The 144,179-nt window shown below is 36.6% G+C and overlaps 2 protein-coding genes and 2 long non-coding RNA genes across 8 annotated transcripts; 3 read left to right on the forward strand and 1 right to left on the reverse strand.

The window, feature by feature from the left end:
* The first annotated feature begins 17,625 nt into the window (after positions 1 to 17,625).
* On the forward strand, positions 17,626 to 93,586 carry LOC126828228 (5-aminolevulinate synthase, erythroid-specific, mitochondrial). 5 transcript variants are annotated; one of them, XM_050557883.2, is made up of 11 exons: positions 17,626 to 17,743; positions 84,786 to 84,962; positions 85,219 to 85,317; positions 85,510 to 85,671; positions 85,911 to 86,127; positions 86,924 to 87,108; positions 87,619 to 87,798; positions 88,088 to 88,252; positions 88,940 to 89,079; positions 91,318 to 91,446; positions 91,937 to 93,586. In XM_050557883.2, exons 2-11 carry the CDS (start codon positions 84,818 to 84,820, stop codon positions 92,270 to 92,272), a joined length of 1,758 nt encoding a protein of 585 aa, XP_050413840.1. In that variant the 5' UTR covers positions 17,626 to 17,743; positions 84,786 to 84,817; the 3' UTR covers positions 92,273 to 93,586. The 5 variants fall into 5 exon arrangements, with proteins under 5 accessions (XP_050413840.1, XP_050413841.1, XP_055958108.1 ...); XM_050557884.2 differs by lacking the exon at positions 17,626 to 17,743 and adding an exon at positions 60,605 to 60,647; XM_056102133.1 differs by lacking the exon at positions 17,626 to 17,743 and adding an exon at positions 76,038 to 76,052.
* Positions 93,587 to 111,643: 18,057 nt separating this feature from the next.
* Positions 111,644 to 120,590, reverse strand: LOC126828231 (N-acylethanolamine-hydrolyzing acid amidase). The gene is made up of 9 exons (XM_050557890.2): positions 120,175 to 120,590; positions 118,131 to 118,225; positions 117,568 to 117,764; positions 116,731 to 116,821; positions 116,095 to 116,174; positions 115,446 to 115,618; positions 115,117 to 115,179; positions 113,780 to 113,875; positions 111,644 to 111,821 (listed from the first exon to the last, which is right to left on the reverse strand). The coding sequence occupies exons 1-9, from the start codon at positions 120,378 to 120,380 to the stop codon at positions 111,737 to 111,739; spliced, it is 1,086 nt and encodes a 361-aa protein (XP_050413847.1). The 5' UTR covers positions 120,381 to 120,590; the 3' UTR covers positions 111,644 to 111,736.
* Positions 120,591 to 126,730: 6,140 nt separating this feature from the next.
* Positions 126,731 to 128,164, forward strand: LOC130013535 (uncharacterized). The gene is made up of 4 exons (XR_008788719.1): positions 126,731 to 126,777; positions 126,967 to 127,047; positions 127,318 to 127,419; positions 128,009 to 128,164. It is a non-coding gene; the product is annotated as an uncharacterized LOC130013535 (long non-coding RNA).
* Positions 128,165 to 132,716: 4,552 nt separating this feature from the next.
* On the forward strand, positions 132,717 to 134,110 carry LOC126828232 (uncharacterized). Its single transcript, XR_007682953.1, has 4 exons — positions 132,717 to 132,800; positions 132,975 to 133,055; positions 133,328 to 133,429; positions 133,901 to 134,110. It is a non-coding gene; the product is annotated as an uncharacterized LOC126828232 (long non-coding RNA).
* Positions 134,111 to 144,179: the final 10,069 nt, after the last annotated feature.

Below are 144,179 nucleotides of genomic sequence, written 5' to 3' on the forward strand. Positions count from 1 at the left end.
GGCCGACAAAATACCCCGAGATCTTCCAGCGTTTGGTGTATGCCCGTCTTCAATATCCAGAAAAGTATACAGGACGTAATTTCCAATTTAATTTATTCATTCTTCCCAGTGTTCAGTCTCTGATCTGGTCGAACACTTTTAACCGCACTGTGAAAGATAGGTTGCCAGGCAACGAAACATACGCCACAGCAGCTAAGTCGCCCGGGCAATCAACAAGTCTTGTCGCATATTCGTTCTTTTGTCAGTAATGAGAACATTTACAACACATGAAAATCAATCTGATTACCAGTAATAACCCGTGAAGTAATTGTCAGAAAACATTTATAGAATTTGTTTCGATTGTTTGTCTCATGACCTTAAACAATTTATATAAATCTAGCCTCTTGAAGGTACACAAATTTTTTTAAAAGTGATCAAGGACCTTAACTCTGGCAGTAATTATCAGAAATCGTTGAAAATCAATATGATTCTTCGTCTCGTGACTTTAAACACTGTGTATAAATTTAAAATCTATCGGATATTAACTTTAAACTCTAGAACGACCGCAAGATTTTTTAAAATGAACAAGGGCCACAACTCTTGTAATCATTATCGGAAATCGATAGGATTCTTCGTCTTGTGACCTTAAACACTGAGTCAATCGGATATTAACTTTAGCCCCTAGAGCGTCCACAACCAGGGAAGGGGTTTTTGTGTCTTCATAAAGTTCATCCAATTTAGAAAAAGCAAAAAGAACACTGATGTGTGAAAATGTCATTTGATAAAATATCGGTCATGTATTTAATAAAACAATTGACGTTATAAATTAAAATCCAACTGTGCAAAACATTATGAAAAATAATTCTAAAATGGCCAAACGCGTCTCCTGGTATAGACTTTCAGTACACAGAAAAACAAGTTAGATTTGTTCATGCCCTTCAGATATTAATTTAATTGAAATTAGTACGAGTGTTTTATCTGTGTAAAATTTCAGATAAATCCTTCCACCCTCACCCCCAATCATATACATGTACGACCGTGACTTCGAGGGCAATCAAATTATTCGAAATCAAACAAATTCTAAGTGGTTATTATCACACAAAAAAATCAAGAGCCCCTTTTTTTATTCACATGACAAAGTAACCAAATAAAAAAGTAACAAAATATCTACTGAAAATATGTCATCCACCGTACAGGTAATGAGTCCGTTTTGACCACGTCGCCTCTCCTCCACCTCGTCCCCACTGGTGCACAAACATATTTTCCCAGAAGGGATGCGACATCAAAAAATCGGTCCATTCAGCATTAGAAAATCAAATCGGCCCACCATATCAATAAAACGTCGCCCCTCTTGAAGCGAAATTCGACACAACAAAGGAAAATTCGCCCACATAATCTCAAAATTCTTATTTCCAAAATAAAGCACAAAAAGATAGACAGCAGTGATCATCATCATTTATATGTAATGTAAAATGTTCATCTTCCACTTATATGTACTGGGCCCATTTTCCCCCAAATCCCGACCCACATAATATGGCCGATAAATACCAAATTTTATTGAAAAGGCATAACGTCACTTATATAAACTTTCTGTAAACTAAGTGTTGTATTAGATTTCGGATATTTTATTTTGCCAACTAGGTGAAATAATAATTTTTATTTTCACTTTACCCGTCTGCCCGAAAAGTCAGATCGCCCGAAAGTTAGGGGGTAACTTTGTGTCGTGTTCTTAATTAAGGTTTCAATTATATAAAGATATAACACATCCCAAACTTATAGGCTGCCTGTCTACAGCTAGCTCCGCCTGAGAACAGGCCCTAAGCTGATTACCCGACATTTTAATTCCTACATCGACGATTTTAGTCGAAAACACTGAGTATGCTTTTAGTAATTTTTAGAAGTATTTATTTCTCTTCTATTGTCATATTGAATGAAATTAAATATGTTTATTTAGTCGCTGTACGTATGAAAGATGTCAAACTAATCAAAGCCGAATCACAAAATAGTCCTCTAATTATTCAATATGGCAGCGCCCATAAAAGGTAATTTCACAGAGGCGGTTTTGTTTGCGAAGACAAATTTAGGAGTATCTAACCTTGTTTTGAAAGATAAACTGATTGAAACTCTAAAGACAGTTTACAATGGCAAAGAATTTATTGCAATATTACCCACTAGTACATATTATATATCGCTTTTACCGGATTGGCAGAGTTGACATTTTGCTAAAGACACGTGTTTACATAAAACACGTGCGTGCTCGGGTTATTTTTACTCTGTTGTGTACACAAAGCTGTAGTCCGGTCGATAAGTCCCGCCCCAAAATGATCACGTGAGCGTTTTAAATGGCGGCTAATTGGGGCAGTGATCATAATGACGTATGACGTAGATGGATCGCTGCGTGCAGTTTGGATAAACGGTGGGGAGTGGAATTCTAAAGAAAGTCACACAAAGTGTGGAAATACGCCCACACAACAGCGATGTTGTGACAGCAGCTTATCCGAAATTACAAACCTATAACGGTAAATCTTTTATCTTTCCAGGTTTTATATGCCCGGAATAACTTATGTTTATTTTAACAATGTTCAACTACGTTCGTTTCTCAAACGGGTAAGCATTCGTCTTTGGTTAGGCTGGGTCAGAAAGATCATCTCGGGCACTTTTTTCGTTTTTTTCTTTTCCAGGGATAACCCTGGGGAGGGGGGGGGGGGTGCAGCTGCCCTCTAACTTTCGGGCAATCTTACTTTTCGGGCATCTATTATTATTTGTGAATGAAGCTGCAACAGTCTGATAACTTTGGAACTGAAAGTCGCAGAATGCTGAATATCGATAGGATTCGTTCAGTAATGACCACAATGCCACGTTTGAAAATAAACAGTTAAAACAATAGCATCTATTGTGCATGGTCACGAGGTTTTCAACTATCGAACAGCATATTAAAGAACAACGTAATATGGGCGTATGAAAATCCTAATTTATATGAAGTTGACATATTTCTCAAATAATGCAGTTAGAATTTGCATTATTACTTTTAGTTGATTGTCATATTTTTTTAAATAGATGTAGATGCCAGTCAGCTTAGTTTTGTAAATATTTGGACTTTCAGAAATGTTACGCGGTAAATGCGACATAATTCTAACGCTCATTATGGTAATAGATGGCGTCAAAAAAGAATAGAAGCAACATTGAACAATTAAAGGCGTGGTTTAATTGATAAGGTTGCTGTATATATTTTGCTAACTTATGCCCCATTGACACTTTCACGCATTTTGAATCCGCAATGGTAATCATGTTTTTTTTCATTGCGGATGGATATCATGTATATTTCACCTGTCAATCAAATAGTTCGTGCCGTTGCTGACCAACGTTTGCACATAGTATGCTAAATCTGTCCGCACTGGTGCGCATTCGTACCATGTTAGTTGTCTCTCATGCGTCCCGCATCGTCCATCATTGTCCCGTTACAGTACGCAATATCTGCGGATAGTTTGCGCACAGTTTGCGCAGGTGACCGCGCACTTGCGCTATGGTACGCCAGTTCCTGCACTGTCAGGTATTGGTTACGTTAATGTACTCAGTTTTAAGCATGCGTGACCATTTTGTGAGTCATTTTGTGACACGCACTGGCACGCTTCATAGAAATAGTATATATAAAGTACGCAATATCTGCGGATAGTTTGCGCACAGTTTGCGCAGGTGACCGCGCACTTGCGCTATGGTACGCCAGTTCCTGCACTGTCAGGTATTGGTTACGCTAGTGTACTCAGTTTTAAGCATGCGTGACCATTTTGTGAGTCATTTTGTGACACGCACTGGCACGCTTCATAGAAATAGTATATATAAAGGAAAGGTATTGGGATATGGTCCATTCCGTCGGCAACTCTTCAAAATGATGAACTCCAGAGACCTTGAAGAAAGGAACCTTACTTTGCAAAACGTACATCTTACAGCAGCTGCTGGTCTACTACTTTTGGAAGAAGATGAAAGTGAACGAAATATTATTCTACAAAACCGACAGAACGTCTGCCTGCATCAAGAAAAGAAAAGTCAGGAGACCCTGGGTGAGGCAATGGTTGACAAGGAGACAACATTTTGGCCATTATGACCAGTTATTGTCGGAACTACACAAGGAAGATCGCAGAGGTTACCGGAACTTCCTACGTAACACCCCCGAACTGTTTCAGAGATGATTGAAAAGTTGACCCCACACCTGAAGAAGAATAAAACATTTATGAGAGAACCTCTTGGAGTTGGCCTGAAGTTAGCAATCACACTCCGCTTCTTAGCCAGTGGCGATTCCTATGCAAGTCTCCAATGTATACAATTTCAGAATTGAACTTAGCACTATATGCAAGTTTCTACCAGAAGTATGTAAAGCTAACGTCAAGGTCTACAAGCCAGAAATATTAGTTTGTCCTAGAACAGAAGACCAGTGGAAGACTATTGCTGAAGGTTTTAGTAGCAGATGGAATTACCACAACTGTCTTAGAGCCGTTGACGGCAAGCATGTTGCTATGAAGAAACACCCCTCGGGAGGATCCTTCTACTTTAACTACAAGAACTTTCATAGCATCGTGCTCCTAGCAGTGGTAGATGGTGGGTACCAATTTCTGTACCTTGATGTTGGAGCGGAAGGTGGAGCTTCTGATGGTGGAACATGGAGCAACTGTACGTTACATGAAGCTGTTGAGAACAAGAGAGCCAGACTGCCACCACCCGCTTCCCTACCCAATGATGACAGGCCTGTCCCCTACCACTTTGTTGCCGACGACGCCTTTGCACTGAAAACATGGCTCATGAAACCCTACTCACACCGTTCATTGGACCAAAGGGAGCTCATTTACAGCTACCGGTTGTCTCGTGCTCGGCGTGTTGTAATGAATGCATTTGGGATCTTGTCTCAAAGGTAAGCATGTTGATATGTTTTATAACTTTGTATAGCTTTGTAATGGCATTGTCTTAATGATGATAACAAGAGTCCGCGTATAATCAGGAATATCCTTCTTTGACACACGGATTCTTTTTTTTCAAAGCCTGTGTGTTCTCTTCCTGATCAACTACAACTGAGGCCATACTTGATGCCTCTTGTTGTGACTCAATGTCAGACTCGGTACTGGGTCCAGGCTGAGGCTCGGTGCGGCGTCTGTGAATGAAGCAAACCTGCCAATGAGTATATGAGTTCCAGTGTGTTAATTTTGAGCACCAGTGAGTACACTGTGAGGATCAATGAGTAAACTGTGAGCACCAATGAGTGACACACGGGAAAAATTCCTGACCACTGGCAGATACCTATATCAACCCATGAGCACCATTGCTGATCTTGTCGTACCAGTGATGAACCTTGCGCACCAATGCGTGACATTGAGTACCCCTCAGTGCGTGGAACGCGTGGCATGAGCTTGGACAAATCCAAGGTTTTGGGTCGACACTGTCACGCATGGCACGCAATGGTACGCATAGTTTACGACTGTTTCCCGCGATGGTACGCATAGTTTCCGTCTTGGTACGAACTTTAAGAGTACCAAAGCGTACCACGATTGCGTGAAAGTGTCAATGGGACATTAGTTTTACACATTTGTTAAGGAAAGATTGTTGTATCTAAGTTTTACACATTTGTTATGGAAAGATGTACTATTGTATCTAACTTCTAACTTGTAGGTATTGTTAAGGAAAGATGTATTATTGTATCTTACATGTAGGTATTTGAGAGAGAGAGAGAGAGAGAGAGAGAGAGAGAGACTAACACATGGTTCAATTTTATTTCAATCATTCGCTTGCGCGTAGGGGTCTTTAGCAGTGGGAGGAAACCGGAGGACCCGAAGAAAACCCACGAGGTTGGACAGACGACCCTACTCCTTGTCACGTACAACCGAGGAATCGAAACCCCGCCAGTTGACTCAATGACAGACCGTATGAAACAGCGCGCGCGTGCTAACCATTAGGCCATCCACCCCCCCTGTAGGTATTTGTAAAGGAAAGATGTAGGCCTGTTATTGTATACTAATTACTGCTAGTTAAACATGCATTATGCAAGAGGTAAATCTGCCTATTGATAGGTTTTTATAGGCCTGAAATGTTATATAAACTATTAATTAGACATTAGTATAAACAGACCATAACCAACTCTCGATGCCATCTTATCTCACTCGGCAAACCTCGGCAGATTCCGGTACCCTACATCAAGCCTCGGCTGTATGACAGTAAGTGATATGTACCTACGCCTATACATTAAAATTTGCGATGCGGCACCGGTTTACTTATAAGGGAAACTTGCCCGCGTTAAGAAAGAAGTTCTCAAAATTGCGTCGTTCGAAGAGTGTGTAGAATTTTCAGTGCAAATTTGTCCTTGTCTAAAGAAAATCGGATAAACTTGAAAGAAAAACAGCTTCAAACTTGGAAAATTTTGTAAGATAAAACATTCTTCAAATACGTCGTCATCAATGACGTCATTGGTCGTCATGGACAACGCCATTGTAATCCGGGAACTTGAAAGTAGTTCTAATGGCGGACTTTGTCATACAGCCGAAATTAGATGTAGGGTACTGGAATCTGTTGAGGTTTGCCGAGTGATCTTATCTGTCCGATTTTCATTGGATTTGAATCCGATCTGTAGTTCAACCTCCGATTAAACGCAAAATTGTGATATCACATGTCAGTATCATTATCTCGAGCTCTGAATGCCCATCCCATCCCGCCATCTGGTGATAAAAGTGTTGTTTAAAAAAAAGTATGTAGCGCTGGACCCGCCCCTGATTACACCCTCCAAAACATAATAAGATAAGATGTTATTATAACATTGCATCAATCAAGTGCAGCACGCAAGTTCAAATTATAAGATAACATCTTTGATGATCATGGGCGACAGTGTACTACAGCATGTCAGTCATACTCCTCGCAGTGTTTCGTTTGATAAGACCTAATTCCAATCAAACACTGCCATACTCAGCGTAAATTTCTGTCGCAAATTATGACTGGTTAACAGTCCGATCAACAACCAGTACATTAGGGGAGTGTGGGGTATGTTGTGCCACACTTCGTATCTCACTCTCAGTTGATTTAAGCGAGACCGTACGGTGGCGACGTCTATGAAGTGTTCTTGACATACAATCTGGAGTTTGTCCGGCGCTTAGTTTCGAGGAGTTTGCGGTAATTTTTGCTGCAAAAATCGTACTTTCTACCTTCTACTTGTACTTTTTCGAAAGGTGGTTTCTTGCTCATATTTTCCATATGATTCGGGTATAGGTGTTATGAATAATTTTAAGGTACCTATAGATGCTTATTTTCCATTTTTGTCCGTGCCCTAGGCAGCCTTAATTTTATAGATGGTGGAAATGGGGTCATATAGTACCGGGTGGGGGGGGGTCGGGTAGTGTACATTACATAAGATTTGTGTTGACGAGTATGGGTATGATGAAGGGGTGGATTCAGGAAGCATTTTTTTTTATTTTTCTCTGCGGGGGGGGGGGGGGGCATATTGATCGGCAAACCAACCAGAATCGGGGACAGGCAGACCATTGATCTGCGGACGACTTAGGGATCGTCGGAAGGCAAATTGACCATATTTGTGGTGAAACCTGGCGAATATATTGAAAAACAGCGCCAAAGGCGCAATATTTTTCCAGCTTACATTTTACAGTGAATTTGGTGCTATTTCCTCACCTACATTTGCTTTACGAACACCCCGCCCATCCCACCTCATCACACTCGCCCTGTACGTCCAGGAACTGCCCTATTAAATCCTTGTCGAAACTCTAATGGCTTCCCAGTCAATTTTACTGGGCAACTTTTTACTGCTAAACGGTCGCGTGTCAGTCCCTGTGAACACCTGAGCAATATAAATGAACATCTTTGTGATAAAATAAGGTCTTGCCTACCTCGCTAGAACCAGTATGAGCGACACAACACGCTGTTAAAAAATACGTCTCCGTCTTCTAACCGACTTGGCGGACTTCATTGAAAGGGTAACGCACAAATTTACGACGTTGTTCCCCCTTGTCAGTGATGCAGGACGGAGGGACTGACGAGGACAGCTGTCTAGTCATTCGGATGAGACAAAAACCGAGGTCCCGTGTACACATTGGCGTGCACGTAAAAGATCCCTTGACAGTTGGAATTCGATATAAGAGTAGGCCGTAGTGCCGCTGTCCGGGCAAAATTTCCCTCATAGCACACTGTAATCTGTATGGCGTGTGCCCGTCTTCATTAGCCCAGTTCGAAGCAAAACAGCAGGACGTTAAACCCCATTTCATTTCATTTCCATAGGAAGGGAGATAACCCAGGTATATTTTTGTAGGTTTCAGACTACATTTTTGTTGTTTTATGTTAAATATTTTAAAGCAAAAGGTGTGTTACGGTACATCGCTTGTCAGTCCTTATACTTTGATAGCTAGAGTTGTTAAAATTTTAGATACAGGCATAGTTCCATGTATCGGATTACAAAATAAACCGAAGTATGTAGTCTAAATGCCCAAAGAATGAAGCAAATAATTACAGTACTATATTACCCAATGAAATAACCCATAAAATTATGTTGAAGGATATCTATATAAAGCTTTCAGATATTTTTTTTAAATCGTAAACTACTGCTTATTTAAGCCTCTAAATTTCGGTAAGCGTTCACTAATCGGCATTCAGACCTCTAATTATTTTTAGATATAGCCTGAACTCCTGGAAAAGTGATAGCATTGCCACGAGGGGCGGTTCCCGGAATTTTTGCAGGTGTTTTGCCAGGTTTCTGTTAAAGAAATTAGACAGTCCACAATACATAATGCCATCATCGTCTCCAAATTACGTAGGCATTAATACACACTAGGCTTTTTAAAGAGAGGAATCCAACACCCCGTTTGACGTCAATTTTTATTATGAAAGGATCACATTGTGATTCAATTTCATTGATGCAAAGTATTAATATCACATGTCAGTATCATTATCGCGCGCCTTGAATGCCCATCCCATCGCACCACCTGATGATAAAGGATAAAGCACACGACCGTGAAACTTTTCTCATAAAACTCTTGTTTTAAAAAAAAAATGTAGCGCTGGATCCACCCGATTATAACCCCCCAAAAATAATAAGATAAGATTTTATTATTAAATCTACTGCCAGGAATAAGGCAGGGTTCTTGAACAGTAGATTTGAATAAACGTGTGTGTATCTAAAAATTCCTGAATTATTATTTTAACTAATAAATATGTTTCCACAGAAACAGTCTAATTTAGCTTCAAAGATTGCAACAGCTACCGTCACATCCCCCATTTACCACAAATACGGCATGGAAAGTCCCCTTTGACGTGATGTAATCCACAGACTACAAAAATATTATCAAGTTCAATGGGTCTTTTTAATAACCATCAAATACAATAATTATAGTCAACAAATGGTTGTACAGCATACAAGCGTACATACAGAGTGGAGGGGGGTTAGATGGCCGAATGGTTAGCACGCGCTCGCTGTATCATACGGTCTGTCATTGAGTCAACTGGCGTGGTTTCGATTCCCCGGTTGTATGTGACAAGGAGTAGGGTCGCCTGTCCAACCTCGTGGGTTTTATCCGGGTCCTCCAGTTTCCTCCCACTGCTAAAGACCCCTACGCGCAAGCGAATGATTAAAAAAAAATTGAACCATGTGTTAGTCGGTCAGCGCGGTCGCTGATTGCATGGATAAAGGACCGATGACTCCATCCCAAACTTAGGCTGCCTGTCTACAGCTAGCTCCGCCTGAGAATAGGTCATAATCTCGAAGTATGACGTAGAAGGATCGCTGCGTGCAGTTTGCAATATAACTACAAATAATTAAAGTGACAAAGTTGAAGGGACATGTACATGAAATAAACTTATTGAAAACGAGTCGGTTTATTTATTTGCGGACCATAACGTGATGTTTGTACAACAGTGGGTTTACCTGTTGTTTTAGTTTTATCAACCGCAACGCGGTTACACTCCCCCCTTAGATCCTTCTGGGGATCTAAATACTTTTGTAAGGGTTGACTTGATGGAGTGATACTTGTAGTATCTAACTGTTCGTCGGTTGAAAGATAACTGGGAGATGCAGGTTCAGGTTCACCAAGGACTGGATTAGGGTTAATCTCGACACTATCAGCTTTCTCCCACAATCGCAGTCTTTGGACAGGCCTGTTTAGTTCTCCCTTGGCAGTCTGTAGTCGATATGTCCGAATGATACCATCACGACTTCGGATGCCTTCGATTATGCGACTAAGCTTCCACTGCGGTCTTCGGGTGTTCTCCTCGGTGATCAGAACTACATCATTTTCATGTAATGGTTCTTTTTCGACCAACCATTTTTGACGTGTTAATAAAGTTGAAATGTATTCTCTCTCCCAACGTCTCCAAAAACTCTGAAGAACAGTCCGTTGCTGATGGTAACTTGCGTCTAGAGATCTGTAATGATGATTCCTTGACCTGTTCTAAAGATTTCCCAAGACACAAATGAGCTGGAGTCAAGGGCAATGGGTTATTGGGATCTGATCCGGTATATGTAAGAGGTCTAGAATTAAGATGACGCTCAACATCGGACAAAAGCGTGATCGTTTGTTCCCAAGACAACATTGCGTTGCCGATGACTTTTCTAAGAGGTTCTTTGGTAGAGCGAATAAGACGTTCCCAGAATGCACCTCTATACCTTCTGAGTTTGTATAGCACTGTAGGGCTGGTTTGACAATCTGTGAGCACTTGATAAAATACTTGGCGTTGTCGGAAATAATTTTCTGAGGACGACCACGACGATTAACAATATGCCTAAGGGCTCCAATTGTATCTTCAGTCCTCATCCCAGTAGTCAATTCTAAATGACACATCCTGGTTTGAGCACAAGTGGCAATAAGTATAAACGCTTTGATTTTCTTTCCACTGGGAGTCTTCACTTTCAGTGCACCTGTATAATCTAGTCCTATGGTACTAAATGGTGCGGTAATGGAAGCAACTCTGGATTCAGGCAAATCTCCCATTTCTTGTTGTACTTGGGGAGCGTTATAATGTTTACATTCCAGACAGCTGGACAGGACTCTTCTTACTGCTTCTCTAAATTGTAAAATGGCATATTTTTGCCTTAGTAGATTCACTGTGTGGTCCTGTGGAGTATGAGCACGACGGCGATGGTGATATAAAATCAAAAGTTCTACTATACGATCCTTTGATGGCAAAATCACCGGATGCTTCATCTCGGGGTGGAGATGTGAAAATGTCAGACGACCATTCGCGACTATAAGTCTTCTTTCACTATTCCACATAGGCTTATACTTTATGAGGCGACTTTCACGTGGAACAGACTTTCCTTCACTGAGAGCCTTATATTCTGCTGGGAAATGATACCATTGAGTTACACGAAGTAATCCATCCTCAGCATCTTTTAACTCTAAAGTAGTAAAGGGTACTGGTTCATCTAACACTTCTGTTTCCGGTTTTGGATTAATACCATTCTTAGCCCTATTTTTGGTTACATTTAACCATCGGCGAAAGTAACCAGCGTAATGTAGAAACCGTTGATAATCACTTGTACGGTCCAATATAAATGAATAATTTATTGACGAAGGAAGCAATGTACATGCAGTACTTTTGACTTCTTCTACAGTTGACTGGTTGTTGCCACCAACTTGGTCCGAACTAATAAAGTGTGTTCTGTAATAGATCATTAAGACTGAATCCTCGGGAGTGGCCATCTGCTGGGTTTTCAACACCCGGAATATGGTACCATGTAGCATCAGATGTCAGCTCCTGTATTTTCTGAACACGATTTCTTACGTAAATTTTCCTGTCATAACTGGGTCGAGATATCCACGCAAGAACAATAGAGCTGTCAGTCCATAAATAGATTTCCGGTTTGATCTCCAGTGACTCGCGTACGAATCCAATAACCTTGGATAATAATTCAGCAGCAACCAATTCGAGTCTAGCGACTGTTACTACTTTTACTGGCGCAACTTTGCTTTTAGCCATGAGGTAAGTAACTGTTACCCCTCCTACAGAGTCAACAACTCTTAAGTAGACGACACATCCCAAAGCAGAGGATGACGCATCAGAAAATCCACATAACTGTGTTTCTACAACTTTAGGTGACAGTTGATTCCAGCGTGGAAGACGGATCTTCTGCAAGTCAGCCAATTCACGTTCCCATGACCTATATCCCCTTTCTACTTGTTCAGAAACACGATCATCCCAGTCGTATTTCTGTTTCCACAGATTCTGTACGACAATCTTCATTTTTAAAGTAAAGGGACATACGAATCCGAAAACATCATAAATGGAAGAGAATCTACTAACAATTGTCCTCTTGGTTACTTTCTTGGCAGGCGTGAGTAATGCTTCAGAAACTTTTAACTCCAAAGTGTCCTCCTTGGTATCCCATATGACGCCCAGTGTGGTCGAAATTCCGGCTTCGAGCTTAAGATCGTCATCAAAACTCACTAAAGGGTTGGGCATTCGTTGATCTGGGGACAAGGATTCTAAAATGGAACAAGAATTAGACGAAAACTTTCTTAATTCCCAACCACCATCGGCAAGGATACTAATAGCGTCGTGGCAGTGCTTCTGGACTTTGGCTTCGTCATCGCCTCCAAGGAGGAAGTCGTCGACATACATATTCTTCCTAATTTCCTCGACCAGATCAGGATATTCCGTTTCGTATTGATCAAGATGATGTCTCATTGATCTGATGGCGAGGAACGGTGATAAAGTAACTCCAAACATCAGTGTTACCATTGAGTATAATCTTGGTGATATTGTGACGTCACCACCTCTCCACTGATAAAGTTGGTACTTCCAATGTGACGGAGACAACCTAGTCATAAGAAACATCTTGGACACATCACCGGAAACTGCAATACGATTCGAACGGAACCGAAGTAATATTTGACATAGGTCTGGTTGTAGTTTAGGACCAGGAAGTAGTACATCATTCAGTGAGAGCTTATTGACTCCCGATTTGTGAGACGCGTTAAATACAACTCGTAATGCTGTTGATATTGAATCTTTTAGGACTGGGTGATGGGGGGGGGGGGGAAATACATGTTCTTCACTAAGTGCCCTTTTCAATTCATTTTCACTTAACTCCTTAGCAAATCCAAGTTTAATATAGTCGTTCGTGGCTTCATTATATCGCTTCAACTTTTCGGGATTTTTCAGGGGTTGTTTCTCAGTCCTTAACATAATCTTGAGGACTATGTTGTAGCTATCAGATAAAGGTGGACTATTATCTCGAAATGGTAAAGCTACTTCACACTGTTTGCTGACATGATCATACATGACGTTTTCTTGAAACTTCTGTTCAGCAAGCGCCTCGTCGTTTGTTAATAATGACGAAGTTGTTTCGAGACCCCAAGACTCCAGTGACATATGGTGTTCAAATAGGGTATTTAATTTAGACACTTGTTTCATTAGAAGTAAATGGTAATTCCTCTCCTATATCATCGTATTCATCCATGATTGGTTGAGGTTCAGTTGGTAATAATAACAGACACGATGTGACCGTGCCTGCCTTTAAATGTGCGGTGCTTCGATATGCTCCAGCTATGGTATATCCAAATGGTGTTGACATCAAACACGGACCACCTTTGCAAGTTGGGTAACCATTTGTAAGTTTGAAATAACATGCTGGGCATCAAGAAGTACATGAACACGGACATGACCATCTAATGGAGCACGTGTTAATGGATAATTTTCAAACACGTTAGCAGCATCAGGTCGTAAGTGAACTGGAGAAATTGGATCACAAATATCTCCGTTGAGGATTATAGCATGTACACGTAAGGGTTGTCCAGGTACTGAACAATTTGATGTTTCCTGTTGATGAATTGGAACTAGATCGATGTTCGTTGCTTCCTTGAGCTCAGTCTTCCATCCACCAAATCCAGATACTATTAAAGGGGCTATTTTACTTGTAGGTAATTTCAGCTCATCCACAATATCCTTAGTAATAAAACTTTTTTCAGAAAAGCTGTCGAATCCAATGTTAACAATAGCTAATCTACCTCGATGTGTAATCTTCGCTTGAAGTACTGGAAGTGCGACATAAGTTTGATTATGTTTACTATGACTAGTGGTAGCACTAATTACCATAGGCAAAGAATTACTTCCCTTTGGAGAAGCAGGGGTAACATTATTATGAGGTGAACTAGTTTCAGACGATTGTTTTTGCAAAGTTGTATTTTGGATTGCTGCATAACCATCGTGGATCAACTCATGGTGTCTTTTAGAACATGTCCTCTTACAGGTGTGTTTGGGGCCTGTATACGGACACAAACAGGAACGACATACTTTCGCAGTGAAAACATGAAGCAGTCTATCCTTCTCGTCCAAATCAAGAAATCTTTTACAAACTTCTAAACCATGCGGTTCATCACAACAGGAACATTTACTAGATTTTTTGGTTCTATTGGAATTACTAATATTAATTTTAGTTGGTGGTGGACCAGTGGTAGCAGGTAGAGAATGGGCAGAGCCTTGAGGTTGTTTGACAACACTTTGCTGCTTCTTGCCCATAAATAGTTTGTTTGGTACCAGTTCACTGTGCTTCTAAAAGATCTGTCTCGACTTGGAGAAAGTCAATGAGGTCTTTTATAGATGCACATGCATCATCCTCTATGTGGGATTTTAAATGCCTTTCCCAAGACATTCTAAGCGTTTTTGTGAACTTTGGAACTACAAGGCCTACTAGAACCGTCTCACGGTCCGCCTTCTGAGATTCTAAGTTCATAGAACGAGTTTGGATAGTTTCCAAACATGTCCTGTAAGATGTAGCGTCATCTTTTAGTTCAGGTATTTTTATAATAGATTCCACTTCATGGTGGATTAACAATCTTGGCCTTCCAGACCGTTTACGTACTAACGTATAAGCATTTTCGTAATTCTCTTCGATTATATCGAAATTGGTCAACGTGGAAGCCGCTGCTCCTTTGAGCGCTTCTTTCATCGCCTTTAACTTGACTTGCTTGTGTACGTCAGGATTAAGATGTATCAGCTGATCAAACTCTGCAATCCATGACTCAAAATTTAATACATCACCCTGAAAGGTAGGTACTTTAATGTAGGATGGCAAAAACGACTGTCGTTTTCTCTGTTTCTCTTCCTTTTGAATAGTACGAATACGAGATCTGGCTGAGAGATGAGCTCGGTCAAAGTTCTTCTCAACTAGCTGTGATTGCTGTAAACGGCTTTCTTTTTTCAGAGAAAATTCTTCAGGAACGGTATATTGCTCAACAAAGGACAATAGTTTCTGAACGTTCATCTGTGCCTTTTCGTCAGCATAATCCATATTCGATTCGCTTGACGAATTTGATACTGCTGCTTCTAAAATGGTCACAGCTTCAAATGCGTTGTTGAGATATTGCTCGTAACGTCGATCAATGACATGTGGATCTGAGAAATGATCGGAATCATGTCTTGAGGGTGTTGGTGATAGACGAATAGAAGGTTCTCTAGTCGCTGTCTGTTGTGAAGAAACTGTTTTGAACATCTCTAACATTTCTTCCCTTTGGCGTTGTAGATCCTCTCTCCTCTGTCGTTCCTGGTGTTGTAGATCTTCTCTCCTCTGTCGTTCCATGAACATTAATATATCCATCATGTCTGAAGACATATTTGATCTAGGAGACTGGAGTGGGACATTAGACACAGGGGGTGCTGTGGGACCAGTGTCCTCACCAGCAGTATTACATGACTCCAGTTCATCTCCGTTCTCTCTGAATAATAATTGCCACTTTTATAGACCAAAAACCTTGAAAATTGACTTGTAGAAACCGTCTATTTCTCTGCAACCGTACAATTGTAAATATGAGTACCGCTCCCTTCTACTGACAAGGTCGATTGCGTAAAATTATTTATTTCCGTCCTAGTCCGGACTTCTTTTCCGTATGCAAATGAGCTTCGTCGTAGATCCCATATAAGGTATAGGCCTATGTTCTAATATGCTAAGTTATATGCATTTGTCTATTATGCAAAATGCAGAACGGAGAAATGTAATGTACAAAATAACTGTAGCCTATTTAATATTATTGAAAAGTGTATTCTGTATTTTAACACTGTGACATTGGTATTGTGGAGCAATGGAAATTGCAAATTGTAAAACTAAATTACGTATTTTGAACTGCTGACATGCAGTTTGTAGAGTGACCATTGAAATAATTGTCAGTGCACCTGAGCCTAAGCTCATTAAAAAAAAGTGGGCCTAAGCCTATAAAGAAAAAAGAGAAAAAAAAAAGAAAAGATAAAGAAAGGAGAGTGGGAGGAAAGAAAAGAAAGAAGGAAGGAGAGGACAGGAGTAAGAAAAGAAAGGAAAAAAAATGACTGACAAACAACACAAAAAAAGAAGTGTACTACAAGGAAAGAACTTTATGAGTTCGACCTCATTATACCGAGAACCGTGTAATTCATATCTTTTAACCTCTACTTAGTTCTTCATAAGTCATTATCGCCGAAATAATCGCCAAAAACTTGCCAGTTTTGAGTTTTTCGCGAAAAATTAATCACTTCCGAGTTTGGATTTCAGTTTCACTTTCGATTTCTGCCTGGAGACCAGGCAATTAAAAGAGTGTCATGGTGGACGTTTTATATTATAATTTGCATTATTTTCATCACGGAGAATAAAAGGTTTTTGTTTTTGACACTGAAGAGAATTCTCAAATTCATCTAATGATAGTGCTCTTAGGTCATTCTGTTATAATTGTACGGTATCAGGAAATAAAAAATTTGCCTTCTTCTGCTTTGGTCTGAAATGCTTGGAAAATGGGTTTGCGGTTGTCAATTTTCAAAATTTTCCTGGGGGGAGAACCCACCCAGACCCCCTCGGACGCTCACGCGCCTTCGGCGTGAACTTGTGTGAGCCTCGGTCAATAACCTGACAGCCCGGCACTGCGGATTGTTCCTTCAGAGAACCAATAACTAGAGGAACGAACAAACAGAAGTAAAGATGAAAGCAGAATGGACCAGGGGCCTGTTTCGCGAAATTTTAACTAAAGATAAAATTCAAAATCAAATTTTAGTAGATACTTCAATTTTGATTAGCTAAGCACTAAAATCAATCTAATATTATCCAATCAAATTCCTAAAATTTGGATTTTATCTATAGTTAAAATTTCGTGAAACAGACCCTACACTCACCAACAAGCCCCAGTTGTATATAGAGTCAGTTAAAGCTTGTTTAAATAAACGTGTTAGTTGTTGTTATTATTTTATTTTTTTAAAGAATACAGAGATGTGTACATGATCTTATGCTAAATGGAAAATTATTCCATAAAATTAACAAACGCTTGAAAACTAAAAGAGTCCCGTCCATAAGAGACAAGTTGAACAGATTTTGCCTTTTAAGGGTCAATATCTTGATTATATTTTGGAGAATAAAACTGCTTAATTTGGTAATCTTTGAATGTCATTTAGCGATTGAATAACACAAAACAGTTCAATATGCCAAATATTAAAATAACCACCGTAGTAGTACTAATTAATGTGATATGCAAACAAATATTGGTGGATCTGGCTACATCGTGCTACTTATTGTCCAAACGTCCCCCATTTCAATATGAAAAAGCATGGTTATTGAACCCATATCTCACGATCCATTACGTCATATACACGTAGTCTCGCTTAACCAGACGTAACACCCTTTTCCGTAAACTTCCGTGAGTCTGGTTCAGTGAGACTATCGTACGTGATAAAGTGCAAGTTGATCAGTTCCTGTTAGTTTCAGGTCAGAATATTTACTGTTTAGTGACGAACGAAAGTCAAGATAATCAAGACATTGATTTGGTGATATTTATTCTTAGTAAGTAGATATGATATTTTTTTAAGTCTTATTATTTTTTTAAATATGTTATTTTGATTATTTGAATGTATTGAATCATGATCGAATGTAAACTCAAACACATAGTTAATATTTGGCCTTGAAGTTACGGTTGTTTTTATTTATTTATTTTTATCGTAGTACCTGCTATTAACAGTTTTCTATCATCATGATGACATTTGCAAAAATAAATGTCACCCTGTACAATACAATATACTATGAATAGAAATAGCTTGGTATATGTACCGGTATACTTAATACTTGGCCTATTTTGTAATCTTACAAGTTTGAAATTATTTGAACATTTCTAAAAAAATACAGGTGTAGCCAACTTTTAACAGATTAAAATATCAGAGATCATGTTTGATCCAACTCCTTTTTTCTATTTCTATCACTTTTACATTCCATCATTTTTACAATTTAGGATTAGGGTTAGGCCGGGTGAGGGTCAGGTATTTAAGATTAAAACCTATAAATTCAGGGTTAGGGGTTTAAGATTAAAACCAATGAGTTAGACAAAATATTCAACAACAATGAAACATTGAGACACAAAAATGGGAGTCACCTCAAACATGAATGCAAAAATATCTATAACATTAACAAAGCTCTTTGATTTAAGGGTTAAACAAGAAATTTCCAATTTTAATAGATTTTATAAATATCATATTTATTTACTTTGTGTGGAATGGCAGTCTATATGATATGTTGATTTGTTTTATAATATGTTGTCATTAAATTTGTTTTATTAGATGAGTTTTTGTGTTCTGCGGTCGAAAATACAACAAGATTATACTGAAATGAAAAATAAAACTGAAATGGGTTTAGCTTTAATAAAAATAACAGGTTGTCACGACATGTACAACTTTAATATTTGAAAAGAAAAGATCAGTTGCATAGAGGTTATCCCATAAGTGCATAACTAGCTGAATTAAAACCTTTATCGACACATTAACATATATAAAAAAAAATCCAGTTAATTTGAAAATAAATCTAAAAATTCATGAAGGCTTTCATATTCAGTCCTACCATGAGAACAAATACAAATATATATTCATAATATATCAGGTGACCCTATTTAAAGTGAATTTTCTCAACAAGTATTGTACCTACATGTATATTATTAACATTTCACATGTGGTACAATATGGATATTTGACAAATTCCCTCCAAATTGCAGGCCCACCACTGAAATACTGTTAATATAGTACAAGTTTTAAAACTGATCTGTGGTTCTTCCGTGGAATTCATTACACCACTGTATCGAACATTCATGATTTTAATGATTTAAACTGAGATATTGTATTAAATATACCCTGACAGCTTTAGTTTAGGCTATATGACCTGGACAAAAATTTCGAAAGTACCGGTGTTAAAGATACAATACTACCAGTATTGTTGATAATGATGGTATTTCGATTTTTATACGCCCACATTGGCCTAGAAAGTTCACCCAGATTTTCCGCCGTGGTTCCCCCTTGTCAGTGATGCAGGACGGAGGGCCTGACAAGGACAGCTGTCTAGTCATTCAGATGAGATGAAAAACCGAGGTCCCGTGTGCACATTGGCGTGCACGTAAAAGATCCCTTGACAGTTGGAATTCGATATAAGAGTAGGCCGTAGTGCTGCTGTCCGGGCAAAATTTCCCTCATAGCACATTGTATGGCGTATGCCCATCTTCATTAGCCCAGTTCGGAGCAAAACAGTAGAACGTTAAACCCCATTTCATTTCTTTAGAGAACATAATTACTGCCAGAGTTATGGCACTTTGAAAATCTTGTGGCTGCTTAAGAGACCATAGTTATCTGATTGATTTTATATTTATACACGGTGTTTACGCCTATATAGAATCGTTTCGATTGACTTTAGATTGATACACAGAGTTTAAGGTCTTGCAATGAAACATGTATATTGGTTTTCAATGATTTTTGATAACTTGAGCAGCTAAATCCATGATATTAAATATTTTGTATACTAAACATTAGCATGGGCCAAACAAATGCTCATGATTTTCTGATAATTACTTAATGAGTTGTTACTCTTAATCAGATTTTAGTGTAACATAAATGTTTCATTTCCGACAAGTAGAAATATGTGACAACTCTTGTTCACTGCCCAGATGATTTAGATGCTGTGGGCGTATGTTTCGTTGCCTGGCAACCCATCTTTCTGAAATTGTATATCGCGATAATATCATGGATATTTATATCATGATAAACTGAACCAGCGGCTGCCAGGAAGGATACGCCCATATTTTCGGGGCCATAATTCAGGAAGTTATGGTCCGATATGCGCGAATATTGAAAGGAACCGAGATCTTTGGGTTATAAACTTACATTTCATGTTTCAACAAAATCGGATAAAAGTTGTGACCTCTATAGTGTCCACAACCTTGATATACCATATTTTTACGATATTTGAGAACGAACGGCGGCCATTTTTTCTGTCAATTTTGGGCCGATTTTCACGAAATTCGAACTCAGCCGTCCTTCGGGTGTAACGGTGACATAATAATACATTTTTTTAAATCGGATAAAAATTATGACCTCTATAGGGTCCACAAGCTAAAAACGCGATTTTTCGTACAATCAGGGACCATAATTCAGGAAGTTACGGTCCGATATGCGCGAATATCGAAAGGAACCAAGATCTTTGGGTTATAAACTTACATTTCAAGTTTTAACAAAATCGGATAAAAATTGTGACCTATATAGGGTCCACAACCTTGATATACCATATTTTTACGAAATTTGAGAACGAACGGCGACCATTTTGTCTGTCAATTTTGGGCCGATTTTCACGAAATTCGAACTCAGCCGTCCTTCGGATGTAACGGTGACATAATAATACTTTTTTTTAAATCGGGTCTACAATCTTGCTATACGATATGTTTACGCTATTTGAGAACGAACGGCGGCCATTTTGTCTGTCAATTTTGGGCCGATTTCCACGAAATTTGAACTCAGCCATCCTTAGGGTGTAACGGTCATATAATAAGAGTAAACAATAAAGTGGGGGACCCCTCGGGACTACATCTTATCGTTAAATGCCATCCGGTGCGAATGTTCTTAAAGTGTGAATCCATTTGAATTCATTGGCTTTCCTTACGGCATCGTTTTTGCCGTATCTGGGTCAGTCTTAAAAAGCTCTATAATTTTAATCATAACATTTCTACTCGTATATCTATCTAAGTTGAAGTGTAGTGTGACCGGCTTTGGCCTGTTGTGTCTAATAGCTGCATAGTGTTCCTTTATTCGTTTTGAAAAGACACGTTTGCTTTCTCCTATTGTTTTTGGAGGAGCATGTTATTAGGTAGACTATATTTCTACTTAAACAATTATAGCCCGTGCGGCAGGAATATTTCTTGCCAGTTTTACCACTAATAAAGTAGTTATTTTGGTCTAATTTGTAGCAGATATCACAGTCCTTCTTGATACATTTTTCGAATAGATTTTGAAACGTGACTCCGCTGGTTCGCGGGTCCCGTGGTGGATAGATGAATCTTTCTTTCATCAGCGTATCCTTCAGAATAGGATTCCTCCTAAATGCCGTGATTGGTTTGATGTTTGAGATGGAACGGCACATGTCCGATCTGGTTAATAAATGCCATTTCTCTTTTATGAGCATGCTAACTTGAACAGCAGTTGGATTATAATCCGTGATAAAAACGAGCAACTTTCGTTTTTTCAAAATGGTAGCCGTAGTCGGGTTTAACAGGTCTTTTCTGGCTAGAGAATTTGCCCTGTTCTTATTTTCCGACACTACTTTGTGTGGGTAGCCTCTTTTATGATAAAAATTGAGAAGATTTTGGCTCTTGCTTTCATAGTCTATTTCTAAGCAACATACTGTCTCGGTATCATTTGTTTATCCAGGCACGCCTGGTGGTAGTCTATTTGAATACCCAGACGGCTAATTTTGCTGTTCAAGTTTCGGAGTGTTTTGTACTTCGGCAGAACAAGCGCTTTCTGATTGGCGGACTTTGCTCCGGTTTGATTTTCGGAGCTTAAGTCTACCCTGAGTCTTTTTGGTACGGAGTGAACTTCCCCTATTGTGATGTTAGACTCGGAATCCAGGATCTCGTTTGAAATCACTGATTTTTAAAAAATCCATAGCTTGGAATAGGTTGCTCCGCAGTTGGGTTGAAGTAAAAAATCTGTAAATAGGCGAACAGCCTTCCCAGATTTCTCTCAGCTACTAGTTTCGTTCTTATTCGAACTCTTCAGGCTTAAATGAGGATGTGCGGTGGCCCTCTATATATAGTGTCTGTGGGCACCGGAGCAAATGTGATGTCAGAGATGGACCGGAGTCGATCTTTTGCACCGGAGTCGATTATTCCGAAAAGTGTGCAAAGATGTTCGGCTAAGAATTTGCCGTCATGATTATGCTTATTTGCATTGACTCAAGGCTCCTAACCCTTTTGATCTCTAAGTTTAAAGTTTCCTAAACTAACGAGGGCTTAAAAATAACTCTATTAGGTTATGGGCGTGTATGCACTAATTTTTTATTAGCTTTCGCCGTAGGGGTACCACAGCTAAATTAATTGGGAACTCGTCCATGTTTTTCATATTCAGCCTTGAGTTAGGCTAAGAATTATGCTACTATTTCGCATACTTTGAAAAGTGGCTCTAGGAAAATATTTATTGAATTCAACAGGGAGCTCACGAGGTTGTTTTTGCGTTTCTCAATAGAAACGTTGTAAAAATACCCAGTCTTCTTTGCCTATTTACAGATTTTTTACTTTAGGTCATATAATAATACGTTTTTTTAAATCGGATAAAAATTATGACCTCTATAGGGTCCACAAGCTAAAAACGCGATTTTTCGTACAATCAGGGGCCATAATTCAGGAAGTTACGGTCCGATATGCGCGAATATCGAAAGGAACCAAGATCTTTGGGTTATAAACTTACATTTCAAGTTTTAACAAAATCGGATAAAAATTGTGACCTCTATCGTGTCCACAAGCTAAAAACATGATTTTTCGTACAAACAGGGGCCATAATCCATGAAGTTTCGATCCGATACATGCCAATATCGAAAGCAGCCGAGATCTTTTGGAGATAAACCTATATTTCAAGTTTCGTCAAAATTGGATAAGAATTGTGACCTGTAGAGTGTCCACAAACAAATTGTGGACGGACGTCCGGACGGACAGGGGCGACACAATATACGTCCACATGAAAATGTGGGCGTATAAAAACGGGTATGTCGCCCAACAGTAGTATTACCTTAACTGATAATCTGCTGATCATTAGTTCTAAATACTGCACATGTAAATTTCAACATTTCTAAATCAATATATGCACACAAACATCGACACTTACCAGTTATAGAACAAAGATTCTAAATTAAAATAATTTTGTCTTATATTGGAGCTATGTTAGCACAAGAAGTGGTGATTGATACTAAGATAATTGACTAGAGACATTGGACTACAGTTGGTAATAATAACAAGCCAACAGACAGACTCATTTTAACAGTCCCCTGCCTTCTTTGAAAGGCGGGGGACAATAATACAAACGTACAGATCAATATTAGAAAAGAACAAGCCAACAGTGAGGCTGATGTCCCCCGCCGAAATCCCCAAATAAATAGATGACACATATTAATTAATTAATCGCACATCTATTTTTTTTAAAAGTATCAAGCAATCAAACTGATTATAAACTATACACTAAGTTTCATCACTCTCTATCAGATAGAATCAAAGTTATCTTGTCCCAAAGCATCGACCAAGGAAATTGCTAATCTCTGCTTAGCTTTAGCTCGATATGTTAATCATTGAACTAAGTCAAAACGAACATCTACATCAACTTTAAACATTCTACCTCAATTAGAAGAAGAGTTGTTATGTTCCAAAGTCTTGACCAATCAAAATGCTTATTGCTCCTTAGCCTAAGCAGAAAATTCTCATCATCGAACTTAGTCAAGGTATAGAAGTAATGAAACTATACACCAATTTTTTTTTGTTTTTTTTTTTTGTTTTTTTTTAATGTGTAAACATTACACATTCTTTTTTTTTTTCTTTTTTTTAAGCAACACTTTTATTTACGTCATTATTTACAAGTATATGTTACAACATTTATTTATATTGTGCTTTATAAACGCTTAATTACAAGGGTCCCTTCTGTACACCAAGTTTCATCACTCTCACTTAATTAGAACTAAAGTTATCGTGTCCCAGAGCATAAACCAATCAAATTGCTTATCTCTGCTTATCCTAAGCAGAAAATGCTCATCTTCACACTCCATCAAGGCATTGACCTAATAAACACCTACACCAAGTTTGTACATTCTAGCTCAATTAGGAGAGTTATTGTGTTCCAAAGTCTCAGCCAATCAAATTGCTTATCGCTCTGCTTACCCTAAGCAGAAAATGCTCATTATCGAACTTAGTCAAGGTATTGATGTAATGAAACTATACACCAAGTTTCATCACTCTCACTTAATTAGAACTAAAGTTATCGTGTCCCAAAGCATCAACCAATCAAATTGCTTATCTCTGCTTACCCTAAGCAGAAAATGCTCATCTTCAAACTCCATCAAGGCATTGACCTAATAAACACCTACACCAAGTTTGAACATTCTAGGTCAATTAGAAAAAGAGTTATTGTGTCCCAAAAAGTGTGACGGACAGACAGACAGACAGACAGACCCATTTTAATAGTCCCCTGCTTTCTTCGAAAGGCGGGGAACAATAATAATAGGATTCTTATATAGCGCTAAACTCCAAACAATAAAGTCTGCTCAAAGCGCACACAAAGTCAATTCTAAGTTACTTTAGAGTTTATTTTTAATATTTAGAAAACAGGAATGTCTTTAATTTAGATTTAAATATTGAAAATGTTGAAGCAGATTTTAAAGCTAACTGTAGGGCATTCCACTTCAACGCCGCTGAAACTTCAAATGATTTAAAACCAAATTTTTTCAGTTTCCATTTTGGTACTGTAATATAATGTTGAGATTGAGATCGCAGAGGTCGTATTGACTGGTAGGGATTAACAAGTTCCTTTAAATACGAAGGAGCATTTTCATGAAGGCACTGATACACAGCTGTTAAAATTTTGAATTCTATCCTTTCACTCCTAAATGCATGACAACCCAGACCAAGGACTACTCGACCCAAGACCACTCAGACCAATAGAAGTCCACTCAATCAAAGACAGAAGATCACTATGGTAAAGACTGTGTCACCATTGAGGTGAAATACAATGTGCAGTACTCATACCCAAGTTGTTATGGAGAAAAATAGAACCGAAATAGATGGGTTGGTACAAGTGCACTTACTTTTTTGGAAAAAAAATATGTATGAATTATTTCTGCACCAGACTGATACTGAACTTGCATGAGTCTCCTGGCTGAGAATGTCACTGCAACCCTTGCATCACCAGTCAAAAAGGGGGCATATTCTGGCGCATTCCTCCCTGGTTGCCTTACTGTAGCTGCAGAAATTTGTATATGTGAATATAGAGTTAAGAAATAAATTATATATTCTTTAAATGAAATTTGAAAAATAAATTAAAATTAGTATCACTATCTGTGGTACATTTGAAAGTTTTTTATATGTCCACATTTTCATGTGGACATATATTGTCGTCGCTCCCTGTCTGTCCGGACGTCCGTACACAATTGTTTGTGGACACTCTACAGGTCACAATTAATTCTTATCACATTTTGACAATACTTGAAATATAGGTTTATCTCCAAAAGATCTTGGTTGCTTTCTATATTGGCATGTATCGGATCAAAACATCATGGATTATGTTTTTAGCTTGTGGACCCTATAGAGGTCACAATTTTAATCCTATTTTGATGAAACTTGAAATGTAAGTTTATAACCCAAAGATCTCAGTTCCTTTCGATATTCGCGCATATCGGACCGTAACTTCCTGAATTATGGCCCCTTTTAGCTTGTGGACCCTATAGAGGTCATAATTTTTATCCGATTTAAAAAAACGTTTTATTATATCACTGTTGCACCCTAAGGATGGCTGAGTTTGAATTTCGTGAAAATCGGCCCAAAACTGACAGACAAAATGGCCACCCCTTGTTCTCAAATAGCGTAAAAATATGGTATATCAAGGTTGTGGACCCTGGAAGGTTATAACCCAAAGATTTCGGCTCCTTTCGATATTCGCGCATATCGGACCGTAACTTCCTGATTATGGCGTCTGATTGTACGAAAAATCATGTTTTTAGCTTGTGGACCCTATAGAGGTCATAATTTTTATCCGATTTCAAAAAATGTTTTATTATATCACCGCTAGACCCTAAGGATGGTCGAGTTTGAATTTCATGAAATTTGGTCCCAAACTGACAGACAAAATGGCCACCTCTCGTTCTCAAATAGCGTAAAAATATGGTATATCAAGGCTGTGGACCCTCTAGAGGTCACAATTTTCTTCTGATTTTGATGAAACTTGAAGTGTAAGTTTATAACCCAAAGATCTCAGCTCCTTTCGATATTGATGCATATCGGACCATAACTTATTGAATTATGGCCCCTGATTGTACGAAAAATCACGTTTTTAGTATGTGGACCCTATAGCGGTCATAATTTTTATCTGATTTAAAAAAAACGTTTGAATATATCACGGTTACACCCTAAGGTTGGTCGAGTTCGAATTTCTTAAAAATCGGACCAAAACTGAAAGACAAAATGGCCGCCCCTCTAGAAGTCACAAATTTATCTGATTCTGATGAAACTTAAAACATATCTTTATATCGCAAAGACCTCATTTCCTTTTGATATTTGCGCAAATCTGACCATAAGTTTCTGGATTATTGCCCCTGTTTGTACAAAAAATCCTGTTTGTTTTTAGCTTGTTCTCTATCCATCTCTTGTAAAATGTAACAGGGATATATTTAAACGTTCTTTAAAATTGGATAAAAAATGTGAATTCTAGAGGGTCCGCAAGTTGTCAAACAAAGAGGGGCCATATTCAAGGAAGTGAATATTGAATATTGAAAGGAAACACTATCTTTGGGTTATTAAAATACATTTCAAATTGTGGACAGATGTCTGGACGGACAGGGGCAACGACAATATACATGTAGGTCCACAGGAAAATGTGATATACAATTATTTATAAAATACAATATAAAAAACCCCATTGTTTTAGCGAGGTTGAAAATGAAACTTCATGTACCCAACTATAATATACATTAAACTCCATCTTGGGTATTTGATGGCTTATATTTTTAATTGACACTTGAAATCTTTGCGTTGATTGAGTTTTAATGGCGATTATCAAAATTGTTGACTTTGCAGCACCATGCATCATCTGTCAGACGTGGAGAGTGGAAGATGCTAAACTGGTCGCCACATCCGGCGTATAACCCATACATATTTTGGAACAGCCCTTGGTCGTCTAGTATTGTTTCTGGTCGCATTATGTAATTCTTTAACTGGTTAGGACGTATCTTTAAATGCCACTCTGACATCCCACATTAATAACAACTTCACGTTGTGTTTGAATATACTGCATCTTAAATGATATCATCAACAGGAACAACAAATACCACATTTCGGTTCTACCTTTTATATTAAGTACTGCTACATATAGTTTACTTTGTTACAAGCATTATAATAAAGTCATTGTCTCTAACCCACTGCCTTGCAGACTCCGCGAGTGTGCTGATGGGAATTCCTACATGTTCTCCCTACAAGAACCACATGGCTGTCTCCCCTAGTATGCACATTCTATTAATTATATATTCTCAGATTCACAGTCATTAATTATTCTATTGGCTAATTATGATGTAATTAATCATGTGGTTGGTCACTCATGCCAAATATGAAATGGTAACTTTCCGATCACATGCTTTTAGTCATAGAATATATCCTTGAACTTAGATCCCTTTTCCTGTAATTCTCACAATATTTCATAAACAATTTAATTTGCATTTTAACTAAACTCATACCACAGCTAATATACTGATAATGGAAAATAATTAATCAAGGCCATAATATTATCATAGATATGTGTTCTTTAGCACAAATTCCCTATCCATATTACTACAACTTATCACTTTGATTTAAAAATTATGTTTAAATGTATCTGTGTAGAGGAACTTTCATGCGGTCTGGGAAGAAATCACTTCAGCATGAAGCTTCCAACCACCAGAGGGTCTCGTACAATGATTTTGATTGAAAACACCCAACCCCCACCTTAGCAGTTTTTTGAATTTTTGCCTGGTCATCTCGCGAATGCATTCTCAAGTCTATCAATCCACAGACTTTCTGCTCTGTTCAATTTTTTCTGATCTTTATCAGGAATTTTGTGTACCTGTTTCTATTTCTTGGAAGTTTCTCACAGGAAAGTGTGGCCCTATAAAAAAGGAACTAGCTGGTCGTCATTTTTGATGACGTCATGTCAGCTGTGAACGAATATTTTAGTGTGGCTGAAGAAAATTTTGTCTTTACCGACATCCAGGTCTTGCATCATCGTTGGAAAAAGTGTGTATACATTTTTAGCTTGTTGACGCTTTTAAAAAACGTTCTAATATATCACCGTTACGCCATAATGACAGTTGAGTTTGAATTTCTTGAAAATAGTGTAAAAGTATGTAATATCAAGGTTGTGGAGTGTGGACACTCTAAGAGGTCACAATTTTTATCCGATTTTGATGAAACTTAAAAATTTATATTTTAACCCAAAGATGGCATATTGGACTGTAGCTTCCTGGATTATGGCTTCTGATTGTTTTGGTTTTAAACCCCATTTCATTTCATTTTGTTTTTTTTAGCTTGTTCTCTGTCCATCTCTTGAAAAATATGGGCACATCGTGCCTCTCAATGGCTTGTTAGGTCCAGAGTTATGAACCTTTAATTAGCATAATTTTGCTTGTTAGGATAATTATTCTTATCAGTAGACGATCGACAGTTGGGATTGAATTTGAGTGCAATCGCTATTTTAGTTAAAGACTCCTTAGTGAACATAATTTTGCTTGTCCCTTCCCTAGAAGCCTCAATTTTCCTTTCGGATAAGCTTGAATGCTGTCTTTGGCTATCTTTTTTCGAGACAAAGCTGCTGTGTAGGATGAATTTTTGTCCCCCGCCTTTCGAAGAAAGCAGGGGACTATTAAAATGGGTTCGTCCGTCTGTCTGTCCGTCTGTCCGTCCGTCTGTCTGTCCATCACACTTTTTGGGACACAATAACTCTCTTCCTAATTGAGCTAGAATGTTCAAACTTGGTGTATGTGTTTATTAGGTCAATGCCTTGATGGAGTTCGAAGATGAGCATTTTCCGCTTAGGGTAAGCAGAGATAAGCAATTTGATTGGTTGATGCTTTGGGACACAATAACTCTCTTCCTAATTGGGCTAGAATGTTCAAACTTGGTGTATGTGTTGATTAGGTCAATGCCTTGATGGAGTTCGAAGATGAGCATTTTCCGCTTAGGGTAAGCAGAGATAAGCAATTTGATTGGTTGATGCTTTGGGACACGATAACTTTTAATTGAGCTAGAATGTTCAAACTTGGTGTATGTGTTTATTAGGTCAATGCCTTGATGGAGTTCGAAGATGAGCATTTTCCGCTTAGGGTAAGCAGAGATAAGCAATTTGATTGGTTGATACTTTGGGGCACGATAACTCTCTTCCTAATTGAGCTAGAATGTTCAAACTTGGTGTATGTGTTGATTAGGTCAATGCCTTGATGGAGTTTGAAGATGAGCATTTTCCGCTTAGGGTAAGCAGAGATAAGCAATTTGATTGGTTGATGCTTTGGGACATGATAACTTTAGTTCTAATTAAGTGAGATTGATGAAACTTGGTGTATAGTTTCATTACAGTAATACCTTGACTAAGTTTGATAATTGAGCATTTTCTGCTCAGGGTAAGCAGAGCGATACGCAATTTGATTGGTCGAGACTTTGGAAAACAATAACTCTCCTACTTTGATTGTCCCCCGCCTTTCGAAGAAAGCAGGGAACTATTAAAATGGGTTCGTCCGTCTGTCTATTTGTCTGTCTGTCCGTTCCGCTTATGGTAAGCAGAGATAAACAATTTGATTGGTTGATCTTCGAATTGAGTAAATGTTCATGCTTATTGTCCCCCGCCTTTCGAAGAAAGCAGGGAACTATTAAAATGGGTTCGTCCGTCTGTCTGTTTGTCTGTCCGTTCCGCTTAGGGTAAGCAGAGATAAACAATTTGATTGGTTGATGCTTTGGGACACTATAACTTTAGTTCTAATTAAGTAGATAAACAATTTGATTGGTTGATGCTTTGGGACACTATAACTTTAGTTCTAATTAAGTGAGAGTGATGAAACTTGGTGTATAGTTTCATTACAGTAATACCTTGACTAAGATCGATAATGAGCATTTTCTGCTCAGATTAAGCAGAGCGATAAGCAATTTGATTTGCTGAGACTTTGGAACACAATAACTCTCCTTCGAATTGAGTATGTTTTCCCCTTAATATGCTATAATTATTCCATCAAAAACATTGTATGCTTAGACTATAAGTAAAGATATACTGTTTGATTGTTCAATACTTTGTAAAAGATAATTTGTGATAAATTTATATGTGTCCTCTAATTATTTTCCTATTTCGGCGGGGGACATCAGCCTCACTGTTGGCTTGTTTCAGTATATTTTTGTATGCTGAAAGGGGGGTAACTCTTTTTATCCTGGTAGAGGCCAAACACCATTAATTCCCACATAGACTTCAATGTTAATTCTGTCTCTTTGCCTGGCTCCAAAGTGATAAGTTGTAGTAAGCAATTTGATTGGTTGGAGCTTTGGGACACGTTGACTTTAGTTCTAATTAAGTGAGAGTGAGGAAACTTGGTGTATAGTTTTATTACATTATTACATCGATAATGAGCATTTTCTGCTCAGGTTAAGTAGAGCATTAAGCAATTTGATTGGTTGATGCTTTGGGGCACATTAACTTTGGTTATAATTAAGTGAGAGTGATCAAACTGAGTATAGATTCATCATATCATTACCTTGACTAAGTTCGATGATGAGAATTTTCTGCTTAGGCTAAAGAGCAATAAGCAATTTGATTGGTCAAGACTTTGGAACATAACAACCCTGCTTTTAATTGAGGTAGAATGTTTAAACTTGATGTAGATTTTCGTTATATTAGTTGAATGTCTTGACTGAGTTCAATGATTAACATTTCAAGCTAAAGCTAAGCAGAGCTAAGCAATTTCATTGGTTGATCCTTTGGGACAAGATAACTTTGATTCTATCTGATAGAGAGTGATGAAACTTAGTTTATAGTTTCACTAACAGGTACTTCAAAATCTGACCGAGTTTGATTGTGAACATTTTATGCTTAGACTAAGCATAGATAATCAGTTTGATTACTGGATACTTTTGAAAAAGATAAATGTGCAATTAATTAATGTGTGTCATCTGTTTATTTTGGGATTTCGTCAGAGAACATCAGCCTTACTTTTGGCTTGTTTTATCAAAAAAACGCCAGACATTTAATAAAAACCTCAGGGGATTAATATAGGGGGCGTTGGATGATTGTGACTTAACTATCGAAGACATGTCAAAAAATCGTTATAAAACTTTCAACAACTTTTTACAGTTAAAAATGGGAAATAAAATTGTCCATGTTAGAAATAAAAGAAGCAAAATCTTTGATTAGCATTTGTGCGAATCAAGTTTGCGTTACCTACTTTGTAGCAAATTGATTAGCACAGGGAAAGATTTGGTAGGCAAAATGCGATGTGAATCTGGTTACCGAGACCTCTGTGCACTAGTACTGTGGAACTTTGCATATTTATTCCTTATACCGTAATGATAGCAATTATTGATTTTGGTGCATGTCCCGACCCCCAGAGCTGGTGTCACGCTCACTTTTTTGTCAATCATTTCAATAACAGAGTTGTTGTACCTATTTATATTGTTCCATCTCCAACCCCGAGGGGCAGAGCCATGCCCAATTGTTGTGTTTATCGTCTACAGGCTGAAATTCTGAATGTATCATCTTGGAACTTGGCATATTTATTCCTTATACTGTAAATAATTAGTGTGTCAATTTGGGCAAAACAAACCCAACACCTAGCCTTCATTGCCTCTTGTCATATTACAGTCGTTGCAGCCATTTCATTTTTTATTATTAATGTGGACGTATATTGCCGTCGCCCCTGTATGTGTGTGTCTGTGTGTCGCCTACAGGCCACAATTCTTAAGTGATCATCTTCAAACTTTACATACTTATTCCTTATACCCTAAGGATGATCCCTATTGTTTTTGGTGCATGCCCTACCCGCAGGGGCAGAGCCACAGCCATTTTTTGTATTTCTTTGTTTGTCATCTACAGGCCGTATTTCTTAACGTATCATATTGAAACTTTGCATACTTATTCTTTGTACCCTAAGGAACATCCCTATCATTTGTGGTGCATGCCGATCCCCCAGGGACAGAGCCACACACATTTCCTTTTATGTGTCTGTGTGTCGTCTACAGGTCACATTTCTTAAGTGATCATCTTGAAACTTTACACACTTATTTCTTAATATACCCTATGGATGATCACTATTATTTTTGGTGCATGCCCAATCCCCAGGGGCAGAGCCACCCCCATTTCTTGTATTTGTTTGTTTTTCGTCTACAGGCCGCATTTCTTAACGTATCGTCTTGAAACTTTGCATACTTATTCTTTGTACCCTAAGGAACATTCCTATCGTTTGGGGTGCATGCCCAACCTCCAGGGGAAGAGCCACACCCATTTCATCGTTTGGGGTGCATGCCCTACCCCCAGGGGCAGAGCCATGCCCATTTTCTTTGTGTGTGTCTGTGTGGCGCCTACAGGCCACGATTCTTAAGGGGCAGAGCCATGCCCATTTTCTTTGTGTGTGTCTGTGTGGCGCCTACAGGCCACGATTCTTAAGTGATCATCTTGAAACTTTACACACTTATTCCTTACACCCTATGGATGATCCGTATTGTTTTTGGTGCATGTCCGCCCCCCGGGACAGAGCCACGCCCATTTCTTGTATTTATTTTTTTGTCATCTACAGGCTGCAATTCTTAACAGATCATTTTAAAACTTTGTTTACCTATTCCTTATACCCTAAGGATGTCCCCAATTGTTTTTTGGTGATTGCCCAACCCCCGGGGGCAGAGCCACACCCATTTGTTCTTTGTGTCCCTGTGAGTTGCCTACAGGCCACGATTCCTAATGGATTGTCTTTGACCTTGGGCAGAGCCACGCCCAATTTTTGTGTTTATCGTTTACAGGCCGGAGTTCTGAATGGGGATCAATGTATTTCTTACAGCCTAAGGGCGTCAACTATTGATTTTGGTGAATGCCCAAGCCCCAGGGGCAGAGCCACACCCAATTTTTGCCTTTAGCGCCCGAAGGCCACAATTCTGAATGGATTATCTTGGAACTTGGATTACTTATTCCTTATACGCTAAGGACGGCACCTATTTATATTGTTCCATATCCAACCCCCAGGAACAGAGCCACACCCACTTTTTGTATTTATCCTCTACTGGTTGCAATTCTGAATGGATCATCTTGGAACTTTGCATATTTATTCCTTATACCGTAAAGACAGCAACCATTTATTTTGGTGCTTGCCCCGACCTCCTGGGGCAGTGTCACACCCACTTTTTTGTTAGTATTTTGTCTGTAAATTTGGAAAAACAAACCCAACGCCTAGCCGTCTTTGCCTTTTATCATAATACAGCCATTTCATATTGTAGTTTCTTCTTTTTAAAAAGTACCATATCAATCACTGCTGGAATGTGGACGTATATTGCAGCGTTAGCAATGCTCTTGTTTCTACATTCTTCATTTTTGATTGCCATTGGTGGATTTGAGATTTAATTTATTAGCACTAAAAGGTTTGTTTTTATCTGCATGACTAATTAAACCCATATTTAGCTCGTGCATGTAGCAATTTTTGTTTAACTTTGAAGAGAAAAAAAATGACATCTTTAGAATAGTACATGAATAAATTGATGTCTCCATTTGTTTCAACATTTAAGGCATTTTCTTTCAGATTTTAATTATGTTATAAAATATCACTTCTTGTTTTTTCTTTTGTTATAAATAGTGTATACAATTGAGTTTCTTTATTGAATTCGATTTGTTTATCATTATTTCAAATTGTGTACACATAGCAGATCTGTTTATAATATATTTCATATTCAATTAAAATAAAGTTGTTTTTGAAAAAAAGTAAAAGTAAATAAATACAAATCAAAAAAGTAAAATAAAATAAACGGTAATCAAAAACAGAAATGAAAATAAAAAAAAAAAACCCTTGTTTCAGTTTGTAGAAAATTGTGAACCCTCAAACAACGAAAATTATAATCTGGGCCCTGTTTCACAAAAACTTAAACTAAAATCACTAAAATTGATTTTAACTAAAATCAAACTGTAATTTAAAATTTTATGCGTTTCACGAAGATCGATTGTAACTTAAAATGCAAATTTAATAGATTTTAGTTAAAATTGCTTGCGCTTGGGCAGTGCACAATTCCGGCGAGGGCACTTATGGTGTAAGCATATACACGCTTCGGAACTGAAAACTGCTGCCAGGTTCAACTAACTGTTACAATACCAATGAGGAGAGTTTCATACGTTGGAACAATGGCTGCACATGGTCAGACAGTCGTAGAGAGATGAAATAAATAAGTTTATTGCGTGTTATTCGCTTTGAGTTTGAAATGTATCAGTTGGTTGGCCTTGAACTTGCATGTCGCTTTCGTGACCTTGGCATTTGATTTACTCGCAGGCTTCAATATGGAAATAATGCGTATCGATAAACTAAATCGCTTGAATTTAGTAGTTTTATGGTATTTTCGATTACAGAAACTATGAGAAATTGTCACATACATGTGATATTTCTGACTCAAACGATTAATCTAGACTAAAGTATTGTCGAATTTTAAAAGTATTTAATGACTAATACACGAAATATCCAATGTTCCATGGAGCTTTCAATAATAATTTTAAAATGCCAAAGTGCCCCACTACTTATTGGATAATGCCTATCTAACTTACTATATTAAAATGATTTTTTTCCCAATATAAATTGATTGATTGAGTTAGTTGTATTTTACGTCCGCTTCCATCGAGGTGATATCGCAGACTTATATTGGCCTTGGCTCCTATATAAATCATCATAACCCGAAAATCATAAATACTTTGCATATGGCGTATCTAGTATTATAGGACTGACAGGGTTTCGATTCCCGGTTTCCTCCCACTACTAAAGACCTCTACGCGCTACTGAATTATTCAAATAAAATTAAACCATGCGTTGGTCCCGAAATGACCTGGTTTGTGTCCAGTGGACGTTATACCCCCCCACTCTCTCTCTCTCTCTCTCTCTCTCTCATTTTAAACAATTGTAGGCCTACAAAGATATTTTTTATAGACATTAGATATGAAGTGTGTTTAGATTTTTTTTTAGAGTTTTTTTTGGGGTCTATTAATTATTTGAAAATAGTATAATTTATACTTGAATCATGTGGTAATATATAAAATTGTAACAAAGAGTTTTGATTATTGGGGTTTTGAGGGGTTTTTTTGTTCTTGGGGTTATAATTTGGGGCGTCATCTAATTGTTTATATTGCCTTACAATAAAATAAACGGGTGGGCTGCAGCTATATTTCCCATGCAATGAAAAGAAATTGAATGAAAATTATTTTTGTGAATGATAGTATGTTTAAATTATATAACCCAGGCCATTGGCAATATTATCATTATTCCAAATATATCTATAGATCTCACAATGTAGCTCTAATCAGTGTGTGTTAATGTCGTGATTTTAAGTTAGGAGAGGGTGACGGCTATCCTAAGTTAAAATTAATTTTAGTTAAAATTGTCCCTAAAATAGTTTTGTGAAACGCCACTATTTTAAGTTAAGATACAATTTTAACTTACAATATTATTTTAGTGGATTTTATCTAAAATGCTTAAAATCGTTTTGTGAAATGCATCTATCTTAAGTTAGGATGGAATTTAGTTTAAGACGATTTTAAGGAGATTTAAGTTTTTGTGAAACAGGGCCCAGATCTGTATGAAATTATCTTGTAAATGCCCCTGATTACCTACAATAGAATAAATATGCGACAACCCTTGTCGACGGCTCGGATGATTTAGCTGCTGTGCGTGTATGTTTCGTTGTCAGGCAACCTATCTTTAATTGAGGTAGAAATAACAACCGCTCCCTCAGTCAAGTTAGCACACAATAAGTTAGTGATATCCTAAAATTTTTGTGCAGTGCTTGCCCCATGGGTGTTTTTCGGTAATTCAGTATTTTTCTACTTTCGGGACAATGTATCTTTAAACTTGATGTAGATGTTCATTAGGTGGGTGAATGTCTTGACTGAGTTCAATGATTAACATTTCCCGCTAAAGCTAAGCAATTTCATTGGTCGATGCTTTGGGAAAAGATAACTTTGATTTTAACAGGAGAGTGATGAAACTTAGTGTATAGTTGATAATCTGTTCGAATGCTCGAAACTTTTGAAAAAGATAAATTTGCAATTAATTAAAATTTGTCATCTATCTATTTTTGGGTTTTGGCGGGAGACACTGGCCTCACTGTTGGCTTGTGTGAGTTGAAGTAGTTCTTTAAGATCTGCCCTAGGCTCTGCGTACAAAGATGTGACACTAGCATAATCTGTATTCATATTTGATGTAAGATGCTAATAAAAAGTGTATTTCATTATTTATATTTACCAAAATGGACATTAATCAAGTTAAAACTCGGTCTGTAGAACATTAGTACTGGAAATATATGCCAAGGGAGATATATGTCACATGGGTTGTTACCAAGGTCAACTTTTTATGATTAGTGCTTCTGAACTAGTCAGTTAGATGTTAACACATTCTATTGAAGGTCAACAGTGTCTCAGAAGTTGCTGACAGGCACATGTTGGAAGGCTGAGGGCAAATAAATCAGCAACTTTAAACCCAATAAAATAGGAAACATATTAATGTTTAAATTTATGGGGGGTTGGGTGGCCGAATGGTTAACGCGTGCATGTTGTATCATAAGGTCTGTCATTGAGTCAAGTGGTGTGGTTTGGATTCCCTGCTTGTAGGTGACAAGGAGAAGTGTTGCCTGTCCAACCTCGTGGGTCCTCTGATTTACTCCCACTGCTAAAGACCCCTACGTGCAAGCAAATTATTGAAATAAAATTGAACCATATGTTAGTCCTGAAATTACCTAGTTTGTGTCGAGTGGTCATTAAACCACACTTCTCTCTCTTTCTTGTTTGAATTTATTGCACAAATCTGAAGTAAGTGTTTTGTATATAAGTGGGCAGAGGGGGATAAGTTTTCCCTTTTAAACTGATAACCATAATGTATCGATATGATGCCCCTTAAAATTTTGTTATAGACATATTCTTTTATATTAGATGAAAACCATCATGGAAAAAGGACATTGGAGAAGTTCACATATTGCTAACAAATTTTGTTGTACTACAATTGATATAAAATCTGCATCTGTTTCTTTTGTCATCATTTTTTGCTAACAATAGCTTCAACATGGTACATCAAACTAATATGGTGTGAAGACCAAATGGCTATCCATTCCATGTTTTTATAAATAATAGTATATGTATGTGTAGCAGAACAATTAACACTATAGTTACAGTGTCTGCTCATTATACTGATAGTATTCAGTTTATGTTGAAACCAGTAATAGTAATTTTAGTGTTTGTACTTTTTTCTTTGATATTTCTGTCAATTTAAAAAGGCTTTTCTGTAACAACCATCATTTCTCACCCCTTATTTTAAGGTTCACTGACCTTGTTTGTTTTTTTGTTGTTGTTGTTTTTTTCTTTCTTTCTTAAAGAGGTGATAGGATATCCATCTTATAGTGCCTTAATTTCATATTTAATCAATAGAAAATTTTCTTACCATTACCATTAAAGTTTACATTTTAGATATGGTTCTTATTTTATTTTAAATTTTACCCTTCTTGAATATTCATATCACGAATATAATAGACTTATATTGGGTTATTTATGTAATTTGGTCTGTCATGGATACGAATGAATTGAGATCATTCTGAAAAGGCTCACTTCCAAATGTAAATGAATAGGAATGATTTGATATCATCCTAAAATGGCTCAATTGCAAATGTAATTGAATAGGAGTGATTTGAGATAATTCTGAAACTGTTCACTTCCAAATGTATTTGAATATAAATAATTGAGATCATTTCTAAAACTGCTTCTTTCTAAATGTAAATAAAACTAGTCTGGTGATATTGGTTATTTTCAGATTGTGATATCTTGATAACTAAATACTTTAAAAGTTCAAAATTTCATAGGTTGTCAATTGAGAAGTAAGAATTAAACTACAGATAGATACCACATATTTTAGCAGAATGCGATTTTATACGCCCACATTTTCATGTGGACGTATATTGTCGTCGCCCCTGTCCGTCCGTCCACAATTGTTTGTGAACAGTCTACAGATCACAATTTTTATCCAATTTCAATGAAACTTGAAATATAGGTTTATCACCCCAAGATCTCGGTTCCTTTCGATATAGGCAAGTATCGGACCGTAACTTCATAGATTATGGCCTCTGATTGTACGAAAAATCACGTTTTTAGCTTGTGAACTTGTGAACACTGTAGAGGTCACAATTTTTATCCGATTTGGTTTAAACTTGAAATGTATGCTTATAACCCAAAGATCTTGGTTCCTTTCGATATGCGCGCATATCGGAACCTAACTTCCTGAATTATGGTCCCTGATTGTACAAAAAATAGCGTTTTTAGCTTGTGGACCCTATAGAAGTCATCATTTTTTTCCGATTTAAAAAAACGTATTATTATATCACCGTTAAACCCTAAGGACGGCTGAGTTCGTATTTCGTGAAAATCGGCCCAAAACTGACAGACAAAATGTCCGCCGTTCGTTCTCAAATAGCGTAAAAATATGGTATATCAAGGGTTGGACCCTATAGAGGTCACAATTTTTATCTGATTTTGTTGAAACTTGAAATATAAGTTTATAACTCAAAGATCTCGGTTCCTTTCGATATTTGCGCATATCGAATTGTAATTTCCTGAATTATGGCTCTTGATTGTAGGAAAAATCACTTTCTTTTTAGCTTGTTCTCTATCCATCTCTCAAAAATGTGGGCGTATCCTGCCTGGCAGCCGCTGGTTAAAACCAGCTATCTGCTCATACCTGCCTCGTGTTCAGCTTGTGTTCCGTGTGCTGCGTGAAACTTTGTGTTTCATAGACAATGTCTAACTTTAAAACTGTTTCAAACTATGCCTAAAGACGAAGTAAAAAAATGGAATCTGGTAATATGAACAATAAAAGTAAGGAAAATGAGTCGTTTGATAAGGGAGATGAGAGAAATGACTGGCAATCTAAAAATAAATCAGCGTCTGAACAAGCGAATTAACGACAAGTAAAGAAATCTACTCAAGGCCGATTGAGTGTAGATTCAGTGACAAATGGTGAAATGGAAAAAAAAAATAGACAGAATCGAAAACTTGATGAGTAGTCTGATATTCGAAATAGCCAGTATAAACGAAGATCTACAAATGACGAGGTAAATAATCTTTGGGTTATCAAGAGAACAAAATAGCTAAACTGGAAAATGATAGACCAACGACAGAGCAGATCAGTGAAAGGATTTCGCCTGTATATTCTGGACATGTCCAACGCTATTTTCCGAACGTCCAAAACTGTCTGACTAGGAATATGCCCAATCGGACATCAAGATATGGTGAATAATATTCAAAATTCCAAAATTAATATAGTGTACTGGGTGTATAACTACCACTGAACCCGATTATCGTTAATAATAGGCTGGGTTGATTAGGTAATTAAGCGATCAAAGTATTTATCGTGTTATACCGTCTATACACCTACCAGATTATCTTTTACGTCTTTCAAGATTCCATAGAGAAATTCTCATCAACAGTGACACTTTTCCGCGATCCCAATTGCCGAATGAAAATCGCTTACAAGGCAGTGCTTACGATGAAGCATAATCGTATTACGAAAACCCGTAATTTTATAGGAATATTTCTGGCATAAATTTGAATACCATACGGGAACTAAATATGAAAAATAGCGAGGTGTTCCTATTTTTATTACGCGAGGATTTGAGTATTTTGTTGACATTTTATAAAGAAGAAAACGATTCTTATTCAGGAAGTTCTGCATTCATTTGCTGCCGTATAAACGAAGACATGTAATTTTGCAGAAATATTAGGCCTACTATTGTGAATTTGATGCTAAAGCAGAATCGACAAGCTTTCATTCAATGTATTACGAAAATGAGTTATTTTGTAGGATTTTTATTGCCTACAGGATTTGAATATTTTATTGACACTTTTATACGCCCACATTGATAATTACTTAATGAGTTGTTACTCTAAATCCGATTTTAGTGTATTATAAATTTTTCATTATCTAAAGAAAGTAAAAATATGCGACAACTCTTGTTGACTGCCCGGACGATTTAGCTGCTGTGGGCGTATGTTTTGTTGCATGGCAACCTATCTTTGATTGTGGTATGAATCTGTCTGCTTAAAAAATGATAAGAGTTATGTCCCTTTATTTTCGGTAAAATGTCAGACAAGAAAAATTTTGAAATCTCATCACTGATGCAGATCCAAAAAACGTTCGACAAGATAGAGAAGATAGAAGATCGTCTTCTGTATACAGAATATCGTGGTCGAAAATACAATTTACTGTTCTATGGATTTGCTAAAAATGAGGGTGAAGAAATGTTGAACAAATAATAAGAGACTACTTATCAAGTGATCTCAGATTAGACAACTAGTACTTAAAGTAAATAATAATAGCTAACTCACAAAGAATCCCTAAAAATCTGACATCAAAAAAACGCAACAACCAATAGAGCGGAAGCCATTATTGGAAAGTTTGTCAATTTCTCTGATCGAAATCGTATCCTGTCAGAAAGCAGGTTGGGAAAGGCCCCTGAAAGGAAAAACAGTTCGGACAGACATTCCTACCGCTCTTAAACCTAAACGTGCTAGGTTAGCTACTGTCGCCTATAATTTTAGAACGAAAGAAAATGTTCAAACCAGAATACGTGATGCATACAATGACATTTGGCTAGCTAGAAGTGAGACCAAGTAAATCAGAACATTGGGAAAAATACTAAAACAACGTTATTTCTAGTCTTATTAAATTGAGATTGAGTCCAAGTAACTTCTATGTAATTTATTAACATTGATAATTCAACAAATATTTACACGTAAGAGAGGGACCGGATCCGTTCTAAATCATAGCTCACTCTCCTTTAACATACAGTTGTACAAAATATATAATAGACAATTATGACACATTGACAATTAAACAATAAAATATTGCTTCTAAGATGAAATCTTAAACAATGCTTTGGGGCACGATAACTTTGGTTGAGAACAATAAAACTCTGAATATAGATTCATAATATCATTACCTTGACTAAGTTTGATGGTGAGAATTTTCTGCTTAGGCTAAGGAGCAATAAGCAATTTGATTGGTCAAGACTTTGGAACATAACTACTCTGCTTTTAACTGAGGTAGAATATTTAAACTTGATATAGATGTTCATTAGGTGAATGTCTTGACTTGAGTTCAATGATTAACATTTCCAGCTGAAGATTAATTTCATTGGTCAATGCTTTGGGACGAGATAATCTTGATTCTATCTGATAGAGAGTGATGAAACTTAGTGTATAGTTTGATTGATTGATAGTTTTGAAAAAAATAAATCTGCGATTTATTAATATATGTCATCTTTTTACTTTGTGATTTCGGCAGGGGACATCAGCCTCACTGTTGGCTTGTTTAGCTGTAAAGGATGTTGGGGCTCTGCTGTTCTACTGGAACTGAATTGTTTTCATGAGGCTGAAAGTTGGACATTACAACTTCTCCGAACTAGCAGTAAAGCTTTTGCATGCGGTGAAGATGAGAAAAATGGTGTTTATATGCCACTTACATCTTATATAAAGCAAAAAAAGGAGAAAAATATCATATTAAGATTTAAACACAATCGCTTTAATATGATATTTATGATGGTCCAAGCCATTTATTTCCACAGATATTTTTAATTTCTTAGAGAAAGAACATGGATATACAAATACCTGGTTAAAAGCCGTTCATTTGGATGTAAAGGAAATTATGGAGGATAATTGAAGAAGCTGGAAATATACTAGATATAATATGAGTCCAGCATCAGAGTTGATCTGACTCAGAAATTCATGACTGTTGAATACTTGCCTTTTCAGAATACTTACCTTTTCACTGCTTAACAGCAAAAGAAGAAGTGGATAAAACAGTTTCTGCATCATTTCCATCATTCTTTTTGGCACTTTAGGAATTGCTTCTAAGGTTGGTACCTGAACATTTGCCAGGAGGTAAATTTCAGAACCCTTCCCAAAGCTTCAAGAAACAGCCTCCGCCACAAAGCACAACTAGTGAAAACAACCTTAGACATTGGTTCAAGGACAGATGTTTCTGCCTTTGGTGTGCCATTGTTGGTCAATAAAAGGATTGCACACAGGTTTTCAGACAGACAGGAATATGATGGGTATGTCATAAATGTTGTTCCAGGATTCCCCCATTGGTACAACATGAAATATACTAATGATGATGCCATAATACTCATACAGTTGGATGAGGACTATAAGAAGGGTGACTTTAAACTGAGTAATGGCCCTTGATCACTTTGAAAAATCTTGTGGAGGCTGTGGACACAGTGTTTAAGATCATGATGCCAAGAATCCAATTGATTTTCAATGATTTATGATAATTACTGCCAGAGTTATGGCCCTTGATCACTTTGAAATATCTTGTGAACGCTCTAGAGGCTAAAGTCAATATCAGTTTGACTTTAAATTTATACACAGTATTTAAGGTCATGGGATGGAGAATTCTATTGATTTTTAACGCTTTCCGATAATTACTGCCAGAGACCAAAGTTATCATCCGATTTAGTTTAGATTGATACAAAGAGTTTAAGATTTTAGACGAACAAGTATATTGATTTTCAGTGAACAGCTAAATCCATGATATTAAATGTTTCGTAAACATTAGCATGGGGCCGAAATAAAAACCAAACAAATTCTAATGATTTTCTTATAATTACTTAATGAGTTGTTACTCTTAATCAGATTTTAGTGTATTATAAATGTTTCATTACCGACATTAGAAAAAATATGGTTGTTAACTGCTCAGAGACTTAGCTGCAGTGGGCGTATGTTTTGTTGCCTTGCAACCTATCTTTTGGCTCAGTTTAGATGATTTTCCAACATAACATCACAATTATATGATTTATCACGGGTCAGTATTTTTGTCATTCGTGTGGTTGGAGTCAAACTGAAGCAGGAGTACTGGTAATCTCGATCAATAGGGATATTAATCCTTAAGAAATGGCTTAGTGATAAAAAGTATCGCCACGTTAGGCAGTCCTTAAAGAACAGCAGTTTAGCAAGGAGTTTGTTTGCATTTCACAACGGTAAGCCAACTTTCCTCATTTATTACCATGATCTCTAAATAATATATCTTACCCTCTTGATTCAGACAGTGATAAAATTTCATTTCGAAGGAAGCAAGCAAAATTTTTCTGTTTGACTTTGAACATGGAATCCAGTATTTTTGCAGTAAGACTGGGTGTCTATACTTTCCATAATATACCAAAATTGACATATCTTTATGGGAAATAACTACCCGATAATACCTTTGTGGGCAGGTATCTTTCAGTACATAATCTGGTAGACAGCTGAGCATGTTTTTGGAATTGTTGTTGAGTTAGTTGTATTTTACGTCCGCTTCCACCGAGGTGATATCGCAGTTTTTGGAAACTCAATTGGCACAGATAAATGGGACATTGAACCCAATTTAATTTAAATAATACAGGTGTCAAGTTGACTGATGTCCATTAAAAATATGATTTAGTATTTCTACAGCTTTTATGTTCCACAATTTATGTTATGTCATCATGAATAGAAGCTAAATATATATCTCTTTTTTTTTCAGAAACAGAAGACAAACCTGTTACACAGAGAAACACATTGCAACTGTCAAAATCCAACATGCAAACAGTCATAATATTATGATCCCAATTTGTTTGTGGACACCCTATAGCTATTACAATTTTTATCCGATTTTGACGAAACTTGAAATATAGGTCTCGGTTCCTTTTGAAATGTATCAGATTGTATTTGCAGGTATTCAGAATGAATTAGATGATAACTCTAACTCCAGAGCATTTACAATATTTTTCAAATTGAACATTGTCATCTAACAACTCTGAAAGTAATTCTCGGAAATCGTCTCATGAATCTAAACACTCTGTATAAATTGCGAGTCAGTTGGATAGTCAGTTGGATGACTGTCTCTAGAGCTAACGAATAGAGGTGACAATAATATACTAGGATAGGTATTTTATATACATACGGTTACAATGTAACCATTACATAATTAATTGTTTTATCTATATTTAATGCCTTATAGATTTGGAAAGTTTTAGAATTTTTGTCCCCCACCATTCAAAGAAAGCAGGTGACTATTAAAATGGGTCTGTCCGTCACACTTTTTGGGACAAAATAACTATCCTTCTAATTGAGCTAGAATGTTCAAACTTGGTGTAGATGTTTATTAGGTGAATGCCTTGATCGAGTTCAAAGATAAGCATTTTCTGCTTGAGATAAATAGAGATAAGCAATTGATTGGTTGATGCTTTGGGACACGATAACTTTAGTTCTAATTAAGTGAGAGTGATGAAACTTGGTGTATAGTTTCATTACATTAATTCCTTGACTAAGTTCGATAATGAGCATTTTCTCCTCAGGGTAAGCAGAGCGATAAGCAATTTGATTGGTCGAGAGTTTGGAACACAATAACTCTCCTTCAAATTCAAGTAGAATGTTCAAACTTGGTGTAGGCGTTCATTAGGTAAATGCCTTGATGGAGTTCAAAGATGAGCATTGTCTGCTTACAGTAAGCAGAGATAAGCAATTTGATTGGTTGATGCTTTGGGACATGATAACTTTGGTCCTAAGTAAGTGAGAGTGATGAAACTTGGTGTATAGTTTCATCACATCCGTGCCTTGACTAAGTTTGATAATGAGCATTTTCTGTTAAGGGTAAGCAGAGCGATAAGCAATTTGATTGGATCGAGACTTTGAAGCTAGACAACTTTGATTCTGATTAAGTGATAGTTGTGAAACTCCATGTATAGTTTCATTAAATCAATGCCTTAACAAAGTTCGATTTTATGCTGAGGCAGAATAGAAACTTCAGTCTGATTGGTCGAGAGTTTGGAACACAATAACTCTCCTTCTAATTGAGGTACAATATTTGTGTTGACCAAAATATTGTGGATGACACTGCTTGAGAGGGGTGGGACGATTTACCCAATACTACCCAATACCACCCAATATCACCCCATACTACCCAATACTACAACATAATGATGCTAAATGGGCATATTACTTAATTTTTTTCAAAAATAGTGAGTTACATCGCAGGAAATGTAATTCAAATGCGATTACTGATGTCTGGCTGTTCCATTAAGTAAATATGCAATAACTTAATAGTTGACATCAAAAAAATAAATATAACTAGAATTGCGCGCAATGCTGAAGGCTTTCACGGTCGCAAAGGCGTCACACGATCACCAGATATATGACAAAAGACTATCCCCACCACTCCCCCCACCCCCCCCAAAAAACACACTCTAGCATAACTCAGATATTGACCCCTAAACATGCTCCAACTCATAAAAATACGCCGTTTTCAATTTTCGATCTCTTTTTTCGGCTACCCATGACAATTAGAAAAATTGTACAAGGGTTTCACACAATACACTACCCAGTAGAATCTCGATTGAGCAAGTTTGAAAAAAATCATTGGCAGATTTTCCGAGAAACATGGGTTTAAACTTGATCGAAATCGTAAATAATCTTACTTTTCAAAGTCCCATAAATTTTCTAGTTGGCAATAAAATCTTGTTGCTATAGCACCATCTCGTAGATAATTCGTGTGGCTATCATACGACATAATACTTTAAGTACTCGGTAAACAACCAATTGATACATCGCATTTGGCGCACAGGCACCCATTTTTCAGAATTTTGTCAAATTTTGAATACCTTTCTTGACCACTTCCGTTGATTAGAGGATTTTCATTTATAGTTCATGGACTGGTTTGGCTTCAGAGTCCCGACGTTTCAGAAATATCGTAGGTGTCGTAGGTGTTCGTACCTTTCTAACCAGGGTAATTATGTAACTGTTAAATTAAACAACGGATAACTCCTACCTCCTAAAATGATTTATATAACTAGTAAATAATTATTATTATCTAATGATTGTTGTTTTGTGACATATATAGTGTAACCAATATATACATTGTACTTTTATAATCAATATGATACTGTGCATTAGTCGTGTTTCTGTTCTTATGATTTGAATTTCTTCATACAATATTTGTAAATCGCCAGTAGGAATAAATGTCTCTTATATAGATACATTATGCTGGATGGAAATTACACGGTAGGCTAGCCTTGGGGACTGTTTGTAAATCGCCAGTAGGAATAAATGTTTCTTATATAGATTCATTATGCTGGCTGGAATTTGCACGGTAGGCTAGCCTTTGGGACTGCGCTGTATCATACGGTCTGTCATTGAGTCAACTGGCCGGGTTTCGATTCCCCGGTTGTACGTGACAAGGAGTAGGGTCGACTGTCCAACCTCGTGGGTTTTCTCCGACTCCTCCGGTTTCCTCCCACTGCTAATGACCCCTACGCGCAAGCGAATTATTGAAATAAAAAATAACAAACCATATGTTAGTCCCGAAATGACCTCTAAACATGCTCGTACAGCGGCGCTAGTCTTCTTTTACATAGAATTCCAACCGCCAAGGGATCTTTTATGGTCACACCAATGTGTACACGGGACTTCGGAATCGCGTTCATGTCAGCTGCTCAAATATGTAACTGGTTCAAAAATTGATTGAATATTCAATGAAATATCGCCAATTTTCTGGTTTCGTGCACATGAAAGATTTGACGTCACTAATAAAAATTTAATATTAATTACAAATAGAGTCCATGCTCAAACAACGTCATGCCTTTTATCACAGGTGCAATATTCGATACTACTGTACGATACTACTGCAAACGATTAATAAATTGGACTTTCTTATAAACAGCGCGAGCCGTCGATTTCTGTCCATAAGATTACCGGTATAAGATAATTTTGACAAAGAAGCAACAATATTAATTCAAAGGCTAATTATTACACACAAAAATCAACTATTTATGTTACAGGGTCACTAAACCCATATTTTGGAAAGAAGAAAACACTCATAGTTGAAATAATTTCAGTTCAAATATCATCACTGATAAAATCACTCTTGAATAGACTCTATACGTTGACAAAACGTACAGATTGTATCCACCCTATGTTTTGCTTAACAATGAAAGCTGCCGTTTTCAATATTCGATCCCTCTGTTCTCCTACTCCTGATATTTGGGACTGTTGTACAATCGTTTTATGTATACACTACCGATAGGCCTCTCTGTAGAAGAAGTTCCAAAAAAGAATTATGTTGACTTTTCGAGAAATAGGCCTCTAAAAATACTCCAAATCGTACAAATACGACGTTTTCGATTTTCGATCTCTTTTTTCGGCTACCCCTGACATTTCAAAAAATGATACAGTGGTTTCACAAAACAGAGTACCCATTAGCCTCTCGATTAAGAAAGTTTTTAAAAAATCGTTGGGGGCGTTTCCGAGAAACATGCGTCCAAAGTTGCTCGAAATTGTAAAAAACGTTACTTTTCAAAGTCACATAACTTTTTCAATTTTTGATAGAAACATGCCGCTGTAGTACCATCCGATAGACAATTCAATTGGCTATTAAACGATATAAAACTTTAACTAATCGACAAGAACACAGTTGATACATCGCATTTTCCGCACAGGCACCCATTTTTCACAATTTTGTCAAAGTTTGGATACCTGTCTTGACTACTTCCGGTGATTAGAGGATTTTCATTTATAGTTCATGACCTGGTTTGATCCTTCGACTTCATATTCCAGAAGTTTCAGAAAAATCGTTGGAGCCGTTTTAAAAAAATAAGAACTCTACGATTTGACCAAAATGCGAAAAAAAGTGAAAAATCAAAGTCAACATTTCAGAACAAAACTCATATTGTTGGAATCGGATTGACGTCAGCTATCCAAAAATATAACTGAAATTTCAAAATTCCCAAAAATAAAAATTTTAGGAAATTTTGAAAATTTTCCATTTTTCACCAAAAAAATTAGAGCGATAAAGTTTCTAATTTCCACAGTTTTGAACTGCTATCTGCTCAGAAATGTCTCCAGCTATCCAAAAATGTACTTATCTCAAAAATCGAGTGAGAATTTGCGCACAAATTTCTTTTTACATGTAAGCACTAACTACTACCCACTTTCATGAGAGAAAATCAAACTTCAGACCTCTATCTCTTATAGTAGCTGAGAAATAGGCAAAACGAAAAAAAAAAAAATAATATTAATCTTAGTAATAACAATAGTCTTTCACCGAAGGTGAAAGCCTAATAATAATCTTAGTAATCGGATCGTAACTTCCTGAATTATGGCCCCAGATTGTACGAAAAATCGTGTTTTAAGCTTGTCCATCTAGAGGTCACAATTATTATTCAATTTAAAAAAACGTTTGAATATATCACCGTTACACCGTAATGTTTGTTCAGTTGGAATTTTGTGAAAATCAGACCAAAACTGACAGACAAAATGGCCGCCCCTCGTACGCAAATAGTGTAAACATCTGGTAAATCAAAGTTGTGGACCCTCTAGAGGCCACAATTTTGATCCGATTTTGATGAAACTTGAAATGCAAGTTTATAACCCAAAGATCTTGTTTCTTTCAATATTCGCGCACATCAGATCGTAACTTCCTGAATTATGGCCCCTGATTGTACGCAAAATCGCATTTTTAGCTTGTGGTCCCTCTAGAGGTCACAACTCACAATTATTATTCGATTTAAAAAACCTTTGAATATATCACCGTTACACCGTAATGTTTGTTCAGTTTGAATTTTGTGAAAATCGGGCCAAAATTGCTGGACAAAATGGCCGCCCCACGTACGCAAATAGTGTAAACATCTGGTAAATCAAGGTTGTGGACTCTCTAGAGCCCTCAGTAGAGGTCAGAATTTTTCGATGAAACTTGCAATACATGTTTATAACCCAAAGATATTGGTTCCTTTTGATATTCGCGCATATCGGATTGTAACTTCCTGAATTATGACCCTTGATTGAACAAAAAGTCACGTTTTTAGCTTGTGGTCCCTGTAGAGATCACAATTTTTATACGCCCACATTGAAATGTGGACGCTCTAGAGGCTAAAGTTAATATCCGATTGACTTTAAATTGATACAGAGTGTTTGAGGTCATGAGACGAAGAATCATATTGATTTACAACGATTTCCAATAATTACTGCCAAAGTTATGGCCCTTGATCACTTTTAAAAACCTTGTGACCCTCTAGAAGCTAAAGTTATCATCCACAGTGTGTAAGGTCTTGAGACAAACAAGTATATTGATTTTCAATGAATTTTTATGACTTGAACAGCTAAATCCATGATGTTAAAAGTTTCCTATACTAAACGTTAGCATGGGGCAAAACTTTATAAAAACCAAACAAATTCTAATGGTTTTCTGATAATTACTTAATGAGTTGTTACTCCTAATCAGATTTTAATGTATTATAAATGTTTCATTACCGAAAAAAGTAAAAATATGTGACGACTCTTGTTGACTGCCCGGACGAGTTAGCTGCTGTGGGCGTATGTTTCGTTGCCTGGCAACCTATCTTTATCCAATTTAAAAAAAAAATGTGAATATATCACCATTATACACTAAGATCTTGGTTCCTTTTGATAATAGCAGATACCCGAACTTAACTTCCAGGATTATGGCCCCTGATTGTTCGAAAAATCGCATTTTTAGCTTGTGGATTCTCTAGAGGTTGCAATTTTTTTCCGATTTAAAAACCTTTTAAATTCATCACCATTCCACTATAATGAAGGTTGAATTCGTATATCGGGAAAATCGAAATGAAACTGCTTGACAAAATGGGCGCTCTTTGTACGCAAATTGTGTAGAAGTGTGTAATACGAAGGTTGTGGACCTCTAGAGGTCACAATTTTTATCCAATTTTGATGAAACTTAAAACATACCTTTATATCCCAAAGATCTCTGTAACATTTGGATATTTGCACACCCAATTTGGTAAAATGTCTACATAAACATAAGGCAACAAATCCATGAAAAAATTATGAGCGAAATCGATAACGATGGGTTCCCCCTGCTGGTCGAATTGACGTAATTATTTCATAAAATACTGATCATAAAAACCTATTTTTGTATCTCTTCTGTTAGCAAATTGGGTGAAACACTTTATCCCTGATATTATTTTCAAATTTGTTGTACCAGTACATGGACCTTATAATATGGTTGTAGATTCGCCCACATCTGAAATCATAGCCATAACCATTTCATTCAGCCACTCTGCTGCCTTGGGCCTAAATTTGTCCTATCTGAATGTATTCAAGACTTGTTAACTTTCAACTTAATTGATTACACGAGGGCTGCCATGTTTATATTGTGAAGTGCCCCATTGGTCGAAATGATGTCACGTGACCATTTTAGTCAACAAGGAACCTCTCAAAACACTAAATTTTGTTTGATTAGGTGGAGATATGGAAGCGCGTAATGTAAAAGCAGATTTTATCAAAACTGCAGGTTATTTCTCTAAGAACTTTAATTAGGGTGCCCCACCATAAATAAATATCTCCAAATATCTTGACAATTACACGACAATATTTATATATACACCAAGCCTTAAATCAGTTTCAAACATTTATAGTCACTAAATAAACGTTTATGCTGTACTTAATAAGCTATGACCATTTAATCATCCATAAATAATACACTGAAAGATGGTTACAAGTGTTGGCCATAACATCCGGGCATATGTGAGTAAAAAATAGGTTACGTGCCCTTGTTTTGGAAGTTGTCTCGCTTAACCAGTCTACCGACCATTGTACGTTTGATTGACAGGCCGGGACAATCAAGACTACTTTTTTTTATAAAACATAGCAGAAAGCTGGAACAAGAAATTGAATTTAAAAACATGCACGTTGGGCAACTCAACAATTGTTTTAAGAACCTTGTAAAAGTAAAATGAAACTACTGCTAGTATCATATGTCCTTGCCCAACGCAAGTATTTCAGAGATATTATGTGTACTAAACCAAAAGATGCCACTCCTAATGGTACAGTTAATGATAAAGCAATTTAAAAAATAAAACAAACGTAATTTCTAAAGCTGCTGTAATAACCAAAAAGCTAAATATTACTGCTATTCAGAATCGTCAACAATAGATCTTCAGGGGCGGATCTAGGAATTTTGATAAAGGGGGGTGCCGCAAAATGAGGGCACTGACCGCGGAGACGGGGCACGTCGCTGAGAGGGGATTTTGGGGGGGGGGGGGGCCAAGAAAATTATCCGTCATTTCCTTGCATCTGTAGCCATTCCAAGAGCTATTTGGCTGATATTTTCGTCTAAGTAAACGTTCGGAAATCGTTGAAAAAGAGCCTTAAAATCGAGCAAAAAAAAGCCAGTTGAACATGCAGCTCGAAAATTGTCAAGGGCGAGCGAGGCATTATGATGGGAAAAAAGACGAATCTATTCCCTAGCCACTTCACTATTTAAGCCTTGTAACTTGTACTTTCCACACATGAAACAATGCTACATCAAGTTGCACTCATGCGCGTCGGTGATAGACATGAGTGTATACGCCGCCGATTCCACAAGATGGCTGTCTATAATCACTCTATAGGATTAGGGCACCGTCAGTTAAACAACAAGAATTCGTTTGAAAGTGGAAGCATTAATTAGACCAGACTGTTGTGTTTGAATTGATGGTTTGAGTCATTTGAGATCCCTGCAACGGGTTGGGAACGGACATATTTGGGTCTGAGAAAAGGCACTTTCAGCAGTAAAAAAGGGCACTGTCGAAAATTAGCGCCCCCCCCCCCCCTTGAATCCGCCTCTGATCTTTTACGTCTGTAATAGTTGATGGATGTGTAGAGAATTGCACGTGCGATGGCTATTTATAGTATCATAGACTCTACGGCTGAGTATTATTTTACTGCGTAGCAAGCGAGAAATCACTTCGGATCAAGCCACTTTACGGAAAATTTTGGGTGCACGGGTCACCCTACTTTAATTTTTGGAATGAGAATGCTATAATTATCACATTCTTTCACTAAAATGTTAAATTGCTTTTTGATGGAGCAAAGGTGGCAAGATATTTGATGTCAGCTACTGGCCTAATTGATTTGCAATGATTTTTGATAACTGAATTGAACAGCTAAAACTTTGATTTAATGTTTTGTATACTAAACATTAGCATGGGGCAGAACTAGAAGCCAAACAATTTCTAATGATTTTCTTATTACTTAATGAGTTGTTACCTTTAATCTACTTATTTAAGAAGAATATTACATTACATTTATTTCAATGAAAAACTGAGTGCGATTCTTGCACTACGAATCCTCTGCAAATTATTGTATTTTGAAAGTTTAATCTTTAATATGAATACCAGGCTAAAAATGGTTCAATTACACAAATCTATGCAGTACCATATATAACAAGACAGTCGCAATCTTTTTTGCCGTGAACCAAATTGATTGGCCAGTATTTGTCGTCAGTGATTAGCATGATGTGACATTAGTGATTTCTGAAAAACAAATTTGTCTGAACTTAATGTACATAAATGTAGAAAACAGAATGTGACATATGCAATAATTAACAATGGCTTTTTGACAAAACATTGCTTATGAGGCTTAGGCTACTTACATCAAATTCAGTTTGCACAATCAACATCGCTTAAGGCTCCTTCTACATGTACATGTTTACAAATGACTGGATGTACAATATATTGTTAGGCTACTTACAGAAACATTTATTCTCATTTAACTCTGAAATAAAACAACTTTCATAACAAAAATAAACATTACATATTCTAGTAAATGGAAACTTTTTACCAAGGGAAATAACTCTACTTATTCTAATTGATTTACATGTTTGCATGTCATGTTTTCGTGACTTAAAGGGTAACCATACGTATGTTGAATCTACAGATGATTGTTGTACCAAGCTTTGTAATGTTATTTGTGATTAAAGGGGGGGGGCATAGGTAACTCCACTTGAGATTGTTTTACTTATAATCAAGGAATTGAATAAGTTTGGTGCTTTATATTTTCTTTTGCACCTGCATGTGCGTGCTTGTAAAGGCAGTTGTATAATCTTGTATTCAAAGTGAAAACTGCATGATGATTGGTCCACTGCATCTTGAATGTTCTTGTGTAGTGTTCCAAAATACAGTGAACTTAAAGCAGGTTCATGAATTAAATATGGAAAAATTTTAGCGGGTTTACCTATTTGTCATTATTTTTTGTGGTAATCATATATGTATTAATTACCCTGGTGGATAGATCTATAGACGTTTGAGTACAGGAAATATGGTTGGGTTTGTGCAATTAGCAGATCATTGCTAAAAAAATACAGTGGGCAAGTATAATAGTGGTGGGAAGCACAATTTATATAGTGGAAAGATTGCAGATTTTTTTTCCGAAAAAGATACAATAACATATAGAACGAAAAGGTTCTGGGAAATATACAAAGAAGCAATAATTATATATTTATATACATAGCGAGCAGATCGCAGAAAAGTTTTAATAGGCAGATGAAATAATATATAGAATGATCATTCTGGGAAGTGTATTGGGAAGCAAGAATTAACTAGTGGGTAGGTCTTGGCAAAAATATACTGGGTCCAAAGGAAGGTATACATTTCGAAGGTTTCAGAAAATGTAGTATTATATACTGGGCAGATGATAGATAGTCAGAATCATATTACTACCATGAAAAACTGACCAATCCATGGGTTCCATGTTCGCTGTACATGCCGGCCAGGACCGAGGTCATTTTGCACGCCGGAAAAGTAATATATTTTGTGCTAAATCATAAAATCCCTGACACGACGAAATTCTGTGCGTGTCGTGATGTAAACTTTTGGGTATAATAAAATTAACAGTGTTATAACTTGATAACTGGAGTTAATCATGTGAATGTTATATATATATATATATATATATATACTATTCAAAAAAAGTAGGGGATATTTGATTTTTAAGTGTTATTAAAGTCACCTAATGAAACTGACGAAGAAACAAATGACAAAATGAAATGAAGTTCACATTCATCGATTTATTCCAAATGATCGTTAGACTAAGTAAGGCACAGACTGACCATTATAAGGGTAAAATGATACCCGGGGTCAAACAGTAACGGGTAAATCCTCCTCTGTTTGCCAAACAAGCATTGATCCGACGTGGCATACTCCTAATGAGACGTCTAAGGTCATTTTGGTCCAGATTGTCCCATTCCTGTTGCAACGCAGCAGCAAGTTCTTGGACATTGGCAGGACGTGGTTGACGTTGACGTAACCTCTGTCCAAGCATGTCCCAGACATGCTCGATTGGGGAGAGGTCGGGACTCAGTGCTGGCCAAGGTAATGTGGTGATGTTCTGTTGTTGGAGGTAACCTGTAACGATCCTGGCCCTGTGACATCTTGCGTTGTCATCCTGGAAGATGAAACGGCAGCCATGACGTCGTGCGAACGGCACAACATGGACTGCCAAGATGTTGTCCCGGTAGTACTGGCCTGTAACACGCCCTGCAACAACATGTAAAGCCATTCTTCCAGCAACAGTGATGCCTCCCCACACCATAACAGAACCACCCCCAAATCGATCATGTCTCATGACGTTAACGTCTTGGAAGCGCTCGTTTCGACGACGCCACACCCTCCTACGTCTGTCCAAAAAATCAACAGTGAACCTTGACTCATCTGAAAACATCACATTGCTCCAGCGTCGATTATCCCAGTGTTGACGATCCCTACACCAACGACGTCTTGCCTGAATGTGATGATCTCTCAAACAAGGGATCACGCGAGGACGTTGGGCGCTAAGGTGACCCCTATGCAGTCGATTCCGAATCGTCTGGCCACTCACTCTCACACCAGTGTCTGTTTGAAGACGAGCGCTGATCTGATTTGCTGTGATGACACGATTTCTCAAGGCCAAGGTACGGATAAATCGATCCTGGGCTTGAGTTGTCGCCCTGGTCGACCTGAGCGTGGTCTGTCCTGTACAGATTGTGTATCACGGTATCTGGACCATAGCCTGCTTATGACAGACTGAGAAACATTCATCGTCCGCGCCACAACCGCCTGTGTTGTGCCGATCTGTAGCATGCCAAGGGCACGTAACCTTTCATTTTGGGTAAGCCGACGCATATCAAAATTTGTTTTCTGGTCACTAAAACAATTAAACTGATGTTTCCACCCTGGAATTCAATGCCACAATGACTGTAACATTCAAAGTCAGAGTCGTGCAAATCTTGGGTTGGACCCCCATGATGATCCCAAGCATCACCTGCATTCCATGCGGTAGCTATTGGTGCGTTTGGGCGTCACATGTAACTGGAAATGTTTTTTTCTGTTAGGTTCTATAGTGACTTTTTTCGTAGTCATTTGCATATTTTAGTATTATGCCCCCAAAATCAAATATCCCCTACTTTTTTTGAATAGTATATATATATCAAAAATGATAGCATTCTTTACATCATTTCAAAATGTTGAAATTCCAAACCGCTCAGAATAACAAAAGAAAGCGAGATGAAGACAGTTCTGCTCCAAAAACCAAAGTCTGTCGTAAAACACTAAATGGTCACAAACATTCCAGTGGTTAAGATATGATATTCCCACACAAAAGATGTGTTGTCAGGTGTGTTTTTAATCTTTTATTTAACAATTGATAGACATTATATATACTTTGCTTGACACAATGAAGTATTACGCTCGCTGCTATTTTGAAATATGTCCAAATATCTTTACATGTTATCAAGTGAAAATACTAGCACGATGTATTGTTTGAGCTCCCCAAATACCAATACGAGTTAAATTATTGATAAGTTTAAGAAGTATGTTAATTATTGTACATTTTTATGGCTTTGAATTATTTAAATGCGTTAATCATGTCACCTGTCACCATCCACAGTGACTAAAAGAGAGATTAAGTATATGCTAAATGCACTTTAGCTAGACTGACTCCCATATTATATAAGTTATGGTGTCATCCACCAACAATTAAAGGGTGTTCTAGTTTTAAAGAAGCAAAAAATATTGTACACGTATAGCATATTATGAGATTTTCTGACACATGACATAATTTGCAAGTGCAAGCAGTACTACATTAATTATTTCTTTTAAAGGATATTACTACCGCAAAAAGTTGTTTTAATATGAAAAATAAACATTAATATTAGAATATTTTTGGACCTGCAAAGTCATTCTGAATATTTTTACAGGGGAAAAATATACCAAAGCAACCTGAATTGACATTTATGCATATATTTTTTCCATGAGTGACGTCAGTGATGACATACGTTGTGAATTTCCCTATAGAAGGCTATAGTAACTGAGCACTGCATCACGTCATTTTGACTAACTGGAAGTATAAATATGGTCAATTGCGTTGCTTGGGGGGTACTGATAGCACTAACAATTAATCAGGAAGCATGTGTTATTTTCTTAAAATGCAAAAGAGTTTTGGACACAGCGATGTCAACGAGGCAAGAAGGGCTGGTCTCTATCAAAACAGACTTCTCTTTCTTTGTTTGGAGCATTTCGAATTATCTGCTTATGAATGTGATTTTAATAATATTATGTCAATCAAGATATAGCAGTTATGTTATCTTTCTATGTTAAAACTGTGCATAGTTCTGTGGTGAAAACTACACAGTTTCAAAATCTAGCAATATAATGACTGATGTAACCATAGCAATGAAATGTAAACAACACAGCTAGGTAGCCTATACTAATGTAAATTATAATATCCCCTTTTTGAAGCGTCTTCCGTGTCAGTAGTAGGTGTAGGCCTATGTGGATGATTTTGCAGTCGATCACAGATAGTCCTGGATGTAGGAAATCCGTCAGATCATTATTTATGGTCAGATTTATCTAGGTACATGAGACTGATAGAAATTTTTTTCAGCAACAGACCTCTATATGTAACCTCATTTTTCAATTGTTGCACAAACAAAGTAGGCTAGGGCATATAATACCGTATTACCCTATGGCTAGGGTAAACTTGTTTGAATTAATAGTTTTTCTCTGATATATTTTCACCGATGAAGCGTGAACATCAATAAATGAAGCAAAATGTTATCGAGAATCGAAGGACTGTATAAGACAATTACCGTAGGTACTCTCACCAAGGCCTAATTGTTCTTCTTCGCTAATTGGTAGAATGTTCCTAACCATAATTGTCACCGTTGTTGCTCGCATTTCTAATTGGCCCGTACTGATAGCCAACCCTAACTCTAGGGAAGAACATTCGGGGCGAAGTCCATGTCTGACAAGCTGTCACTTTCTGCCTATGCTATAACCCCCTTTACAGTTTGTTTTTTGTACGTCCACTGTCGCCCCTGTCTGTGTGTGTGTCTGTGTGTCGCCTACAGGCCACAATTCTTAAGTGATCATCTTGAAACTTTACATACTTATTCCTTATACCCTAAGGATGATCTCTGTTGTTTTTGGTGCATGCCCGACCCCCAGGGGCCGAGCCACGCCCATTTCTTGTATTTATTTGTCGTCTTCAGGTCGCATTTCTTAATGTATCATCTTGAAACTTTGCATACTTATTCTTTATACCCTAAGGAACATCCCTATCGTTTGGGGTGCATGCCCAATCCCAGGGGCAAAGCCACGCCCATTTTCTTTTTGTATGTTTGTGTGTCGCCTACAGGCCACAATTCGTAATCAATCGTTGTGAAAATTTTTCATATGAATTCCTTATACCCTAAGGATGAACCCTATTGTTTTTGGTGCATGCCCGACCCCCAGGGGCAGAGCCACACCCATTTCTTGTATTTGTTTCTTTATCGTCTACATGCCGCATTTTTGGGGGATCACGTGGCTAAGTGGGTAAGACGCTGGCTCGCTAGCCTGGAGGTCGGGTGTTCGACCCCTGCATTTGCAGAGAAAGTTCATCCAGATTTTCCGGCGTGGTTTCCCCTTGTCAGTGATGCAGGATGGGTGGCCTGACAAGGACAGCTGTCTAGTCGTTCGGATGGGACAAAAAAACGAGGTCCCGTGTACACATTGGCGTGCACGTAAAAGATCCCTTGGCAGTTGGAATTTGATATAAGAGTAGGCCGTAGTGCTGCTGCCTGGGCAAAATTTCCCTCATAGCACACTGTATGGCGTATGCCCGTCTTTATTAGCCCAGGCTAGGAGCAGAACAGTAAGACGTTAAACCCCATTTGATTTCATTTCATTTCTTAACATATCATCTTGAAACTTTGCATACTTATTCTTTGTAGCCTAAGGAACATCCCTATCGTTTGTGGTGCATGCATAACCCCTAGGGGCAGAGCCACATCCATTTTGACACATTTGGGACTGAATACTTTTTAGGAAAATTCATAAAAAAAATTGATATTACAGGCCTAAAATTATTGGCAAAATCCTAAAGATATTTCCATGTCAAATAAGCATTATTTATGTTCCCCGCCTTTCGAAGAAAGCAGGGAACTATTAAAATGGGTTCGTCCGTTCGTCTGTCTGTCTGTCTATCTGTCTGTCCGTCAATACCTTGACTAAGTTCGATAATGAACATTTTCTGCTCAGAGTAAGCAGAGCGATAAGCAATTTGATTGGCCGAGACGTTGGAACACAATAACTCTCCTTCTAATTGAGCTTGAATGTTCAAACTTGGTGTAGGTGTTTATTAGGTCAGTGCCTTGATGGAGTGTGAAGATGAGCATTTTCTGCTTAGGGTAAGCAGAGATAAGCAATTTGATTGGTTGATGCTTTCGGACATGATAACTTTAGTTCTAATTAAGTGAGAGTGATGAAACTTGGTGTATAGTTTCATTACATCAATACCTTGACTAAGTTTGATGATGAGAATTTTCTGTTAGGCTAAGGAGCAATAAGCATTTTGATTGGTAAAGACTTTGGAACATAACAACTCTTCTTCTAATTGAGGTAGATGTTCGTCTTGACTTAGTTCAATGATTAACATATCAAGCTAAAGCTATAAGCAGAGATAAGCAATTTCCTTGGTCGATGCTTTGGGACAAGATAACTTTGATTCTATCTTATAGAGAGTGATGAAACTTAGTGTATAGTTTATAATCAGTTTGATTGCTTGATACTTTTAAAAAAAATAGATGTGCGATTAATTAATTAATATGTGTCATCTATTTATTTGGGGATTTCAGCGGGGGACATCAGCCTCACTGTTGGCTTGTTCTTTTCTAATATTGATTTGTACGTTTGTATTATTGTCCCCCGCCTTTCAAAGAAGGCAGGGGACTGTTAAAATGAGTCCGTCCGTCTGTCTGTCTGTCTGTCTATATCTCGGCACACATTTTGGGAACACAATAACTTTCCTTCTAATTGAGCTAGATTGTTCTAACTTGGTGTAGGTGTTTATATGGTGAATGCTTTGATGGAGTTCGAAGATGAATATTTCTGCTTAGGGTAAGCAGAGGTAAGCAATTTGATTGCTTGATGTTTTGGGACACAATAACTTTAGTTCTAATTAAATGACAGTGTATACTTTCATTACATCAATACCTTGACTAAGTTCGATAAAGAGAATTTTCTGCTAAGACTTTGGAGCATAATAACTCTGCTTTTAATTGAGGTAGAATGATTAAACTTGATGTACCTGTTCATTAGGTGTATTGGTCAATGCTTTGGGATAAGATAACTTTGATTCCAACTGATGGAGAGTGATGAAACGTAGTGTATAGTTTCACTACCAGGGACTTTGATCGTGAACATTTTATGCTTAGACTAAGTATAGATAATCAGTTTAATTGCTCAATACTTTTGAAAAAGATAAATGTGCAATTAATCAATATGTGTCATCTATTTATTTATGGATTTTTGAGGGGGACATCAGCCTCATTGTTGGGTCAGCCTCATGGTGATTATAAATTACCATGGTCCTGCAGGTAACAGCTGATAATTCTAACATAACATGTAGATAGCAAAATATTCTTCTTCATGATTCAGGAATGTAAAGAAAAAAACATATAAAAACTAAACCTTGAACACTCAGACAACAGAATTACCCCATGTTTAGCCATTACATAACTCCATCAATAAACACTGTCAAGGTCACAGGGAAAGCTCCTCATAAAACACATAATTTGGGAAGTCCCCTCATTATACTATCTACAAATATTTTATTTGATTATAACAACTAGTCTAGTTGACCAGTTTCCATCAATTACCTAGATGAGAAATTGTGTTGCATAACATGTGAGTAAACCAGTAGTACTGCCTTGCCGTCAGAATAATGAAAATTAAAAGATGATATTACCAGCTCACCCTAGTTGAAAAGGGGTAAGCTTGGTGTGGATCCTCCCTCTATGTTTGTGTGTCTAAATGACCAGCAGAATGAATCAAAATTCAAAGTGAAAAAAATTCTGATAGCAGTAAATACAATTTAATCATTCTAAGGACAGCTTACGGACCAAAATTTCAAAATAACACATTATCTGAACATCTTATGTTGAATTGAAATAGTTTTATAAACCATTTGTCATATTATGTAAAAGTTGATATTTTTGGGGGTCTTTATTTTTTATTACTATCCTACGATTGGTTGAATAGGGCATGATTGACAGTAGATTCAAGTATATTAAAATGTGAACATGTATTGTGATCATTATTGGTAGCTGCTGCTGTTGATGTGTGAAGCTTTACAGTGGGTCATAATTTTCGTTTGAGGTAGGTCTGTAATTTATTGTATGATAACAATAATACTGTAAAATAGTTTGAAAATAAAATGTCAAAACTTGGGAATTTAAGGTAAACCAATTGTCAGGTCTGTTAATGGGTGGGTGCTGTTTATTCAGAGCTGTACAAATAAAGTTGGGATATTTCAGATATTTGTTCGAATAAAATAGCTCGATTCATAGATGCATTGGGACATTTTCAGGATTTTAACAATATTTGGTAGCAATATTATTACTTACATTGAAAAACTAGGATCACTCAAAACATTTTCAGCCACAGAGGTTTCAGCTCCAGAGGTTAAGGCCAGAAATCTTAAATAGGTGCCAACTGATGCTAATAGGCATTGTTGAATGGTTAGCCTTAGGCTTAAAACCCTTGTGCATTCACTCATTTTAAACCCTTCTGGTAGACAGTGCATAAGAAAACATGAATAGAATTAATTAACATTATACAAGAAGACATTGTAGAAAGCAAATTTAGTTTCTAGATCTAATGAATATGTCAAAAATATTATTGTCGTCGCCTTTGTCCGTCCGCTCGGATATCCACAATTTGTTTGTGGAGACTCTACAGGTCGCAATTTTTATCCGATTTTGACGACACATTATGTAAGATTTAGATAAAGAGTTGGCTGTCCTTGTTATAGTAGTTCAAAAATAAATAATGCAAAATGAATTATTTATCAAAAAAATTGTATTTGGTGCAGTATTTAATTATTTATCAAAAATTTACAATTAATGATTATTACATTACTATGGATGTTAGAAAAATGAAGATTTTTTATCCTAACCTATTATAATGATAATTTTCACTCTTGACTGATTTACATAGTTTTGATCTGTTAAAAACCAGTAGCTCTTTCATGATACTTAAAATAAGATTTGTTATCACAAGAACATATACATATACATTGTATACCCGGTATTCATTTTATAAAAAATTAAACAAAAAGTTATATCCTGTTAAAACTATATATATTTACTGATTCATATTTGTTTTACTTTGATCTTTTTTTTTTCTCCTGTCATATATTATTTGATCTTTTTTTTGTCCTGTCATGCATTTTTATGTCAAGCGTTCCTTATCATTTCTGCAGTTTTCATGTATACTATTATGTAATTTTATATTTTTTGTTAAAATGTGTGTATATATACTTAAGTTGACAGTAATAATGAAATATCCTAAATGTATTTGTATTAAATAACATGGACCATGAGTCAGAGTATATATATATATGTGTGTTATATTCATATATGATACCTAATGTATAGAAAACGGATATGCAAAAAAGGTAGATTGAATGTTGGGGAATGTATTTAACATCCTGCATTAAGCCCACCTCCCCCAAATTCCTAATTGTAAACAAGAAGAAAAAATAACCACCACAAATATGTACTGTAGCTTTAAGCTGATTAATAATAACAAGGTTATCTGCATTCCACAGAGGATATGGTATGATTTAATTAAAGCTTCAATATAAGAACTGTTCTATCATCGCATAGGTCATTAAAATGTTTATTTCTTTAGTTTTTTTGTGTTTCGTTTGATTTGTAAGTACAGCAGACAGCTAATGATAGATATTATTTGATCGAAAACCTAAATGAAGTTTTATGCTCAATATCTAGAACTGTTTCAATCTCATTAGTCCAGACTATTTAGTTTACATTGAGGAAAGTCAAACATGAAGTGGATTCTCAGGAAGAATGTATTACAATGTTAAAAAATGAGATGTAATAAAATAATGCACAGTTCTTAATTTTGAATGAGTTGTTAAGTAAATGAATGTGTTGTAAAGTAAATGAATGAGTGGTGAAGTAAATGAATGAGTATGATTGAGTGGTGAAGTAAATGAATGTGTATAATTAAGAGCCTCACATTAACTTCATTTTATAAAATGTCAATTAACATTAGGTAATGATATTAGCATTTTATTTCCACTTCATAATGAATATGCAAAGTTTACAATGAGATACTGATTGTAGTGCCCTTGACTAGATCTTTGGTTGTTGGGTGGCCGAATGGTCTATCAGATGTACTTTAGATCATAAGGTCTATCATTGAATGAAGTGACACAGTTTCGATTCCAAGCTTGTACATGACAATAAATTAGTATATACACAAGAGATCTGAATAAAAATATGTATAGTTGAAATTGTTTCTTGATAATTTTTGGCACATCATATTTTTCATTATTGACAATTAGCAAAAAATGTTGAATTTATGAAGCAATGTATTTTGTCAAAAACTTAGAATTTTATTCAATACTTTGTCTGGTTGCATTAAAGATAACCATGAGTTTTCTTGTTTTCATGTGATGCAACATCAAAATAAATAGAGAACAACATCACCTGTCAATTCACAGGTTGTTAGTTGTAATCATCAAAGTTTGCTGTAAATATTTAAATCAAAACCCATTTAATCACATAGTTGTTCGGATGGTACAAAATTGAGGTCCTGTGTACACATCGGTGTGCATGTCAGGGAATAATTTCTCTTATAGCAAACTATTGGACGTAAGACCGTTTTCAGTAGCCCAGGTGGAGCAGAACAGTGGGACGTTCGACCCCATTTCTTTTCATTTAATTACACAACTCGTTGACGAACAATTAAATTTTTCCTTGGTCACATGTAACATAAGTTATTGCACGCTCAGTGAACAAGGATAAGGATGATTTATAGTTGACAGATTTTTAATATTCTTCCTTAAAGGGGCATTATGGGACATTAGATAAAGAGTTGACAGTTCTGGCTATAATAGTTAACCAGCGGCTGCCAGGCAGGATACGCCCACATTTTCGAGAGATGGATAGAGAACAAGCTAAAAGAAAGTAATTTTTCCTACAATCAAGGGCCATAATTCAGGAAATTACAATTCGATATGAGCAAATATCGACAGGAACCGAGATCTTTGGGTTATAAACTTACATTTCAAGTTTCAACAAAATCGGATAAAAATTGTGACCTCTATAGGGTCCACAACCTTGATATACCATATTTTTACGCTATTTGAGAACGAGGGGCGGCCATGCGTACTTCATATGACACTTGTCACTTGCAATTATTCATCCAAGCATGTAGCATGAGATAGCCTCACTCATAGGTAGCGACTGATTGACAAACAGTATTTATTATAAACCTTGGCACTCTATACACAAAGTCTCAAAAGGTAACAGAATAGTTTGATGTCATGTAATAATATTAAAATAGACAAGCCAGTAAAATCGTTTACATTAGACTACACAAAATAAATGTCTTGTTTCTCGGGCAACTGACAGCTGAAACTGTAGGGGGGGAGGGGGGTTTCTTTTTTTTTTTTACCCCATTGCTGGCTAGAGGATGGTGCAAAATAAAATTTGGCTATTGTTGAAAATTGTTGGGGCGGGAGGGCGGCCTTGTATTTTTTTATTTTTTTTTAATGAGAAAGTCATTACTTGTCTACGGTTTTGCTTTCAGTTATATATTGTACATACTTAGAACATAAACCCAAAAATCAAGTCTACTCAAACACTGAACACTGACTGAAAGGAAAATAATTTTCCATATTTAATTCACGTAATGTAGCTTACTAATGGTAATGGTGACAAACATAATTGAAATTGGTTTAAAATAAAATTCTGTACGACTATTATAAATAGCCGTCCATAATAACGACAATATTTTAAAGAGTAAGCCTCTGTCAGCATGTGTATCAAAAATAATCATCACGGTAAACGACACTTAGAACTAAATCTGGTATCGCTGGTTTATAATTATTGACCTAATTCAGACCAATGCATGTCACGTGTCATCGGGATTCGGGAAATGACTGTTTCTCAGGATATTCGGTGTGTTTCTCATGATGTTCGGTGTTCTATCTGGGGTTTATATCGAATGACTATCTCATGCTACATGCTTGGATGAATAATTGCAAGTGACAAGTGTCATATGAAGTACGTATGTAGTCTTCAGTGACCGAAGACAATGTGGTAGCTACCATTCCTGGTTTTTGAAGGTCAGATATGATATAAAAATGAAAATCCGTTAGTAATTTTTGGAACCGATTCCCCTCATTATTAAAATATAGTGATTTAGTGAAGTGGAACATTTTTTTTCTAATGTTTTATTGTTTAAATGGGGACACCGTGGGATTAAAGTCATGAACACTTAACCTCAAAATATAATATTAAATATAAAAGAATAAAATTAGTCAAGTTATTTCTTTAAAAAAAATACATTCACTGCAAGTGGAAATGAATAATAGCACCATTTAAATCTGGATAAAACATGAAAACAGCGCAACCATTTTATGTAACCAATTGGTTACGCAATGGTCATCTGGCGTAACCAAATAAAATGGTTACGCAGAGCATAAACCCGCAACCATTTTTCTGGTTACGCCAAAATTTGAAATTTCGTGGCCTGTGACCACTATTATTTTTGGTGCATGACCGACCCCACTAGGACAGAGCCACACCCAATTTTTGTGTGTGTCTTTGTGTCGCCTACAGGCCGCAATTCTTTACAGATCCATTTGAAACTTTGCGTACATATTCCTTATACCCTAAGGATAATCCCTTTTGTTTTTGGTGAATGTCTGACCCCCAGGGGCTGAGCCACCCCGAATCTTTCTTTGTGTGTCTCTGTGTTGTCTACAGGCCATAATTTTTAATGGACCATCTTGGAACTTGATTAAAGTATTCCTTATAGCCTAAGCACGGCAACTATTGATAGGGACAGAGCCACACCCAATTTTTGTGTTTATCATATAGTGGCCGCAGTTCTGAATGGATCATCTTCAATCTTGGCATATGTATTCCTTATAGCCTAAGTGCGACAACTATTAATTTTGGTGTATGTCCCAACCCCTTATTCCTTATACCCCGAGGACGGCAATCATCCACCCGCATGGGGCCTTGCCACACCCACGTTTTGTTAATATTTTGTTGGTAAATAATCTACAGGTTGCAATTATTAACTTATCGTAAGGTGGCAACTATTTATTTTGGCAACCATTTAAGGGGTGTCGTACCACATCCACCATTTTGTTAATTTTTTGTCTGTAAGTACTCTGCAGGTTTCAATCATTAACAGATTTTGTTCAAATTCAGCATATCAATAATTTCAATAACAGAGTTGTACCTATTTATATTGTTCCATATCCAACCCCCAGGGGTAGAGCCATGCCCAATTTTTGTGTTTGTCGTCTGCAGACTGCAATTCTGAATGGATCATCTTGGAACTTTGCATATTTATTCCTTATACCGTAAGAATAGCAACTATTCATTTTGGTGCATGTCCCGACCCCCAGGGGCTTTGTCAAAGCAGGAATGTGGACGTATATTGTAGCTTTAGCAACTATTTACTTGGGTGCATGCTCGTTCTCTGTCCATCTCTTGCAAAATGTGGACATATTTGGCATGGCAACCGCTAGTTCATAGATAGTTCTCAGCTTCTCACTATGGCATTTATATGATAATAGAGTACAAAAAATAATTTATCATTCAGTATGCTGTAAATATTTGGTTTTATTTTTCAAGAACAAACTGCTTTTGTGTTTCCATTCTGTACTAATACCATATTCCATGCAACAAAAAGAACAAACAAAAGAACGAATGTACAATGTCATTTACTAATGACTACGAAGATGATATTTGATTTTAGCAACATACAAACGTATTTAACATATTAAAGAGGCATTATTCAGCAGATAAATCTGCCTATTGCAGGTCTTACTTTAGACTTTAAATTTCTATAAGTTATTAATTAGACATTTATTAACATAACAAGACCATAATCCATGGGGGGTTGGATGGCTGAATGGTTAGCGTGCGTGCGCTGTATCATAAAGTCTGTCATTGAGTCGACTGGCGTGGTTTCGAATCCCCGGTTGTACGTGGCAAGGAGTAGGGTCGCCTGTCCAACCTCGTGGGTTTTCTCCGGGTCCTCTGGTTTCCTCCCACTGCTAAAGACCCTACGCGCAAGCGAATTATGTAAATAAAATTTAATCATGTTAGTCCCGAAATGACCTAGTTTGTGTCGAGTAGACGTTAAACTCCATTTCTCTCTCTCCATAATCCATTCTCGATGCCATCAGATGATTTCGATTTGAAAGGACAATATTAGTGTCAGTCATTATCACATATGTGATAGAACTGGTTAAACACACTCCAAATATAATTTAAACACAGAGATCAATGCTAAGATAGATGTGTAACAAAGATTTCAAGAAACGGAAGTGATGCAAAAAATTGAAAAAAAGAGTTATCCTTCTATATAACTGACTGAAGTAACAAGAGGTAACAGATACAGGGGTGAATTTTTGCTTGCTGATAATTTTTCCGAAGACCAAAAGTTGTTATATGAGACTGTGAGAGGATATCTGACAATTCAGAAAAATAATTAAATGTCTATACTTAATAAAAACATGGTTGCACAGGCTTTTTCTAAAATTTTTTCATTTCTCTTACATAATGTATATTTAATATAAATGTATACATCTAAAAATAAAAATAAAGTTTTTCACAGATTTTTCTCAAAATTCATAAAAATAACTTCCTTATAAATTACTGACTCAGTTATCAATAACAGCTTGGTGGAATTCCCTTTATATTACCATTCTTTGGAAATTTTTAAGGAATTCCCAGTAATGCTTATATGAAAGTACAAGCCAATATCTATCAATAAAAATATTTTCAGAGAATCCAGTAGACTACAGTATTGTCAATCAACCAAACAATTTATCACATCTTTATCTTTATTGAAATGCACAATTCCTAGTACTGGGTATTCTTTGTATTCTTTACTTTTGTTACATGTTTGAGGACTGTTGTGTTCACGTCACTGTTCTCTTGACTATAATGTTGAAATCTTTACATTGAAGAACAAATAATTTCACACATTTTCAATTTCTCTGAAGTATCGGGATGGATTTTAACCAAATTTGGTACGTGTGAAGAAATTTTCTCATAGACAGAGAATATGTTAATATATAGACAGCTTGTGTAATCCAACTCAAACCAAAAGCACAGTAGTATTATTTAATTGTAATTAGACTTCACTGTCTTTGTTTCTTATAAGCTCTCCATGTCATGTGAAAAGTTGTTTAACAAATCCCAAGGGTGATTCTATAATTGTAAAAACTATTGACCAGAATAGGTAACTAACTTGATAATGGAAGATTCGGGGGAAGAGGGGAAATAACCTCAACAGGTTGATTGAAGAACAACAGCTCTACATGTAGTAATACTATATTATTCAATTTGGATGCATTATTCACAATAATACACAATCTGATATGTATATCACCTTGTCCAAGGAGAAAGTAGTTATGTATTACAAGTGATAACAATATAAATATCAATAGCTTTGTGTACCCCCTCTACTCACCTCTGTGTGTGTGTGAAATAGCTTTATTTAATGTCCACCTTGTAGCACCATGAGCCTTCTGTTTGACGTGGAGAGCGGACCACACAAACCAGTCGCCACATCCTACATACGACCCATGCATCTTTTCTTACTACATATTTTTTAGACTTGTCTGATACGATTAAAAACGCATAGACAATGAATGTTAGGGGGGTGGGGTTTAGGCCCAACGGGAATCAACATAGGCCCTGACCCGAAATTAATTAGGCCCACGCCATTTTAAATAGGCCCTATTGTTTGGAGATCTGATCTTATTTTTTAAACATAGGCCTACAATGTACGTTAAATCCTTGTAAGTTTTCGGTTATGTCTTGCTTAATATATTGTATCCACGTGACGTCATTTATGGGCATATAAAGTTACATTACGTTTTTAATGTTAGCAACTACCTTGACTCTAACTTTAAAAACTAAATAGGCCCTCCAGCAAATGCCGCCTCAGGCCTTGGTGGAGCTTAATCCGCCACTGAAGGTAAATGAATATCATGCACAATAAAGCGTGATTATGGCCCTGAACTTGTATAATTAACAAAATGATTGGTTACTTTAAATCAAATGATGCAATTAGAATAATACCACTCACGTGTAATTCTGGTGGTAAATAATTGACATATGTTTTCGATAAAGAGCTCTTTTTTATATGTCAACTGTCAATTACAGACTAAGTTGATTTAGTGCACACTATATATGTGAATATGTTTGAAATTACTAACTTGCCAAAGATATTAATTAATGAAATATAAAGGCATCTTATTTCTCTATTCCTTGTCTATAAATTTAAAAACAATGTCGCAACGACGATAGTGCTACAATTCTTCCCCCTTTAAGAATATATATAAAATATAGATATTCTAACTAATTATTCACGCATCAGGCAAATATAAATGATTACTATACTATAAAACCAAGCTATGAAAGAAAAAATCAAAAGTCAAAAGTTGCATGCAAAAGTTCTCCAAAAAGTTCATCACTGTAAAATCCTATGAAAATTCACTAAGCCTAAACACAGAAAACACAAATTGTCTTTTTTAAATCTTCAAGTGTCCTAATTTCAAAACACTATAACACATCACGTAATATTTATAAAGTTCAGGTTTCACTTTAAATTCTGTCTCAGGAAATGTCAATTTGGTAAACTGGTAAACCATTTCTTCTTGGATTTGTATTGGTCTGTTTCAGCTACCATAGTGTCAAGTTGAAACCTTCTTTCTTTTTCTTCTAAGTATGATTGGGTTGTACAATTTTATCCGTCAATCAAACATGTCATTGCCATCAGACCAAGAACTAACTATTCCTAAATCTTTATTTTTAAAACTTTATTTTCATATTAATCTAACATTATTATTTCGAAAAATTATTTGTAAATCTTACTCTTAATTAAAATTAACTTTATTTAAGTATTAATAAACTTTGATGTGTCCCTTTAATTATAAAACTTCAAACTAACTTTGACCTCTTGACCTAACTCGATCAGTAATGGACAATTTTAGAATTACGTTTATGTTTTATAATTTCCGTTTCTGTTTTAGAATTCCTACATTGTTATTTTATATTTCACCGTCAGTAATGTGACCTTTTTGACCTAATCATTATAATCCACCATTTTGTATGTTAGTCAAAAACCAATACACGAAACAAGCCCATGGTTACTTATTCCACATTAGTATTACCTAACACGTTATTTAGAATAGAACTGTCAATCAAATATGATCAGTATACGAATGACACTCCATTCCATCCTACAGTTGATGCAAAACCCCATTTCATTTAATTTATAACCATGTCCCAAGTGAATGAGTGCACTTTCATCCACAGGAACATTAGTCTATACACATAGAGTTTACTTTATCCTATATATTAACCCATAACGTGACTTTTAAACACGTCAAATTTAACAGTGTTAGAACCTATCATTTATAATAATCTGACCTAATCTCCACTTTTCTAAAAAAGTGTCATATTCTTAACTTAACCTCCTATTAAACTCGTATTGATGACTTTGTGATAATCTCACAATTTAACGAGCCTTTAATCAAAAGTTAAATTACAACAACTCTAAGGCCTGGACTAAGGGCCCTAAAATTATATAGCTAATTAACCATACATACGAACGACACAAAAAAACACAAATTAACGAATCACAGTAAAAACCACGGGAAACTAGAGTTAATCACTCACAACGACGATAGTGCTACAACCTCCAGCAAAGTGATATCTTATATAGTCAGAAACTAGTAACAAAGAAATTTGAAAGTTAAAGTAGCTAAGTCTCTAACTCAATATCATCCAAAATCTTCAACATTGAAAACACGAATTATTTGTCAAATTAAATCAACATTCATGTTGTGATCTTACCGGAAAAAGATGGGCTTTTGATATCCACTATTTAAGACAAAATAAACATTTTACCATTGGTACACGAATCGTGTACCATAATGTGCTTCAGCCCCAGTTGTATCAAGAGACTCAAGGGACGAGGCTAGACACATTGAGCCAAATCAAACGGCGGATGTAGACTGGAATAACCAGACGCTAGAAATTTGCACTCGCTTGAGACTGCTGGCTTATTTCGCCGAACATAACTGATTTGAAATTGGAGTAAAAACGGAAACCATTGAATGTAAATCAGTTTATATAAATTCATATTACAGAGTTATATGCGTTGCGACCCACTTTTGTCAATTTCTAGGTCCCAAATATTAGCGATTTAGCTCCTTTAAACATACATTATGCAAGAGCTAAATCTGACTATTGCAAGTCTTTATTTAGGCTTCAGATGTCATAGAAATTATAAATTAGAGTTTTATTTACACAACAAACACAAAATCAACTCTGTAGACCCACGGATGGCTTGGATTTAAACAGGATTTCATTGATTGATAAAATTTTTAAATGGCGTCGTAAGTGGAGATTAACCGTTATGTTGACGTCATACTCCTGGAAATTTTAGATCAAGGCTAAATGATAGAGTGTACAAAGCGAGGCCGCTGTTGAGCGAGGCCGCATGTCAGACAATTTGATTGAAAGTTCGATATATACGGCCTTGATATTATGTTTAGTTGTGGTTAAAATGAGAGTTCGGATGTCGGTATTAAACGCTCTTTTGTCACCCCAGTTGAATTGCAGCCCCATTGGATCACTGTTTCCTATAGTATTTGTCTGCTTCGGGGGTTACGTAGGCCTACCAGTTACAGTATAAGAGTACGCACCGGCTAACAACAAGTCTGCTATAATTATGCCTCATTGATTTGGTCCATTCCTTTCAAACTTTCGCTTTTTAGCTATATATTAAAAGTCTTATTTTTAATTTGTAGTAAATGTGATACGAATTGAATTGCAACCAAGTCTCAAACCGAATAGGCTAACGGTACCACAGCCATTGAAACGATACTTGATAATCGAGATATTGTAGGTGGAGTTAACGCCTGTCAATCAAACGATTGGACATTCTCAGAGAAGATGAAGAGAGAGTTGACCCCTATTTCTAATCAAAAATTACAATTGTGATAACTTTGTTCAGAATAAAGTAATTTGACTGAAATTTTCAATATATTCTTCTTTCATCATCTATTTTTGAACTGTTATAACAAAACTGGCCAACTCTCTATTAAAATCTCCCATAATGTATCTTTAAGAGTGTCTGTACAGAGACTTGTGGAGCAACTGTGTTAATTTGATCAATTACTGTCATCTTTTCATAGACTGCGTAGGCGGTGCAGAAATCAAATTTCATTAGAATTTTTTCGTATCGATGGGACACCTCAAATGAGTTCCTTATTCACATGCCGATTTCTTTAGAAACATCTTGCAACACAAGCAACAGAGGCATGTCATCAGTACTACAAGATCATCAAAGGCATAATTTTGATGAGATCTGGATGGTAAATCCCACTATTGCGTAAAAGGAACTGCTCTTATATATTGTGGTGTGGTTAAGTGAGAACTTAAAAACCGAATGAAAATAAGACAATTAGTGATAGGTATTAATGATAAATGCAAGGACTGTTTAAAGTCTAAGAAGCAACTTAATGAATGATCTGTACATACACCTACCGAGCCCTTTATTTTTATTAAATATACCGTATCACAAGGTACACTGAGTTATCCAGCTTGGTTTCGATTCCCAGTCGGTATGCGACCATGAGTTGGGTCGCCCCTCCCAACCTTGTGGGTTTTTTCCTGTTCCTCCTCCCACTGCTAAAAATCTGTATGAGTAAACAAATTATTAAAATACAATTTGTGTTGAGTGGATGTTAAATCCTGTTTCTTTCTATCTTTATACACTTGAGGCCCCGACTGCGTGTGGGGTGAGATTTGTGGGTAAAAACCCCTGGATCTGGACGGTAAATCCCCGCTATACTATTTGATCATTTGATCAATTCTTAATGGATTGTCTTGAAACTTTGTATACTTTAACTTACTCCTTATACCCTAAGGATGATCTCTATTGGGTTTTTTTGCATGCCCAAACCACAGAGGCAGAGCCACGCCCATTTTTGGTATTTGTTTGTTGGTCATCTGCCGGACACATTTCTTAACGAATCATCTTGAAACTTTGAATACTTATTCCTTATACCTTGTTTTTGGTGCATGCCCAACCCCCAGGAAAAGAGCCACACCCATTTTCTCTTTGTGTTTCTGTGTGTCGCCTACATGATGCAATTCTTAATGGATCATCTTGAAAACTTTTCATACTTATTCCTTATACACAAAGGACAGTCACCTCAAAGTTTGTATTTGTCTTTGTGTCGGCTATAGGTCACAATTCTTTACAGATCCTTTTGAAACTGTGCATACCTATTCCTTAAAAATGGATAATCAAGACTTTGTTTTTATCGTAACAATGACAATTGAAACTACACTGTTCTCGGAACATCCATAACTCCACTCCGAATGAAGTAATTTGACTGAAATTTTCAACTTATTCCCTTTTCAATATCAACTTTTTAAATATTATAGCGAGAACGATTAGCTCTTTATCTAAATCTTACATAATGCATCTTTAAATTAGTGCTGCAGACCATGAACCTTATGATACTATAAGGTCCATGTGAAAACTAAATGAAATGAAATGAAATGAAATGGGGTTTAACGTCCTACTGTTCTGCTCCTAAACTGGGATAATGAAGCCAGGCATACGCCATACAGTGTGCTATGAGGGAAATTTTGCCCGGGCAGCAGCGCTACGGCCTACTCTTATATCGAATTCAAACTGCCAAGGGATTATTTACGTGCACGCCAATGTGTAAATGGGACTTCGGTTTTTCGTCCCATCTGAATGACTAGACAGCTTTCCTTGTCAGGCCCTCCGTCCTGCATCACTGACAAGGGGAAACCACGCTGGAAAATCTGGATGAACTTTCTTGGCCAATGCAGGGATCGAACACCCGACATCCAGGCTAGCAAGTCAGTTTCTTACCCACTTAGCCATGTGATCCCCCCCCCCCCCCAAAAAAAAAAAAAATGGTCATGATGTAGTTAAAATTTATCAATGTAAATATTTTGTTTGTTTTTAAGACTAGAGTAATTTGAATAGTGTTATGGTGTTAAACTATGTATTTAACTTTTATTCTGGCATGGTGACCGTTTAGTATTCACAAACGGTCCTGAAAGATTCAAATGAGAAATACAAAAAAAATCAGTCAAGGACTAGTTCTGTCGAAAATGGCCCTTTGTGTATAATCAATAAATATGTCAAACAGTGATAGCAACACAAATATGGCCGATTGACCATTCAAAATGGTTTTATTATGTGTATCTATGAGATCACAGAAATTTAAGGTGTGCATTTGACAAAAACAAGCAAATACAAACTGGAAAATCATTGATTGAGGAATTACAATTCACATTTGTATTTGGAGGATGACAAAAGGATTATAAAGTCAGCTTCAAATAAAGACTATGAAGATCCTAGAATTGAAAATGTCAAGTTTTATATAAGATTAAGATGGTTCGTAAAGTATGTATTTCAAGGTTTATATAACTGTCCCACAAAACTGACCTTATCCTCGTGTATAAACAATACATAACTCAAATTGGAGGGGGCATAATATAGAACTCTTTTATTTTACTGTAATTTCTTATATTCCCATACGAAAAGTCTGACTTAAAAAAAAAAAGCTTTTAAAGATTTATCCAAAAAACTGAATATTTTGTGAAGGGGAGGAAGGGTTGCATCTAGATTTGATTTCAACAAACTTTTATAGATTGTTTCAAGGACACATGTGGTTACCATCTGTGAATTTGTTGTATAAATTGACCTCTTACATAATGTGCAATAATACACATAACCTACAGCGCAAATATAGGGTGGGTAACTATATATATACGGTTAGATAAATCTAAACTGGAGACAACTGTTGTGTTTATAATTCCAAATTGTGAGGTTGTACTTGACAGATAGGTTGAGAACGGAAAGAGTGGTTAATGTGTATTGTTGATATACTTTTTTATGATGCACTTTCCTTTAAATGTATGTTTGTTGTCTGGGTTGATTTTTTTGGCACACTTCAACAGAGTGTTCAGAAGAAGAATTAACTCTTATATAATTGTTAACTTTTGGGTGGATTAACATAAAGATGTTACTTTATATAATGTGTCATTTTGTTTAAAGAAAGTAAGGTGTTAAGTTAAAATCAATATTTGATATATCTATGTTAACACTGTTAACATAGATATCATATCAATTTCTAATATTGATTTTATTAAACCTAAGATATTTTGACATAATATCCCTGCTTTAAGAAAAAAAATTTAGTTGTCATTTAGAAACATTTCTTTCAGTTAATCACCAGCTGCTGTTATTGTATCTGACTGCTGCTCTTCCAAAATGACAACTGAATATTTTCAACTTTAAGTAAAATCAGATTGAATGAATCGATTTCCTGTCATATTACATGGGTTATTGCTATTATTTGAATAGGGCAAGTTTATTCGCTGAATTGTTTACAATATTTTCTTGGCCATCTGGTAGATTCTTTTTTTATTCCGAAGTTGGATATGCAATGTCGTTATGGTGTCATAATGTCGTAGGACACTGAAAAAATTTAATATTCCAAAATGTTGTATCTCATAAAATTTTTGAAATCCAAATGAGTAAACCTACAAATGGGACATCTTACCCAAAAATATAAAGTGAAATAGTTTGCGCTATGATCAATATAGTGGCAAATTTGTATGAATATTAATTCAAAGCAATGTCAAGTTTAAAAGTGACAGTGACTGCAATGTAAACACTTTATTGTACCAGGTGTTTTTTGTCAAAATTATTGATTGGAATAATGCATTGCATGCATTCAAAAAGTTAAACCTGTATTAATATTTTCCATAAACTTTGAAATTAAAAACACAAATTCAATTCAATATTGTTCAGTTTCATTCAATATTGATGTTGTTATCAGAAAGACAAAACTTTGTACATAGTTTCGTATTGATATATTACATTTATTTGATACATTAAAACAACAAAATTTTTATAAAGGGCTATATTTTAGTTAAAATAAGGCAAACAATTATAAGTAAATTCTTAACTTAAGTCCAAGAATGCTTTGTGAACTTGGGCCTCGATGTATTGAATTTTATCGAGTAATAGCTGTTGTTATTCGTTCCAGACAAAACATTTTTAGTGAGAAGATTTATTCCAAAAAGTATATTCATCCCCAATATTTTAGAGCATGTGATGATAGTAAGTTTCCCTGAAAAACCACATTGGTATTTCCGTAATATTCTGAGATCATTGTTTTTATGACATGAATTTGCGTGGAAGAATGTTTTCCACAGAATCCAAATTCCCAAACTGACAACATTATTAACTGTTACATAAGCAATCAATATTTGTATTCAGGGAAAGGCTAAGTGATGAGTATAAATAGTGGGGATTTAACATCAGTTGTGACATTTCGTGTTTAAACTTTTTAGTGAGTTTTAATACATCATAGTTGAACAAGAGCAAAGAGCATAGAGTGCAATTGTTTTAAAGATTGACAAGAGTCAGGTATGTTTCCTCGTCTGTTTATTTACACATATAAATAATATTTAATTCAAAAATTACATTCCGAGTTATAAGAACTTTCTGGTATTGTTTAGTTTGATACATTAAACGTGCATTATGTAAGAGGTAAATATGACTATTTCAGGTTTTTCTTTGGCCCTTAAATGTTGTATAAGTGATAAATTAGACATTTATTAACAAAACAAGACCATAAGCAACTCTTGATGACATCGAGTACTCCAGATTTTAACTAGATTAAAATGGTTCGCTGTTTAAAAATTTAATTTAAAAATGGGAAAGCGAATATTCCAGTGCACGGGTAACCACAACACACACATCTTGTCAAAAGTACAAACTGTGATGAATTGGCTCAGAATGAAGTAATTTGAATGAAATTATTTTCAATATCTTAATTTTACATTATCTATTTTTGAGCTATTATAGCAAGAATGGTTAGCTCTTTATCTAAATCTTACGTAATGTATCTTTAATTAAATAAATATAATCCATATTCTTTTATGGACAATAAGTACAATAATGAAAGATCCACCCACATATTCTCGATTATCAAGTAACATGCTCAATGGCTATGGTAGCCTCGCTGGGCAGGCCTTTCATCACCATTTTCCGGTAGTGACATCAGCGACTAACAGTAAACGTAAGCTTGGTCCACCATTTATTGATTTAATTTTAAATGGACGACTGTTTAAATCCAAACTTTATCCAAGCCATCCGTGGGTCTACAGAGTTGATTTTGAGCTTGTCGTGTAAATAAAGGTCTAATTAATAATTTCTATAACATCTGAAGCCTAAATATAGACTTGCATTAGGCAGATTTAGCTGTTGCATAATGTATGTTTCAATGATAACAGGGTTACAGTGCACCTTTGTTACATCAATAGCTTGTTATAGCTAATCATGCTCACTCACCTGGCATTCCATTGGATAGTTCGCACTGATGTTTGTATATTTATATTCATATCTTTCTCATTTTTTATCTATTTGTGTATATGCTTGATAACGACTTGTGAAACCTTGTTGAAACGTCGCAACCATAGTAATTGTTATCCATAAAAGTGTGTTTTTGATTATGTTCCAATTACTAAATGCCATTCAAAGAATAGGGTTACAGTGCAGTCCATTGGATGGTACAAAAAACAAATGTCCACCTGTTTACACATAAGGATCTGGAAGAGTTGTTATATAGTCTGCATTCTGGTTGATCTGAAGGGTTAGCCAACTGTGGGTAGACATTTACAGCCAAGACAAAGCAAAAGTTGTATTTCCAAATACCCACTAGAAACATCAATGCTGATTGGTTAACCAAATGTCGGACGTCATAGGGCCAAAATCCCTTGACACGACCTCCCACTACAACCGATCAGATCTTCATGTAGAAGAGGGCATCGAATGTGAAACCAGCGTAGCCAGTGTGAAACACTGTTGTTTTTGTTCGGATTTTTATTCTTATTATTATTATTTTTATTTTTCCATTTGAGCATATCTCAGAAACTACTTGTCAGATCGATTCGATGTCTTCGGTTTTACTGGGAAAGTGGGTTTGACTTAAATTTTAAAGCTATTTCCAACGTTCTGCGACAATGCGAAATGTCAGAAATCACCGAAGTTGTCGTTTTTCGATATTTTGCCGTAATGTTATCAATAATTGTCGGATTGTAATATTTGATACATTTTGACATAGCCAGAGACACGGCACATAGCTAAGGTTCTTTGGATTTTTTTATTTTCGACGAATCTTCGGAGATATTAGGCGCCAAATTTTGAAAATTAAAATTTTTACGAAAAACTTTTTTATTAATAAATATTTTTATGTGGTGTTTTACGAAGGGTTAAAGGGTCATCACGGTATTTTTCCTTGGTCCCCATTGGCTAATTCAGTTTTTCAGGACTGGATTAATTATTTATTGTTCAATTTGTATAAAACAAAGTTCATATGTTCCGCGGTCCAAAATGTCATTTTTTTTGTTACCGGTACATTTTCCTTTCGGCAACGGAAGTGACGTAAATTTAGCAAAAACTGCAATTTTGACAGTTCGGTACCACTTTTTGAAAGCAAATATTATTTTTTTCAAATCTGGTATGACTGAAAGGGTGTGCCCTGTTAAGGCGCAGAAATCATCGTGCTCAGTTTTTTTGATTTTTATTTCGTTTTCGGATCATTTTGATTTAAAGGCGAAAAAAGGTGAAAAAATGAGCTATTCACAACCCATTCAGGCTTTTCATATTTTAATATATTTTTTCGAAACTTTCATAAACTAGTAGCAATAATCCATACGAAGGGAATTTATGTGAAAATTAGTTTGTAATATGAGCAGTTGCCGAGAAATGGGCAATTTTGCACGAGTCACCCTTTACGCTAGTTTGCCTGTAAAGGAGTCAATTATTATTCGATTTTCATAAAAGTGGCACCATTTGATGCGTAATGTCAATTTGAACAAGGTCAAACCAATTTAACATTTCCAATGTCACCGGAAATGACGTAATTTGGGCAAAAATTGTATTTATAGCCTTCAAAACCAATATTTTATTCAAATGAGTCGTATTTGTTATTTGTTTAAAATTTTGATATTTGGTCCCAATCAACCAATAGAATGAACCCATGCGATCATATAGGTATCACAAAATTTTCACTGTGTGATACCTAATGCCATTTATGGTTTCATACAAGTAATTTAAGATTTTCATTATCACCGGAAGTAATGTCATTTTGGCAAAAACTGTATTTTTAGCCTTCAAAACAGATATTTTATTCAAATGAGTCTAATTTGTAATGTTTTTAAAATTATGATATTTGATTCCAATCAACAAATAGATTGAACCCATACGATCATACAGATACCAAAAAATGGTTTATAGACGATTTTCTACAAGTCCCTTTTCAAGATTTTTGGTCTATAAAAGTGGCAATTATTGTTCGATTTACATAAAATTTTCTCCATGTGATGCCTTATGCCAAATTTCTGATTTCATAAAACTAATTTAACATTTGCATTATCAACGGAAGTAATGTAATTTTGTCAGTATCACTTACATGTAACAAATGTATACAATGAATTGATATTGCTGGATTTGGTTGATTCTGTGTACATTTTATTTGATGTGTGCAATGCTTACATGGAAACCTGTTGAATGGTTTCATCGGTACCGGAAGTGAAATATGTTCAAGGGTAACGGGGCACCGGTGAAACCCGTCATTACTGCGTCGCAGTTCTAGTTATTAATGTAATTATTTGAAAATGTGTCTTGTAAGTTTGTAATGTCTTTTATAAAATAATGGATATTAGAAGTCAGCCTTTAATTGGTCATAACAGTTATGCAAAAGTTAAATCTTAGGTTTGAAGACAAAATATATATTAACAATATAGACATGATCTTGTAATAGTGTATACATTGATTTATTTTTGTAACCTAACCAAAGATAAGGTGAATGTTTCGACCTACTTAAAACTAGTCTTATTAAAGAGAATATAATGTATTTTGTAAAGTAATCTATGTGGGAAAAGGACAGCTATACAGGGTATTTTTGTGTGTTTTCAGCTCGATATTACAATATCAAATATGAAATTGAATACTGAATATTTCATTTTTATACGTCCACATTCATAATGTGAACGTATTATGCCGTCGCCCCTGTCTGTGTGTGTGTGTGTGTGTGTGTGTGTGTGTGTGTGTGTATGTATGTATGTGTGTGTGTGTGTGTGTGTGTCTGTGGTTCGCCTACAGGGCGCAATTCTTCATGGATTTTCTTCAAACTTGGTATACTTATTCCTTATACCCCAAGGAAGATCCCTATTGTTTTTGGTGCATGCCCGACCCCCCGGGGCAGAGCCACGCCCATTTCTAGTATTTGTTTGTTTGTCGTCTACAGGCCACATTTCTTAACTAATAATCTTGAAACTTTGCATACACATTCTTTGTACCCTAAGGAACATCCCTATCGTTTGGGGTGCATGCCCAACCCCCAGGGGCAGAGCCACGCCCATTTTCTTTTCGTGTGTCTTTGTGTCGCCTACAGGGCGCAATTCTTACTGGATTTTCTTCAAACTTGGTATACTTATTCCTTATACCCCAAGGAAGATCCCTATTGTTTTTGGTGCATGCCCGACCCCCAGGGGCAGAGCCACGCCCATTTCTAGTATTTGTTTGTTTGTCGTCTACAGGCCACATTTCTTAACTTATAATCTTGCATACACATTCTTTGTACCCTAAGGAACATCCCTATCGTTTGGGGTACATGCCCAACCCCCAGGGGCAGAGCCACGCCCATTTCCCATTTTCTTTTCGTGTGTCTTTGTGTCGCCTACAGGGCGCAATTCTTACTGGATTTTCTTCAAACTTGGTATACTTATTCCTTATACCCCAAGGAAGATCCCTATTGTTTTTGGTGCATGCCCGACCCCCAGGGGCAGAGCCACGCCCATTCCTTATATTTATTTATTTGTTTGTCATCTACAGACCGCATTTCTTAACGTATCAACTTTACATATTTATTCCTTATACCCTAAGGATGATCCCTATTGTTTTTAGTGCATGCTCGCCTCCCCGGGGCAGAGCCACGCCCATTTTTGTATTTGTTTGTTTGTCGTCTACAGGCCGCATTTCTTAACGTATCATCTTGAAACTTTGCATACTTATTCTTTGTACCCTCAGGAACATCCCTATCGTTTTGGGTGCATGCCCACCCCCCAGGGGCAAAGCCATGCCCATTTTCTTTTTCTATGTGTGTGTGTCGCCTACAGACCACAATTCTTAATCAATTGTCTTGAAATTTTTTCATATGAATTGCTTATACCCTAACGATGACCCCTATTGTTTTTTTACCCCCAGGGGCAGAGCCACGCCCATTTTCTTTTCTTTTTATGTCTGTGTGTCACCTACAGGCCACAATTCTTAATCAATCGTCTTGAAAATTTTTCATATGAATTGCTTATACCCTAAGTATGATCCCTATTGTTTTTGGTGCATGCCCGACCACCAGGGGTAGAGCCACGCCCATCCCTTATATTTATTTATTTGTTTGTCATCTACAGATCGCATTTCTTATCGTATCACCTTGAAACTTAGCATACATATTCCTTCTATCCTAAGGAACATCCCTATTAGTTGTGGTGAATACCCAACCCCCAGGGGCAGAGCTACGCCCATTTTCTTTTTTTATGTCTGTATGTCACTTGCAGACCGCATTTCTTAATCGATCATCTTGAAATTTTTTTTAGACTTATTCCTTATAGCCTAAGGCTACGTTTTTACACTTATTCCTTAATCCTAAGGCTGGCCTCTATTATTATTTTTGGTGCATGCTCAACCCCTTGGGACAGAGTCACGCCTAATGTTTGTGTGTCTTGTGTTTTGCCTACAGGCCGCAATTCTTAACCGATCCTTTTGAAATGGGGATACCTATTCTAAACGTCATGCTTTTAGAATAAAGACATCGATTGTTTTAAAATAAAAATTGTGTTCTGTTAATGTGAACGAAACGTTAAACTGATAGCAGTCCTACAACCCAGTTTTATTTCACAGACCCTCAATGCAAACTGGACCATATCAAACAAAACAGGAATGTGGACGTATATTGCTGCGTTAGCGATGCTCTTGTTTTTTAAAGTCAGTATAGCATATTAGTAAATACTGTCTTCGTGGGTTGGGATAATTTTCACTTTAATTTGAATGACAAGATATAAAGATAAGGTATATCTATGCCTATTTTTGTATAACTTTACATAAATTCAAACAGGTTAGTCAATTTCTAAAATAATATATATTTTTATACTCCCACATTTTTATGTGGACGTAATTTGTCGTCGCTCCCTGTCCATCTGTCCACAATTTGTTTGTGGACACTCAACAGGTCACAGGTCCGATTTTGATGAAAATTAGAATATATGTTTATACCTCAAAGATCTCAGTTCCTTTGGATATTTGCACATATCAGACCATAACTAGAGGACACATTTTAATCAGATTTTAAAAAACGTTTAAATATATCACCATTCCACCATGATGGGAGTTGAGTTCGAATTTCTGCAAAATTGAAATGAAGCTGCCGGACAAAATGGCCACTCCTGGTATGCAAATTGTGTACAAGTATGTAATACGAAGGTTATGGACCCTCAGGAGGTCACAATCTTTGTCCAATTTTGATGAAACTTAAAATGTATCTTTATATCCCAAGGATCTCAGTCTCTTTCGATATTTGTGCATTTCAGACCATAACTTCTTGGATTATGGCCCCTGATTGTACGAAAAATCACATTTTTTTTTTTTTAGCTTTTTCTCTTTCCATCTCTTGTAAAATAATAATAATAATTACGAAATTATTACAACAGTTCATCCCAATTGGGGATGCTCTAGGTGTATAGTGCCTAAACAGCCAGGTTTTCACACTTGATTTGAAGATAGACAATGTTTCACATTTTCGAATGGAAGGTGGTAGCGAATTCCATAGAATTGATGCATTATACTGAAAAGTCCTTGAACCAAATTTCTTTATCTTATAAACTGGTACATCTAACAAAAATCTATTCTCAGTGACGGCAGTGTGTCAAGAGATTCTGAAGATATCTTGGTGCTGTTTTATTTAATGTTTTGTATGTCAGAGTTAAAATTTTAAAGTTAATTCTCTTGCGCACTTGGAGCCAGTGAAGATTATTTAAGTTGGGAGTGATGTGTGATTTTGATCTAGCTTTAGTCGCAATTCGTGCAGCACGATTTTGGGTCCTTTGCAACTTGGAAATTTGTTCATCAGTTACTCCAGAAAGTACGGCATTGCAGTAGTCAATTCTGTACAGCCTGGCAACCACTGGTATAACTAATATATTTAATGCTGCACCAGTTATTGCTAATCCCTTATGGTATGATTGTCGAAGACAGCCATACTATACGAAAATTTAACTCTTATGCTATATTCTTTTATTTTAATATCATAATGAAATGACTTGTGTTAATTAAATCAGAGCAAATGCTAATATTTTCACCTCCTTTCAAGTATTTGAGGTAGTGTCTAGTGAGTTTAGATTTTCAGAATATGTTGTGATAGTATCTTTGTGTTCAAAATTTGTACATTAATTTGTACTATGGTAAATAGTATGGTAATAGTTGTTCTTTAACCAAATAAATTTTATTCTCACAATACACAGATAGGCAACCTATAAATATTGTTTTGATTCTCAATGTGTTTAAATGACTCCCCCACCCCCCCCAAAAAAAATCACCCAAAAAGGGGAAATTTTGTCACTTTCACCGACATCCATAATTAGGATAATGTGGGAATAAACAGGTATATCAGGAGGCATTCTTAAACAAAAACAAAATCATGATTGTCCAAATCTTCATCATCACATTACATTTCTGGTTCCTATTTTGAGATCATAAAACAAAGATATTTTCAGGAAGATTCAAGTTATATCCCCAAGTGATGTAGGGAAAGCCCTCAAAACAGATCACTTTTTGTAACATGTGTCTGATTATTATTCTAACGGTGAATTTGGGTCAAAGAGTTAAGATGTGAATGATTATTTTATATTAATATCTGTATTTACCTGAAGGATCCCCACACTAAGGAAAACAGATGATGTGTTGATAAGTGATGTTTTAATCAGTTGACTCTCATCAGATACTTTTTCACAAAATGTAAATTCTCACATTTTAAAAATAGTTTTATTCTTGTTGCTCTATAGTATTTTATGGTTGATTTCATTGGACAGATTTCTTTTCAAAGTTTTATCATTAGTGTGAATAATACATGCAGTTTTCAAAGTAATTGATAAAATATTTTAAAGAAATTTGCAACCACAATCCAAAAGAATACATGAAATAAACTTTGGGAACAATTTATGGGGTTTTGTTTTAAGTTTTAGTGTAACAGGACTTGAGACTAGAAGGTTATGTAAGAGTTATATTTTTCATAAGAGTACAATTCCAGTCATGTCTTTTATAATAGTGAATACCAAAACTTTTGAGGTCAAGGTTCTATGGATATTTTAAAACAGAAATTCAGTAGGTCAAGGTTCTATGAATATTATGAAACTGCTTTTGATGGTAGAGATACATGACAAAAGAGTGGCTTGTAATAGTAAATGCAGGGGGGCCGCACAGATATTCCCCCAATAGTTATATAAACTTTGCTCTTAACCACCCTAAGCCTATATACCCACATTATATATCACTGTATAGAACAGTTATATAAACTTTTGACTTAACCCACCCTAAATTAGGAGGTCAGAAATTTGTATTTAATTCACTGTCATGGTGCGTATGTTACAGAATTTTCGGTGTCGGTACAAGATTACACATACTTCTTAAGAAAAGATTGTAGGATTTTCCTTAGTGTGTTTACACAGTTACTTTTGGATTGAGTGTACATTTTTTTAATAGAAAGGTGGGTTTTATCTTTATTGAAGTAAATAGATTGTCTAATTCATGGAGATTTGTTTGCATGAAATTGATTTTCTTGCTATATTTATTGTGATTGGAGGTTTTGTATAAAATTAAATCTGATTACTGACTTTTTGTTCATATATATATGTTTGATTTTCTTTGATACTTTTTTTAATGATATATGTACATGATTGTTCTAATGGTTTGAATTGTTTACAAGTTATTAATTTAAAGCAGTTTCTTGACTTCTTATTCGATTTTTGATAAAGTTTTGTACATGTAAATAACTATTTTGATGAATTAGATTTGTAACCACATATATGTATCTTTTTTCTTCAGAAATACTATAAGAATTAAATACTACATTCAAGATGAAGGCATTAACCTGTCCATTCCTGAACAAGATACCCTTAAGTCAAATACGTCAATATGCTCCAGCAGTTCTGGGATATGCCAAGAAATGCCCTGTTATTGCACATGTAATGAAGTATTCTACTGTTTTGGAAACAGAAATGGGTAAAGAAAGCTGTCTTATATAGATATTTAATTATAGTGAAATTGATATATTCTCAACGGGAAAATATAAGCTAGTTTCTATAGATATGTAATGATAGTTAAAGAGAAATTAATTTATAGGCACCTGAAAAATATAAGCTGGTTTTATTTTAAGATGTAAAATCATAAAAGTATGCATTCAGAGTACTTACCATAAGAGGAAACTATAATCCATCATGTACAATTTCTGATTGTTTTCTGATAATATTTTTTTCAGATGAAGAGATTAAAAAGTGTCCTTTCTCTACTGAGAAATTGAATAGCACAGAAAGCAACATAAATCAAATACCTGATATGATTAGTGTCAAGAAAACTGGTGTGTAATGGTTACTATTTTACTAGAATTCATACACATGAAATTCTGTATTTGCCATTTGGACTTCGTAATGTTCCAGCTGGGTTTCCAGCTTACTTTAAGTATATAATATCTCATTCAAGAAAATCAATTCTTTAAAGCAATAGATAATGTAATTTAGTATACATATCATTCTATTGTTACTGATTTTAGATTTTGAGATGAAGGCAGCTGTAGCTGAAGATATCATTATGTCAGAGAAAATAACTTTGGAAGTTGATAACTCCCCATCTAATGTTCTGTCTGGCATTAACATTTCTGATGCACTTAAAGGCCTGACGAAAGTTGAATTAGAAACATCTGGGACATCAGTAGGTAAGAGGTTGATTAATTTTTATTTTATGATCATTAGTGATCAATTGTGAAATTATTATGTATTTGGTTATTGGATATGAAATATGTAAGATTAAGTTTCAGCTCCTGAATTTCAATCGGTTGTAAGACTAAGTGATAATATGTTAGCCTGTACATTATTTAATTGTCATTTTCTGTGGACTATAGTTGAGTATAGTATACATATGCATCAAATGCAAACATACTTTATTTTATTTCAGAAAAGAAGCCCTTTTTCAATTATGAGGCTTTTTTTGCTAAACAATTGGAAAGTAAAAAGAATGACCATACTTACCGTGTATTTAAGAAAGTAATGAGAGATGCAACTCAGTTTCCATATGCTAAGGAATATAGTGGTGATAAGAAAGATATATCAGTCTGGTGTAGTAATGATTATCTTGGAATGAGCTGGCATCCTAAAGTTAAATATGCTGTCAAGTAAGTTAAAAATAAATAATGTTAGCTAAATAATTATTAGATGACTCAATATCTGATTACTTAACAGGCATTACGTTTTGTGGTTGATATGGTTTCGTAAAAAATGATAACCGATGGTAGCAATGACAATCAAGGCTAGACTATAATTGTATTTCCGAAACCTAGGCTCAGAGGAAAGTAATTTGACTGAAATTTTCAACATATTCCATATTCATTATGTATTTTTTAACTATAATAGCGAGAACTGTCAGCTCGTTATCTAATCTTACCTAATTCCCCTTTAAGCACTGAGATAAAATCATATTGTGATTTTTTGGGGGTTGGATGACTGAATGGTTAACGTGCGCCCGCTGTATCATAAAGTCTGTCATTGAGTCGACTGGCGTGGTTTCGAATCCCCGGTTGTACGTGACAAGGAGTAGGGTCGCCTGTCCAACCTCGTGGGTTTTCTCCGTGTCCTCCGGTTTCCTCCCACTGCGAATTATGTAAATAAAATTAAAAACCATATGTTAGTCCCGAAACGACCTAGTTTGTGTCGAGTGGACGTTAAACCCCATTTCTCTCTCTCTCTCATATTGTGATTTGAAAATATGTTTAAGTTTTAAGATAAATCTAGTTGCACATAATTAAGGATATTTGGAACACTACAGACACAAATCAAATTTAAACCGTTACATCAATGGCATAAACGATTAGAAATAATCTACAATGTTTATCTTGTTTACTTTAATTTGATATTATGGCTTGTTGCCTTTCAATTCATCCCTTCACCCCTATGTGTTACAATTTTTTACAGGGATTCCTTAGAAAAACATGGAGCAGGAGCCGGGGGTACAAGAAATATATCTGGTAATTCACCACTTCATGAAGAATTGGAAGAAGAATTGGCCAAAATTCATCAAAAAGAGGCTGGTTTGATATTTACTTCCTGTTATGTTGCTAATGACACAACACTTTTTACACTGGGAAAAACACTGCCAGGTTTGTTCAATATTATTCCTTTAAAAAATAACAGTTGGGAATCTAGTTGGTGGAAAATAGAAACAAAAATGAAATGAAATGAAATGGGGTTTAACGTCCTACTGTTCTGCTCCGAACTGGGCTAATGAAGACGGGCATACGCCATACAGTGTGCTATGAGGGGAAATTTTGCCTACTCTTATATCGAATTCCAACTGTCAAGGGATCTTTTATCTGCACACCAATGTGTACACGGGACCTTGATTTTTGTCCCATCCAAACGATAGAAAGAAGATAAAATGATAAATGAAGCTTTGAAAATTTACCTACTACATTAAATATCTAACACTATTACAAGGCTATCCTTAGTTAATCTCAAAATCAAATGTTATTTACTGATACATATTGTTATTAATGTACAAGATTGTCTTGAAAATGAAATTTTATCAAAGTTCATTAGTTATGACTTGTATTTTCAATTAATCTCCTCACTTACTGTAAATGAAAGTTTGTCTATCTTTAATCTTGTAGGTGTCCATTTTTTCTCCGATGCTGGAAACCATGCCTCCATGATCCAGGGACTGCGGAACAGTGGTGCACCAAAACATATTTTCCATCATAATGACCCTGACCATTTGGAACATCTTCTCAAACAAGTGGATATGAATGTTCCTAAAATAGTAGCCTTCGAAACTGTTCATTCTATGGATGGTGAGTAAGTTATATATACATATGAATATGTTAGAAATGTCACATTTCAATCACACATAGTATGTGTGAGGGTTGCCTTCCTGACTTTGAGCAAGATTATTCTCTCATCAGTGTCTTGACCACGTTTGATTTTCATCCAATTTATTTAGACATTTATTCATATGACAAGCCTACAATCAACATTCTAGATCATCAGATAAATTTGCAATTAATATGTGTCATCTATTTATGTTGGCACTGAGGTGGGGGACAATGTTGTCTTTACTAAGTTATATTTCAATATTTTCAGGTTCTATATGTCCCTTGACAGAACTATGTGATGTAGCTCATAAATATGGTGCTTTAACATTTGTTGATGAAGTACATGCTGTTGGTCTGTATGGCGATAGTGGTGCTGGAATTGGTGAAAGGGATAACTGTCTTGAAAAAATGGATCTGATCACTGGAACTCTTGGTACAAACATTAAACTTTATTCTAAGACATGAATTTCCAACAATAGAAGAATTTACTTTATACAGTAAACTATGCATAAGTCTGATCTAAATGGACTGACCAATTTTATCTGAGTTAGCCGAAGACCTAGTTCAGCTCTGAAATTAGGTCTCATTATCGCCCTGTACTTTCAGGAACCATCCTATTGAATCCTTGTTTAAGCTTCAGTCAATTATTGCTTTGCCTAGCCCAATTACAATCGAATTTTTTCAAAAATTCCAATTTCATTTCGTCTTATATGGCTGAGTTGTGCAAATTTGTGCGATGTCCTGTAATTGGATTTCAATGGCAGTAGCCAGGCCATTTGGCGGAGGGGGGCCATATTTTTAACAGCATGTTGTAAACATACTGCCGATCCGACTTAGGCGAAGGAAAAAAGCCAGAATTAGATCAAATCGACAAACAGTTGAGTGAATATCCGACTTACACACAGAAATTTAATTCGAAAACGTGCAAGATCAAAGAGTCCAAACAATTTTATCCGAGTTGAGCAAAGATCCGACTTTTGCGAATCCGACTTATGTGAGGTTTACTGTAATTAGCTGATAATTAGCCAAGATTTTGGTTTACAGTTTTGTTTGCCTGGTTTTAAGTTTTAGGTTTACTTTTTTAAAAATGATAAACCTTTGATATAAATTTTGTTTACAGGTAAAGCATTTGGTAATATGGGAGGATATCTGGTTGGTTCTAGTAATACTATTGATATGATTAGAAGTTATGGAGCGGGTTTTATTTTTACTACAAGTCTACCACCAACAGTACTCAGTGGTTGTCTTGCTTCCATTAAGGTTGGTATTTTACCTTGTGGTGCTAGAACCCCCTTGTCTTATCTTCATTAGCCCAGAAGTTGCAGAAAAGTAAGAAAATAAAGCCAATTTCATTTCATTACTTCTCATCTTTTGGACAGTTCATTTGTAACCACAATCAACCATGAATGACTGCAAATTGACAAAGTTCACTGGAAACTACTATTGCTTTCTACATTTTGGTAAAATAAAAAGCATTCTTTCAAATATTAGTGTAGCCTAGATCAAAACCAGCAAAACTGAATATACAATACAGCTCAGAATAGATCAATTAATTGAAACTGCATGGCTCAAAGTGACACAAGGTATATACAGGCCCGCAAGTACTCCGTTCTCTAGGTTATTGCACTCAAGTAACTATTCGGTTAGATACAATGACGTAACTGGAAGAGACCTCATTTTAATATAGAAGCAAGACTTCTAGAATGTGGACTTGAAAAAAAACCCTGCTATACTCTTCACTGATCCTCCAGTTGCAAGAATCAATCTTTATTTCAGGCAAATCCCACTTCTGTTGTATCTGGAGGGCCTACAAACTTCATACCTATTTTACATTTTGCGAAAAAAGCATTGGCTATACCTCTAGAATGAAAGATCTTATGCGTACCAAAGTTGAATTCATCCAAGAATTTTTGATCCTTGACACATAGTTTAAGTTTCATCTTAGGAATCGAACAAAAGTATACGCCTCGGGAAGGTCCACAAACTTTATTCCTATTGGACATTTTGCGTTAAAGGCAGGTGGCTGATGCAGGTGGCTGATGCGCACCAAAATTGAACTCATCCAAGAACTAGTGACACTAGTTTTAAGTTTCATCCAAATCGGATGAAAATTGTTGCCTCTAGATGGTCCACAACCTTGGTATTACATGCTTTTACACACTTTGCGTAAAGGGGGTCGGCCATTTGATATACCATGGTAGGTTTAGATAACGGTAATTAACTTAAAACAACTATCATATTTCTGTGATTAAATATCCAATAAGACTAAAATAAACCATATTGTTGTAATAAATATTTCGTACTATCATGGGTCATAATCCAGAAATATCGATAGGAACGGAGATCTTTGGGTTATAAACATACATTGTAAGTTCATCAAAATCGGATAAAAATTGTGACCTCTAGTGATTCACAACCATTGTATTATTAAGCAAACCATTGTTCAGTTCACCACGGGAAACCACCATCGACTGCGTTTTTGTGGTAAGGGATTTAGAGAAAGAATTAAAACTTCCCTGCTGAGTAATTTCATTAGCTAGAAATCTCTCAGAAAGCATCTCCGACGATCTAGACCCTTAGGAGCTTATGGAGCCTAGGTGGCCTCTTGTCTAAAGTCCTAGGATGGTAGCCCCCCGTAATCATGAATTGCTTCCGCCACCCCTGATATAGTGTGTATAGAATGCAAGGGTGAGAGGTCTCCCAAGAAAATTTGATCTATACTATATGTATACATCTTGATGTGGTGGTCTTGTATTGTTGTGCTCCTGTCTGTCTATCCACACTTCTATGTACTTAGTCTGCAGAATATTATTAGCAGTAAATATGGTCCTTATCATTTTACATCATTTTTGAACAGAATTATTGCAACTGACTGTTATCATTGTTAAGAAATGTACATTACAATACTCAATTAAATTTGTGAAAGATTTTTATTAAATTTATAGGAATAGTTAATATCGGGCTAATTTGATTTTGAGTGTTTTCACAAAGGTACTCCCAGAGTTATAGCCTCTGAATAAAGGTTACTGCCATTTTCTACTCATTTGTACTGATTATTACGTCCAGAACATCCTCCTAATCTGAGGTCCTGTGTACACATTGGCATGCATGTAAAAGATCCCTTGACATATGGAATTCTATATAAGAGTAGGCTGTAGTGTCGCTGTCTGGGCAAAATTTCCCTCATAGCATAGCACACTGTATGGCGTATGCCCGTCTCCATTAGCCCAGTTCGGAGTAGAACAGTAGGACGTTAAACCCCATTTCATTTCATTTCATTTCCTAGAAAAAGCAAATGGGAAAACAATCATTAGATGAAGCACCTTATTACACAAAAGCCAAAAGAAACAATGGTAAGCGTATTTTACCTTACCTGGCAAGACTATTTTGAGATTCTACAATGTTTCAATACTAATTTTCTTACTATTGTTCTACACTTTTGGTGGCATAGACCTACTCTGTTTTTCATATCTATAATTTTAATTATAATGTTTATAGGTGTTAGCCAGTGAAGAAGGAAGAGAACTTCGGGCAAAACATCAAGAGAATGTATCCTATCTACGTGAAAGATTAGTGGCTTGTGGTATTCCTGCGATGCATTCACCTAGTCATATTATTCCTATACATGTGAGTACTTTTCTTTGATTGAGTTCACATTCAAGTTCTTTATTAAAGCAAGAATTTCATATTTTCTAAGAAAGTCAGAAAAAAATTATTTCTATGTCTTTTGCTCAATAGGTTACCATCTCACTATTATACGATCATGGGCATTATTTCCCACCCTTAAAATTCATTGACACAGGAAATAATAACACAATTACCTCCCTTGTTTTCCTATTCCCTACATGAAATAGCTATGTTGAAACGTTTGAATTTGAAGTAGAAAATGATATTTTTGCCAATTGCTCAGCTGGCAATAGGATTATTCTTTAACAAAGTAGGACTGTGTATGGATACCATCTATTTTAAGGCTTTATTTTAATAAATTTTAAAAATATAACTTAAAAATATGAAATTGTAGCTTTAAATTTGTTATATTTCTGTATCAGAATCTTAGAAGCCATTCCATACTTGCATAATCATGATTTTGAAACATGATATAATTGTTATTTTTCAGGTTGGAGATGCTGAGTTATCAACTAGATTATCTAATGAGTTAATCAGGGAGTTTGGAATTTATGTACAGGCCATTAACTACCCTACTGTTGCCCGTGGTGAAGAACGCTTACGTCTAGCTCCAACACCTCATCACTCTAAAGAAATGATGGATTACTTTGTTGACAGTATTGTCAAGGTTTGGAAATCCTACGATATGGAGCTTTTCCAACCAATCTGCCCCAAAAAATGTGAAAATTGCAGAAAAAATCTTCAGTTTGAGGAGCTATTTGCCACTGATCCAATCTGTGTTCGCTCTAACTGTACCTATTCATCTTTACAAGCTGTATTAGCTTGAAGATAACATGTTACATTTTACTCTATAAAATCATAAATTTTACAATATTATTGTTTATTCTTTAGCTACTTGTATCTTATAGCATTCTTTGATATCTTTAATTATTTAGAAATTATATGTAGGCTATTTATGTTTGCTTTATACTGCCAAGTTTCTATAACCTATGATTGATTCAGACTTTGTACTAAAACTTGAATAACTCATTTATTAATACCAGGCTATATAATAGATCTTAACCATTTAAAGCTATATAACCATATATTATGAATTTGCATTAACCAAAATTCACAAAATTTTATTAATTTAAATAAAACCTATAAATTGTAAGCCTTTGATCATAAATTTAAATAAAATATGAACGCTGTCATGATATGATGTAAAACTGATGTTACATTTAAAATAAAAATAATACGAATATATAAATCTTCATTATGTAATTTATTGGTCTAATGCATTTCAAAACATGCACACCTGACAAATGGCTGTCAAAATAATATATATATACATCAAAAGTACATGTATATACATCCAAATGACCTTCACCTATTTTTCATTTGAAAGGATCAGCATTTGTTAAACATAATTTCATTAGAGACATCATGACAAAAAGGAAAAAAATATGGATGATACTGATAGTGTTAGATAGATAGTAATTTAGGATCGGTGTTAAAGTATATATATCAATATATTTAAAACTTGGCACTGCAGGCACATGCAGACTTTGAATCAGTATGTTTTTTTACTTAGGAAAGAAAATTTTGATAGAGTATGGTCTTTAGTAAGAGTTATTTTGCTTGAGTATGATCTTTTGTAAGAGCAGTTTTGATTGAGAAAGAACAATTTTAATTTAGAAAAAGTAGTAATAATTTTGAATGAGTATACATGTATTTAACCTTGTACATGTTCTGTTGTTACTGAGAGCTTTGGTGGAAAGAGGAATTTTTGTGTTTGAAAGATTATTATTTGGTTTTATTTGGTTTATTAGTCTTTGTTTGATTCACTTTTTACCAAAGCAACTACAAGTTCAGAATTATGAGAAATATATATCATACATGAGATCAAACAAACCAAATAATCAGTGATATAAAATAATTGTAATTTATTTTTCTAAATCTTGTTAGAAATATTAGATATGTATTTTTGTTATTAATAAAAGCTTTTAGATTTATTGTTGTTAATTATAATCAAGCTCTTCTATCATAGTCTTTATTATTATGTTATGAAATATGAACTATCATGTTATTTTAATAAACAAACTTATATTACTGTAATTCTGGTCTTGTTTTTAAATTGTAATAAAAGATTGTCATCAGACATGGTAGTTTGAATGAGAATGAACGTTTTAAAAAGGATGGTGAGGAGTTGCACATTTCATGATATCATGCCTATTTTTGACTATTAAAATGGGTTTGTCTGTCTGTCTGTCCGTCACACTTTTTGGGACACAATAACTCTCCTTCTAATTGAGCTAGAATGTAGGTGTTTATTAGGTCAATGCCTTGATGGAGTTCGAAAATGAGCATTTTCTGCTTAGGGTAAGCAGAGATAAGCAATTTGATTGGTTGATCCTTTGGGACACGATAAGTTTAGTTCTAATTAAGTGATTGTGATGAAACTTGGTGTATAGTTTCATTACATCAATACCTTGACGAAGTTCGATAATGAGCATTTTCTGCTCAGGGTAAGCAATTTGATTGGCCAAGAGTTTGGAACACAATAACTCACCTTCTAATTGAGCTAGAAGTTCAAACTTGTTGTAGGTGTTTATTAGATCAATGCCTTGATCAGAGTTTGAAGATGAGCATTTTCTGCTTAGGGTAAGCAGAGATAAGCAAATTGATTAGTTGATGCTTTGGGTCACGATAACTTTAGTTTTAATTAAGTGAGAGTGAGACACTTGGTGTATAGTTTTATCACATCAATAACTTGACTAAGTTCGATAGTGAGCATTTTCTGCTGAGGGTAAGCAGAGCGATAAGCAATTTGATTGGTTGAGACTTTGGAACACAATAACTCTCCTTCTAATTGAGGTAGAATGTTCAAACTTGGTGTAGGCGTTCATTAGGTGAATGCCTTGATGGAGTTCGATGATAACCATTGTCTGCTTACGGTAAGCAGAGATAAGCAATCTGATTGGTTGATGCTTTGGGGCACGATAACTTTAGTTTTAATTAAACATGCATTATGCAAGAGCTAAATCTGCCTACTGCAGGTCTTTCTTTAGGCCTGAAATGTTTTCTAAAGTATTAATTAGACATTAATTAACTGATCCAGGCCTTAATCAACTCTCGATGGCATCAGATTTCTCCGATATTAAATAGATTAGAATGGTTCAGCAATACTTTGATTTAATCAAATATGGAGGACCGAGACTTAGCTTCGATCAACCAGTACGGTGGTTGAAATTATTGCACACGTCTGTCAAACCTTCAAAGGTTAATATCTTCGCTTGCAATAGAGTAATTTGAATGAAATTTTCAAATTATTCATCTTACATCATCTACTTTCGAACTATTATAGCAAGAATGGTTAGTTCTTTATCTAAATCTTACATAATGTATCTTTAAGTGAGAGTGATGAAACTCTGAGTATATATTCATTATATCATTACCTTGACTAAGTTTGATGATGAGACTTTTCTGCTTAGGCTAAGGAGCGATAAGCAATATGATTGGTCAAGACTTTGGAACATAACAACTCTGCTTTTAATTGAGGTAGAATGTTTAAACTTGATGTATGTCTTGACTGAGTACAATGATAAACATTTCGAGCTAAAGCTAAGCAGAGCTAAGCAATTTCATTGGTCGATGCTTTGGGACAATATAACTTTGATTCTATATATTTGATAGAGAGTGATGAAACTTAGCTTATAGTTGATAATTAGTTTGATTGCTTGATGCTTTTGAAAAAAATAAATGTGCTATTACATGTAATATGTGTCATCTATTTATTTTGGGATTGCGGCGGGGACATCAGCCTCACTGCTGGCTTCAGGAAAGAATAGCAAAGAACCCCTGAAATAAGTCTCTTCCATGTTTTTTTATATTGAAAAATTACAAGTTTATATTTGAATTTCTAAGTGGGATATCTCATTCAATTATGGGGTATTAATGAACTGGTTCAAGCATTTAAATTGAACGCAGAGTTCAATAAGCACAAGACCCCACTATTTGTCTTGACATTCAGTTTTATTTTTGGTTTTTTTTTGCTTGCTAATTTATTTTTATTTCAGAAAACTACTAGCTCGCACATTTTTATTAGCTGAAAATCCTGAACAAAACATCAAATTGCTGTGGTCTTACATTTGAGCTACTTGTCATTGGAAACTGAAAATTAAATAAAGAGAAAGCGAAAGAAATGGGGTTTAACATCCACTCAGCACAAACATATGGATAAATTTTATTTGAATAATTCGCTTTCACAGTAAGGTTTCTTTACCTGTGTGAGGTACCCGGTAATTAAAGGGACTATCCCGATTTCAAGAGAGTCTCAAAAATAAAAGTCGGAGTACGTATAAGATTTAAGCGCTAAAATATAGAGGAATGGTGTATTTACCTTCTCTCAAAATTTTAGCTCAAAATATTGAGTCGTTTGGATGTGAACGTCAAAACTGCTTATCCGGACACGTAACCCTTTTAAGATTTCGGGTCAGTTTTTTCGTTGGGTGACCTGATAATTGATTACCGTTCCTTGAGAGGTCTATATAGTGAATGACCAATGTGCTCTACTTGATAAGGAAAGGTAAATTTCACCTAAACATTATTTTTATAAAATAAAAGTCTGGTTTTATCCAGACACCCATAATACAACTTGGGACACCGGTCTCCATTTCCAGATGAAGACTGACGGGTTTTAGTTGTTTGAAAACTTATCACAAATATTGAGTTAGTTGCTCGGCCCTTAGCTAGAGGATTTTAAGGGATTTTAACATAAAATTAAGCAGTTTTATTCCCCCAAAAATATCGGGATTAGCCCTTTAAATAAATCAAAACAATTATAAGAGAAATCTATAATGTTGGCCACAAAGATCTAAAGAAAGAAATCTAAAAATAACTTCATAAATAACAACTCTAGGTTTTCTTTCCCTCATATCACGCTCCAGTAATGTTAAACCCCATTTCATTTCATTTCCCTTTGGGGCAAAGCTTATAGTATCTTTATTTGAACAAATCTTGACAAGCAACATCAATCAAGGAACTCAAAATTGTTTAAATTTGGCCTATCAAGGTCAATGTCCCATCCCTTTATTTCTGCAATGTGAGGTGATAGGCCCATAATTACAAAAATGAATAAATTATTAAACAATCACAATCCAGTAAATTGTTTAAAGCGGATTCCATTCAGATCGGTGATTGCTCTATATCTCCCAAGACGCAGGCTAAAAATCTGGGCTATGTTACCGATGAATTTATGTCCCCAGTTCCCCAAATCAATTGTATCATACGGAAAATGCATCATCAAATGAGAGCTATTTCGGGAATACGCTCTAATCTTAACACTGATGCTTGCCAGAGTGTTGTTAGAGCATTAGTAACATCGCACATGGACTATGCAAATTCTCTTCTATTAGGAGCACCAGAAACAGCTTTATACAGACTACAAATAGCGCAAAACAAAGCTGTACGTCTCATAACTAAAACACGAAAATTTGATCATATATCAGCTAAGTTACAGAAACCCCATTGGCTTCCAGTTCGAGCAAGGGTTCAATTTAAAGCTCTTGTGAATGTGTTTAAATCAATTTATTCTGACACCGCACCCAGTTATTTAAAAGAACTCTTTGATTTCTATACTCCTCGGCGATCCAACCTTCGTTCTTCAAGTGATCGTAGCATACTGAGGATCCCCAAATATAATAAGCGTTCTGGTGAATATACTTTCTCCGTCAGAGCAGCTACAATGTGGAATGATCTTCCAAAAACTCTTCGAGAGTCCTCTTCCATCCAGAGCTTTAAGACTAACTTAAAAACATACTTATTTCAAAAATATTTTTGAACTGTTTTGTGGTGAATGCGATTAGAAACACCCATGTGTAATAAAGCGCTATATAAATGGAACAATATTAATAATAATAATAATAAGCAATAGCATACACAAAGGTATGGCAGTTTGGGCAAATTGTTTTCTTCGAACGCCATCTTCTAGGTTTAAACAATACACTGATATATCGGAAATTTATCGGCGATATTGTGACAACATATTTAAATGCTAAGTTCTTGATAAACGCTATCATTTTCTTTTAATACCGATTCTCGCTCTGCCATTTTGCTAATGTTACGATTTTTCGATTATATCTGAAGTTAATCGATAGGAATATTTTTACCTCTTCTTCGCTTGCATATTTGTTCTGTATAATGATTTATCAGAGTTGTTGACGATGCCAAAAGCTGGGCGGTGAAAAATTGGTGCTGTCATGCTCTGTGGAGTTGTAGGCAGAGGCGTAGCCGTGAAATATATATTGGGGGGGGGGGGTCCGCAACCCTAACCCCTAACCCTAACCCATTTTTTAAAACCCTAAAAATACAAACAAACACCATGGGGCCATGCTGTCTACCAAGACACCGCGTGCAAAAGCGTTATGGTTACGTTGCTGGCTGAGCGGGCGATAAATATTTGGTTTAGGCGGTTATGTTTTTGGGTACCTACATGCGATTCACTCTGATAAGTGGCAGAAAAAAATTAACAAAATATTACTGACAGGCTAACTAGACACAATTTTATGGAACACAGGTACTTTTTACTTCGCACATGTTTCCAGGATGATTACCTCTGTGTTTTATTTTAGCAGTATAAACCATATTGGGATATGTACAGGTTTTATACAGATGTTTTATACAGATATAATCTTAACTAATCCTAATAATTGTTGTAAATAAATAGGAAGTTGGGCCTACTATGTAAAAAAAAATTTTTTTGGGGGGTGGGGGTGGATGGGGTTCCCAGTATATTCAATGTGTGACGCCCATAGTTGTAAGCATACAATGTTCCGGTTTAATTTCTGTTATAGTTGGCAGTATGTTTAACAACGTCCGACATTCCATTTCCACTTGAGTGATAAGCAGTGGTTCTCTGGCTGATACCACGCGATACCAAATATTTCACCGTAATCTTTGGTGAAAGTTTCTACCCCCATTGAAAAACTAGTTCTAATCTCTCCAGGTGCTGTTCATAGGAGTCAGAAAAATAGTTACATCATCTAAGTAAATCATGGAAATGAAGATAACCAAGACACTCTGCCATAAGTCTTTGTTATGGTTAGGTTGCATTCGTCAACCCAGAAGGTATCCCATCAAAAGTCTATAGGACCCATGGAAAAACTTTTAACTCGAATTTATGGTAACCGCTTTTCATATCCAAAACTGAACAATTAGGTTTCCTAAAATTGCATCGATGCGTGGGAAAGTATAATCATCTCTGGTGGTTCTTCTGTTTAATTGGCGGAAATCAAAACACATGCGGAGAGAATTATCTTTCTTGCGTGGACTGTGGGAATTTGTGATGATTCTTCTTTTGACAAAGCTCTTGGAGGAGGTTGCGTACTTCAACATGTTTCTGTTTAAATGGTATGTTATTATTTTGGGCGAACGTTGAATGTTGATGGAGGTAGTCCTCTCACACAGGGCCCGCGATAAGACTACCCGGGCCCTGGGACGGACGTAATCTAATTAAAATACAGATCTATATTTCGTTTCGTTATTTTTATAATTTCGATAGCCTGCACTACATGAAGATCTGACCACTTTTAGTTCAACGTCGCGTCAGGTGTCATACAAGCGACTTTTGAACTTATGACGTCAAACATTAATTATTCAATCAGTGTTGACGTTTCTAGTGGTGTACCCAAAGTTCCGTGCACCTCACGCCAAACACTTGCCATAACAGACGGTTTCATTGGATAACACCATACATCATCCAGAAAGCGGCTTAAATAACAACTCTTCCAGATCCTGGTGTAGTAAAGACATGTAATTTTGAACTATAAAAAACGAAACGAAATAGGATATGTGTTTTAATCAGATTGGGACGAGCGACTCGGTGAGGGTGCGGCGTGTTATCCAGACTCGAAATTTTTTAAAAGATACTGGTCTAAAGTTGTCTGGGGTAACTGGGGGTTACTTGTTTTAGCCTACCTAGAGCGATCGATAACCGGGTGCATGATCACTGGTTGCAGAGCACGACAACGGCACACTCACCAAGCCCGGACTAGGCCCCGATGACATGCTGGGGCCCAGTTACCCTGTCGGTGACGAGAGCCTGAAACGGGACAAGAACGAGACGTGGCCCCATTACGCGAAGGCCTGGGTATGTGGCTTATAGTTATATTCACCAATTTTTCCCAAAAAGTGGACTGACAGAATTCGATTCTTATCCTACCAACGGCACTAGGTACCCACATTCAGAAAAGTCACCGATTTTCCTCTACTTTACGGTCAAGTAACAGTTTGTTTCTTTATTAATTTATACCAATTTTTGTTTTTAAAACATTACTCTACATACTCCGTGACCCTCTTGGCACCAGGTCACTGGATAAGTGTCCCAGCTGCCGCCAATTTTCTCGCGAGCACTGCTCTCACACCAAATCTGTCAAAAACTGTAGCCTCTATCGCGTTCACAATCCAAATATTGAAGGGCCGACACAATACGCCCAATGAGCAGTATTTAGTCCTTAGTACCTCTGAATGAAGTCTAAAACTCCAGTCCACTGACACGTTCTTGATACTGGCAGTATCCAGATATAGCTAAGAGAGCTATGCGTATTATTTGGCAGTTCCCCACACCCTACTTGCTATCCCCAACGGAACGAAGTTAAGGAGGGATATTGAAATGGGCTCCGGCTGTCCGCCAGTCCGTCCGTCCCGATTTCGTTTCCGGAGCATATCCCATAAACCGTTCATGATATATTTTTGAAACTTTATACACACATTAATCTATTACAGTAGTTGTGCCTTTTGTGTTTTCTGTGTTTCCATGGAAACAATTTGGACTTTGGTGTATAATTTTGTTTCCAGAGCATATTATCTTATAAACCAAACCATTCAAGATATCTTCAAGAAACTCTGTACAAACATTAATCTATTATAGTAGTTGTGTCTTTTGCTAATTTGGAATTTCTCGGATTTAATAAACAAAATTTGGAAACAAATTGCTCTGTTGAATGATTAATGGACTTTTACTATACATTTGACTTAATTTTTGATATATAATTAATATTCTAAATCATATCACAGAAAGTTATAAGATACCGTTATAAAACTTTTACATTGATCAATCTATTATTTTATTTTCTGATAAGCGTCCTTTCGTCCCGACTTAATTATCCGTCCAAGAAAACATTTTGAAACTTTGTACAAACATCAACCTACTTTATTTTCTGATGTATAAGATTATTGTTTAACATACATTAGCTGATTGAGGTAGACAAAGGTTATTGTGCAAACCTTACAGGGAGTAGTCCCATTGATATTGATATTTTATGTCAGCCATTAAAACTTTTTTGACAAGCAGTTATGGTGTTTAAAGGGGCAACGTGAACATAAATATTGCTGGAAGATAGACAATAAATTAGGATATATTCAGATGGGACATAAAAAAAAATAATATACACTAAGTTGAACTTCAAATAGTCATATCTTATGTTAGGACCAGTCAGTATAAATATTCCATGAATCCGTTTATTTATTGCGTATAATATGGTGTTCTATTTCGGCCACTTAACGCGTCGCGCGTCGCCCTTGGAAAAAGGCGACGCGCGACGCCCTTTTTAATGTTAAGCTATAGAGAAAAAATAGCGACGCCGGCTTTTTAACTAAACGTCGCCCTTTAAATGGCGACGCGTCGCGCGTCGCGTCGCGTCGCGCGTCGCCTTTTCTAAACGAATATTGTTAACAGTTTTGGTGATGAAATGCGCATGTACCAGGAGAATTCATTTGCAGTTTATTTGCCGTTTGGTATTTTATGTTCAATACATATTTGACACAAGGAACTGTCATTAATATCCTTTATATAACAATACATTCCTATAATACCCAGATTATGTGTTATGTTTGAAATCTCTATTCTTAACTTAAAATCGTAAACTCTGGCGTGAATGAGTGACCTCGTGCTCTCTGCAGATACAGTCATTTATAGTTAAACACACGATGACAGGGTACTGATAAAGTTGTGCCGGGTATGGTTTCAGTTGTTTTATAGGTTTTCAAGTGTTGTATTACTTATAGTATGACACATTCCTTGACATTTTGACACACAGAATTAATACGAGAATATAATTTTTATATCCGAAGACGAATATTTTAGCAAGGGGTGGGGTACTGAGTGGGGCATACGCCTGGGGACGGCTCTTCTTGGGGATGGAGGTGTGGAGGGGGGATAAGTAAAGTTATTACCTTGGAAGCTGAGATAACAAATCACCGGACTTTGCTTCTCCTAACCAAGTGTAAACCAGGACATATTTCAGTAAATTGAGGGCTAGAATTATGATTTTTCCAAGATATATTATAGGGTTTTTCGATCAAAGGGAGAGTTGACCGGATATAAATATAAAAGTTTTAATAAATGTAATAAATAGTTATTTAGACAAGGTGTTAAAAGTATAAAAGATGATATTTTAAAATTTATTTGATCATCAAAATTCAACTGAGCGAAGACCCTGAACAAAGCAGATACAGTATGCAATGGCGAGGGGGGGGGGGCACTGAAACGTTTGCCCTGGGGCGCCACATAGGCTTGTGAGGGCCCTGCTAGTAGCTGCCTTTCGTTCCCATATGTCATTCAATGATTATAGACTGTGTGACTAGGTTAACTAGTGCAGAAGTGAACCTAATCTTGGATTCTTTCAACATCGATCTTAATCTGATTTCTTTAGGGCTGCTAATATATTCGTCGTAGGATATCCACAATAAAAATATTCTCGTATTAATTCTATTTTGAGAACCTATACAACAACTGATGTAAATAACACCCACATCGTTATCAGTGCGCTTTCGTAGTTTGTTTAACTATAGTATATAACTGTACCTACAGAGAGCACTAGGTCACTCTTTCACAGTAGAGTTTAAAATTTAAAGTTTAGAACAGAGATTTAAAATATAATCTCTATATTATAGTCTATATATATTAATCTCTATATATTATAGAAATGTCTTGTTATATAAAGGATATTATTGACGGTTCCTTGTCCAGCATAAATCAATGTATTGAAGATAAAATACCAAACGGCAAATAAACTGCAAATGAATTCTCCTGGTACATGCGCATTTCATCACCAAAAATGTAAACAATATCTGTTCAGAAAAGGGCGACGTTTTGTTAAAAAGCCGGCGTCGCTTTTTTTTCTCTATAGCTTAACATTGAAAAAGGGCGACGCACGACGTGCGACGGGGATTTTGCGTCGCGCGTCGCCTTTTTTCAAGGGCGACGCGCGACGCGCGAAGTGGCCGAAATAGAACACCATAGTATACGAGTGCTGAAAAGTCGCGCGATAAACCCAGTTTTATTTCTTTCTTGCTGTCACTGTTAACTTTGTGAGAAAAGAAGATTATTTATTCTGAAAGTCATATTTGTTTCAATCGTGATTTTTTTTTTACATCATTTGGCTATCATTGGAAAACTGGTAATTAAAAGATGCAAAACAAATGTTTCATAAAATGACTACCCCAAATGGATTATTTATCATGAGCAATTTAATATTTCTAGGAATGGGATTGTAAATTCTAAAAGTAATAATGATTTTGACAAAATCAAAACCATTTCCATTGGATCTGCAATATCTACAGATGTGGTATTCGCGTGAAAATTAAAAACATAAAACTGAACATCGTCTCCTTCCTCGCGATCTCAATTGCACCAACCTTCACAGAATTCACAGAATAAACTTTGAATGCCGTGGGGTTTTTTTTAACAGGCTTTACAAGGATACTCAACTGGGGGAGTATTCAGAAGAACAGAGTACTCCAAGAGTGTTACCTTCAATTTCATAATCATTAGGAAACTGCGGACGTGAATTTAGAATTTCAGAATGTAAATAATTTAAATGCAAAAGGCATAAGTTTTTATTACATACTTTGTTTTTAAATTTTTATATTGGTGTACTTATTCTGATACGAAATGGAAGTTTCCTGTTGTGTCGCTCTGGCAAAGATTCGATGCTACAAAACTCTTAATATCGATCCGCATGTCGTATTTAGCATGTGAATTGGCTCTATTCTGGGTGAAAGGGCGGGTGTGGACGTTCGCTTTTCAAACTCGGGAATGTATACGACAATCTGCTAACACCGTGATCTGATCCTTACAGAATCATACATGAGTTATGTCCCTTTCCTGTGGCTGACGTTAAACAGGGCCGGTGAAGCAATTCTTGATTGGGGTGGGGCTACCGTCCTAATACTTTAGGTTAGGGTCCAGGGGCTGTCCAGACCCCAGAAGCCCCCGGGGGTCTAGATCGTCGGAGACGCTTTCCAAGCTATTTCTGGGTAGTAAAATTACTCAGCATTGAAGTTTTTATTTGTTTTAATCCCTTACAATGAACGCACTGCAGGCGGTGGTGATTTCCTGTGATGCTGAACTGGACAAATATAATAATGCATAATAATACTAAGGTTGTGGACACGCTAGAGGTCACAATTTTTATCCGATTTTGATGGAACTTACAATGTATGTTTGTAACCCAAAGATCTCGGTTCCTGTCGATATTTGCGCATATCGGACCGTAACTTCTTGGATTATGGCCCCTGATTGTACAAAAAATCACACTTTAAGCTTGTGGGCCCTCTAGGGGCACAATGTTTATACGTCCACATTCATAATGTGGACGTATTATGCCGTCGCCCCTGTCTGGGTGTGTGTGGGTGTGTGTGTCTGTGGGTCGCCTACAGGGCGCCTACAGGGCGAAATTCTTACTCGATTTCTTCAAACTTTGTATACTTATTCCTTATACCCTAAAGATGATCCCTATTGTTTTTGGTGCATGCCCGACCCCCAGGGGCAGAGCCACGCCCAATTTTTGTGTTTATCGTTTACAGGCCGCAATTCTGAATGGATCAACTTGGTACTTGGCATATGTATTCCTTATAGTCTAAGGGCGCCAACTATTGATTTTGGTGAATGCCCTGACCCACAGGGGCGAAGGCCACAATACTGAATGGATTTTCTTGGAACTTGGTATACTTATTCCTTATACCCTAAGGACGGCAACTATTGATGTTGTCATTTCAATAACAGGTTGATGCCTATTTATATTGTTCCATATTCAACCCCCAGGGGCAGAGCCACACCCTATTTTTTTTGTTTCGTATTTATCATCTACAGACTGCAATTCTGAATGGATCATCTTGGAACTTTGCATATTTACTCCTTATACCGTAAAGACGGCAACTATTTATTTTGGTGCATGCCAAACCCAACGCCTAGCCTTCTTTGCCTCTTGTCATAACATCTTATCTTATCTTATCTTATTACAGCCATTTTATATTTCATTCTCTTCATTTTAAAAAGTACCATATCAATCAAAGCTGGATTGTGGACGTATATTGCAGCGTTAGCGATGCTCTTGTTATTGATTGTAAAAAAACATTCAAATATACCACAGTTACACCAAATTCAAAGTTGAAGTGGCCGCTCCCCGTTACGCAAATAGTGTAAAAAACCCATATAATACCCAGGCCGACCTTCGGATGTAAACTGTGGTCGCGACTACAGTCTGAACCAGCAACCGAATGAAAATGGCCCGGACCATTGGCTATTCAATATGGCGGCGCCCATGCCAGTTGTTTCGCCTGCTATATTTTCTGCTATTTTCTCATTTTTAAAACTATATCTTGACGATGGGGATGAAAAAATGCCTTTAAAACATTTTCTTACAAAGCTGACTCCATCCGGGTTAACTGGTAAAATGAATCATTCCACGGCTCATGGTGTAAATAACGCATTGGCAATTGGCAATTTTATGACTTTTTTCAGACAAATCTACACACGTGTCAGTCTTTTCAGCCATCTTTGAACTACCGAACTATCTCGACCGTGCATAGTACGGCTAGTCACGGCCAGAGGTTGAACTAAATGTCATTCGCATACAGGGCGACCTTCGGTTATCGTGATTTCTTGACTATGGTTGAACTAACTGAATCCGAATTTCAATTAGTCCGGACCATAGTCCGAAAATAATGAACTGTGGCATGGTCGGAGTAGTTCCAAGATGGCGTGTGTCGATGAAACGTAAGTGTAGAATATTTAGAAAGAATCTATTTTTGTTGAGTATATGATTTTAGGAAAGCTTGAAAGAATTTTCAATGGTTTCGACTTCTATGAGCATATATTTTTTGTCTCATATGTTATGTCTGAATCTACGTAAGTCTAAAAAATACGCATTATTTCAATATTTATGTTATGCAACATGTGAAGTCAAATTACAAGGAATTTTAGTCGCGCAAGTTTAATTTCATGAAAGCATTATTGTTTAATAACAATATAACATCATATAGCATAGCGATTCATTATCCTCCGTGGAGAGATTATATATAGACCTTCCTTGGGCTTAAGGTTGTTTTTGGTTGGTTTTTTTTTTGGGGGGGGGGGTATGGTCGAGGTCTAAAGCAGAATAAATTGACATTACCATGTCCATGGGAGCAGCCATCTTTTAACAGACGATTGTCCGGACCATTGGCGTTCGGTTTCTAGTTCCGACCACTAGTCATGAAAAAATTATAACCGAAGGTCGCCCAGATAGTTCGACTAGAGTACGGAAATACGTGCAACCGAAGGTCGCCCTGTCGTGGAACTTATAGAGGTCACAGTTTATTTCCGATTTGCGCTTATCGGACCATACCTTTCTGGATTATGGACCCTGATTGTACGAAAAATCACGTTTTTAGCTTGTGGATCCTCTAGTGATAGCAAACTTTATCTTATTTTCAAAATCGTTCAAATATATCACCGTTATACCATAATCGGACCGAAACTTCCCATCAAATGGCCGCTGCCCTTTACGCAAATAATGTAAAAGTACACTTTGAAAAATGTGTGTAATTAAAAACTATAACAAGTGTTAATTAAGTGTTTTTTAAAATGTAATACCTTTCCAAGGGTAACCAACTAAAAGAACTACACCTAACAAGTGTAACCGATATCCATGACTACTGAACACCTGAATAGGTGTAACTGAGGGGTGTTTTGGATAAGCTACACCACTACCGTTGTTATATACTGCATTTACACCAACTGGTGCAACTATTATTGGGGAATAAATCATAGAACAGCGTTAATTTTGCAGCGTTTAGTTGGTTGCAAAAGTGTAATCGATATTCAGAAGTACTGAACACCAAGATAGGTGTAATTATAGCCGGTAAAGGGTGTTTGAGATGAGCTACCCCTCTACAAGCGTTTTATAGCATTTACACCAACAGGTGTAATTATTTTAGGGAAATATTACTCCGAATAAGGTGTCAATTTTACACCGTATCTTGCGTTACAAAAGTATTTGTGTACTCCAATTTAAGTGGTTTTTTTTTGGGGGGGGGGGGGTAAAATATGGTGTTGTTGCACTAGTAACACAACTTAACTCATTTTAGAATGTTTATTTTAGCTTGTCTACACTTAAAGACGTGTAAATGTTCCAAAATATTACCAAGTACAATATCTTAATTAATAATTCTTAATTCAGGCGAGGTGCATAAATGAATAAACTATATTATTCGGCTAAATTGTAAGGATATGGTTTATATTCATTGTAAATTGATACAAATTGTCTAACAGCAGTTGAATTTGAATCAGTCTGATGGGTATTTGTCAATTTAATGTCGTTGTAAAATGAAGCGAAGTAGCCGACGGTCTATATGTAATCTGGGTGGGGCTAAATAAACGCCCTCCCTATACTAATTATCATAGAGACCGATAGCCAATTTCAAGTTTTCTGAACATAGAAGTCGTTGACTTGAAATAAATATCTAACAAAACGAATTACACCTGCGTTTGTGTAATAATTAAAATGGAAGTGTAATTTACAAACCATCCTTGGGGGTCCTAATCTACACCCACGGGTGTAACACTACACTGTCTGGGTGCATCAGGCAGGTTACACTACTCGAAGTGGCAACTAGTTTCCACCTGAATTGGTGTAATGTTCTACACTAGTTGGGTGTTATCGGTTTACACATAGAACTAAATACATTTAGTTCTATGGTTTACACCACTAAAGGCTAGGAGTTATCCCTATTTTGCTGACAACTAGTTTCCACCTGAACTGGTGTAAACTGCCTTAATATTTTTAACTGTGTATGTAATATCAAGGTTGTAACAATTTTTTTTATCCGATTTCGATGAAACTTAAAACGAGTGTTTAAAGGATCGAAATCGCTAATATTTTGGGCCTAGAAATTGGCACAAATGGGTCGCAACACATATAATAATGTAATATGAATTTATATAAACTCTTTTACATTCAATCGTTTCCGTTTTACTGTGAATTGTCATCAGTTATGTTCGGCGAAAAACGCCAGAAGTCTCAGCCGAAAGACAGTTTCTAGCGTCTTGTTATTCCAGTCAACACCGATAGTATATATTGCGCATGCGCTCCAAGTAAGAATATGGCATCATCGTTTGACATGACTTGTGGAATATTTCTAGCCTCATTCTTTGAGCACCATGTTACAAATGGCGCTGAAACGCATTATGGTACACGATTCGTGTACCAATGGTAAAATGTTTATTTTGTCTTAAATATTGGATATCAGAAGCCCATCTTTTCCAGGTAAGACCACAACCAATGCTGATTTAAATTGCAAAAAAATTCGTGTTTTCAATGTCGAAGATTTTGGATGATATTGAGTTACGGACTTAGCTACTTTAAGTATCACTAGTTCTTGGGTGAGTTCAAGTTTGGTGCGCTTCGGACCTTCCATTATGGAGTTATGGCAAATGCCTTTTACGCAAATTGTGAAATATGAATGAAGTTTGTGGACCTTCCTGAGGCGACAATATTTGTCCAATTCATGAGATGAAAATTAAACTATGTGCTCAGGATCAAAAGTTCTTGGGTGAGTTTCACTTTGGTACGCATGAATCCTTCCATTCTAGAGCTTTAGCCCCTGCTACAGAATGTTAGATACAACGGAAATGAGATGGAATGAAATATTCGACTGCTCAGTAAAGTTAACTAATCGCGACCCTCGCAACTGGGGGACTCTTAACCCAAGGATCAGTATACAGCATAGCACGGTTTTTTTCTTCTGAAATTTCTTGAAATCTGTGTGACCTTTGTAGAATTTTATAAAATGTGTATGGGTTCTGCTTTTCTTTTTTGTTTTTTTAAGGGGGGGGGGGGTCACCCTGATCAAACTGACTATGTATGTTTATTATAACCGAAAGATCTCGGTTTCTTTCGATATTGGCGCATATAGGAAGTGAGAGAGAGAGATAGAGAGAGAGGAGGGTTTAACGTCCACTCGACACAAACCAGGTCATTTCGGGACTAACACATGGTTCAGTTTTATTTCAATTATTCGCTTGCGCGTAGGGGTCTTTAGCAGTGGGAGGAAACCGGGGGACCCAGAGAAAACCCACGAGGTTGGACAGGCGACCTTCATGAGGTGAAGCTTAAACTATGTGTTAAGGATCAAAAGTTCTTGGAGGAGTTCGACTTTGGTAAGCATCCGATCTTACATTCTAGAGCTATAGCCCCTGCTTTTTATGCAAAATGTGAAATATGTGTGAATTTTGTAGGCCATCCAATAGGGGCTACAATTGTCCCATTCTGAGGAAACTCAACAAATATGTTAACGAACAAAGAATCTTGAAAGACAGGATGAGTCCTATTCATTTTACCTCTTCCCCATACATTTCCTTTGTTTCAACAAGTCATAACTGATAGCCGTGAATTATTAAATAATTTGATGGATAAGGGGCACAAGGAAAGAGTGTCATAGATACAACGGGAGTGAGATGGGGTTGAAATAAAGATTGACTGTTCAGTTAACTAATAGTGACCCTCGCCACTGGGGTTGTCTCAACCAAGGTATCAGTATAGAGGGTGTATTCCCGCGAAGGCGCAGTTACAGAGCGTGACCAAAATTAAGCCTTCTCACGAAGGCGCAGATATCGACTTGTCGGCTTTCGTTTGAAGAGAGGTATGTTGTTATTAGGACCCAATTAACGGTGTTAAAGATTTTATGAATTTATGTTCACTCTGAATTTTATTCACCAAATTGGCAACTAATGATTAAAATCATCAAATTATCCAAGTATTCAATATGAATCTTAATTTGGAGACGAACACAGAATGGGGTGTTCCCACTTAGCCGGCAGGCTTTGATGTCAAATTTTGCCGCTAATCCAGAGTTAATCCTAGAACAATGGTGTTATAAACTATAGTCCATATCTTTTTTAAGACTAAAACTGTATTGATTTAAACAAATTTAACTTTTATTAAATAACATTAAATAGCGTACCCATATAAAAATATATTGATTTTAACAAATTTAATATTTATTAAATAACATTAAATGATTTACACATATAAAAATGCATTACAGTAGCTGGACAAGTTTTTGTTGAACATTTCCAATGGACGGCATTTGGTCTGCTTGACTTTATACTGAACTTGTAACCATTGTGTATTAAATATCGGCCACCTCGATTATTGGAGATAAGCGAATATTAACCTGAACGTTTGCCATTTTAAAATAAATATAATTTCGACACAGATCGACCATCTTATTTATATTAATATAGTGAATTGAATTCATGTTTGAAATCATAACGCCGGCATGAACTGTGTTCAAAATGTCATTAATTAGTTGGTTAATACATTTTATTAAGAGGGATTAAGAGCTCATTAACGCTGAACACTAGTGAACAGTTCTTGAGTGACTACTTTTAAACAGACTATAGTTTTAAGATCAATCAAAGGATCAAAGGAACACACCCACAGAATGTAGGTCTGCAAGTGCAATATAGAGAAGATGAAGAAATACAGAAGGTGGTACGGAGGTTTGCAACTCTACCGTTGGTAACAGTAGAAAGGTTAGGTGTATTATATTATGTCTTGCTGTATTGGCTCTCGACTTCTCTTATTGGAGTAGACGTGGAACGTTTTGACCACTGTGGTCACCACATTCGTATTTGTTATCAAATATATTTACCAATTCTATTTTACTTGCAGGTTGAAGATGCATACCTTCACATTATAGCAGAAATGCCAGCCAATCCAAAAGTAACAGAATTGGCCGACTACATAACAAATCAATGGTTCGAGGAATAATTTGCAACTCATCACTGGGATTACTACGACACAGAGGAGCACAGAACCAACAACACCCTGGAAGGATGGCATGCAAGAATCAAGAAACTAGTTGGAAAAGCCCATCCGAATGTTTTTGAAATGATCACATTTTTACAACAAGAACAAAATATTAATGAGATTAGAATCGTTCAGTATGCTGGGGGACAGGAACCACCAAGGAAGAGATATAAATATGCTCAAATCCAAAGCCAGCCCCAGGAATTAAATGGGAAACACGAGGAAGAGGAATTGACTTTAGTCGATTATTTAGACAGGGCGTCTTATTTGGCGAAATGAAATTAATTTTTGTTATAGTGTAGTTATGTTTTTATTTCTTATGCCAAAAATGATGCTAAAATGTTGGTTAATTAGTTGCATTGGGGATTATGAAAGTGTAAATTCTTATCATAACAATCTATAACACCATTGTTACGTTTTTAATCCATTTTAATCCCTAGGAGCTGGATTCCCACGAAGTCGTCGAAAATGACTTCGTTTAATCCGTTACGGCCAATAACTGCGCCTTCGTGGGAATAAACAGTATAGAGCATACCACTTCTATGTTAAAATCAGGCCTCGCTTCTAACCGCATAATTACTTGCATGCAATAACCTGAAGACAGGAATACTTGCAGCAAAGCTACTTACAAAAAAATCCCTAATTTAGCATTATTCATGAATATTTTAGACGTCGTAAAATATGGGTATAACAACTGAGATCGACAGGTAATTTAGTTATTTATTATTAAAGAAGTCCGCATTTCGCTAATAACCAGAATGGGAATAAAATTAGATTTCCAAGTCCCGATTTATTTATTGAAAAAAAAAACAACAAAACTATACGGCCCTTGCTGGTAATTTCTATATGTAGACATGTAGATTGCTATACTGTAGCGGCTAACAACAACCCCCAGAGGCTCAGATTCTGCCCTTGACGCTGCAACAAGCGTGATAAAATTACTAACAATTTGCTGATACTAGCAGGCTAATAATAGGCGGATCGGGTGGACAGACGCATGTAATTAAAGACGATACGTGCCCACACTAAATGGGCGCTACTGCACCATCGTAAAACCAACAAAACAATGGAAGCAATATTAAAATATTTAAATATAATTTTAATAATCTGTACAATTTGTTGAACCCGTAACATTTTGTAATTAAGAAAAAATCGATAACTGGATATAGTTGATTTTAGTTTTTGGTTGTTGGATGACGAACCAAAACTTTCATCAATTCTGGTTGGGCTGGTGACATAACAACCGAGTATGTAGTCTTTCTGAAAATGAAGTTATCGAGATTTTATTGGACATCAAAAAGACAGTAAAAACACTATTGCATATATTAATAGAGGTTTGTGTCTCCCGCAAGAACCATAATTAGGGTGCCCTACCATAATTAAATATCTCCAAATATCTCGACAATTACACCACAATATTTATATATATATACACCAAGCCTTAAATCAGTTTCGCACAGTTATAGTCACTAAATAAACGGTCATGTTGTACTTAATAAGCTATGACCATTTAACCATCAATAAATAATAGACTGATGGTTACGTGTGTCGGTCATAATACCCTGGCACTTTTGAATAAAAAAAATAGGTTAGGTGCCCTCGTTTTGAAATTAGCCTCGCTTAACGAGTCTACCGACCATTCTCCGTCTGATTGACAGGCCGTGATAATCAAGACTACGAAACATAACAGAAAGCTGGAACAAGAAATTGAATTTAGAAACACGTACGTTAGTCGTTAGGCAACTCAACAAGAAATTATTTGTACTAAACCAAAAGATGCCGTTCCTAACGGTATAGTTAATGATAAAGCAATTTAAAAAATAAAACGAACGTAATTTCTAAAGCTGCTGTAACAACCAAAAAGTTAAATATTACTGCTATTCAGAATCGGCAACAATAGATATTTTACAGTTGTAATAGTTGATAGATGTGTAGAGAATTTCACTTGTTCCGAGGGTTATAGCATCACGTGACTAGCCAGAAATCACTTCGAGACAAGCCACTGAAGCGTGCACATTTGCCGTGTCAAGTTCAACTTTCTGTAGAGAAAAGTTTGGCTGCACGGGGCACCCTACCATAATAAGCCGCCAGCAGAGTTGGGGTTTATTGTCAATATTTGTCTATAGCTACGCTCTCATAGCTAGGTTCCCGTTATCTCTATAAAGTCGCAAACTGCATAGGCTTTACTTATTAACTGTTCATCGATGAGCGTCATTAAGCCAAGTGTGTGACTGTCAATTAGTGCTAATAACTCCTCCGCGCCAAAGATTTGATTTTGACTGCTGAACCACATACGAACATCTATATCACCGTGAGAAAATTTGTCGGGTACACTGGAAATTGAGGGAGCTAAACCTCTAACTCAATATTTTCCATAATATTCGAAATTAAAAACACGAATTAGAGTTCAATATTGGTCCATTTCATTTAATATTGTTATCTTGTCGAGAAAAAATGGGATCCTACTGTTCAATATTTAACACATAATAAACATTTTATAATCACTACACGAGTGTGTATTCCATGGTCTCGGGCGCTATTTGAATTGAACAAAGAAAAGAGAGAGAAAAATGAGGTTTAACGTCCACTCGACACAAACTAGGTCATTTCGGGACTAACATATGGTTCACTTTTATTTCAATAATTCGCTTGCGCGTAGGGGTCTTTAGAAGTGGGAGGAAACCGGAGGACCCGGAGAAACCCCACGAGATTGGACAGGCGACCCTACTCCTGGTCACGTACAACCGGGAATCGAAACCACGCTAGTGGACTCAATGACAGACCTTATGATACTGCGTGCACGCGATAACCATTCGGCAAATCAACCCCCCGAAAAAAGAAAAAAACATCCTATAAGACAATGTGGAAATCATTAGTAATGGCTGATTCACAAATGACAAAAGTATAATTTAAATAAAGTGTAGAATTAATGGACTAAGCAGGCGTAAACGACTGTCGTTCAATTTTAACTGTTCACGCATTTCATCAAACGTAATGGATTGGAATTTACAATATTTTTTTTTAAAATGAATATAAATTACTTTATATACACATTCATATTACATTAATATGTGCTTTTAGACCAATTTTCGTCCCACAGAATAGAGCGATGCACCCTTTCATGTAAAGATTTAATAAAGAATATATAGCATTACACTGTATCATTGCATCTAATAAAAGAAATATCTTAAGCATTTTATAATGTTTAAAATTCTTACTTGTTTAATACTAAAGGTGTGGATAAAACATTAAATAAACTATCAACAGTTATATTGTTCTGTCCCATGGAGTTCATTGACTTAATTGCAGGTGCTCTGAAACAGTCAGAAAGAAATTATATTCAAAGTGTACTGCACAAAATATCTTAATTGAAGGAATTACTTGTAGTCGATATTATTGGTAATCGTGGTGGATTGGGAATGATGGTGGCGGCTTGATACCATGAAGGTACACGATGAAGATTAAGGTGGTGTATATAATATTGGGAGTTTTCACCGGTGACGGAAAAAAAAACCTCAGTTCATCCTAAAATGAGTACGAGTGCATGTTTAATCGCCCGTCATCACTTCCACAACAAGCAACATTAGCTGGTTTAATCGGACACAAAATCACCGAGTCACATAGTCCGAAATTAAGGTTGACTGCCCTTGCCACTTTAAAGGCCGATCTGTACAAAAATCCAAGGACAGATCCAGGGTTGCATCCTTCGTCCACTGTTTGTCTATCTAAATGGCCTGTTTACTAACACAAACAATGATACCTTACCTCTTTTGAAGTAGGTTTATATTGTAATCTTAACACATATTTATATTGCAATCTTAACGCGGGCTTATATTATATTAACGCAGGTTTATATTGCAATCTTACCATTGGTTATTATTGTAATCTCACCGTAGGTTTATATTATAATCTTAACGCAGGTTTATATTGTAATCTTACCACTGTAGAAGTGTTATCTTACCGTATGTTTACCTTAGCGAAGGTTCATATTGTAGTCATAACGCATGTTTATAGTAATCTTACCGTGTATTGTAACTTAAATTCAGGTCTATATTGAAATCTTACCTAGGTTATTATTGTAATCTTACCGTGGGTTTATATTGTAACCTCAACACAGGTTTATATGTAATCTCAACGCGGGTGTATACTGTAATCTTAACCGTTATATTGTAATCTTAACGTATGTTTATACTGCAATCGTACCGGTAATCTTTACACATGTTTATATTGCAATCTTACCGTAGGTTTATACTGTAACCTTACCATAGGTTTATATTATTATCTTACCATAGGTTTATATGGTAATCTTATCGTATGTGGTAGTGTTGAAAATACCGTAGTTTTATATTGTTGTAGTTTAATCTTACCGCCGTATTTACTATTATTTGTAGTTATCTTACCGTAGTGTAATATTTGTAATCTTACTGTCACTTTATATTTGTAATCTTAACATGGTCTAATACTGTGTATAATCTTACCATCACGTTATATTGTTTTTAATTACCATCGTGTTATATTAATGTTACCGTCGTTTAACACTGTTGTTAAATCTTACCGTCGGTTATCACTTGCAGGAGGTGAAGTCCAATGATCATAGTTCGTTTCTACCTCAAACCACCTGAAAAAAAGACAATTGATGAAAAATTCTGTGGGTGTTGACAGTAAATCTTAAGAAACAATACCACAAATTATATTTACTTTTTAGAAAACAAAAACCGAATAAAGTAATAGCTGTGGGCACAGAAATTGCAATCAAGAATTTTGCCTATAGACGACAATCAAGGATTTTTGTCTATAGACGACAATCAAGGATTTAGTCTATAGACGACAATCCGACAATCAATCTGAAAATCAATAAATCTAAAATTAATGAACTATCTGTACCGTCCATTAGTGGGATCTAATCTCCAGATATCATTATGACCAACTCGATTTTTAGTAATAACCGCCCCTTCGCCTTTATTAGCACCAGAAACAATAAAATATCCTTCTGCCGCTGTTACAGTAGAATTGATCATTTCAAGAGCTGCTGTAAAATCTTTAGCCTGTGCCAGTGTCTAAATATATAAATAAAAAGGGTTTAATTCTAAAACGACTTATTTATTTTTTGTGAATGCTAATATTCATGATCACGTTATACAGTGCTGTATAATTGGTATTTCGTTTGATATATGTATATATACACACACAGTTTGGAGTACTTCCCCTTAAATACTTCTCTTATGGGTGCCGTCTTAACAGCATTATAGCTCCCCGGGCAAAGCAGTGCACCGAGACCCCTACCTGTACAACCATTCACAAATAAAATGTAAATAGTCGATAAAATTTAACATACATTTATTGTATTGGTACTTCAAACAAAATCTGTTTTTACACATTAAAAATCATGCTGTACAGCAAGTCACAAAATAAATAGATTTAGCATAGGGGCCCTATGCTCGTGGGATCCCCGGGCAACTGCCTAGCATGTCCATGCGTTAAGATTGTCATGGTGCCTAGAAGGCCCATTACCTAAAATAATCTACTAACTTACATCTCTGATAAGAAAACTGACTGGTTTTACTTTACGTTCTAATAAAGCTACTAGTAGATTATCATACCAAGCACCCTGATCTGTAAATCAACACAAATAATAAACAATAATATCATACATTTTATATCTCTCGATGATGGGGCGATCTGCTAATTCAAAAGATTAAATTAGTGATCATAACGTTCAGTGATTAACAAAAACTTTACAGTTCGTTAATGAATTGGACTTCACTTAAAAAAACCTTTATTTTCAAGCGTCCACGAGTAGAAGGGGGTTTAAACTATATCCATAATGACTATTTTGACAAGAAGCTGAACGTTACTATTCAGTTTGTATTTGGTACCGTATTTAATTATGAAATTTGCAGTTAATGAATAGATTATTGCTTTATCGTGGATGCTACAAAAATGGAGTCAAACTCTATCCTGAACGCTACAGTGACAAGGTCTAGAAAAATAAAGGAATAAGTGACAGGTGAAGCTTATTCAGTACACGTTGGTTGGTAGGAAGGGGTGGGGGTGAGGGAAGTCAGCCATCGGAGTAGACAATATGCGTCGCCTCTTTACATTAACCAGGTGTCTCTATATATAGTTATATAGCCATACATGTTGTAAAAAGAGTTATAATAAACATCACCCCTCTCATCCAGAGTTATAGCAAATGCATGTGGTCTTTGTCCAGTTAAAACTCCAACATAACCAGCATATGTTACTACTGAATATGATACCTGTAATATAATATATATCTGTCATTAATAGGATGCTTTAACAATAATACCAAACCCTATACACCCAATTAATACCCAGCCAAAGATACTGTAAAAGTAATTTATTTATATAAAGTAATCGACATATACAAACAAAATAGTCACATAGCATTTGAATGGGGACTGAATCGTTTCATTTAAAAATAGCAGATTTGGTATAAAAATGATGGAAGCTTACTCTTCAGTTTGTGGCTGTTGGCGTTAATGATATGAGAGTTTGAAATTTCCCAAAGGCCTGTGTGAAGCAGCACTTTGGCTCTTCTCAACCCCCCCTCCCCGTTAACCAGCTGTTGAGCAGTACACACACTGCCTGACAATTGGGATGACAATACAGTGGTAAATAAGAGACTTTATTTTATGAACAGTAGTGGAATACCGCGTTTTATCAGTGAAATAAAAGTGTTATTCCACTGGCTAGCAGTAGTCCATGTTGTTTTTACCTAAAATGATTGTAAAATCATAAAATAAATAGAACATTTGTCGTTTTGTCGTGAATAACATATTTTATTTCATCTCTAAGCAAGAAAACGTTTATATTTTCACGAATGCTGAAAATATAAGTTTTCTTGCTATTCGATGAAATAAAATATGTTATTCACTCTAAAACGACAAATATCCTCTATTTAGTAAACCCTCTATATGAGTGGGTGTGCAGGGTAACTGGCTTCAGATTTTTGGTTATAGATATTTATAATCTATTTTGTTACCTGTTTGTTCTTCATGAAATCAATTCTGACTGTCAAATTTCTTAGTATATCCGTAAAGCTGTAGTCAAGGTTTCGGGCATGCCAAATTTGGCCATGGGCATCCTGCATTGTTATACTGGTACAGAAAGCTGATATATCATAAACGAGATTGGTTAATACAATATCGCCCAGTGACATGTTGGCCGTTAAAGCAATACCTGAAATATAATCCCGTCACGTTTGAAAGAAAAGGGTAGGCGTAGGTCCTCTCGCCGCTGTCTGGGAAGAATTTCTCCTCCATAGCACACTGCATGGTTTATACGTAACCGTCATTGTTATCCCGGTTGGCGCAAAAAAGGAGGACGTGAAACCCCACTTCATGTATATCTTTCCAATTTTCTACCACTCGTCATTCCGTTATTCAACACGCGTCTTTAAAAATATTTCCACCCACAGGGTTATTCAAAAATGATGGTTTTTAGATACATGTATTATGATTGTGTAAGGATTATGAACAGTATAAAGACGACTATTGTTTTAAATCAGATAATTTATACACATGAATGTGCACAAAACAACCTTACCTCTGAGTTCATCAGCGTATGGTTGCTCCAGTAAATTGTCAAAATCAGCAGCTATAAATTCTGCAATTGGAATTAGTTTTTCTGGTACTTTACTTCTACAAATAGATTGTAATATATAATTTAAAAGCAAACAAAAAAACCCTCAATACCCCCTTATCAGAGGCAGGCAAAGGTTTATTGATGCCCCGGGCCAACTCTTTGATTGTATGCCCTAAAGACTGAAGTATTGGACCCAGTATTGGGAAATGTGAAAAAAGAAGACATTTTAAATATACTGAGCGCCATGGAAAACGCATCACTTTTTTTTCCCAAATATTTTATTACTAGGTGGTTTTGTATATGTATAATATTATGCAATACTATGAACTATTGTTTCACACAATGCTCCCAAACGCAAAAAATATCGGTCCGTGTGCAAAAAAAAATTGCACGAGATGCACATAAAAAAAACCAATATTCACGTGCAGCATTGTGTGTGAGCCCTTTAAAAGCATGTTTTCAACTTAAAGTGCAGTACATGAACTGTGAAACGTCAATCTGTCGTCAATCTGTCGTAATTTGTTGTTGGACGTGTGAAGGAATCGAACTAGAGATGCCGAGACTTACTGAAAATCAACGGAATGAAGCCATCGGAATTGACAGGGCTGGCATGTCTACACGTGCTATTGCCAGACACTTCAATTATCATCAGTCCACTATTGTAAGGTTGGTGGAACGTGTTCGAGTTACCTGATCAACACGTGACCGTCAACGTCCTGGTCCACAACGCGTTACAACCCAGGCTCAAGACCGCTACATCCGGTTCACTCGTCTGCGTGACAGATTCCGCCCAGCGACGCGAACAGGTGCAGCAGTCGTCGGAAGACAAGGACCAGTAAGAGCCAACACCGTAAGACGTCGTCTAAGAGAAGTAAGACGACCGTCAGCGGCGTTTGATATGGGCTCAAGGACACCAGACATGGAGAAGAGTAGACTGGCAAAGTGTGCTCTTCAGTGATGAGAGTCGCTTTCATCTTTTTCACGCTGATGGCCGTCAACGTGTGTGGAGACGTCTTGGGGAACGTCTTGCAGACTGCTGCGTCTTCGAAACGATTGGATGGGGTGGGGGACGTGTGATGGTGTGGAGAGGCTTCACATTTCATCACCGGACCGCCCTACACATTTGCAGGGGTCGCGTTAATGATGTAGCCCACCGTGATGATGGCCCGTGGAGGAAACACGCATTACTGACATCTGTATAGTACTTTTGGTTTTGACCCCTCTGACTTTGTACCGTTATTTACAGATTAAACATCCATAAGTGTACAAATGTGTTGTTATCGATGTGTTCCCATTTGAATATTGTTCACAATAAGAAGCAAAATAAATAAGATATGTTTACAGGATCATTTTGTTATACGAAAAACTAAGTGATGCGTTTTCCATGGCGCTCAGTATATGTAAAAATAAATTTTTTATTCAAAGTAAATATACAACAGCTGGTAGGCCTACGATAAAGCTAACATGAAATAAAATTTAATCTTACTTTCAATCTTTGACTTTGATTGTAAGCCCCCCCCCCCCCACACACACAAACACCGCCGCCCTCCACCGCTAAGATATGTGACCGCTCTGCCACCATCTCTGCACGCCACTGCCCCTTACACGCAACAAATTTCGACCTGAAATGGTGGCCTGTGGAGTATATCCGATGCCCCTTGGGGTCGCCCTACCTAATAAATTTAAAACTCATCGAAAAAAAAAGCCACTTTTGTCACCAAATCGCTGGGCCCCTCCAGGACCCGGGACCGATTGTTTAAATTAAATTTCGACCTGAAATGATGGTCGTCTGTGGAGTATGTCCGATGCCTCTTGGGGTCGCCCTATCTAATAAATTAAAAACTCATCGAAAAAAACAGCCACTTTTGTCACCAAATCGCCGGGCCCCTCCAGGGCCCTGGCCCGAGGCATTTACCCTTTGCCCTCGCCATGATCCGTCACTCCCGTCGATGCGGAAAAGCAGGGAGCGAAACCACATTTTATTTCAGTTTTATGTCCCTGTTACCTGATAACAGCATGCGAATCCTTGACGATTTGATGATATTTCTGGATTATATGACCCCATCGTACAGATGGTTGTAGATCTAAATCTACTTGAAATACTGGCGGTGCTGTTGGATTATCGCTAAAGCCATAACATACACTAACAAGTGTAAAAAACACAAACATCACTCTTGGAATCGCCATTTTGAACGTCATGTGATGAATCATGTGGTTTGTATACTTTATTGCATATTATCTAGTCTATTAATAGCTTTAACCTTATTTACAGCTGTGGGTCAAAATATGAGCCGATGACAACGTGTGACATCTATAAATGGTTTTATATCTAATCTCTCAAAATAAACCGGCTGTTGATAAAGTTTGAATACATGGGAGGGCGGGTGAATTGAACCCATAATTGTCTTTCCTCCTGATGATAACGGTTGCCGCGGTGGCCAAGTGGGTGAGACGCTGGTTCGCTAGACTGGAGGTCGGGTGTTCGATCCCCGCATTGGCCGAGAAAGTTCATCAAGATTTTCCGACGTGGTTCCCCCTTGTCAGTGATGCCGGACGGAGGCTGACAAGGACAGCTGTCTAGTCGTTCGGATGTGACAAAAAAACGAGGTCCCGTGTACACATTGCCGTGCACGTATAATATCCCTTGGCAGCTGGAATTCGATTAAGAGTAGGCCGTAGCGCCGCTGTCCGGGCAAAATTACCCTCATAGCACACAGTAGGAAGTTAAACCTCATTTTTTTTCATTTCATTTCCTGATAATAATTCGGCCTTATTTGTGGTGACTGATAGTCCTAGATAAATCATTTCCCCCCTTTTGTCACGTCTGTGTTAGAGATTAGTAGAATTCGTAAATGTCAGGTTTCTCTCAAATTAATACGCTTTTAATTAATTTAACATTTGAGGGGAATTAGGGGGTAAAATTTCTGTTTCTGGTTTTTAAAACGTGGCATCAACTGTATATTAAGGGGGATCACGTGGCTAAGTGGGTAAGACGCTGGAGTTCGGGTGTTCGATCCCTGCATTGGCCGAGAAAGTTCATCCATATTTTCCGGCGTGGTTCCCCCTTGTCAGTGATGCAGGACGGAAGGCCTGACAATGACAGTTGTCTAGTCCTTCGGATGAGACGAAAAACCGAGGTCCCGTGTATACATTGGAATGCACGTAAAAGATCCCTTGGCAGTTGGAATTCGATATAAGAGTAGGCGAAAGTGCCGCTGCCCGGGCAAAATTTCCCCCATAGCACACTGTATGGCGTATGCCCGTCTTCATTAGCCCAGCATAGGAGCAGAACAGTAGGACGTTAAACCCCATTTCATTTCATTTCAACTGTATATTAAGAGGTTACGTGAAGGATAATTAGAATTATTTAACTTGTATGAACTACGATATATGAAATTGAACCCATAATTGTCTTTCCTCCAGATAATAATTCGGCCTTCGGTCGTTTTATTTGTGGTGACTGATAGTCCTAGATAAATCATTTCCCCCCTTTTGTTACGTCTGTGTTATAGATTAGTAAAAGTCGTAAATGTCAGACTTCTCTCAAATTAATACACTTTTAATTAATCAAACAGTTGAGGGGAATTACATTCAATCGTTTCTGTTTTTACTGTAATTTCTAATCACTTATGTTCGGCGAAATACGCGAGGGTCCTGAGTCACGAACACCAAATGTAATATGTAGCACTATGCAGTTCGGCACCCAAATCAAATATGTAGTGATATGCAGTGCTATGAGTCGTTGGTTAGATGTGGAAAGGCACTCTATCGAAAAGCTCCCCACACCCAACGTGTGACGCATACTCTCGTCTCTGCTACATATTTTTAGCGTGCCTCACCATAAATAAATATCTCCAGATATCTTGACAATTACACCACAATATTTATATATACTATTCAAAAAAAGTAGGGGATATTTGATTTTGGGGGCATAATACTAAAATTTGCAAATGACTACGAAAAAAGTCACTATAGAACCTAACAGAAGAAACATTTCCAGTTACATGTGACGCCCAAACGCACCAATAGCTACCGCATGGAATGCAGGTGATGCTTGGGATCATCATGGGGGTCCAACCCAAGATTTGCACGACTCTGACTTTGAATGTTACAGTCATTGTGGCATTGAATTCCAGGGTGGAAACATCAGTTTAATTGTTTTAGTGACCAGAAAATAAATTTTGATATGCGTCGGCTTACCCAAAATGAAAGGTTACGTGCCCTTGGCATGCTACAGATCGGCACAACACAGGCGGTTGTGGCGCGGACGATGAATGTTTCTCAGTCTGTCATAAGCAGGCTATGGTCCAGATACCGTGATACACAATCTGTACAGGACAGACCACGCTCAGGTCGACCAAGGGCGACAACTCAAGCCCAGGATCGATTTATCCGTACCTTGGCCTTGAGAAATCGTGTCATCACAGCAAATCAGATCAGCGCTCGTCTTCAAACAGACACTGGTGTGAGAGTGAGTGGCCAGACGATTCGGAATCGACTGCATAGGGGTCACCTTCGCGCCCGACGTCCTCGCGTGATCCCTTGTTTGAGAGATCATCACATTCAGGCAAGACGTCGTTGGTGTAGGGATCGTCAACACTGGGATAATCGACGCTGGAGCAATGTGATGTTTTCAGATGAGTCAAGGTTCACTGTTGATTTTTTGGACAGACGTAGGAGGGTGTGGCGTCGTCGAAACGAGCGCTTCCAAGACGTTAACGTCATCAGACATGATCGATTTGGGGGTGGTTCTGTTATGGTGTGGGGAGGCATCACTGTTGCTGGAAGAACGGCTTTACATGTTATTGCAGGGCGTGTTACAGGCCAGTACTACCGGGACAACATCTTGGCAGTCCATGTTGTGCCGTTCGCACGACGTCATGGCCGCCGTTTCATCTTCCAGGATGACAACGCAAGATGTCACAGGGCCAGGATCGTTACAGGTTACCTCCAACAACAGAACATCACCACATTACCTTGGCCAGCACTGAGTCCCGACCTCTCCCCCATCGAGCATGTCTGGGACATGCTTGGACAGAGGTTACGTCAACGTCAACAACGTCCTGCCAATGTCCAAGAACTTGCTGCTGCGTTGCAACAGGAATGGGACAATCTGGACCAAAATGACCTTAGACGTCTCATTAGGAGTATGCCACGTCGGATCAATGCTTGTTTGGCAAACAGAGGAGGATTTACCCGTTACTGACTTGGTTGTGATGCTGTGGTAACTTAGCTGTTTGACCCCGGGTATCATTTTACCCTTATAATGGTCAGTCTGTGCCTTACTTAGTCTAACGATCATTTGGAATAAATCGATGAATGTGAACTTCATTTCATTTTGTCATTTGTTTCTTCGTCAGTTTCATTAGGTGACTTTAATAACACTTAAAAATCAAATATCCCCTACTTTTTTTGAATAGTATATATACCAAGCCTTAAATCAGTTTCGCACATTCATAGTCACTAAATAAACGGTGATGTTGTACTTAATAAGCTATGACATTTAACCATCCATAAATAATAGACTGAAAAATGGTTACGAGTGTCGGCCATAACATCGGGGCACTTTTGATTAGTGCTACATAATGCTACATTACGACATGTAGAGAGTTCACGGTTCAAACATTACGTGGTACTGCCTCTGGACATGTGCTATCCCCACTATGAAAGAATAAGCATGCCAAATTTGAACAAAATCGGCTAAGAACTACGGCTCGTCGAGTGGTCATAAAAATTAAGATTTGTTTTTTATGCACAATACCATAAATTTTCCATTTAAGATATCAAAGGAACAGTTGACGCTAGCAGTTCAGTTCTTTTGATTATCTTTACATACACGCCATCAATTACCTATATATTTACATTTATTATTTCCGATGTTCTCTTTCCAAATCACACTATTTCACAAAGGCTATCTTTGTGGGTTATTGCAACAATAGAACCCTCGTGTGAAGTCTCAATCAACTGATTGTGTTGAAAGATGTGCCATTTGGAAAATGGGGTAGTCTAAGAAATCAGAGTCAAATCTGCATGCTCCAGACCAGAGAAGGACATAATCTATGGAATCCATACAGAATTAGTCTGATATATCATAGGATATAATCAGCATCGGTAGTCACCAATCGTCCTTCAATGCAGTGGACAATATATGCGACGTAGATTTAAAGAAGTTGATTAGACACTGGTGGGAATTTGGTCAGTGTTTATCTTCAATGACATGTGGCATGGACAACATATGGTAGTCCTGATGACTCACTTATCAGAATGGTTAAAGTTTCAAGCCATTTTCTTCACATAGATTCTTCACTTTCGAGTTATTGTCTGTACCCTGTGTAAATTGTTGTTTAAATAATAGATCATTAAAACTCATATCCTATAACTAAACCTATATAATATATGAATATATAAACAAAAACTACTCAGGGAATAAAATTAATTAAATTAATGAAAGCATTAACTTGTTTGTTTTGTAATTGAAGACCGAATCCCATTTTCCATTCTGGAATGAATTACACAGTGATAGATATGACGGTTATACCTTTGCATATCACAGCCGACACGTAAGTATGCAGTAAAATAATGTAAAATACAGACATGATATGTAACAATGTCAACAAGATATATATAGTAGATAGATATGAATGAATTCCCAATCAACATCACGGGTCTGCCACCCCAATCACCAACATGACTATGAAATTTTCCTTCTTTACCAGCTGAGAACCTACCTTTTTAAAACAGAAAACTTTGAAAAGTTTTTTTAGGGAATTGAATTACATCACTGTTAATTAGAAATTAATACATTGAGAGACGTTAATATATTCTATTAATACCTCAAAGATCTCGGATTGTTCCGATTTTGACACATATCCGATAGTAACTTCATGGATCATTGCTTATAATTGTACGAAAAAAGCGTACATAGTTGTGGACCCTTATTACACTACAATAACGGATGAGTTCGATTTTCGTTGAAATTGCACCACCCCATTTTTCAAATAATCGCAGAGCATTGATACACATACAAAGGTTATTGACACTCTTTAGCCCACGGTCTTTGTATGATTTAGATAAAACTTAAAATATGTGTTAATGCCCCCCTGTAAACAATCGGCGGCCCGATGGCCTTTCGGTGCCCTTTCCATTGAACGCAATACGAAAGCCAACGACCAATATCAGTATGGGCGCTCCATAAAGCCGAGTGACTTTGGTGAGGCGCCCCTTTAACGAATCACACGATTAACACCACAAAGTGATTGATGGGGCGCGCAAAATGGTGTGATCTGTGAGGTGCCTTATCCCGGAGGGGCGCCTATAATGACATTATTGGTGGGACGCCTTATAATGACAATATATGATTTCAGGCCTTACATAATGCATAATGCCGAGTGAGATTGGCTGGGCACCCACGACTTGATCAATGGGGCATGATTTGTGGGGTGCCCCATTCCGGAGGGGCGCCAATAATGCCGAGATTGGTGGGCATTCCACGACGACATCATGGGCCTCCATATTATAATTGTCGGGGTGCCCATAATGCCGAGGGAGATTGGTTAGGCGCCCAAAATGGCGTGGTAATCTTCACAATTCAAACAAGTCGCACTTTAACCCGATTCCGAACTTTTCGTTTTTCTCAAATTATTATAGGTATGCTAAAGTCGTATTCCTTCCTTCAAAATTTTATAATGTCCTAGACTCTTCTTCGAAGGAAGACGCGTCAACGGTGCCGTTTGTCGTGGACCATCAAGTGCCCCCAGAATCCCTTGCCCCCCCCCCCCAAATTGTTGGGCTAGCTACGGGCCTGTAATGGTGAGAAGGTCCTGAATGACTTGGATTTTGGTGCGCATCGAACCAACCCGACCTTTATTCAAATTTTGACATGGGGACACAATGTGTGTCCGATTCAGAAGAAACTTAACAATATGATATATATATATATATATATATATATATCATACGATCATACGATCTTAAATGCGTATCAGACCGCAACCTCTTGGACTATGGCCAAAGCTTATTTGTAGTATGATGAATTTGGAACATGAAGGCATGCATCCTATCGATTCTCACCATTCTCTGTCCTTCAGAGAAGAATCGTATGATGTTTATTTTAAATTTGGTGTAAAGTATTGGTGCCATGCGAAAACGTACCTTATTAATATTTAGCGGTTCGTGACCTTCCGTAGTTACGCCCTTTCCAAAGACCTTGTGAAAGCAATAGAGGCCAAAGTTCCAAACGGATCTTTTACATATTCGATGTGAAGCATTTGAACAATGAGTTGATACTGGGTGTTTATTTCTTGGCAACCGCTTGTTTAAATCGACATCCGAATCGACGCATTACTAGTACAATAAAGACCAGTTTGGGCTGGAGAATAGAAAAAAAACCAATGATATAGATCCAGCTGTTAAGCTACCAATATATTCGGCATTCTTTATCTTCCAAACTTTCGAGATGGACAACATATGGTGGTCCACTAGAACGCTCTTCTCAGATTTGTCAGGCTTATAAAGCAATCTTTGTCAATAGATTCTACACTTTTTAGTCATACGCAGAGACATCATCATGAGAGCTCTTATTGCCTGTACACTTCTTGCCCTTACCTGTGTAAGTAATTTATTTTTAAAGATTTTCATTATAAAACTTCTTTTATTACTATCCATAGAACTAACATTTTAAAATTGGTCAATTAACACACGGCTCATGTTTGATTAATACTAGTTTAAACGAAAATTAAACAAAGTCACTTCAATTGAAAAAAAAGGTATTATTAATTTGTTTGTTTTGTAATTGCAGGCCCAATTCCATTTCCCATTCTGGAATGGACTACACAGTGATAGACATGACGGTTACACCTTTGAATATCACAGCCGACACGTAAGTATACAGTAAAATAATGTAAAATACAGACATGTTACAATGTCTACAAGATATAGTAGATAGATATGAATGATTTTTTGGGAAGTTTTGTTTTTGATTTTAATACATATTTGAATAGCCGATCATTGCTTAAGTGAAACTTCACAAACTGTCTGCACCAAAATCAGATATAAAGAGCAACCAATAGATGACATTCATTAATAAGTTATATTTCAGAACATTTTGAATACAACATATAAAAAAACAAAACAATATGTAATATTTCAGAACTTGTTTTTGGTGCGTGACAGCCGTCATTGTTACTTGGTAGACGCCCCTGATGCATGGGATGCCGTTGTCGCTGATAAAGCCAAGAGAAACCAGATTGAAGTAAGGTTATATTACCTATGTACAATGCATACTCCCACATGATATACATATCCAACTTCAGTTGATTTTAATGTGAACATCGTCACTAAATTGCCCTAACAAGGAAGCCCAGTTCGGAGCAGAACAGTAGGAAGTTAAACCCCATTTCATTTCATTTCCTAACAAGGAAACAGGTTGATTTAACATTTTATACAATTTTCAAACACTCTCTTGTCATAATTTTTGCCATAAATAAACCCTCCTAAATTGACGAAAATGCCAACACGGGAAGTCACCCTTACCTATCTAATATTACAAAATACAACATACAAAGAAAGTGATAACCAATTAATTGACTTGCTTATAACTTTTATGATTAAATCTTGTAGCTGTGTTTAACTGACCACGCCCAGTAGATTATAACTGTTTTTTATTTAAACAACAAGGTACATAAGTAATCTTGGTTCACACGTTTATCCTTCATCAACAATTCAATTCCTCACACAAATGTTGTTCTTCACAGTTCATTTACATTTTGTGTAATTCCCTCTTTCAAGATTTGTATTTACATGCTGGTTAATTTATCTACAATGTATAACTTGTCTTCCAGGATGAAATCGTAAAAATGATCAACGACCACCAAGGAACTCATAAAGAAAGTGGATTCCAGGCCTTGTCTCAATTCCATGATCCCTTGGAAGCTGCAGAATGTATAAGAAAAACTGTCTATACTTTGGATTACAAATACCAAGCTACCAATTAAATCATAATATAAATTACAAATACCAACCTGCCATGACAGCCACAGCTACCACGGCTAATTAAATTATGATATTAATAAAATGTTATTTATTTATTCTGCCATTAGTTAGTTATTGCTCTTGCTTTATCGTTCTGGAAACATCTCACAGTATTGGCATCAAAGTTGTAAACTTCTATGTGACATCCGGAAGAGCCGCCATCTTGCCATCTATTTCTACTAAAAAAATACCACTTTGATAAACGAATAGTAAGCTTTGGAATCGAAATTCCAATAACTGAATGAATTCTGTGTAATGCTCTGCGGAATTATTTTGGCTTTTTTTAAAAAAAAATATACTAAGACGAAATATGCGGAAATATTATTTCCTTCCTATGTCTTTCTTTCTCAGCTCCCATTCCCACCCCTTTCAGTCTCACCCAAAACCGACCTAGCAAAACCAAACCGCACGTACAAATAGTACAAGTTCTGTAACCAGTACGACATTACTATCAGAATGTTACGTTTAATAAAGTATATTCCCAGCATAGTAATCATTAACATCAGTCGATATTGTCATGTTTATGTTACTTGCACAAACCTAATTTTTCACCAAACTATGTTCAAAAGATGACCGATGGAACAGAATGATTAGATTGATGATACTATTGATTTGGTGGCTTAGTACTGAGACACATTTATTGACAATTTAATATATAATAATGCAATAAGAACGATAGAAGAAAAATTCACCCACCGCTACGTTCGGCACTGAAAACTACAGCATGTCATTACACAATGACTTTATCACTAAAAGCAGTTTGACCCAATCTGCACGATGATTCAAACCTGTACAAGATATAACTCCTTCTAATTGAGCTAGAATATTCAAACTTGGTGTAGGTGTTTATTGATCGAGACTTTGGAACACAATAACTCTCCATTTAGTTGAGGTAGAATGTTCAAACTTGGTGTAGGCGTTTATTAGGTGAATGTCTTGATGGAGTTCGATGATAAACATTGTCTGCTTACGGTAAGCAGAGATAAGCAATCTGATTGGTTGATGCTTTAGGGCCAATAACTTTGGTTTTAATTAAGTGAGAGTGACGAAACTCTGAGTATAGATTCATTATATCATTACCTTGACTAAATTTGATGATGAGAATTTTCTGCTTAGGCTAAGGATCGATAAGCAATTTGATTGGTCAAGACTTTGGAACATAACAACTCTGCTTTTAATTGAGGGAGAATGTTTAAACTTGATGTTGATGTTCATTAAGTAAATGTCTTGGCTGAGTTCAATGATTAACATTTCGAGCTAAAGCAATTTTATTGGTCGATGCTTTGGGACCAGATAACTTTGATTCTATCTGATAGAGAGTGATGAAACTTGGTGTATAGTTGATAATCAGTTTGATTGCTTGATACTTTTGAAAAAAATAAATGTGCGATTAATTAATGTGTCATCTATTTATTTTGGGACATCAGTCTCACTGTTGGCTTGTTTACATTGTGTCGATAAGGCCTTTGACAATTACTTGTTATTCAATTTCTTCTATCATGCAAATATGTAAGTGTTGTTTTAAATCATATTCGGGTCAGTTGCCTTAAATCTTTGTACTCAAATCATGTTATTATGATCTGAGCAGTCACTGTGTTGGAATTCTTGAACTTGGTTTTATTTTTTAATTGCTTTGTATACATGTACATGCTCCAATATGTTTGTTGACATTGTATTGCAATATTGTTACAGGTGATTAGATAAATGTTATTCCTGTCCTAGGACTTTAGGCGAGAGTCCAGGGGCCGCCTAGTCCCCGGAAGCTCCCAGGGTCTAGATCGTCGGAGACGCTTTCTAAGGGATTTCTGGCTTGTGAAATTTTAATCCCATACCACGAAAGCACTGCAGTCGATGGTGATTTTCTGTGATGTTGAACTGGACAAATATATACATAATATTACCAAGGTTGTGGACACTCTAGATGTCACAGTTGTTATCTGATTTTGATGAAACTTACAATGTATGTTTATAACCGTAACTTCTTGGATTATGGCCCCTGATTGTACGAAAGCTCACATTTCTAGCTTGAGGGCACCCTAGAGGTCACAATTATTACTGATTGTAAAAACCGTTTAAATACATCACATTAATTACACCATTACGACTGAGTACAAATTTAAAGTTCAAATGGCCGCTCCCCTTTACGTAAATAATGTAAAAGCATATAATATCGCAACTACAGTCTGAACAATCACCCGAACGCAAATTGGTCCATGTCATTTGTTTCGCCTGCTATATTTTCTGCTATTTACTCATTTCTGAAACTATATTTTTGACGATGGGGATGAAGAAATGCCTTTAAAGCATTTTCTTACAACGCTGACTCCATCCGGGTTAACTGGTAACATGGATCATTTCACCATTTTTTTTGTCGTGGGGATATATATATTCGAATAAGAAGATCTTAATCTGTCAAATTCATCAAGAAAACTCAAATAAAAATGAAAGTTTTTAATAAACCATACCCTAACCCTCATTCTCTAACTTCCGGGTGTTACCATGGATCCTGAAATACGGTCCATGGTGTAAATATCGCATTGGCAATCGGCAATTTTATATTTTTCAGACAAATCTACACACGTATGAGCATGATACGACTGGGAGGTAACGATTTATCGGGCCGTAACTTTCTGGATTATGGACCGTGGTTGTACGAAAAATCATCTTATTTTCAAAATCATTCAAATATATCACCGTTAGACCATAATTAAAAGTATGTAATACCAAGGGTGTAACAATTTTTATCCGAGTTCGATGAAAACTTAAAACGAGTGTTGGGTGAGTTCAAGTTTGGTGCGCATCGGACCTTCCGTTCTAGAGTAATGCCAAATGAATGAAGTTTGTGGACCTCCCAGAGGCGACAATTTTTGTCCGATTTATGAAGTAAAAATTAAACCATGTGTTGAGGATTACTTTGGTACGCATGAGACCTTCTATTGTAGAGCTTTAGCCCCTGCAATAAAATGTTAGAAAAAAAACTCTATCCCGTCGTGTTTTAATTAACCAATCTGTCATAGATACAACGGAAATGAGATGGAATGAAATATTCAACTGCTCAGTAAAGTTAACTAATCGCGATCCTCGCAACTGGGGGACTCTTAACCCAAGGATCAGTATAAAGCATAGCACGGGTTTTTCTTCTAAAAGTCTACGTTTTACTTCTAGAAGTCTACGTTTTACTTCTAGAAGTCTCACTTCCATGTTCAAATCAGGTCCATTCCAGTTACGTAACTGTATCTTACTGAATAGTTACTTGCGTGCAATAAGCTGGAGAACAGGGTACTTGCGGCCAAATTATTGCCCCCATCCCCTCCCACTCCGCCGGGCCTGCCTGCCCATAGTTACCCCTTATTACCTACTTTTGCAATTTTGACAATTCAGCGTGTTAACATTAACCTCTTAGTGCCTTAGTCCTGTGCATTGGTATGAATGTTGTTCACTCCTTTGGTTGAGATTAAATGGCCACATTAATCAGTCCAGGGACTTGTGTATGGCCTATTATTAAAAAAATCCATGGTGAAGTACTAGTAGTCGTCTTTGTAACCTAATGGGATATATAGTCTCTGGTTAACTATTGATACTGTTATTTATGGGATAATAAATATGTTAATTGTATTATATTGTACTATGTTACATATTAAGCTTGTGTATTATTGTATTGTATTTAGAACTTTTACAGTTCTGTTCTGTCTTCGGACAACTTGACATTAAACTTCAAATTCATCATATTTACGTATTCTGGTGTTTATATTTATACTGTCTGTCAAGTCTGTCAACTCCACAAGAATCTGTTATTTAATTAATCCGTCCCTCGCACCTCATCCCCTAGTGCTGCAGCTGAGGGACCCGGGTTACACATTGCTCGGTAATACGAAGCTCCATTTTTGCTTGAATCGACAAAGATCGCAAATTCAAATGAGTATGAATTCAGATAGAAATGAATAGAACCAATCGAAACAAATTGAGTGATCCTTCCGGGACATTGGTGTAATAAACATGTTCATTGTGCAGAGTTCGCTAGAGAATGATTTTTTGGGCTGGAAAACGCGTTTGTGGCCGTCCAATTTTCAAATTTTTCCTGGGGAAGACCAGTGACGGATCATAGCGAGGGCAACAGAAGCAAATTTGGTGACGAAAAACAGTTTTTTTTTTATTTTTATATTTTGTAAAAAAAAAATAATGAAGACCTATTTCCCACAATGCGATGATACTGGGTGTTTATTTCATGACAACCGCTTGTTTTAATTGATATCCGAATCGAGGCATTACAATAGCGACCAGTTTGGGCTAGAGAAAAGAAAAAAAAACCAATGATATAGATCCGGCTATTAAGTCACCAATTGCTCTTCAATATACCGGACAATCTATTCGGCACAAAAATCGAAAAATCAAATCGTCACTGATAGGGATTTTATCATTCTTTATTTCCCAATGATAACAAAACTTTCGGGATGGACAACATATGGTGGTCCACTAGTACGCTCTTATCAGAATTGCCAGGGTTTATAAAGCAGTCTTTGTCAATAGATTCTTCACTTTTTAGTCATACGCAGAGACATCATGAGAGTTCTTATTGCCTGTACACTTCTTGCCCTTACCTGTGTAAGTAATTTAATTTTAAACATTTTCCTTTTATTACTACGCATAGAACTAACATTTTAAAATTGGTCAATTAACACGGCTCATGTTTGATAAATACTAGTTTATACGGAAATTAAACAAAGTCACTTCAATTGAAAAAAAGGTATTATTAATTTGTTTGTTTTGTAATTGCAGGCCCAATTCCATTTCCCATTCTGGAATGGACTACACAGTGATAGACATGACGGTTACACCTTTGAATATCACAGCCGACACGTAAGTATACAGTAAAATAATATCAAATACAGACATGTTACAATGTCTACAAGATATAGTAGATAGATATGAATGATCTTTTGGAAATTTTTCTTTTTGTTTTTGATTTGAATACATATTTGAATTGCCGACCATTGTTTAAGTGAGACTTCACAAACTGTCAGCACCAAAATCAGATAAAGAGAGCTACCAATAGATGACATTCATTAATAAGTTATATTTCAGAATATTTTGAATACAACATATAAAAAAAACATTATGTAATATTTCAGAACTTGTTTTTGGTGCGCGACAGCCGTCATTGTTACTTGGTAGACGCCCCTAATGCATGGGATGCCGTTGTCGCTGATAAAGCCAAGAGAAACCAGATTGAAGTAAGATTATATTAAATATGTACAATGTATATACGCCTGCATAGATATCTAACTTCAGTGGATTTTAATGTGAATATCGTCCTAACAAGGGAACATGTTGATTTAACGGGAGGAAAGGCGAACGAGAGGATTTTGTACAGGTTTTAACCTTTTCCGTAAATAGGGCCTCCTAAATTGACGAAAATGCCAACACAGAAAGTCACATTTAACTATCTAATATTACAGAATACAACATACAAAAAAAGTGATAACTAATTAATTGACTTGCTTATAACTTTTATGATTAAATCTAGTAGCTGTGTTAAACTAACCACGCCCAGTAGATTTTATCTGTTTTTTTTTTTTAAACAATTCGGTTCCCCACAAAATTGTTGTTCCTGACAGTAGAGTTAGATTTTGTGCCATTCCTTCGTTCGAAATTTGTATTTACATGCTGGTTAATTTATCTACAATGTATACCTTGTCTTCCAGGATGAAATCGTAAAAATGATCAAGGACAACCAAGGAACTCATAGAGAAAGTGGATTCCAGGCTTTGGCTCAATTCCATGATCCCTTGGAAGCTGCAGAATGTATCAGAAAAACTGTCTATACTTTGGATTACAAATACCAACCTGCCATGACAAACACAGCTACCACCGCTGCTAATTAAATTATGATGTGAATAAAATGTTATTCTTTATTCTGACGTTAGTTAGTTATTGCTCTTGCTTTATCGTTCTGGAAACATCTCACAGTATTGGCATTAAAGTTGTAAACTTCTATGTGACATCCGGAAGAGCCGCCATCTTGCCGTCTATTTCTACTAAACAAATACCACTTTGATCTACGAATAGTAAGCTTTGGAATCGAAATTCCAATAACTGAATGAATTCTGTGGAGAATAGCCCCCCTCCCCCACCACCCCGTCTTACCCAAAACCCACCTAACAAAACCAAACTGCACGGACAGATAGTACGAGTTCTGTAACCAATGCGACATTACTATCATAACCATCCCCTTGTACAGATGTTACGTTTATTAAAGTATATCATATCATAGGAAGCATTAACATCAGTCGACATTGTCATGTTTATGTTACTTGCACAAACTTGATTTCTCACCAAACTATGTTCAAAAGATGACCGATGGAACAGAATGATTAGATTGATGATAATATTGATTTGGTGGCTTAGTACTGAGAGACATTTATTGACAATTTAATAATAATGCAATAAGAACGATAGAAGAAAAATTCACTCACCGCTACGTTCGGCACTGAAAACTACAGCATGTCATTACACGATGACGTATACCCAAATACTGTTTAACCCAACCTGCACGATGATTCCAACCTGAACAAGATTCTCGCTTTCCACTGCTCGGTATTTTGAAGCTCCATTATTGTTGGAGTCGACAAAGATCGCAAATTTAAATGATTATGAATTCGGATGAAAATGAATTGATTCCATCAAAACGGAATAAATTATGCTTCTAGTACATTGGTGTAATAAACATGAAAAAAGTTCCCAAATATGTTCGTTGCTCTGGTATTTTTTGGGTAGTCCTATTTTGTCGATGGTATCATATTGTTGCAAACAAATTCCCAATCAATCATGAGGTTCTGCGACAACAATCAGCAATATGACTGAAATATTTTATCCTAATTGTCTAAGACAACTATGGAAATTTGCCATATGAAATACATATGAAACTTACACTATCTATCAAAATCTGTTTATACCTCAAAGATCTCGGATTGGTTCGATTTTGACACATACGCGATGGTAACTTCCTGGACTATTGCTCATAATTGTAGGAAAACAGCGTACCTAGTTGTGTAACCTTATAACATAAACAATCACGGACCAGGTCATTTTGTAAGGCCAAAGTACTCCCGCCCACCCCTATCTTGCCCCAGCAGTTGCAAAACCTTAAAAAATGACCTGTTACGGACAAGTAGATTTCTTAGAAATTGAACCACTTTTTACGAAAATAATGGCAAAGCATGTGTAACACTATCTTAGTGATAACCAAGATCAGTTTAGTAAATATAGGATTTATTTACATCAGGTATATAAAACAGATACAGTTACATAAATACAACAATAATACGGGAACTACGACAGTAACACATATAACTATATTAAATCCACCATTCTGTCCCTTTGCCATGGCAGCGGCTGAACTCGGGTGAGTCTATACGCCGGTCTCTGCCTGTCTCTTCTTTTCCATTCGTCTTTAATCGTCTGCTCTCTGCTCTCCCGAACTGTCAGCAAAATCCTGCTTATATAGCGTACGGCAATTAGGGAAAATGGTTAAGAGTGATCGTATATGGTATTGATTATTTATCAGATTATGGCACCCGTAATTGCACTGCGTATTTCCTTTGAAGTCATTAACAGGTCATGGTATGATGCACTGACCACTAGTACATTCCATTTGAAGTTCTGCCGAGTGTTGCACACAGATCATGTACAGCCCGCAAATTGAATTAATGACATGTTTAATTAGATCATAGCCAGTTCGTGCCTTAACAGGAGTTTATAGAGACTTGGAACGTCAATATTATATATTATCAAAAACCAGCAGAGGTCATAAAGTTCTAAGCACCTAAATGATCGTTCAATTTGATGAAAGTTATACAGTACTTTGTCAAACAATATGTGATACACACACAAAGGCTGTGGACCCTCATAAGGCCACGGTCTTTGTCTCATTTAAATAAAACTTAAATATGTGTTACTAACAAGAAGATCTTGAATGACTTGGATATTGGTGCGCATCGAACTAATGCAGAAGTCACAATCTTCGATAATAAGTATACACTGGAATTATCATTTAAACAGTTTAATACGGCAAATATTAAGTATCATATACACAGAACAGCACGTCCGACAGACATAGACTGTCCTGGATAAAACCTAGAAACTAGAATCTTGAATCTTGAATTAATGTACAATTCGGTATTTATAGAAGCTAGCATCTAAGGATTAAATTAAATATAAACAATGAACGAAAGTAGGTGAAAGACCATAATTACAAATAAAAGAATGATTAATCTTTTCACACAGTCTAAAGTATTAATGAGTTGGCTGTTTACCATCGGTTACCAACATAGGCGTATGGGCTCGATGACTGTTAGGGGGGCAGAACCCGAAATGCCCGAAAAGATTTCGGGTTTACCAGCGGCGCAGGTCTTCCTCGAATGGCGAAGAAGCGGAGCTTACCTTGTATGGACCCCCCAAAGAAAATTTTTGAATATTTGACGGCTGCAAACACGTTTTCCTGCTATTTCAGCCGTGAACAAAGATATTTCAAAGTGGTCTAATATAGCCAAATTAATATGGCTGACTCGAATTCCAATCAATCGTTTACATTCCATGGAGACGGGACTTTTGGGAGAAATTTTAACTGCCGCAAACGCGTTTTCCTGCTGTTTCAGCCTGTGAATACAGCAACTTCAATTTGGTCCAATATAGCCCTCCGCGCTGACCTGAATCCTAAACAACCAATCAATCATCGCGGGGTAAGGGGGTCTCACGTTCCCGGAGAAAATTTTGAAAATTTAACCACCGCAAATGCGTTTTCTGCTTGTCTAGCCCGTGTAAGCAACTCCAAAAGTATCCAATGGTTTTGTAACCAAAATCCCATTCTGAATTCCAACCATCCAATCAGACTGTTGCAGCTGCATCCACAAATATATAATATTCGATGTCAGAAAAAAGTCGCACAAAATAGAGTGGCTCCATGAGACAAAATTTTTTAATCCATAGTCAACTCAGTACAAATTCGTGGCATTCAATTAAAAGAAAAGTAAAATTAGTGTTTTATTAGGGCTCAATGACAGTTGGGGGAGCAAAACTAGAAATGCCCGAAAAAATTTCAGGTTTACAGACAGCGGCGCCGGTTTTCCTCGAGAGGCGAAGAAGCGGAGCTGACCTTGTATGGACCCCTACACAAGAAAATTTGGGAATATTTGACGGCAGCAAATGCGTTGCACTGCTATTCCAACCCGTAAAATTAGTGTTTTATTTGATTTCGGGCACTTTATTTTGCCAAGTAGATGAAACATTTTTTTTCACTTTACCCGCCTGTCCGAAAAGTCAGCTTGCCCGAAAGTTAGGGGGGCAGCTGCCCCCCCCCACCTGCCCCCCTGGCTCGTACGCCTATGGTACCAAGTTACAAGATTAATGACTTCAGAAATCTATAGGAATTTAAATAAGTCATTAAAACAACACCTTGGACATGAAATGGACGAATGAATTAAATATTACAAGAACGAATGAATAAAAGCCCGAATTATATTCCCATTACACCAACCTAGCCTTTATTCAAAATATGACAGACACGAATATTTTGGAGCCCCCGCCCCCCTACCTCCCTCCTCCTGGGGTCCCAATGCTTCAGATGAAACTTAAAATATATGTTAAGTGTGATACGATCTTGGATGCGTATCAGACCGCAACTTCTTGGATTATGACCACAGCTTGTTTGTCGTGAGATGAATTTGGAACATGAAGGTATGCAACCTATCGATTCTCACCATTCTCTGTTGATCTCTGTCCGTCAGAGACGACCCTTATCAGATTTATCTAAAATATGGTGTGAAGCATTGGTGTCATGCGAACACGAAACCTATTACAATTCAGCGGTTCGTGACCTCTCTTTCCAGAGTTACCCTCTTTCCAAAGACCTTGTGAAGTCGATAGAACTAACGGTTTTTAACGGATTTTTTTGTATATACGATTTGAAACATTGGGGCAATTAGTTGATTGTCAGTGTTTATTCCATGGCACCCGCTTGTTTAAATTGATATGATATCCGAACCATTGCTAGTACACGAACGATCAGTTTCGGCCGAAGAAATGGAAAGACGAAGATATAGATTCAGCTTAAATATTATCTGTAGTTAGCGAGTCAACTGGCGTGGTTTCGATTCCATGGTTGTACGTGACTAGTAGGGTCGCCTTTCTAACCTCTCGCAAGCGAATTATTGAAAAAAATTAAATCATATATTAATCTCAAAATGACCTAGTTTGTGTCGAGTGGACGTTCCCCCCCCCTCTCTCTCTCTCTTTCTCTCTCTCTCTCTCTCTCTCTCGTCCCAACACCCTTCTACCCTAACAAATCTACACACTCTGACAAATAGTACTTTAGCGATAGACGCTAAAGTTTTTTTCGGATTTGTTGCACATTTGATGTAAAACATTGGGACAATATGACGATAGTGGGTGTTTATTTCAATCGACATCCGAACACTAGGGCTGGTTTACTGCCGAAATAAAAAGACGAAAATATTGCTCAGCATTTGAAGCCATCGATCTTCCTTCAATAAACTGGACCATCTATGTAGGACAAATTGATCACTGATAGGGATTTGGTAATTCTTTATTTCCCAATGTTTACAAAACTTTCGGGATGAACAGCATGTGGTGGTCCACTAGTACTCTCGTATCATGGTCAGGGTTTATAAAGCAATTTTTGTCTATAGATTCATCACTTTCAAGTCATACGCCAAGACATCATGAGAGCTCTTATTGCCTGTACACTTCTTTCCCTCGCCTGTGTAAGTAGTTTAATTTTAAAGATTTTCCTTTTATTACTAGTCATAGAACGAACATTGTAAAACTGGTCGATGGTTGTTGAAGTTATTAACACACTACTCCTGTTTGATTAATACTAGTGTAATACGGAAATCAATGGAAGTCACTCCAATTGATGAAAATATTAATGCATGGGATACCGCTGTCGCTGATCGAGCCAAGAAAAACCAGATTGAAGTAAGATTATATTAAATATGTACAATGCATACACGCAAGGGTCATACGTGATCTTGGTTCACCCGTTTCTTCTTTATTAATAATTTGATTCACTAAAAACTGTTGTCCTTGACAGTTCAGACTTTTCCAAATACACATCTTTTGACATTTTGTGTTCTGTCGTTACTTTGAAATATACTCTTCAAAAAAAGTAGGAGATATTGAAATGCAAATACCTATGCAGGTTGCGATATGATAAATAGAAATGGACACTTGACATGCTTTGAGAATATGTTCACAGATGAAAAACTTATTGCCCCAACAGAACCACTGAGCTGCACATGCGACACGCAATAACGCCATACACGTGGGAGGGGTTCATTGTCAAATTTAACACTTCAAGGAAGGGTTGATGAAAACTGCCACGTGCTGGTTTATCCTATCCATGTTTGCTTTCCTATCGATTTTTGCATAAGATTTACTGTTTAGGGTATCTTTGCTTTAGTGTGTTACGTTTAATTTGCAATGAGACGTCTTCAACGTGATGAACGTCTACGTACTATTGGCATGTTTCAAATGGGTTCTTCACAGCGAGCAGTAGCTAACATGCTTAATGTGTCACAGTCTGTGATCAGCAGACTGTAGAACCGGTACCAACAAACACGCAATGTTGGTGATAGACCTCGTTCAGGTCGTCCTAGAGCCGCTACACAAGCCCAGGATTGATACATTCGTACTCAGGTCCTGCGAAATCGAGGACAAACGGCCAATCAGCTTTCTGTAAACTTGTACCAAGTTACAGGAATTCGAATTACAACCCAAAGATTAGAAATCGACTACATGCAGCCCATTTGCATGCGCGACTACAGCGTGTTGTGCCTCCATTAACTCGCCAGCACATGGCAAACAGATGTCAATGGTGTAAGCAGCGTAGAAATTGGAGTAATCGTCGATGTGCGCCTGTAATGTTTTCAGTTGAGCCCTTAAAATGTCCTGTAAAAATCGTGTTCATCTGATTATTATTACATTAGTAACACTAAAACGTAGTAGCCTACATGTATTGGGTATTTCATGTTCGAAAATTTTCGAGCCCAGGCGGGGGGTGGTGGGAGGTGTGTCGGGGGGGGGGGGGGGGCTTAACCTTAACTCCTGAACTAAAGGCCACGGAATGCTAATTATGGATAGAATTCGTGCTTCTATTTTCCCAATTTATCACACTATAGAAAGCTCACAAACTTTGTTACGCTTTGTGTATTATATGCAAGGCCATAACCCAAGCTGCAGTTGCACCAAAACCGAATTCTACCAAGATCTTTTGATCCTCAACATCTTAAACGGGCACAAGTTTAGGTACAAATTAATGTGAAAATGTGGGCGTTATAAAATTTACATAATTTACAGATGTCTATTTATAGCTGCGTATTGGTATCATTGATATTCCACAAGCAGACGAACAGTTACAGTATTTTGTAGCCGACTACTTGTGCCATCAACACCTTTATATTTAGACATTACATACAAAACACGAAAAATTAATGTAAACGCGGTGACTGATGGTCACAATGATTGCTGATGGCACACTTGCTGAATTTCCTCAAATTCACAAGGATACATATCATATTTTCAATGCAAGGATTTTTCATTTCGAGGCACGTTAAAATAGGCTCAGACTTACCCCCCTTAAATCATGCAGGGTATTATAAAAGACGGGATATCTAGCCAATGTGCTAAATTTCCTTAAATGTTGACAATTGTTTCAGATTAATATTCGTAGAATATAACTTGGAGCCGAGGTGGGCCAGACTGTCCCGGTGTTGGCAAAGAAAGTTCCCCGGGATATTCCGGCGTGGTTTCCCGTTGTGCAACACAAAGGGCACCAAAAGGAACATGTGTACGTAAAAAGAACCCCTGACATTTGGAATTCGAAATAAGGATAGGCCCCAGTGCCACTGTCAGGGCAAAATCTTCCGCGTAGCATCCTCTGAATCATTTTTATCATCCTATGTCCATATATCCATATTCTGGTTTTTAAAATTTTTATATCAATGTGAAATTGAGGAGCTTACCTGTTACCTCAGATCATTCTAGACGTTAAAACAGACAAATTTAGTTTAAAGCGCTAAGCAAATCACATCAAACGAGCACAATGGTAATAATAATGGATATATATTTCTAATGTCTGAAGTGTTTTCTGCACTCAATAATTTACAACAGTCATGCGACACGGACCGACGCACAGATTCTCTTTTAGCTGTATCTATCCAAGTCTCCAAAGTGATTAAACACAGATCATATTTGGTTTCGTTTTTTATAGTTCAAAAGTTTGTTTTACTTGTCTTTACTGCACTAGGATCTGAAAGAGTTCTTATATTACCGGTGTTTTGGTTGAAGTGAGCGATTAGTCAATGAAACTGTCTGTTCGTGTGACTTCTTGCCGTGCCATGCACGGAACTGTGGGTAAACCACTAGAACGTCAGTGCTAATAGATTAATCAATGTCTGATGTCATAGGGCCAAAAGCCGTTCGTACATTCTCTGCCACAGCCTTCCAGTACTACTTGTCAGATCTTCATGTAGTGTAGGCCATCGGAAGTATATAAAAAAACGAAACGAAATATAGATCTGTATTTTAATCAAATTGCCAAGTCTCGCACATGTCATCAACCCTCTCAATACTATAATAATACTAATGGTGATAAATCAGTATTTATACAATTCCTATTTGAGATTTATTATGGGGTTTGCTGTTTTGGGCCCTGGTTCATCAGAGCCACTTGCACTGTGGTAAATATGGTACTGGAAAAGAACCATGCAGACCAAGCACCAGCTTATTTTGGTCTGTGGACAATCCATGACTGTGTTTACCTCACATTTAAAGAAGACCAGTTGGTCTTGACAAAAATTTAATAAATTCCGTGGATCACGGATTGTTCTGCACGGATAAATTCGTTTTATTTTCTGCGATGATTATCTCTGTAACGTGTTGTATCAAAATCCCAGTTCTTTGATTCTTATCTTTTATATTTCGAATACATGCGTACCTGACCGAAAAAGATATCGGTGCACGATTTAATTTCATTTAAAGCGAGTTTGATGCACACAATTATTATTAACTCCTCTGTTAATAATAAGGGCTGAACATCTGGACATTCAAATAAAAACCAAATAGGTTAGACCTTATGGAATCAATATAAGATAATGTTATTTTTAGATTGCATATTTTAATCATTTTGAACCAATTTACAAACCTTTCAGTTAGTATAGTTTTGAATATCATTTTTAAGTCGTCATTTATTAAGTGAGGAAGCAGAAGTCTGTGGATATCAATAGAAAACCACGGTTCGAAAATGATTAACCAACTTTTCTAGACAGATCTAGAAAATAACACATCGATATGACAGTTAGAACCCGAAAGGTTCCAAGTGTTGTAGCTATCATACATAATATATGTATTTTACCTGACTTTGTGTTACTGCACTAGCGAATTGGGCTGGTTGCACAAAACTTAGTTATTTTAACGATCCGTGACGTAATCGTTCCGTTGAAGGATAACCCAACAATGACCTTTGTCGCTTTTGATTCAATTGAATTATATGACCGAGAAGAAATTACGATCGGTCTTTTCAATGAACTATAAGTAAGTGCAGTAGAACCACACTACACGCAAAACAAACCTGCAGCCAAGAAATAAACAACATATCGATTCAAGTGAATGGATCAATGAAGCCATTCGTAAGCGTCCATTGTGCTATACAGTCCCGGGCCTATAATGATACAAAAAATTATTAAATTATTAATTTACAAGAAAGACGTAATGCGACGGTGGCCGTCTTCTGAATGGCGATATTCTACCAGTTGACGTCATGAGTGAGAACGTCAACAATTCTTTTGACAATAATAAGGGCGATAATCCGTATAGAATTTTGGAAAACGTTAAATATTATTAAATAAAGTGCAGTGAGCAAACAGGAGCAAACCCCAACAGCGAGAACATTCTACAGTTCGAAGGGTTAATATTATACTCTAAATTTATTAGGTGCTGGAGAACCGCACTACACGCAAAACAAAACCGACCAGACAAATCTGCGGAAAAGACAAACTACACATACATTGCAAGAAATAAACAACAAATATCAATTTAAGTGAATGGACCCGGGAGGCCAGTTTTAAGGATCGTCTGCGATATACGATCCCGGGCCTGTAATAATGGACGTTTCACTCAAAATGTAAAAAAAAAAAAGAAATATTATATTGATTTACAAGAAAGACGTAATGCGACCGTTCTTGGCGGTAGTCGTCTTCTGAATGGCGATAGTCTGTCAGTTGACGTCATGAGTGAGAATGGCAACAAATTTAACAATAATAATTGCGATAATCCGGATAGGATTTTGGAAAATGCTAGAAATTAATAAATAATTGGTTGTGAGCGGTAGTGATTACTAACGTAAACATTGCATATCTGGTATAGTCTTTAAAGATCACGATATATTTGTCATGTACATTGTAAAATAGCTTGTATATCGCTTTTCCACCCAAATGCGTCACAAATTCGTTCACAAGAGTTGATTATAATGTATAGCTTTACACAGTTATTATTTTTCAATGAAGATAGCAAATGACAGTTTAAATGGAAGTCGCGTTATTCATTCGAGCTGCATGCTTTTCAATATTACTAATTTATCTGATATTTTACATGGGGCGAATTCTTTTCGTGATAACTGGACTATCAATCTGGTTAAAACAGAGATCCTATTTCGTTTGGTTTTTTTAAAGTTCAAAATTTTGTTTTTCTTGGCTTTGCAACACTAGGATCTTGAAGAGTTGTTAAATAACCCGCGTTCTGGTTGATTTTGGGGTTTAGCCAATGAAACTGTCTGTTGCAGCGATGCACGGAACTGTGGGTATCCTACCAGGAACATCACGGCTGATTAGTTAATAAAATGTCTGACGTCTTAGGGTTAAAAGCCGCTCTTATGACCCCTGGTGCGACCTCTCATTACAACTGGCCAGA

Source organism: Patella vulgata, chromosome 7 (genome assembly GCF_932274485.2).
Source record: "Patella vulgata chromosome 7, xgPatVulg1.2, whole genome shotgun sequence".
NCBI lineage: Eukaryota > Metazoa > Mollusca > Gastropoda > Patellidae > Patella > Patella vulgata.

Coding starts and splice junctions, on each gene's coding strand:
- LOC126828231 (XM_050557890.2), bottom strand. CDS start 120,380: ATGATTCATCACATGACGTTCAAAATGGCGATTCCAAGAGTGATGTTT. Junction 116,175..116,730: donor TATAACTCTGGATGAGAGGG/GTGATGTTTATT, acceptor GTTGATTTACAG/ATCAGGGTGCTTGGTATGAT. Junction 115,180..115,445: donor TTAGATCCCACTAATGGACG/GTACAGATAGTT, acceptor TCTTTTTTTCAG/GTGGTTTGAGGTAGAAACGA.
- LOC126828228 (XM_050557883.2), top strand. CDS start 84,818: ATGAAGGCATTAACCTGTCCATTCCTGAACAAGATACCCTTAAGTCAA. Junction 85,672..85,910: donor AACATCTGGGACATCAGTAG/GTAAGAGGTTGA, acceptor ATTTTATTTCAG/AAAAGAAGCCCTTTTTCAAT. Junction 91,447..91,936: donor GTCATATTATTCCTATACAT/GTGAGTACTTTT, acceptor GTTATTTTTCAG/GTTGGAGATGCTGAGTTATC.